The 144179-nt window shown below is 46.6% G+C and overlaps 2 protein-coding genes across 5 annotated transcripts; both read right to left on the bottom strand.

Annotated features, from left to right (window-relative positions):
* Positions 1–26849: 26849 nt before the first annotated feature.
* LOC140214254 (uncharacterized) lies at positions 26850–56629 on the bottom strand. Of its 2 annotated transcripts, none has more exons than XM_072285613.1 (3): positions 56438–56629; positions 50508–50651; positions 26850–27458 (listed from the first exon to the last, which is right to left on the bottom strand). In XM_072285613.1, the coding sequence occupies exons 1-3, from the start codon at positions 56539–56541 to the stop codon at positions 27140–27142; spliced, it is 567 nt and encodes a 188-aa protein (XP_072141714.1). In that variant the 5' UTR covers positions 56542–56629; the 3' UTR covers positions 26850–27139. The 2 variants fall into 2 exon arrangements, with proteins under 2 accessions (XP_072141714.1, XP_072141715.1); XM_072285614.1 differs by lacking the exon at positions 26850–27458 and adding an exon at positions 41296–41906.
* Positions 56630–65995: 9366 nt separating this feature from the next.
* Positions 65996–101468, bottom strand: LOC140212824 (uncharacterized). Of its 3 annotated transcripts, XM_072285320.1 has the most exons (10): positions 101221–101468; positions 98769–98839; positions 90698–90824; positions 87635–87711; positions 83379–83505; positions 80503–80576; positions 78771–78912; positions 77573–77646; positions 70253–70379; positions 65996–66632 (listed from the first exon to the last, which is right to left on the bottom strand). In XM_072285320.1, exons 1-10 carry the CDS (start codon positions 101340–101342, stop codon positions 66314–66316), a joined length of 1260 nt encoding a protein of 419 aa, XP_072141421.1. In that variant the 5' UTR covers positions 101343–101468; the 3' UTR covers positions 65996–66313. The 3 variants fall into 3 exon arrangements, with proteins under 3 accessions (XP_072141421.1, XP_072141422.1, XP_072141423.1); XM_072285322.1 differs by lacking the exon at positions 70253–70379 and having other exon boundaries at positions 66343–66632; XM_072285321.1 differs by lacking the exons at positions 87635–87711; positions 90698–90824.
* Between the last annotated feature and the right edge of the window lie 42711 nt (positions 101469–144179).

Consider the following 144179-nt stretch of genomic DNA (forward strand, 5'->3'; position numbering starts at 1 on the left):
TTGTTCCTAGGCCACGTCATTAGCAAATCAGGAGTACGCCCCGACCCACAGAAGACAGCTGCCATCGCAAAGTTCCCGCAGCCAACCGACAAGGCAGTGCGCAGATTCCTTGGCATGTGTGCCTACTATAGGCGCTTTGTCAAAGACTTTTCACGCATCGCGCAGCCGCTAACACATCTAACCAAATGTGATGTCGCGTTCAAGTGGGAAACACCGCGGGCCAAGGCATTTGAAGAACTCAAACGACGCATGCCGTCGCCGCCGGTACTTGTACACTTCGACGAGGACGCCGACACCGAAATCCACACTGACGCCAGTAGCCTAGGCCTCGGTGCCGTCTTAGTCCTAGTCCAGAGGAAAAACGGAGTCGAACAGGTGATAGCTTATGCTAGCCGGCCGCTGTCAAAAGCGGAAAGCAATTATTCTACGACTGAAAAGGAATGCCTCGCCATCATTTGGGCTACAACTAAATTCCGCCCTTACCTCTATGGCAGGCCATTCAAAGTCGTCAGCGACCACCACGCGTTGTGTTGGCTAGCTAACTTAAAGGACCCTTCCGGACGGCTGGCGCGGTGGAGCCTCAGACTACAAGAATATGACGTCACGTAGTATACAAGTCCGGAAGAAAACACTCCTTCGCCGACTGCTTATCACGCGCCCCAATCGATCCCCCGCCGCAAGACGACGAGGACAACGACGCCTTCCTTGGGATAATAAGCGCGGAAGACTTCACTAAACAGCAACGAGCAGACCCGGAGTTGAAAGGCCTCGTCGAATATTTGCAAGGGAACACCGACGTTGTCCCTAGGGCATTTAAGCGCGGGTTGTCTTCGTTCACACTACAAAACAACCTGCTCGTGAAGAAGAACTTCTCACCAGTCCGCGCCAGCTACCTTATTGTGCCATCAGCGCTGCGTCCAGAAATACTGCACGCCCTACACGACGATCCAACCGCTGGGCACCTCGGATTCTCCCGGACGCTATCGAGAATACAGGAAAGGTATTACTGCCCGCGTCTGACCGCCGACGTCGCCCGTTACGTCAAGACATGCCGAGACTGTCAACGACGCAAGACACCACCGACAAGGCCAGCAGGATTACTACAGCCGATCGAACCTCCTCGTCGACCATTCCAGCAGATTGGGATGGATTTGTTGGGGTCGTTTCCGATGTCAACATCCGGAAATAAGTGGATGCTCGTGGCGGCGGACTATCTCACCCGCTTTGCTGAAACCAAAGCTCTACCGAAAGGTAGCGCAGCCGAAGTGGCGAAATTTTTCGTCGAGAACATCCTGCTGCGACATGGTGCCCCAGACGTCCTCATCACTGACAGAAGAACGGCTTTTACAGCAGAGCTCACCCAAGCCATTCTGCAGTACAGCCAGACAAGCCACAGGAGGACAACTGCCTGCCATCCGCAGACGAATGGTCTCACGGAGCACCTGAACAAGACCCTCGCCGACATGCTAGCAATGTACAGTCGCGGTCAAAAATACGCGGCCCACGGCTCCAGTCGGCGGAGCGGCCGCGAGCCGCACCGCGGCGCTCGCGTCGGCGCTGCGAGAGTTTGCGCTCTGACGACAGGTATCTCCCTCGCTCTCGGGCGGATACGTAACGGACGATACGTAACGGGCGGATACGTAACGGATACGGACGATACGTAGGGAGATACCTGTCGTCAGAGCGCAAACTCTCGCAGCGCCGACGCGAGCGCCGCGGTGCGGCTCGCGGCCGCTCCGCCGACTGGAGCCGTGGGCCGCGTATTTTTGACCGCGACTGTACGTCGACGTCGAGCACAAGACGTGGGACGCGGTCCTGCCGTATGTAACCTTCGCTTACAACACGGCGGTGCAAGAAACAACACAGATCACGCCGTTTAAGCTGGTTTACGGCAGGAACCCGACGACGACGTGCTGCCGCACGTCACGGACGAAGAGAATCTTGACGTCGCGACCTTTCTCCACCGCGCCGAAGAAGCTCGACAACTCGCCCGCCTACGGATCAAGAACCAGTAGCGTCCCGACAGCCGACATTACAACCTCCGACGACGCTTCGTCGAGTACCAGCCCGGTGACCGTGTTTGGGTTTGGACCCCTATACGCCGACGAGGACTGAGCGAGAAGCTTTTGCATCGCTATTTCGGACCGTACAAGATCGTCCGACGTGTTGGGGCACTGGACTATGGGGTCGTGCCAGACGGCATTTCGCTATCACAGCGGCGCCGCTCACGACCTGAAATAGTCCACGTTGTGCGACTCAAGCCGTACTACCAGCGATAATGAACTTTGGGACTTCGCGTAACTGACCTTCGGACTTACTTTCGTTTCGTTGTTTTGTTACTTATGTTTAATAAGTGTCCTTTTGTGTTTTGCTCTCTTATATTTGTAGCATCGGGACGATGCTTTTTAAGAGGGGGGTATTGACACGTGTACTTATCTTTATCGGGCGACCACGTTTCGCCGCCTAACAAATGTAATCGCACAGCGCTGGAGGCGCCTGCATGTATCCGAATTTTCTGGAAAGTTATCGATGCTTCCATCCGGCTGTCTGTTGTCGCCGAACCTTGTGTTATCTGATTTCATCGCGTGATGCGAATGGTGTAGAACTTTGTGGAAGGTACGCGGGTCCGAAGGATTAGTGTGGAACATTCGACGACTGCTGTATAAAAGCCGACGCGCTTGACCCGCTGATCAGATTTCCGATGATCGCCGACCTTGTTCGCCGCTATCGTTGCGCTATAAGTGTAGCCTGTTCTTGTGGGCACAGGTTCGCCAAATAAAAGTTAGTTTTTGCCTTCCAAAGTATCGCTGCTGTGTTCTTAACGCCACCACCCCGTGACAATATTTAACCTCCGATTTAGCCTCTAGATCGGCAGAAATTGAGCAATGGTGGTTTTGGTCGTCTATGGCGTTAAACTCGAAAACACAAACTGGTCGGTGGAGTGGCATGTAATGCAGAAGTTTATTTATTTATTTATTACATCTTGTGTAGCCTAAATGTAACCGGTGCAGGCGAGTAGGGCTATCTGAAAACGGTGGTTAGTTATTAAACATACATGTTCTAAAGGTGAAGGAATACTCGTGCATTTCCGTCACGCTAACGAAGAGTGTTCAGGCAAGGGTCCAGAATTGTGCGCTTGGTAGCGGGACATTTGGTATTAAAGCAGGCTGTATTGCCCGAGCTAAAAGAAGTCTGCGTTTTATATCGCTCCTTGTACAACAGGAAGCGTAATATATTTTAAATGCTTCAAAGGCGCACTATACTATTCACGTTATCTCTGACAAATACAGCCGGACGGAGCCCTCGTCAGACATCGCATGGAATAACTCAATTCCTACATACAGAATAATATGAGATATTTCAGAGTTTTCATTCACAATAGTTAAAATGTTCTGCCGAGAAAGTTCCGTTTAAAATCCTATTGTAGAAATATAGTGCAACGCTCATTGCAATGATCAACAATGTAACACAAACAGCCGTATTTCTCTTTCATTTGATTCCTTGGCCATGAGATTTCTTGCGTTATGTGATGAACTTTACATGCGTGGAGTCTACGTACGGTTCAGTTATCGTGTTTACCACACGGCGGGGCTAAAACTGCCTAATATCTTTATGTCAACACTAGCATGGAGTAGGCATACCGATTCTTGATCGAGCCACACTCGCAAAGTCTTCGAACCATAGTATGAATATTGCACATATAATACCTCTGGTCATCTCTGGATGTGTATGATAAGCAACTTCCATGACTGTACCTCACAGCACTGCATGTGCGCGCTTTGAAACGCGGCACTTATGTTCGCGATCATGTATCAACGCTGAAAAAACCACGGGACTTTAGACAAGCAGCGGCAAGGTGCTTGAGATCGCGGAATTGGACCCGTGTAAATCTAATGAGAAGTTAGTGCTTCGGCATTCTTCCAGCAGCATGTTCCCAGTGACACTTTAGCGCATTTTTTCTCCCGTCATTGCAAAGTGCAGCTACATGAAAAAAAAAAAAAAAAACATACGTACCAGCTAAGATTTCCAGCGCGCGAGAAGCTGCACACATCGCTCTCGCGGTTGGCACACTCAATATCGTCGTTGACTCTGTTGCCGCCATCGTTTTCCGTATCGGCTGTGGGTTCAAACATGTACGGGGACAATACAAGCTGTCGGGGACAGCGAGAACGTTCCATCTTGCAACTCAGCTATGAAGCCAGAACAGCAGAACCGCGTGCTACCAGAGAGAAAGGAATGGTGCTACGCCATAGAATAAAGAACAACTTTGCTACGCTCTGAAACGGAGACATGCGGCGGCGCCGACCGGCGACTACCGCCAACGACGTCACAGCGGCCCCGACCAATCACGGGCAACAGCGGCGCTCACGCGATGCCCTGAGGCGCTGGTGCGCGTTTTCTTGGAAAAACAGCCGCTTGCGTTTGTTTCCGCCCTTTTTGAACCAGATATTCGTGTTCAGGGGACTCAAAACTGTAGAATGCCGCAGAGAACTCATTTTTTTCGAAAAGTGTTTCAGCTTCCCTTTAAGGTGCCATTATTCTTCATAAATGAACTTATTTGTTTTCCGACAACTAACCTACTTTCCAGCAGCTAGCCTTCTCGCACCGTTCTTCACGCGGAACCAACTTTAGTGGCGGCTTCACCTTGAAGCCATCCCGAGAATTGTTTACGGTGAAAAGGCGATGAAGTTCACTTACAACTTCGTCGGAGGTTTTCTACTCCTTGGTGTGACCGGAAACCACCATATTGATATTCTTTCTTCCTTGGCACGACTGCATAATTCGGACCAACTCGGGCATCGGCTTCTTCCATGCGCTTGCACAACACCACTGCGTCACGCGCCTATCGCTGAACTTGTCCGGCGCCGCTACTCTCGTTCCCAGTTTAGATGTTCGCGTATGTAAGGAAGCGACGCGGAAACCAGCCGCCTTGTTGGGCATGACACAGCATCCCGACAGCGTCATGTTTCTTTTTCCTTTTGGATGCGCCGTGTCTCAGGCGGAGCTTTGATGATGATCATGTGTGGAGTTTCATGGCGCAAGGGCCAGGTTGGGCCAAAGAGCGCCAAGCCCATGGAAATTATATTAAAGTCAAGTAATATATTACGAGTAATGAATGTTATGGGGCTGTAAAGGGGCCTAAACGATGGCCACTGTAAAGTGTGTAAAAGCTACATGTAATAAAACTGTGACAATTACTATGAAGTGTGCCAAGGACGCGAAAGGTGCATAGTAAAAGAGTTACGATGTACGATTGGTCATTTGGATAAAAATTCGAAAAGCACTACTGCCCCAACAGATTGCTTGAAGCGCAAGGACCTGAAGGCATGTGCTGTACAAAGACAAATGCCACAGCACCATCCTCTATGTAGAGAGGATGTGCTACGAAACATTTGGAATGTTAACATGTAAGACCACATCTTTCAAGAAATCCAGGACAGCTTTGGTAGTAAAAAGGGGTTTTTGCCTGTAAACATAGCAGGATGGAAAAGGAGACAATAACGGTATGCTAGAGGAAAATGTTTCCTTCTTTCTCTTTCGGCTTCCCGACACTCCACGAGGACGTGGAGGACGGTGAGCCTTTCACCACATCTACCACAGGTAGGAGGGTCGTTGCCAGTAAGCAGAAAATTGTGAGTACCATATGTGTGTCCTATTCTGAGTCTACAGAATAGAACATCAGTCCGTCTTGTTTTTTTAACGGGGGGCCAGAAACCTATCCTTGGCATAATCAAATGGAGCTTATTATTTGTTTCGTTGTCCCACAAGCGTTGCCAGTGGCTTCGCCGATTCTTCCGTAAGAGAGGCTTCAGATCTATGACAAGGACAGTAGCCGTAGGAATAATAGCTTGCGAGGTGATTGATGTAGCCATTTCGTCAGCTAGTACATTCCCCTCGATGCCTCTATGGCCAGGTACCCAGCATATAATGACATGCTGGTCAGATATACGCTCTACAGAGAATAGAATAGAGCTCAGTATGCACCGCGATTCTGTGTTTACAGAGTGACTTCAAGGCTTTTACGATGCTTAAGGAGTCTGTAAATATAATTGTTTTTTGAAGATTTGATTTTCTGATATGTTTCACAGGCGACAATAGTGCATGGGCCTCAGCCGCAAATATACTCGTTTCAGTACACCGGATTCCGAGAAGGATGGACCAATGACCCCGGCATGCGACTTAGAAGCGTCTGTGTAAAACTCTGTGCACGAGTACATGCATTGGAGCTCCAAGAAATGCATTTTGATATGTGTCTCTGGCGCATGTTTAGTAACCTCTACAAAGGATGTGTCACACTCTATCAGCTGCCGCTGCCATGGCACCAACAGTTTCGCTGGAGCCATAAGACGATGTTCAAGTAGCGGAACACCCATTTCCTCACTGAGTTTCCTTGCACGCAAAGAGAACGGTCTTCTCGCTGCAGGTCGGTTATTGAAGAGTATGGCATCGGTCATATCGTTTATGCATGAATAAGAGGGGTGTTCGCGGTTAAAATTTACTTTTAGGAAATATGCAAAACTGCTAAATGATTTCTGAAAATGGAGTGACCACACATTTGCTTTGGCATACAGGCTTTGTACGGGGCTTGTCCTGAAAGCTTCGGTCGCGAGGCGGATTCCTAAATGATGGATAGGATCCAACATCTTTAGAGCACTTGGTGTAGCGGACTGATATACTATAGCGCCATAGTCAAGACGTGAGCCGACAAGACACCTATACAAGTTCAAAATACATTTCCTGTCACTGCCCCATGTTGTACTTGATAGAAGTTTCAATAAGTTCATTGTTTTGAGGCACTTGGCCTTCAAGTATTTAATATGCGGGATGAATACCAGTTTAGAATCCAGTATGATGCCAAGTTGTGTTCGGCGCTTACAGGTAATCTGCTACCAGAGAGCTCAATAGCAGGACGTGATACTATTCCTCTCTTATTCGTGAAAAGAATGCAGGTACTTTTCTGTGGCCTCAACCTGAAACGATTTTCGTCAGCCCATTTCGCCACTTTATTTGAGGCATGCTGGACATGGCGTTCGCAGATAGCTAAGTTGCATGATTTAAAACCAAGCTGCACATCATCTACATATACAGAGTATGACATCCTTCGTGAGATAGCCATGCCCAACGAATTCATTTTCACAATAAAGAATGTGCAGCTTAGCACAACACCTTGTGGAACACCAGTTTCCTGGGTGAAAGACGTCGACAAGGCATGGCCCACCCTTACGCGAAATGTGCGGTTAGAAAGGTAACTTTCGATGATACTCAGCATACTGCCGCGGATACCCATAGTGGAAAGGTCTCGGATAATACCAAAGCGCCATGTGGTGTCATATGCTTTCTCCAAATCAAGAAATACGGAGAGGAAACACTGTTTGTGTATGAAGGCATCCCTTATATTTGCCCGTATTATGTAGCTGCGGTTTCACAGTTTACAGCATTTTTTGCACGATTTCACCAATTACAACGTTACCACATTTCCACAACTATTCATGAGCGTCATGCTGAAGAGCCCGGCTGAAGTTCAATGAGAACACCGTGATCTCCAGGCCAGAAATCAACCGTTAATTCAGCCGCGTCGACCCGCACATGTCAGAGATGAGAGCGTTTTTCCTCATGTGTGGTTTTGAAGCAAGTAGTTTACGCCATATTGATACGTTAACCGGCCAAGAACATTACGAAATTCCTAACGGAAGCAACGGGCATCGAAAAAGACGTTGGTAAAGCGCACGCGCTACATTGTCGCCTAGCGGAGACCCCGACCGCTTTCTTAATCGCTGTCGCCAAGGCAGTGCCGCTCAGTTCGGCGCCGATGGTACACTGGGGCAATACGTGGCCGATATGTGAGTCCGTATACGGCAAACTAAAGGCTGCAACCTACGGATGTACGGTTTGTGTTTATTGAAAAGCCGAAGGTCCTCCGCCGCTAACAGAAAAGTGGTCCCCACGACGAAGAGACGACGCGCTGCAATTTCGACGAAGTTTCAGAGAAAAAAAACACGCCTCCTAAAGGATACCTGATGGCGCCACGAAACAGTGCACATAGGACAGTACCATGGAGCCATGATGAGACACCTCGAAATAACTAAGGTAAGACTATGAACCACCATTATCGACGCTATCGCTGCGCAGTGACCGCGTTAGTGGTCACAGGACCCGACTACACCGTCACGAATGAATCCTTAAGCGCACAGTCGATGACAGTCATGACTTCGCGGCAAGAACCCCAAATCCGAGCAGCTGGAGGCCACCTGAGAAGGGCGACTGCAATGAGCACGTACGTCGAACACAAGAGGTGCTAGACACCCTTGCATCGCAGAATCACCCTTGTGTCGCAGGAGCACAACTCGCCCGTCTACGCATCAAGCACCAGCTAAGGACGGTCAAACAACGCTACAATCTTTCACGACGCTTCGTCGCATACCAGGGCGGCGACCATGATTGGGTTTGCACCCTTATAAGCCGACGTGGACTGAGTGAAAAGCTAGGTTATTTCGGACTCGACACAAAACTACAGGGAATGTGCGCACGGCCCGTAAGCCCATAACATGCCTGTAAGCACTCCAACTTATGTGTCAGTAAGTGGTTTTACCGTAGCTAACCAACCATGATTTCATTTTTCTAATTGCTTTTACTATGTGGTATTTTGGTCTTTGCTCTCGTTTGGTGCTCGTACCTCTGAAGCGATACTTTTTCAGGTGGGTGCATTGACACCGTGTACTTTTTATCTTTTTCCGGTGAACGCGTTTCACCGCCTAAAGTTTTAAGTTATCGATCCGCACATGACGCGCTTGCATGTATCAGAACCTTCTGGGTTATCCTCCCCGATTTTGTCTGCTGTCTATGTTGCAATGGAAGCTTGTGTAATCAGACGGCATACATGACGAGTATAGTGTTCCATATACAGTCAGGCACTTGGGCCCATCCGATAAGACTGCAATTTTTGACTAAACATCGATAGATGACCGACTGGCTTGAGCTGCAGGTGACTTTTCCGACGGTTTAGGCAGTGCTCGCTGCTATCATTCAGCCCGAGTGCAACTTGTTTTGTAGGTATTGTTTTGCTCAGTAAAGAGTTGTCTTCCTGACTCGCGGTTCTTGGTACTATTTTTCACCGTTACTGCCACGTGAAAATGTCGAAGAATAAGCCGCCTCTTAGTGAAACTTTCGTCGACAGTAAAAGAAAATTGTGCGCGGCTCTGCTATGAGCAAACATCCCAGACCAGCGAAGCTGTGGGAAGTAAAGGCTACAGAAAAATTCATGCCCTCTTCCTCTGTGGGAGGTATTGTTTGGGACGGCCCGCCAGTTAAGGTGCCCGCCGCAATAGAAGCGATTTGTAGAGACGGCATATGGTGCGCGTCGTCTTCCAGACGCTGCACCACCGCCCCTTAGCTCTGATGCATGCTAGCTCCGACGCCATGTACTTCGTAGCTTTTAGAAATCTGCCAAAGCGCTGATAATAGTGATCTAAAGAAAGAAAAGACGCTTCATTCTGCAACCCGTGAGGGACCACGACGAAGCGTCGCACCAAACGAAGGCTTTGTCTTTTTTTTCCTTTCTTTATATCTGAGACCCATGACGTCTTGCCACCTCTGTCCCCGATCACGCTGCTCCTTCTCCCTCGCTAGGCTCCACGCACCCTCTCCACATCGCTTTGCTGTGCGAAGATAATTTTTATACTCTGCATTCACTCTCTCGCAGCAATTTCTTCCCCAGCTCGGCGAAGCTCCGAACCTCAAGAGAAAACCAGCCGCCTCGGTAACAGCTTCATTCTAAAAACCTTTTATCCACGTGGACTGTATCTGTGTTGACGGGCATTACTTTACTTGCCGATGTACTATCTGTATCAAACTAAACACGATCAGCAGATCCGTGACCGAAGTATAACTGAAGATAATGTGGGTGCCGTTGGACATTTATCACCATTGCCAGGCTCGCGAATCCGGCTTTACTGGACTATGCGACGGTGATCGCCCTATACGGCGATATTTTGGCATCTGTTTTCTTTGATTTTTTTTCTCTCTTTGAAATAAAAGAGGAACAAAACAGAAGAGAAAATAGCACAATATAAGGCGAGCATCATCGCCACGTGAGGTCAAACCAGATGTATCCGTCAATGCTGAAGACTGGCAGTTTATGCACACTAAACTTCGAATTACGCTTCGGAAATGCACTCCGCTGTTCATGTCTCATTTGGCACCGATAGCAGAATACTTTAGCGCGTTGAGAGAAGAGACAATATGAGGGGAGGGGGAGATAAGAACAAAAAAGGAGGCGGTTACGTAGGTAGGCTTTGTACAGTTTTCTGCACTACACACGGAGATGTGGCAAGTGTGTTCAATCTTGCAATAACGCACGAAACGTGGTTTTGCTTGGGTATGTGAATCGCAACGTTGCTATTTAGAGGCGTTGATATCCAGAACAATTTTTTTACAACCAACGCATTAAGAAAGAAAGCAAAATGACCATTGCTTGTCAACTGGTCCTTAGTGGATAGTAGCCGTTCCCAGACATATGCATCCCAGTTGTGCGATATAAGACAAAGGGGCGAGTAGCAAACCGTCACTTCACAAAAACTAAAACAACGGCAATTGCGCATGTTCAAGAGATACATATAAGTGCAAAAAGAACAGCCTGAAAATATGCATGTTCGTTCGTCGGCGAATCACGCAAAGCAACCGCGAGGTGCAGCATTGCCTGAGATCTTGGAAAGCTGGAATTATGAATAGTGAAAGGTCACGCAGTCTTCGTACCCGGATAGTATTCAAGAACTAGAAAAAGAATTTTATTCCATTATATTTCAATCTCCATTCCGCTGTGTTTACACCACGCAGCAGTTTTCATGCAGTTGAGCGTCGCAGATGGGGGTCGGATCCTTCGTTCCCTCATCATGGGTGGCGTAGCCGTGTCCGAAGGAAAGATGATTAGGACAGTTCGGACGTTTAGGGCAGTGTCAGGGCCTTTTAAGGTTCTTCGGAGTACGCCCTGCACGTTAGTGCGTTGGATTCTCTGTACACCCCGATTTATCCAACCGAGAAAATTTGGCATTCGCATTTTCCTCTCCCCTTCTTCGTTTGCGTTCTTTTTTTTGTGTTTTCTTCTTTTTACTCATAACAACTCCTACTTTTCCATTTGTTTGTACGGCTCAAGTATGCATTCTTATATGTTAAGTCCTGCTCCGTCTTATAGTCTTTGCAATCTAAACAATATACATGGCTATGAGAACCACATCTTCTCCACTATCGTAACAATCCAAATAACTTGACGCACCCATGGGGGCTTACCAACTCTCTCACCCGACCGAAAGACTTTCCGCCGTTTCTATGCAGCAAACTGCGATAAAATTAAAAACCAAGCTAGAATACTTTCTCCTTTTGTTGCAGGCAATTCTTTGACTTACACCCTAAGCTGCGACAATAAGCTGCTAAAAATGGTCACTGGAGATCTCCTGCTGTTGTTTCGTGACAAATAAGAGTACGAGATGCTAACCATTCTTGTGAAACTTGGAGGTATCCCGATCACCAGCATACCACACTGATGCATAAAAAGCGCGCGGGGATAAATATTGCTGCAGTGGACAGCTCACCTGAGCAAAACGTGGTGTCCAAAGCCACCCCTCGGACCAGTGTGCTGACACACTTATTGCAAGAACTGATCAGCGATGGTGACCACGCGGCATAACCGGGATCACGTGCGAAATGAAAATGAAGGAAAAAGGTCGTCACCCTCAATGTCAAAGAGAATACCCCACTTGAGTAAGCCCATGAAAGGTGCTCAATTTTTTCACTACACAGTCTTTGCTGATACGAATCGTAAGCAGAGGGGGGCGGGGGGGGGGGAGTGAGGCTTAGGTCAACTTCACCTGCCTGGCCTCTGCGCGGCTAGCCATCTGTGGTAGAGCTTGGCGATTGCGCGGCCGTCGGGCTACATCGCCTCCCATCACCAGGCGACCCCAGAGACACGCACGAACAGCCTGCAAGCGCGGGCACTCAGCGCCTCCCAGAAGACAAGGGAAACAACTTTCGAGCCATTGGCGCAGAATAACCTGCACAGTTCACTTGATTGTCCAAAAATAAAAACAAAAAATTATCGGTCATGACAATATGTAGGGAACACAAACTTGAATTTTTCACTGGCACGTAGAAGACTTTCTTTTTATTAGTACTATTAGGGCATTGCGGATAATGTTTTGCAATGCGAGAGCGCTAATTAAAACTTTGACGACCTTACTAAACTATTACTCGAACATAATCCTAAGGTATTTTTGAGTCGAGAGAGGCATTTAAACTCTCTGAACAATCAAACTTCCGCTGATCAGCCAGCTGATCTGCGATGAAGGCATTGCCTCATTTGCAGGTAAATGCAATAGCTGTGCGGACGAGATTGTCACTTATAATCCACAACTTAAAACTCCCCTCGAGTCGGTGCCTGTACAAGTCATTCTAACGTATACATCGTTACAATTCATTCTCTTCACCTGCAATCTAATGGCGTATTAATAAAAATGAGATTTTATGGCTGGTGAGTCAATGCTGATGGTGAATCCTCAACAACTTTTAGCGAGACTCTCGCTTCGATGCCAAAGTTAAGCCCAAGGAACAAGTTCAGCTAACCTCCGGGGTGTGGTTAACAAAGGGGAGGCCACCTAGTGTAATGTATCACATCATTAATAGTGTTCTGTTGATTCAGCGCTTGGCCCGTCTGGTTATCTTGCGTACTTGGAAAGGAACGTAACACAATTTTTTTAGACAAGGACTACTCCATAGTAGCGTCTACTTTCATGCAGCAACACGCCTGTCTTAGGCATATTCCTATGTTGAAGCTATGTTTGGCCAAATGGTCGTATTTAAAAAAATGTATATGTCTAATTCGTTATTAGATATGCAAACTTAGCATAGACGACGCAATAACATACTTTATCACTTTTATTACTGACGCCATAGAATACATGCAAGACTAACGAAATGAGGACTGAGAAGAGACACGAGAAAAGCAAATTAAAGCATGTGGACACTATGTCTATACCAAAACACGTAAAATTTTATCGGATTGAGGAAGGTAAATCAAACGGTAGGCCGACGCGAGTGCAAAGTGGAGAACAAACTGGGGCAGTTTCTCTCTTGAATAAGGTCCTGCACACAAGAGATGCAAGTCTTGCATGGGCTAACAAGCTCACAAGGGCAGTAAACTCATTCGTAGACCCTGGTGAATGACTGAGGTAGGAGCCTAGAAGATCACGCATATACTCTTGGTGAACTCTTCGAGCATGTGTGTACCTCTCTGCCGAAAATTCAACCATCTAACTTCTCCTTAAGAGCTATTGCTGCTTCTCGAATCATCGAAGACCACTTTTGTTGCCTACGGCACGTTCATTTGGCCGCGTTTTCAGCTGGCTTACTTGTGCATTATTCAACCTTTAAGCTTGTAATCAATCGTTCGTGCGCCCTGCAACTAACTCACGGTGATAGAGAGAGATAACGCGTTGTTTAAAGTCTTGGCTTAAGTCAAGGGAGACGGGTGGCTGGGATGATAGCCCGACCGGAGCCTCCCTGCCTCAGCTGGCGGCCGCACCTTGAGTCTTGGCAGCATATTTGCCCAGCCGAACTAGCCAAATTTGATCCTTCGGGCATTCGCCGAACAGCATGTCAGAGCTTGTTTACGTATTTCATTATTTTATGTATAAGCTCACTTCCCTGGTGCTGAGTGTGAGACATCATTTACGACTATGGCGTCATCACTCGCAAGGATAGCAACCTGGCTTCAGTGTCCACGGCTTGGCACGAGCTCTTCATTCGTAGCATAGGACATGGATAAACATAGAAACATGACAAACGCGTCTCACGTTTCCAGAAGTCGTACAACACCAAGCACAGGCCAAGTAGGCATTCACGAAGCCTAAACCACATCGAAAGACAGTTCAGGATGAGCCAATGCAATTTAGGTGGTTTTGTTTTTAAACTGAAGCATTTTCGGCGAACCATCCCGGACTTTGTTGTTGATTGTGGCTGCTACTGTGTTACAGAACAGGTGCGTGCATCACGTCGCTTCGCGCGCATGCGCTGGGCTGTTTCCATTACGCCACAAGCACAAGGATGAACCGAGAAAAAAGAAGTCAGCCTAACACCAGTCGTTGGTGTCTGATACTTCACCCTCTGCACACCTGTCCGTACACAATGCGAACATCCAACATGTGTATTGAACGGACATACTTTTGTTTTCCTTTAGTTATCTTCAACCACGAGTAGGCACAACATTGTAGACTGCTTTGGATTGTCAGATTCGTCGGACGGTCCTACCGCTGTCGACCAGATGTAGGAGTCGTCGGACTACCTCGCCGCTACCACCATTTGAAGGAGATGAAGGTCGTAGACAGGAACTCGGTGAACAAGATTTATTTACATATTAACAGTTTAAGCAGGATACATTGGCAGACTAGCGCGACTCCCATAAGGAGCCCGCAAAACTAACATACAGCAAACAGTTTACGAGCACACAGCTCACTAGTTCATTTCTAGCATGACAGAGCACTCAGCTCCCGACAATGACCACGACACGAGCACTCCCTAGCAGCCGGCAAACGCTGCTTATAAGCTCTCCGCTTGACGTCATAGTTCGACGTCATCGTTCGGCGGGGACGGAGCAGGAATGGTCGGGAAGGTTCGTCCAAGCATTGTAAACTTACCGCCGCCCCGCACTATCGTTTACGCCCAAACACACGCAAACACACAGGTGCGAACCCATACACACAAAGGCTCCGGAGTCGACGACCGAGCGCTTCGTAGAACTGTGCTCCATCTCGGGTGGTGCGGCCAAGTACCACATTCCTGAGCTGACCGCGCGCCACGTGGCTGCCGGTCATCCGCAGTTCTCGGTACCGCCCAGCTTTCAGTGCCGACGTCAGAGGGCTTCGTAGAACTGCTTTGTCCCGGGTGGCTCGGCCAAATACCAATTTCCGGAGTTGATCGCGCGCCACGTGGCTGCCGGCCGTCCGCAGTTCTCGGAAGGCGCCCCGACTGGTGGGCTTGGAACACGTGCAGCGGGCTGAAAGCTGGCACGTTGCCACCCCGTACGGCCATTCTTAACAGCTCCTCCATGGCCCGGAAAATCTCGCCTGGCCAGTGCTGGCAACCGCTGGGCAGGAAGAGAATGGCTGGCGAGCAAGATGACGGCTTTGCTCTCTGCAACCCCTGCGTACTCGGAATGCCTTCAACCATCTTACAACAACTGGCACAGAAGAGTCGACCCGGCAACACAATACCGCTCAGCGTTCAAACGCCCGGAATTAGCTGCTAACCCACCAGGCTTCCTATCATAATTTCCATGCAACTCACTCAACTGGGAATCCCAAATTTTGTCCCAAAATTTCGTGCCGCCAAAGCGAGCGTTCATGTTCCTCCTGAGTTCGACCAAACCCGACCATCGCGCTGCACAAGAGTAAAGGTTTACGCAGAATTAAACCGAAGCCTTTCAAACACCAATACTCAATCATAACTTCAGCAGCATAACTTCGCGAACCTCCTGTTCCTATCCTATCACAGTGGCGTACTTATCTCATGTACTGCTGCCACTGAACCGTCTGGCCAACTCCACAGGTACGTCATCACAAACGCGCTAAGTTTGGGGTCCCTATTCCGAACACGTGCTTGCATCATACAAAGTTTTCATCACGCTGACTCACATTTGTTCCTTTAGTCCACACAGGACACGTTCCTTAAATAAACAACCAAATTTGCGTAACTTACGCAACACAGAGGAACCTTCGAACAAATGTGTCTTCTACTAACTAGCTCTTCGCACGCGTACTAGAGAAGTCAGAATACGGCTGCCTTCGACACACCCGAGCAACCCAGTCATAAATGTTCTGCTTCCTTCCGTCCACACAGGACACGCGCTAATGGACCTAAGAGCTCTTCTCAGTGCAAATCACGCACTTACTGAAAATCTACGCGCTTAACCTTAGAAAATTCAAAAACACTTAAAAAGAAAGAAGGTTAAATAACACACACGCGCGTTACGATAGGCCTCTCAACGATAACCTTGACCTTCAGGTTACTCACGCATAGACAAAAAGAAAGCCTATATACTTACTAATGAACACCTCGCGAGACTCCAGGTTTACTTAAAACGCGTCTTTCAAATCTCGAGCTTCTCAAACAAATCATAAACAGAGCTCATACCTTACATATTGAAAGAAATCCTAGTCTCAAATCGCGAAAATCTGCAAATGTTCAAAAATAAAACAAAACAACACTACTACGGAAGCTCTCTTGGCCTCCCGTTCCCGGTTGCTTACGACTGACTCATACTTTCAGCCGCACCCAAGGTGGTCGCGGTTTAAAAGCTACTCTGGCTACGGAGGAACAACAAAAGGGCTGACTCCCTGTCAGCTCCCCCAAGACGTTATGGTCTCCTGCCAATTTACGTCCTCGCGCCCCGCTTTGAGCATGACCTCGACTGACCGCGTCGCTACTCCCCACCTGGTCTCGTCTTGCCACCTTGCGCTTCTTTGTACTGCACGCTGAGCTTCGAAGAGAACGACGGAACGACGAGGAATTTGCATGCCCCGTGCCCTTTGTCCGCGTCCGTGCAGAACAAGCTTCTCGGTCCCGCTTTGACCGGTGGCTCGAACGTGTTTGATGCGTCAACATCGTCCCTGACGACCGCACCTGTCTTTTCTCCGCGCCCTGCCCTTCTGGGTCTCTCGCCGTCTTTGGCGGCGCTACACTAGTCACCGCATTCTGATCCTTCCGGCGCTTCTTTCTGCGGCGCTTTCTCCTCGAACTCTCTTTCATGGCGTCATCTCGCGCCTCGTGCTGGCCGTTACACATTTCGTCGGCCCGGATCGGTCTCTTACCCGCACAGTCTGAGTGATTTACATTAAAATCTACTCTCACTTTGCCTCGACTGGCGGACAGCCCAACCGACTCTGGAACAATGCAGCAGGCTTTACTCGAGTTAGACAACTCGTACTCTTGCGAACTGCCCTCTACTACATTGCCCAGCTCACGCTGTGCATCTGCACACAGCCCGTCGGTATCGATCGCTGTCTCACGCGCACAGTCCGAATGATTAACAACTGAATCATCCCTATCTAGGCTATCTAGACTGGCGGAGAGCCGCACCGATCCCTGAACAATGCAGTTGTTCTCTCGTGAGCTACGGAGCTCGCCACCCCGAGAATTACTCTCAACTGCATCGTCCAGCTGGCACATTACTTCTGCACGCAGATCTGACTCGACATGGGTGCCCGCGTCTGTAAAGTCCGTAGTATTCTGTACCTCGCTAACAACCTCGCTACCATGAGATGCGACGCGCACGCGCGGTAACTGTGTCAATTTGTTCGCAGCTGGCCTAGCTGTCTCTACAGTCCTCTGTTGGCACAGCACCTCGTCGCTCTCACTCTGGCCTTTAACGGCCTCTGTTGCCACTAAGGCTTCGTTAGCTGCTAGCACTTCGAGTTCACCTATGAACGTGCTGCTACTCTCACAGGTACTACTACCTTTCTCGGCTTTCGACGAAAATCTGCAATCTACTTCTTCACACTTTTGCTGCGTCCAGCCTACAGATTTCTCAAGCCGCTGGTGTCTCTGTGCCAATAACTGATCACAATACTGTATCTCTTTGATCAGTGCTGCCTTCTCTCTCTCATACTTTTGCTCACGCTCACGCTTACGTTCCTGATACTCACGTTCGCGTTCATTCTCACGTTCGTGACGCTCACACTTAAGAGTAAGTTCTTGAAGCTCACGCTTCCGTTCATTCTCGCGTTCTTCACGCTTACGCTCACTCCTACGTTCACAACGCTCACGCACCATTGGTTCCTGTCTTTTACTTAGAATTCGTTTGCCCATTTGTTCTATGAATTTCAAATCATTGTTACTTTCTAGAATGGTTTTACGAATCTCTGATTCCTTCAAGCCCTCATCTACGTTTACCTCGATCTCCTCACACAACCACAACAGGTCAGCTCTCGTCAAACACATTAGGACCATGGTCGCTACTTTAAGCTTTGGCTCTGCTGTCACACAATACTTGTTGCGACACCCACGCAAATCAAAATACAAGTAAAAGATCCCAGTGAATCAAATCCAACAACACAGTGAAATTGAAGCCTGGTAAATCTTACAGCCGAAACCAAACGCTTACCCACTGAAGCAGCACCATATCACCAGTCCTTCCCCGCCGTATCCAGTCAGTTGCAAGAGGTGGTCAATCTCAAGTCGCCTCCAACTTGATCAGGATGCCAGTCGGTCACCATGTGCCAACGTCCGTCAGCTGCCGTTGCTGTCTCCCGAGTCGTAGGCCGATCTAGGAGCCGTAGTCGGATCCCTCCGCTGCCATTCAGTTGTAAGATTGGAGCGGTCGTAGCCGTAGAGATGAACTTGGGACGACAGGACTAGGCGAGCAGGATTTAATGGCAGTAATTTACATTTAAAAACGGGACATACATTGGCTGACTGGCGCGACTCCCATATGGAGCTCGCAAAACTAACATACAGCAAACAGCTTACGAGCACACAGCTCACTAGTACATTTCTAGTATGACAGAGCACTCAGCTCCCGACAACGAGCACCACATGAGCACACCCTAGCAGCCGGCAAACGCTGCTTATAAGCTCTCCGCTTGACGTCATAGTTCGACGTCATCGTTCGGCGGGGACGGAGCAGGAATGGTCGGGAAGGTTCGTCCAAGCATTGTAAACTTGCCGCCGCCCCGCACTATCGTTTACGCCCAAACACACGCAAACACACAGGTGCGAACCCATACACACAAAGGCTCCGGAGTCGACGACCGAGGGCTTCGTAGAACTGTGCTCCGTCTCGGGTGGTACGGCCAAGTACCACATTCCTGAGCTGACCGCGCGCCACGTGGCTGCCAGTCATCCGCAGTTCTCGGTACCGCCCAGCTTTCAGTGCCGACGTCAGAGGGCTTCGTAGAACTGCTTTGTCCCGGGTGGCTCGGCCAAGTACCAATTTCCGGAGTTGATCGCGCGCCACGTGGCTGCCGGCCGTCCGCAGTTCTCGGAAGGCGCCCCGACTGGTGGGCTTGGAACACGTGCAGCGGGCTGAAAGCTGGCACGTTGCCACCCCGTACGGCCATTCTTAACAGGATCAAGATTTGCTACCACCCAAAAAACAAATCTTTAGCGAAGATAACTTTCGTAGGCATCGCCGCGTACGCGCGGGTGCGGCGCCAAATACTTTCAACTATTAAGTTACAGCTGTGCGGAACGATTAGGCATAAATTTTCGATATAGTAAAGTTAGTGGCAGAACATGAATCTAAACAAAGGCCCCTATTTGAGGCGCAAAAAAATGAAAGAAAAAGGAAAACTTGACCTGCGCTTAAATACTTCAGGGAATGCATGCTTTCTCTGAAAGGACAGCCCTGCCTGGGTAGGCCCATCATTTGACACAGTGTTGAAAGGCGTTATTGAGCCAGTAACAACGCAGTTTAGTGGAAGGACAACGTTTACTAGAGGTGTATATTGTGCTCGTGCTCTGGGCGAACTCCGAAAGCTGGCTCACCAAAGAGGGCATTCACTGAGGCAATCGTATTGTTCTTACCGCAAAACGGCTTCATTGAACAATGCTCCCTAAATGTAACTGTAGATTCACTTCCTGAGGCTGACTTACAGAATTCCCCGCGTGTAGTCAAATTCGACGCTCTATCAGCTCTAGTTGCTGCAATAAATTCGTTATCTTGTCCGCGATAGGCATGCACGTATTTTCATATTTTCGTTCCTACGGCAGCTGAGTTTGTCAAGCAATAAACTTGTAGCGCAAGATACTGTTGAGAAATGTGGTCCTGTCTGCACGGTTCAGACATGAAGATTTTGCCATTCCGTTCAGGATTGTCCCTTTGATCGTATGGAGAGATTATGATTGTCTAGTAGAATAATGTGGCAACGCAAACACATGGGAAACGACTATTGCTTGCGTAGGAGTTTTGCAATTCAGGCAGCAATGCCTCGGGGATGACGATGCAAACTGACGGCAGGGTCTGCCATACTAGAAGAACAAAATTCTGGCAGCCACAGCCCATATTACTTTCTGGAGCGACAACGGTGACCACTCTAACGTGGTGGCATCTGGTTACATGCGCAGCTGGCAACACATGGTTGTTGTTGTAGGTGAAACACCTCAGTTTAGCGAAGTAACATCTCTTGCTTGTTCAGGCCACCTATCGTTTACACTCGGTAATTAATTTTCATTCCATGGCGGCAAGATGGGTCTGATGTGTTTGAGCCGCATGATGACTGCAAGCGGTTTGGAATGCTTACGCTTATGTTCTTTGAACTCGGTTGGGTGGAAAAGATTTTTGGCGTAAGGCATTTTGCCAAAAAACAGCACTGTAGCATTACGTTGAGGTTTTATGCACAACTAAAAACGCACGGAAGCGAGCAGGAGCGAGCATGTTCTGATGGAGAGAGCTGACGTTACTGAAACGTGCCTTGGATGTCTAACGTCTATCGTTGCTTGGATAGCTACACACCCAGGCCTAACGCCATTGTACAGCATCTGCCCATGTGAAAGACAACGTTCAGTTGAGAGCGGATGTGTAGAGGGTATATTTCAAGCGTTAAGTGATTCCGCGATGTTTCACAAGCACCTTGCTCACTATCTGGGCGTTTGTCGAAAACGGTCCTGCAACTGACAGGAAAACCGTGCTACACTGAAGAAGAGAAATGGCACAGAAAGAAACATTGGCTAGCTTTACCTGTTTATTTTCTCAACCCTGTTGCTGCTTTATACCGCACTTACATAAGCGTAATGGAGCACAAAAACGCGCAGTGCATTAAAACCAGGAGGAAGCCACCAAGCTATGACACTTGGGCAACTCGGGCAACGAAAACGAGTTTCTCGCGTCGCCTTTACTGTCTCCCACGCTCCTGCCATTGAAATGCACGCTCTCAACCACCTCCCGGCACAGCGTGCAAAACAGCGACATTAGCACAGTGAAAAAGTCTAAGAAAAAAACGAAATTCACTTTGAAATCTAAAATCACGCATCACGGATGTCCTAATTGCGCAATAGCTGCGCCAATAGCTGCGCCAACGTCAACTAACTTGTTCAAGAATAACTTTTACCTTTACAAAATGTAATCCGTCGTGGGGCAAGAGGCGCCTAGAAAGCACACCCATGGATTTCTATAAAGCTCCACTTCCAGACGCAGACATGCAATTAGCCCAGAATCAGGGCAGGGGACATCTTTACCCGTTAGAAAAATCGGCTGGTTTCCGGCCGTATCGGCATTCCAACCCCCTAACTCTCACAAACGAGTTGGATGCAGTACGCCCCAATTATTTGGTGTAGCTAAAGAGCTGTACAGCAGAGAAATTAACAGCCCTCTCCTTTGTGATTGCCTTCTACCACACTGAACTCACACCACCACCTCACATTTCTCAAAGCGAGACACCTACCCACATATCAGCGCTGTATTTCCCTGTGAATTTCGATGGACGTTCACCCTTTCCTCCATAAAAAACGAATCACACTTTGTTTGTCGTACTACGTGGACGTGAGAAGCATATCCATCTATCTTCACCAACCGACAGCAGCGCCGTGCCCCGGAGCTACCGGAAGATAAGTCCGGGCCGGTACAAAAAAGGTCCGCCGCTGGGAATGGACATGTTGACTTCGCATTTACAGGCGTAATTCGGCCTAAATATATACGGGAAAAGACTTTCTGATTCACCCTCGTATAAACGTTGGGTCGCCTTTTGTTCATTCTGTGTATTCACTAAATGCGTCACGACTGCCAATAGCTCCCGAGTAGCCTGAGTACTACTCCTGAAAGAAAAAACAAACAATAATAAACACATGTTCGTGTCTACGGCTTTTGGCTGGGCGAGGACTTTACTTAAATTTTTCTTTGACGATTTGGTATCAAGTTCATCACGGATCACTGCGGCGCCTCTTCTGTGTTCGAATATTAGCACTTTAGCGTCAACATAGTGGCGCCCTCTATCGTCTTTTTGCCAGATGGGTTTTGCGCCTTCATTCGAGTTGCCCAAATGCCCGATCTTTTCTTGCTTCTATTTCATGCTTAGTACAAACTGCGCATGCGAGATCATTCAGCAACGCTCTGTCTCAGAAAAACGCGAGTACTCCAGAGCGTGAACATCAGGCATGACTGAACACAGGAGCGGTGGACACACGCCTTCCGCATTAACCTTCATCGACGAAGCAACCCCGGGTACAAGCCGTGAATACGGTGAGGGTGCCTTAGGAACTTTCGACGATTACCTTACGTGAGTATTCCCGTTCGTGAAATTCTTGTTGCATATTGTCAGCCGCAGAAACAACCTGGAATACAGACTTTAACAGCTATACTTTTGTTTCCACATTGGAGTTGGCGTTTTCGAGGACAACTTGCAGGCAGCGTGGCTTCAACCAGAAACCCAGGTGGTGACGATTAATACCGCGATCCCTCCCAGAGGCCATCATCGCGAGGTCGACATTTTGATACGTGAAACACAAGGACATAAATAAGTAGAACAATACGTCGCACTTCCTTTGGCGGTCGAGTTAGCATAGTGCAGGAGCCTCACCAAATATCGCACAAGTAGTACAATTTGCTCAAAACGCAAGATATGTGACCAAGTGGGCTCACTTCTTGTGAAATTTTTTGCTGTTACTTGTTTTTCACGAAATACAAAAGGTACGCTTGAAGAGAAACGCCCTTTTTTCTTTGAAGTTAAGACTGTATTCATTTATACGGCATGTTCGGGTAAATAGGAAAGTACAACCGGGACGCCGCGACGGCCGCGTCAGTTTGGCGCAACTGCGAATGGCCGCGTTGGCAGAGCGTGCGAACGTAATCGTTAAATGGCGAAGAGAGTTACCGCCCACCAATCTTAAGATGCATAGTCGCAGTCTAGCAGAGCTATTCCGGACGTGGCTGGGCGACCGATTCGGCCGACTGGCAACGCCCCTGTACGAGAGCTACTATAACGTAGCCAAACCTAACATACCGTTGCGTTACTTAAAGCACAATTTTAAGCTCTCGCGCGCTGTGAACGCACGTCGCTCATGGCGCAGCCGTTGTGTCGCAATATGTTGTCTAGCATGACGTCGTAGAGCCATACGCGCGTAGTCTAAAATGAACACCTCGGAGGGATCGCAGTACGTAATAATCTCGGAATCTTGTAGCTTACAACCTTCTTAACTTGGTTCTAGCATCATCCGTTGCTTTCTTATATTTCATGGTTAATGTCAAGATTTAAAAAAATTCCGTAATTTAAGATCATGCCGTTCGCCCTGGGCCGATCAGAAAGTGATCATCTTGACAAAATTATACATCACGGGTACAACCTTCATTAAAGAAGCAGGAGTTCCCTTGTTCCAAATTCTGTTTACCGAAAACATTCTTCGGATATATTCTGCCGTAATTTGACCTAAGTCAAAAGCCAATATGTGTGTCTCATTCCAGGTATATTGACGAGTACATCAATGACGAGTTAAAGGCGTCGAACCGCTATATCGGAAAAGGACAAAGGGAAGCAGGGAGAGGTAGGAGAGAGTGAAAGGGTGATTGTCGCCGGCGACTCAAACCTGGCTGGGCGCTCAAAACCAATTGTGGAGAGGGTGAAAGGCGAGAAAAGAGTGGCGGTAGGGACATTTCCAGGGCATATGCTGGGTTCTGTCATGGAACAAGCGAATGAAAAGCTCGCGGGATATCGCCACGTGCGCAACCTTGTCATAGCAGCGGGTGGGCTAAATGACGTCCTAAACAGGAAAGGGCCAGTACTAGCCCAGCGCATGGCAAAGGGGGTGAACGATTTGCGCCAGCTATCCCCTCAGGAGCAGATCGTGGTGTGCAGGGTGCCGGAGGTGCCTGTACGTCACAGTCACGTACAAAGAGCTGTGGTGACTGCCAATGAGGTAATATGAAAAATGAGCCGCGAGATAGGCTTCGAGGTTGTCGAAGTAAACAGAGAAGTGAGAAGTTGTGGTGGTTTTAAAAGGGACGGGATCCACTTCAATTAAAGGCTGGCACGAGAAGTGGGCTGGCGACTTGGTAGTCGCGCTGTTGCTTTTCTAGGGGGCCCGCGGGCGTTCAGGAGGTCAGAGTAGATAGTAATGAAGAAGGTCCCCTAGGGGAACATCAGAAGAGCATCGCCGTCGATAACAGAAAAAGGAGGAAAGCAAGAAAAAGAGCTCGCCATGCAATAGGCTACATAAACATGCAGGGCGGCAGAAGAAAGGAAAAGTGGGCAGAGATTGAGGAGCAGTTACATAGAGAACAAACAGGGGTGTATGCGGTTACAGAAACGCACCTTAGAGACTCAGAAGGGCCGCCAGTATTGAGAATTATGTTTGGGAAGGGTGCAACAGAACTAAGTCGGAAAGAAATAGAGGGGGACTCGGAATGCTCATCCATCAGGGAGCCAAATGGAAAAGAGTAAATTCACAATTTCAAGAGCACCTTTGGTTATCAGGTACAATGAGTGGGAAAGAAACTTGGCTGGGCGTTACGTATTTGTGGACCGGAAAAAATTGCACAGAGAAGAATAAAGAGTTAGTGGAATGCATAAGCGCTGATATTAAGGGTTTCGGGAGTGGTGCTGAAATTGTCCTATTAGGTGACATGAATGCCCACATACAGGATTTAGATGGCTATACCGACAATAACTGGAAGTCAATCCTAGACCTTTGTGAGCAACATAACCTCGTTGTCGTGAATACAGGGCCTAAGTGTGAAGGAGAGATCACGTGGGAAGTGGGAAACCGGCAATCGACCATTGATTACTGTCTGATGACAGAAGGAATTCATGATAAGTTGAGAGAAATGGTCATCGATGAGGAAGGGTTTACCTGCATAGGGAGTGACCATAAACGCATCATTTTGAAAATGAAATATGTAGTTGGGAAAGAGCAAGGAGAGCAAAATGGCCAGTCCTAATTGGAACGCCGAACAAATAGCAAATATAGTCACCAGAGTTGAGGAAGAACTTGGCAAATAGCCAAGTAAAGGGTGGTAATATGGTGAGATTCTAAGTGTAATAACGACAGAAATACGGAAAGAGAAACAATATGTTCGTTGGAAAGGAAAAGAGAAACCGAAAAGCTGGTGGAACAAGGAGATACGAGAAGCGATCGCCGAACGAAGAAAATCATCTCAAGAGCACAGACAGGCAAAGAAGGCGCAGTTGCTGCAGGCTGAAGTAAGCAGTAAATGGGAAATATACCGGGAGTAAAAGTCTATGGTTCGAATACTGGTGCAAGCAAAATTAAAAAGGGAAAGTGAACGTTGGTTATCAGAAATACGTGACAAAAAGAAGGCCGCACCTAGAATATTTTGGAGCCACATAAAATTATTAGGCAGGAAGTCAACAGCAATACAACATCATATTCTAGACGAAGTTGAAAACAGACTGGAAGGGGAAGCGGCAATAAATTACATCCAAAAAGTAACAGCCGAACCTTTTCGAGGCAATGACGAGGTTGTATTTGAAGACAAAATGAGCATGAAAGAGACCCAAGTGGAAAAGGAGCTGCTGCTGACAAATTTAAACTGGAAGAACGCGGAAGAGAAAATTCCTAAGCGCACAGCCACAGGGCTAGACGAGGTTCCCGTTATGCTGAATAATGAACTAGGCCAAAAAGTAAGGAAGCTCTGGTGAAAGCAGTGGAAAAAACTTTAAAAGATAGACGAATACCAGACAGTTGGCGACAAAGTAGAATGAATTTAATTTGTAAAGGTAAGGGGGAGAAGGACAGAATTCGCTCGTATAGACCGTTGACCATTACATCGGTAATATGTAGGCTAGCAATGCAGGCAATCAAATTAAAGCTTCAAGCATGGACAGAGAATAATGGCATTTTGGGAGAGCTTCAGAATGGCTTCAGAATAGGTAGGCGTTTGGATGATAACTTGTTTGTTCATACTCAGTGTATTGAAATATCAAAAGCAGAAAGCAGACTGTTGTATGTGGCCTTTTTAGACATTACAGGAGCCTACGACAACGTAGACCGCAACATTTTGTGGGATATTCCTGAAGGGGAAGGCTTAGGTAACGATTGTATACAGCTTTTGAGAGAGGTTTACCTAGAAAATACCGTTTGCGTTGAATGGGAAGGGATGAGGAGCGAGGAGAAAGTTCATATCAACAAGGGACTGAGGCAGGGGTGCCCTTTATCCCCGCTGCTGTTTGTGATCCTGATAACCAAGAGACGTTAAGAGTATTGGTGTAAGCAGGAAAGAAATTGATACGACCTGATTCAATGCATGTCAACGTGGCGATACAAGGCAGATGGAGATGCTTTGAAAAAAAAATGATTATCGAGGTTTACGCAAAAACACCTGAATGAAAGCACGTACAGTACACCTGATCAAATCAAGCACGCTTGGTGACTGTCTCCACGCCGTTATGAAGGGATGCGAGTAAAGCATCATCATTAATGTCCATTCATTACCCACTGCAATGTTTTATTTGATCAATAGTTACATGCACGAGCTAAGCCAACTAGAGTAGCGGTTCTTCCGCTTTGAGCATCACGTTTTTCCAGGCAGAGTCTGGAGCTTCCACCATCGAACAAATGCGTACCATTTTTAGCAGTTTTGTTTGTACAATGCAGGGTGCTAAAAGTATTAATAACGCTACCAGCAAAGCTCGAGAATATTAGGGCGGCACGTATCACTCAACTTCACTATTAAGAACTCCGCTGTAAGTATCCTGACTACAATTTCTTCCAAGAAACATATCTCACTATTTTGTTCAATCCAGGAGGCATGCAAATTTATTTTTACTATGGCTAAAGGATGGCGAAGAACGGGTGCGCTCTTCTGAGAAAACCTGAGCGCTGGCGCACAGTATTCCTAGAGATAACCACTGTAACAACTTTATTGGCAGGCATTTGTCAGCCGTAGTCAGAATGAATAAGGTTAGCCCAGTTTTGTTTGTCAAAAAGTTAGCTCACAGCTGGAACAGTTGAGGCCCAGACCGCAAATTCTTCTGCGAAAGCACACGACGGATCTTGGCGTCAGGGTGACATCCAGAGAAGTCACTCCTCCAGGGTGAATATCCTGCTGTAGCGATGCCGATGCCACCGTCACGGGCGATGGTGCATCCCGGCGTGCTCGACCAATTTCGTGGCGCGTGCTGCCGTGCTAAGGAGACCCTTCGACGGCTTCTCAGTCCTGCGAACCGATGTGCCATACAAGCATGTGGTTCTTGAGGACATCTTTTCTATAAAATGTTTTTTTGCACAAGCCGCACTCAAAAGATGTTTCGCCATGCAAAAGTAAATGCCTCCTGAGGGTCTCTGTGCTCACAAACAATTTACCACACTCGGAGCAGTTGTGGTTTTTTCCGAGCGAGTGGTCAGCGGTGTGCTTTTGAGAGGCCTCCGTGTCGGTGAAGCCAAACCGACACACGTGGCACTCTTGGTTTCTGTTGGCAGCCTGGTTGTCAGGCTGTTGCCGCGCTGCTTCCCTGGTTTCTCCGCGAACTCTGCGAGAGAAGAGATTGGGAGAGCACTTCATTAGTTAAACTTTTCTGTAATGAGCCCTAATTTTGGATGGTGGAGTTGGTTGCAGAAAAAACCTACTCCTCTCGAGTGCTACCACCTTTGCAAAGGACATTTTCATGTTACAACGCCGACGCTTTCCGATGACGGGTTTAGCGCCTAGGAACAATCGCTTTGTTCACCGAAATTTAATAGAGAAAGTTTCAAAAGCGCGTTCTCGCTTGGAGCCATGGAGCGGTTTGACGATGCTAAGAAGCAACGAGGCGAAAGAAAGCCAGAGGTGTGTGCTGCACGACAACAGAAATTGCAAAGCCCCGTAATTTACCTTATCGTTGTTTTGCCTTGACGGTGATGAAAGAGACCCGAGCGCACATCGACCAGCCGCAAAACAGTCTTTATGATGTGAACCTGTGCCCACAATTATGGGTTAGGGACGTGAACACGCATGGATCGTCGAAGTCTGGTGTCGTGTTCAAGCGTGTCGGCTATTTATGCATGTGCATGAGTCACGCAAGGGTCCACCGAAATCGTTGGTGCTCGCGTGCCTTCCAGAGTTCGTATCACGCATGAAATTAGAATACACACACACGCACACGCACACCTACCCCCCCAACCACAGAAACCTTACACTACAGACAGAGTCAACGATAATATTCGAGAAGGTCCCCATGCATGCAGGCGCGCTTTGCGTTGAGCGATACCCTTTAGTTGTTAGCGGGGCGGAAAACGTCACCCGAAAAAGGCATAAAGTAGCATAAAAGAGGGTGTGTTTCTCAACACAGTGCTTTCCCATGTTTCTGTACCTGCGAAGGGGGAGTACAGCCAAAGCCAGTTCTACAACTTTCCTTTTCCCGCAATATGTCAGCATTGTGCTCTCCCGGCAAAACGGGAGCCACTAAACTCAACACGAAAAAATACGTACACGGTGTTCTTTGGAAGCCTGGCAAAAATTTCTGGAAATATGGCGTGCTCAAGATCAGTGCGATTTTCAATAAAGAGATGTAGCGGCAACGGTAGACTTCGGGAAGCAGGTAATGTGTTTCTTTTTGCTTCGCTAATTCGGTAAAACAATTATTAATCGGTTGAATCAAAGCAGTTACGCTGCTACTGACAATGACATTTCTTGCCGCTTGCTCCCCGATCTCCTCTCCGCTGAAGATAGCAAGAAAAATCCATGCACTGCATCAAGCCGGAAGAGATGGTTTCTAGTTTTTTGCTAGGAAACTGATACTTGGCTTTTGATGACCAAGAAAGCACGCGCGTAAGAAACGCCAGCTGTTTCATTCCTCTCGCGTCTGCGTTTATTAAAACACTGAGGGGTTTACGAGCCAAAACGACGACGTGATTATGGGTCACGCCGTAGTGGGGGCTTCGGATTAATTTTGACAACCTGGAGGTCTTGAACGTGTGCTCATTGCAGGAGCGTTTTTCCATTGAGCATCCGTCGAAAAGTTGTCAACGCTGAAGGTATGCGATCCCTCGTCCTCGAGCTTAGTGACCGTAGTAACCGTAGTAAACATCTGTGCTTCCGGTATTTTTAGTTCCCTGTATATATAAGGTTGAAAAAAGATCGTTTTGAAGCAAAGCGTCTAAAACAAGCGCCTACACATTTATACCTCTAACGGGGTACTGACAAGATCTTTTAGACGATTCATCTTTTTTTTTCTTGCTTTTGAGGTCCTAGAGATTGAAACGTTCAAAAACATTCTAGAAAATCTTAAAGAACAGGCTTGTAATAATTTTTATTAGGATTTAGAGGAACATCAATTTGATTTAGCGCAAGAAATAACCACTCAAAAATGTCATGCCAGTACTACTTTCAAGCAAGTATCATCGATGGGCGTCATACATTCGTCATCAAATCATACCTTTAGCCTTTGTTTCACGAGTGTAGCTGAACCATAAACATCACGTGGCGTAGCAAATGTGCGGATACTGCACTTTTAAGCAAACTTTAACAATCGAACAAGCCACAGCCTATAAACTTTTCCTTCGGTGCCCAAGAAAACTGCACAGGCATTCTTCTTGCAAAGCAAAAAGAGCTAGAATTGATTTGTGCTTATACAGAAGAGGAAATCTTTCGCCCGCTGCGTAGTCGTAGACGGACCAACCTATGCTAGACATTAACGGGAACACGTTTGCCGCAAGCTCAGAGGAAGACTGGTAAAAAGGGGAATGATCACGAACTGCGCCTCTTAAGACTGCTAAGCCCCCCATTTACCTGACTGAGTTTTAAAACAATTACTTATGTCACATAGAATAGCTTTAGTCATTGATCTGATTTACTCCCAGACGCAAGCGTCAATTTCACGAGCCGACATCGAGAGCCGACGCAGCCAAAAAATGTTCCGCACATGCACGTGAATTAACATTAGCTCAATGCAATTCATTGGAATTCCCAAGGGCAGGCCTTCATAACCTGGACCCTAATTTTCAGCTCCGTATTCCGCCCGCCCTTCCACGACGTAACTGCACCCTTCGAATCCGTCTATGGCTTGGAGTAGCATTTTGAAAGGTGTACTCCTTTCTTTTGGCGATGGCCAACAGCCCACTCTGTGACTTCGGTGGGATCAATGGCACAACCACACACCTTTGGAACAGCCCCCGTTTCGACCCCCCAAGATCAGTCCCCTAAGCAACCCTACACCAACTGGACAAGCGCCCACTAATGGAAGACATACTTGGAAACTGGGCTAAATCAAGATCCTTGCGATCCGCCGTAAAGGTGCTGCTAAGTTGCTTAAAATACATGGGACTGCGACAAATTGTGACTGTACACTGTGTGACGTAAGATTGAACGGTGACACGGCGTAACATTAGGAACGCCTTCTCAAACTGCGTTACTGTGCCTAAAGGAACAATTCTGTGTCATATGTATGTGTGTGTGTTTTTTTTATTTTTCTCGCTCTCACTTATGGCATCAATATGCCGCTCCATCGACACAGGGTAGCCAGCCGAATATAATCTGATTAACCTTCCCGTCTTTCCTTGGCCTTTCTCTGTCTCTGCAGAAGCAATCAAAATTTATTTATGACTATTTAAAAAAGAGTTCTAATTATTATTAATTAATACTTGACGGCACATATTGCAATGCAAAAATTGCATCCGGTGCGTTATCAAGGCGTATCCACTTCGAACGAACTTTCATGATGTAACTAGATCCAATATATTGATCCGCGGGATTATCGATGAAATACATTTTCGTCCTAGTTATGTTTGTGCTTCATCGTCGAAGAATCTTCCTAAGAAAAGTAAATCTAACAGCAGTGCGTTTTTACCGCAAGTTTGACGCTGCATACCTCCAATGCAGTGCAATTTGATGTGTCATCACGACCATCTTGCCGCTTTTTGTAATCGAATAACCTCGAACTGAGGGCCATTTTTCCAATACGGATAAATTTTTATCTAACGTCGCACCCAGATCAGCGTAGGCAAATTGACGCTTATGGGCGCGAACATTTGTCGGCTCGCGTGGATGCGCATATATGAGGTGGAAAATAACGACTGGGCCATTTGTATTTAGGCAAATATGCATAGAGCATGAGCGACCTTCTTGAAGCCTGTATGAAGGTAAGCTTTCACGGCGGGGCTATAAGACATATTCTGCAAAGCTTGTAGCAGCGCAACAATTATGCACTTGCTCGACAAAATCAGAAAGACACGGAACCCCCAACCACACGACATGTAGATTACATTGTAACCGAGATTGGCCAAGTTCACTGCACGACTATTCCGCGTTCAGACAAAGTTAATATTGCTCGTCGTGGCGGCTTCGTGAATGTGCCACTGCGCTGCTAAGCCAAAGGTGGCGTGATCAAAAACCGGCTGCTGCGCCCGCATTTCGATTGGGGCCTGATAAAACCCGTGTTTCGTGGGGTTCATGTTAAGAACCCCTTGTTGTCGAAAGTGATCCCAAGCCGCCCGCTGCGACGAGCCTGATATCACATCGTGCTTTCGGCGCGTAAACCCCCAAATATTAACTGAAGTGTAGGTGATCCCAAGCCGCCCACTACAACGAGCCTGATAATCACATCGTGCTTTCGACGCGTAAACCCCCAAATATTAACTGAAGTGTAGGTTTAGTATTGGCGTAAGTGCAAGAGTGGCCAACCATACGTGTCAATAAATTAACCGGCTAAGCGCACGAAACCCTAAGGCATAGAAAGCTTCGTTTCTTCAAAAGAATAAGACAATCAAGAGCCTGCGCTTGATGCGTAGAGGATATTAGGTAGGGCGTGTTCATTGACTGAGTAATTTCTCAGGCGCTAGAGCCGGTATAACTGCCGATGTGCTCGGGCTACCTGCAAGCCAATTCGACATTGCAAATATCTCTTTTGTGAGCCGTGTTCATCAACACATCAGCAGCAGCCACGGTGAGTAAAACCCATGAGAGCTCGGCTACAAATGTTTACCGTAAAAGAAACTAAATGGTTGGCACTCTGCATGCAACAACTTCTTAGTTTTGACATTATTCGAAGTAAATGTTCAATGGAAGCTCACCTGCCATGGTTTAGATCAGTGGCTGCACTGCTTGTACCCTGGTCCACTTTGCAACTGCCACTCGACATCGTAAATTTGGGTTTCTTTCTGTTTTTTTCCCGGCCATGGTCGCCCGTCCCGTGCGGTCAATGCAACCGGTTATTTCCCAGGACAGGACAGCGCACGGGCGGTCATACTTCACGCAATCTACGAGGGCGTGCCATGACGCATTACTAAACCCTCTTCCGAAATCGGCACCTGGTGTCGAGACGTGGCACTGCGTGTGCGCCTCCATTCTAGCTTGCGTGCCTAACGCTACGTAGCTCTGGATTTATCAAAAGGTGTTAAAGCGCAGTTTGGCACGTGTTCGCATATCCCGGCAAATTTTCATCACGACCTTTATATCCATTTTTAACAATACTCGAGCGTAGCATGCAGTGGTCGATGATGAAAGGCTAAGATACCTCCTGTACAAGCTGTACCTTTTTTCGCATAATAAGTATGCAAATCTAACACACGTGATCGAATAAACGTGAAAGGAAGCATTTTGAAAGCGGCTAATAAATACTCTTTAACTAACCGTGATGCGTAAACTTTTGCTTTCCTTCGTCTTCTGCAACATGTTATTTATGCAGTATATATGCTTATCCGCCGCAGAGGTAACCGCATTATTCTCTAGAAATTTCTGTGTTTATGCACCGCACCGCTCCCAAGCTATGCCGAAATTCAAACTGCCAATAAGGCCTATGCCGAGAGCGAGACGTCGCACTGATGTCGCGATGACGAAGGTGATGTATAATGCATGTCGAGAGGAGAATGGTTATGACGTTTAAGTAATCTGCACCTCTTGTGTCCCGATTGCAGATAACCATTCTGGAGGATTCGCCATAAATAGGCATACGCCCAGTGGCTAAACCTATGAAAATAATGTATATCATGGCTTGTGGTCGCCCTAATCCACTTCTATATTAACACTTAACATTTGATGCACAGAGGCCAGTGCGTCAAGTCGACGTCTGGTACTTAAATTTGTACTGTTCAGTTGAACCACACGCAAGCTCATACACACAATGGTTAACGGTCAAAGAGAAGCTCGTGAAAGAGAAGTTTCCGGTTATGCTGTACAGGATTCCTTGCGCTGGTTGTGAACACGTCTACATAGGTGAAACGGGCCCTTTCAGATAAGATTAATAACAACACAACTATGATGTCAACATCAAGTACCTGGCAACGAACGCGTTAGTTGAAAACCCAGTGTCCACGCACCATGGCATCGACAGGGATGGCGGGAAAATAATTTTCAAAGAAAAGAACCAGACCGCAAGGCTGAATACCGTCATTTCTAGACGACGCCATAGACGCTCAATCGCCACTCAGGCAATCTGCCCCCGACACAGACCCGATGTTCACGTCACATAATGAAACCTATATAATTACACTTCATTTCTTTCCCTTCATTGTGATCGAGGCTCCCACAGTGGCGCCAAAACGTCTTTTATGCGATAGATGTCATACGAACACTCCAAACGCATTTCCGCCGTCGGTGTCGCCGGGAGGTTCCGTAGCAAGTCTAAGGGAGATGGCACCGTCACACCGTGCCCACCGCTGTATGTGCAAGTGAAAGTGTACGATACAAGCAGACGATCGCGGGTCAATCTCGCCCGCGAAAGAACAGACGAAAGCGGGCAGCAGCCGTCGCGCGTGGGGCATCCGATGTTGCGAGGCACTGGAGGAAGGGGAAGGAGAGGGAGGTGGGTGCAAATTGGGCGGCGTTCTACTCCGGCGGCAACTGCGCCTGTGGCGGCTTCACGCTGTCGCAGGCCGTATCTAGAGTTATATTTCCCTAGGAGGACACCACTCTAGGGGGCAAAGTCTAGGTGCCTCGGTGGCTCGCAGCTTTGTGGGTGCTGTGTGTTCTTGGAGCTCACTTTTCGTTGAAGCGATATACAGCACAAATGTCACTTCGCTCGCCGCGGCTGCCGCGTTTCCTGAAGCGAGCGTTTTAACAGCGGCTTTCCGCGATCATCGAGTGATGACCGCGGAAAGCCGCTGTCACGCATGGTCACGCGTGACACCATGTTTGGTATTTTAAATGGTGTGCCTATGTTTACAAATTTTTACGGCCGCTAAAGCCGAAATTCTCACTTCGTATAGCTGTTTAATAATTTACTATTGCAGTCGATGCTTGCCTTTCCGGTCAAAACGGTTCCTTTATTTCCTTTTGATTGCAACGATTTCTTTGCGTTAGATATTTCCAGCCATGAGTTTTCCCGAACAGACAGTTTTCGGTCGAAGCATGGATTTCATTCCTCTACTTTCCTGATAGCGCACCGGGGTTATATAAACCCGTTCATCACTGGTACTGTTATTCGGTGCACATACAAACATAACTTCCCATATATATATATATATATATATATATATATATATATATATATATATAGTGTGTGTGTGTGTGTGTGTGTACGTGTGCGTGTGCGTGTGTGTGTGTGTAATAATTTGCGCGTAATTAAAAGAGAACGCATATTTAATTGTGAATAAAGGTGTAGCTCGCACCCTTACACTCAGAAAAGGTGCGAGTTCAGCTAACTTGCACTTTTACTAAATTTTGAGGGTGTAATTTATTTTACGATAGATACGAAGCTGTGCTCTCGAGACACCTCAGGCCAGCGAAGCGGGATGGCTAATAGCTGCCAGGCTGGTGTTTACGCGGCTCAGCAGCATTTTCACTTGTCAAGAGGCTCCATAATGATGCCCCCGTATATTTATTGAATACTGTCTGAGGAGACGAAGACGAAATGTCTCTGAGCCAGGACGCTACTTTTCTAGCTCAGCAGTTTTCTCCTTATTTCTGCGTACATACTTGGAGAGCCGGCAGGTTTCGTGGCGCGGATGCAAGTGGACATGCCTGTGCCTCAGCCGGGAATGGCAACTTCAGCGGCGGCATCGTCTAGAAAGTGGACCGGCCTCCACAGCGAACCGACGGCGATGACGCCAGCTTCTACTCACTCAACAGTGAGGACTTCTCAGATGTCGCCTTCGAGGTTGTGTGGAGCCGCAAGGCGAAACGAAGGCACACCACCAGGGCATCGATGTCTTCGAGCACGCTAACAGTAGGACCAACTCAGAATACCACAGTCATTACGATTCTATTTGTACCAGAACTCGCTAACAACAAGCTGAGGCGTCTCAACAGACAATCTGCATCGGTGCAACTTGAAGCGGTCGCGCCAAATCAGGTAACAAATGTTACAGTCAACACACGAAAAAAAAATGTGCTGGCTTTCGGCGTCACACATGAGACTTCGCTGAGAAATTTGACTAAAGTTACAGAACTAGGTGGCGTTAAGCTCCGCTCGTACATCCCCCAGAACAGCGCTTCCACTACTGGTGTCATCTACGACGTGGACGTCTCCATCTCCAGCGCTGAATTGCTGATTCTAGTGAAGCCTGCAGTTGATGGCGTCGCTGTAATACATGTGTATCGCCTCGGCACATCCCGCTGCGTGAAAATTATTCTCAAGGGTTAAACTCTCTCTTCGCTTGTCAAGGTTGGCCATATTAGACACTTTATGCGACCATTCATCCCAAGGCCACTGCAATGCCGAAATTGTATGAGGCTGGGACACGTGAGCGCCGTGTGGGAGAACGCGAGAATTTGCTGACGCTGCAGCGAGCCACAATTCTCAAAAGCACCAATTGCACTGGGTCCCACGATGTTTCCTCGAAGCACTGCCCCAATATGAAGAAGAAAAAGGCGACCTTGAAGCAGATGGCGAGAGACCATTCGTCTCGTCGGGAAGCTGTTGCGGCCGGTAGAAAGCGACGCTCCCGAGGCCATCGGATTTCAAAGAACGCCGATGCCTCTGTCAAGGGTAGGACCCATCTGACAGCACCTCCTCCTCTGCCCCCTACCCCTGGCGCAATTTATTCTAAATACAATACAACTACAATTCATACAAATACAATACAATTCATTCTAAACAATACAACCTGGTCTGCACTACTAAAGCAGCGGCCAAAGCCAGAGCAACAGCGGAAGTCACAACTGAAGCCACAGCCGATGCCACAGCCGATGCCACAGCCGATGCCAGTTTGTAGCACAGCCGAGGCCGCAGCCGGAGGCGTTGCCACACCCGATGCCACAGCCGGAGCCGGAGCCACGTCAACTGATACAGCTGCGCACGGCTGTGTAGCGCACAGCGTGGGTTCCTGACAAATTGCCCGAAGAAGACCGGCAAGTGGTTATGGTGCTCCGATCTCCTGATGAATACTTTTGGAATGCTCTTAACTAACCTACACACTCCGTCAGCGCGAAGTGCAATGCATGTGCTTGGTGCTCTCAATTCAGTACTTGCAACTCTTGAGTAAGCATCATGGCTCGTCCGCATTATTCTATTCGCACTGAAGTCAGAACGGCTGAGGCTTAGCTTAACAATATACTGCCACGCACTGCAACCTTCTTCTCAGACCCACCTGCTCCTTTGTCTTCCCTGGCGGCTTCAACGTGGATCACCAGCTATGAAGCACCAAGATTAACTTCAGAGAGAAGAATGACGGCAACCTAACGTATCGGCGGAGCACTTGTTTGGACTTGACTGATTTCCAGGCGGTTTGCTGCGTTCACAGACAGTATTCCCTAAATCCCGCTTTCCTCTTTCCGTTCCCCCTTTCCCTTCCCCCAGTGTAGCGTAGCGATCCGGACGCTCGTCTGGTTGACCACCCTGCCTTTCCTCCCTTTGCTATCTCTATCTTCACTCTCTCTCTCTCTTTGTCTGAGGAGCTTCATGGTACCGCTAGAATCGTTCATACCATTTCTATGGTTCACCTTTCCGAACAAACTACAACAAAGTATTTGGTCAACTGTCTTGTCAAGCGCAGCTTTGGCTTAATGATTCTTGTAAAAAGCAATTTCCAATTGTCTCAAAATATAAGACTGAATTTTCTTTTAATGCGATGGAAAGATTTAAAAAATTAAATTGTGGGAATTTAAGTGTCAAAAGCACTTTCCGATTATGAGGCACGCCGTAGTGGAGGACTCCGGAAATTTCGACCACCTGGGGTTCTTTAACGTGCACCTAAGTCTAAGTACACGGGTGTTTTCGCATTTCGCCCCCATTGGAATGCGGCCGCCGTGGCCGGGATTCAATCCCGCGACCTCGTGAGGAATGGAAAGAATTTGTGTCTTGATTAAGCTTACCATCTGATGAGACAACTCTCCAATATAGAAAATTACTTGGATTGCGCATATCGTGCAAGCGCCGATTTGCTAGATAAAACAATGCTGGAAGCTGCGCACAAAGGTTGAGCATTGTGCTGCAACGTTCCTGGACGCGCGTTCCCAAAGTCTAAGGGTTTACATGCCAGAACCATGATTTCATTATCAGCCACGGCATACTTCCAGCCCAATTTCCACCATCAAAATGCTTTTTAGTGTGCAGTTCTGTCCACGCACTACACAAGCCTTTCATCCATTCCGCCTTCTTCTCGATGCGGTCGCCTTCGTCAAGATAGCACCCGCGTAATCGAGCTCCGCAACACCACTGTTGCTTAACTGCTGCCGTGCCTGAAGAAGGTGTGGTAATAACAGTTGGGTACGACGTAATGTAGTGACGCTGCGCGTGAGGCAACTGCTGCTGCACAACAGAACGAGTATGTTTACAGCGTTTTTCGCCGGGGCAGGGATACGATCCCGCGACCACATGCTTTGCAGCACTACGCCGTAGACATTAAGCAACCACGCCGGGACAATGTTTCTGCTGAGCTGCAGTGTGTATTGAGCCGGACTGAGCAGAACGGAGGGTAAGCCTCAAGCTGAAACATTTCAAACAAGAGAAACGTTCCCAGGAAGTTATACGCACGAGGCGATGTAATGTAGTCGATCAAGTAGTGTGGCTTCTGGAAAGCTTTCGGCAAGGAGATTTGATTTAGACCTGGCAGTAACTTACAAAGACAATCCTTCTTGTTGAAACGTTCGCTCAATTAGCATCCCTCGTTCGACTACTCGTCATTTGGACGTTTTATTATGCATTATTTACCATGAAGCTTACCAGATACCAACGTTTCACGTCGATCTCAACTCGTTCACCGTCAAGGTTATATCTGAAGACGGCAAAGGAAATTCGTTTAGTCTTTCCCACAAGGCACCCCTCCCCCCCCCCCCACACCCATTTCATCAGCGCCCGTCCAGACGTCGACGCAGCCTGGCACCAACCGTTAACAGGACAACAACGAAGCTCTCCACGAGGTGACAAAGACCCCTGGATTCTGTATACGAGTTAACAACCAGAAAAGGTAGTTGCAAGCTGATCGTCACTGAAAACCAACTAACTGAGGAAAGGGCCCAACGTCAGGGACTACCATGGGAGCTGCGTCGACTCCAGTTTCCCAGGTTATGACGCGGTTGCCTCCTATGTGGAGGCGATGGTGCAACACAGAAGGCGAGTTCTGCTGGAACGGTGAGACAACATGGCAGGCATATTGCGACCGATACGACGATTGTGATTGGCCGCCATAGAGTCTTCGGATTCCCTAGTACAGTCTCCTAAGGAAGACCACTGTTTTAATATGGGAGAAGTTTGGTGCAGTGGAATGGCCTGATGTGAGCTCAGACATTTATTGTGCTCCTACATGGAGTACGTTGGCTTCCACATCTGGAGCCAGTGTAAATAATCTAAAATAAACCTTTTCATTCGCTCCTACTCCATGATCTACTCATCCCTGTGGCTGAAGGATTCTTGGCCTAAACTCTGTCTCGAGCCGCAACAAGGTACAACGGCTGCTGCAACGCCGGACGAGACGGCAATTCCAGGAATCGCCGGACAATTATGCGCAGGCGCGTGTACAAGCGGGTGCGAGAGAGTTAGTGGGAGGCTTTTTGCTCCTTGGCTATCTGACTTCGCCTTGGAACTACGGAGGAGAGATTCCTTGATCCTTTTGTATGCGTTTGTCCTTAGACGTGCTGGCATTTCGGTGTGAGGCTTGTGTGTATGTGGGTGTCTGTGTGGGGCCCTGCGTCGTCGACACGTTTTACTTGTGCTCCTTGCATGTTGATGGTAAGTTTGTTGCGTTTTATTATCGCGAGTAGAAGATAGAAATCGCATGATAGCCGCGAGGGCATCTCTCAACCCGTGAGATTTACGACGAATCGGATCAATGAGTGAACAATTGATCAAATCAATGGACCCACTAAATAAAATTCACTATTTCATTATTAGGTCGATAAGCCGCCATTTCGTGTTCAGGTATTATGCAGGCATATATATATATATATAAAGCCATATATTATGTGACCGTGATCTCCCGGCATTGGCGACGCCAATGCCTACCATTCACAGTCACATTTTACAAGCCATCAGGACTGTTTTAGAATTTTTATTAACACAGCCTCAGATTCGAGACTGTGAAAGGGCCCTACGGACTCGAACTTGTAACCTCTCATAATCGCTCCTTACTTCACCTATTCTTAACATCATTACTTATACCCTTCTTTTTCTTTTCTCAGGTTCCCTCGCCTTTGAGCAGAGTAGAAGGCTAAATAATATTACCTTAGGTCGAGCTCTCTGTTCGTTGCAAAACTTCTCAACCCTCACCCGGTATTTCCTTCTTTCAGAAATACCCAGACATTCCTCTGCACGTTTAGTATGGTTGGATCGATGGATCGGTGCATGGATGCTACCAGCGTGGGCTTTCAAAGGAGGGCGGGGGTCGTAAATGGCGTCACCAACTTCCGTTTCTGATTTTTCCGTCTCACCAACTTTACTTTTTTTTTCATGCGAAGCTTTTTTTCTACGCCAGCCTTGCCAGCTTTCGTGACCGTGGTGGCTGAAGCATGGCTGTTCCCTTTCGCAATAGCCGGACCAATCACGACCCGTCGAAATTGTGCAAACCTCTGCACACCCGCCCTGTGCACTGCAAAATTATGCGCAACTATCTGTGCTCCAATATGCGTGGAGACAATAGAAAGAGGTTGAGAAAGTTGGCAACTAAGTAACGGGTAATCTAATGTCTAAATAGACAAGCGGTAGTCATGAGAAAGAAAGAGAGAAACATTTGAAAAAATAATGCAGTCTTACGTGCCATAACCACTAAATGATTACGAGGTATGCCGTAATGAGAAACTGAAAATTGACACCACCTGCGTTTCCTTAACGTGCACCTAAATCTAAATACATGGGTGTTGTCGCATTTCGCCTCCATCAAAATACAGCCGCCGTGGCCGAGATTCGATCCCGCGACCTGACGTCTAGCAGCTCAACACCGTAGCCACTCAAGAGAAAAAGAGACACCGAATTGGCTGTAAAGAATGAAAAAAAAAGACCAGGGACATTTACAGGAACGGGAAGAAATAAAGTTGGAAGAAAAACCTGTTGGATAGCACAAGTGGGAGTAGCTTGGGAGCTTGTTAGGAGTGGGAGTGGGAGGCTCGAGCAGGTTGCCTAGGAACAAAAACACACCGGAGCAAATGTTCGCAACAAGATGAGGCATGTGAATGCTGAAGCATAATTTCAGAGACCACTCGGCACCACCTAATGGCACGCGAAAGGATTTATTCGGCGAGACCCGGAGGTAACATAAACCTTCCAAAAGCGCTTCAATTTAACATGGCTGGAAGCATCAACCGCTCAGCAACCACGATAACCAAGATACGTTAAGAGTATAGGTGTAAGAAAAGCAGGAAAGAAATTAATACGACCTGATTCGTTGCAAGCCTACGTAGCGATACAAGGCAGATAGAGAAGCTTTGACAGAAAAAAAAGGATTATCGAGATTTATACAAAACCCTGCAATGAAAGCATGTACAGTACACCTGATCAAACCAAGCAGGCTAGGTGACCGTCTCCACACCGTTATGTAGGTCATGCCAGAATCACCATTTAAGTCTATTAATTAGCCGCAGCAATGTTTTATTTGATCATTAGTTACATGCACAAGCTAAGCCGACTAGAGTAGCAGTTCTTCCGCTATGAGAATCACGTTTTTCAGGGCACAGTCTTGAGCTTCTTCAAATGAACGAATGGGTGTCATATTTAACAGTTTTGTTTGTGCAATACAGGGCGCTAAAACTACTGATAACGTTACCAGCAAGGCTCAAGAATATGAGGGCTCAACTTCACTATTAAGTACTATACCTAGCAGCGCTCGTCCTATCCACTGCTTCATCACGTCCCGTCTGAAGTCGTGGTTCCTTTACTCTTTAAACCTCCACTATAAATCTCCTTACTACTATATCTCGCTATTTTGTTCAATCCGCGAGGCATAGAAATATATTTTAACCATGGCTGGTGGATTGCGTAAAATGGGTGCGTTCTTCGAAGAAAACCACAGAGCTGGGGCACAGTATTCCTCGAGATAACCAGTGTAAGAAATTTATTCGCAGGCATTTTTCAGCCGTAGTCAGAAGGGATAAGATTAGCCCACTTCAGTTTGTCAAGAAGTTAGCGCAGAGCTAGAACAGTTGAGGCTCAGGCCCACGACACACTTGGGTGTAGCGGTGATAACCAGACAAGTCAGTCCTCCCGGGAGAATATTCGGCTCCACCGAAACAGATGCAAGCGTCAAGTGCAACGGTGCTTCACGACGTGCTCGACCAATTTCGTGGTGTGGACTGCCGTCTTAAAGAGGCCCTTCGACGGCTTCTCAGTCCTCTACGCCTACGTGGCATGAAAGCATATGGTACTTGCGCGCATCTACGCTATAAAATTTTTGGCCGCACACGCTGCACTCAAAGGATGGTTCGCCGTGCGTACGTAAATGCCTCTTGACGTCGCAAGGCTTCATGAACAGTTTGCCGCACTCGTAGCAGTTGTTTTTCCCAAGCAAGTGGTGAGCGGCGTGCTGTTGGAAGGCTTTCGTGTCGGTGAAAACGAACCGGCAAACGCCGCACTGTTGGATTCTGCTGGCAGCCTGGTTGTCTCGCTGGTGAAACGCTGCTTGTCTGGTTCCTCCGGGAACTATGCGAGAGAAGAGATTGGGAGAGCACTTCGTTAGTTAAACTTTGCCGTAAAGAGCTCAAATTTGGGATCGTGCATTTGGTTGCAGAAAAAACTGCTGCTCTCGAGTGCTACCGCCTTTGCTACGCACACATTTATTTGAGTGCCCACTCCATCCGATGATGGATTCGGCGCCAAGGAGCAATCGCCTTGTTCACCGAAACTTGAGAATCGAGAAAGTTTGAAAACCGCGTTCTCGCTTGGAGCCATCGAGCCGTGTTGAACGATTCTAAAAAGCAACGATGGGAAAGAAAGCCAGTGGTGTGTGCTGCACGGCAACAGAAATTGCAAAGCCCCGTTATTTACCTTATCGTCATTTTGCCTTGACGGTCATGAAAGAGGCCCGTGCGCACATCGACCAGCCACAAATCTGACAGTTGACGACGTGACCCTCTGCCCACAATAATAAGTTTAGGTACGTGAACACACAGAGATCGTTGAAATCTGGTGACATGCTCAAGCGCCTCGGCTATTTAAGCAGGTGCATGACTCATGAAAGGCTCCACCGAAATCGTTGGTGCTCGCGTGCCTTCCAAAATTCGCGTCACGCATGCAAGCAGGAGACACACACACTAATATATATATATATATATATATATATATATATGGAGTATATGTTGAGCAAGTTCATCAACCTTCCTTTTAAATCAGTATTTCAGCATTGTACTCTCACCGAAAAGAGTGGCCACTAAAGCCAACAGGGAGAAAATGCAGACGCAGTGTTCTTTTGAAGCCTGGCGAAAATGGGCATATAGCGTGTTCAACATCATGCCATTTCTTTAGAAACAGATGAAGCAGCAATGCAGATGTCGGGAAACAGGTTATATGTTACTTTTGTTTCGCTAATTCCGTAAAAAAAAAATTAATTGGTTTAATCAGTGCAGATATGCTGCCACTGACAGTGGAATTTGTAGCTACGGGCGGCGTGGTCTCTTCTCGGCTTATAATCACAACAAAAATCCTTCTCCTAGATCATGCCGCACGAGATACTGCCAGGTTTCTGTTCGGAAACAAACTTTGCTCCTGATGATCAAGAAAGAAAATGAGCATGAAACGCCAGCTCTTTCCTTGTTCTCGCATGTGGGTGTAATAAATTCTGTGGTATTTACGTGCTGCGACGCGGATATGATTATAGGCCACGCAGTAGTGGGGTCTCCACATTAACTTTAACATGGCGTTCTTGACCATCTACACAGCGGACAAGCGTTTTTCCTTTACGGCTTCGGTTACATGTGGCCGCCGCCGCCGGTATTCGAACCCGAGTCCTCAGACTTAGCGCCGCTACGCTAGAGCCAACAATAGGAGACATCTGTGTTTCCGATATTTCTGCACCCCTATACATAGGAGGTTCAAGAAAAAGCTGTTTTGAAGCGAAGCGTCGAGAACACCAGCGCTCTATCGTTTATACCTTTAAGGAAGTAGTGACAAAATCTTTTCGTCAGTTCATTTTCTTGCTTTGAAGGTGCTAGAGCTTGAAACCTTGGAAAACAGTTTTGTGAGACCCCTAAAAAAAGCCTTGTCGCATTTTTATTAGGATTTAGAGGTGCAACATTTTCCTTCACCGCTACACATACACACTCAAAAATGTGCTGTCAGGACCCTTCTCAGGCAAATATCATCTACGGGCATCATACATTTGTGATGAAATCATAAATTTAGCCTTTGTTTCTTTCATGAATGTAGCCAAACCAAAAACGTCAGTAATGCAGCAGATGTGCGGATGCTGCCCTTATAAGCATTCTGCAGCAATCGAACAAGCCACCGCCTATAACTTTACCTTTGACTTTGATGCTCAATAAAACTTTACGGACATTCTGCTAGCGAAGCTTAAACAGACAAAACATGCTTTGTACAGATATGCAGGCGGAAATCTTTCGCCCGCAGCGTAGCCACTGACCAGGCCAAGCTATTCTAGAAATTATCCGGAACACTTTTGCCGCACGCTCAGAGGAAGACCGGCAAAAATTGTAACAATCAGAAACTGCTGTTCTAAAGATTTCTAAGTCTGTGATGTACTGCCTGTCTTTTTGTTTGTTTATTTCTTTATTGAGGAACCAGCGCTCAAGAGTGGTTTGTCTTGGTGCCAAGGCAAAAGGCGGCACTAAAATCAACCTAACTAGGCCTTTGACACCAGACAGCACGCGCAGTAGACAACAGCAGTTCAACATGCTCCATAACACATCGCAAAATATGAAACACACAGAAATTAAAATGCACGTACAGAGTATCAAATACGATAGGAACAAACACAAATAAGGAAGAATGACAGAATTAGTCGTAAACACATTCATCATCAACATGATAACTATTAACCTCAACGGACTACAATTGGACTGAAGAGAACTAAACAAATGTACATCAAAATTACAACTGTTGGAGGAAATACATTTTAGATAGTTTTCCGAAAACAAGCAAAGAGAGAACTCGCCATTGTACCTAAAAAACCATGATTAACAATTCATAATGCTCGGAATTGGCCATTTCAATAATTGCATACCATATCTAGTTCTGGCTTGGATTATCTAGTTTTGGGATTGCTGGCTTGGCATCTTTCTCCGGCTGACGCCGGAGAAAGATGCCGAGAGCGAGTGGCGTTATACTAATCCAGGTACAACCAAATTAGGAAGGCCCACTAAGCTTGAAAAAAGACACTTCCTCACCAGAACAGGAATAGGCCACCCTGGTGCAGTATTCGGCCACAACCTCCCTAATGATGTCCTCAATAAACCAATGGCTCTCAGTCCCCAGCGGCTGCGCAGCACCTGACCAAGGCGGTGGTCAGATTTGCAACGCAGCCGAGCGTGCTACAAATGCCTGTGTCCGGACAGGCTGCCAATGGAAACTGACCCTTGCAACGTTTACCACCCCAAGCCTCTCGGGTGAGGCTAGCTTAGCAGGACTCTTCGAAGCACTATTAGACATTGTTTGGGATATTATTGGCCTTAGTTAGATTAGAACTGGTGAGGCTTGCACATTGCTGAATAGTGGCCCTGTCCTCTGCTATAGAGGTCTCCCTGATAAGAAGCAGTATGGGGTATGATTCTAAATCCTTCAGGACATAGCGGGAAACATCCAGGAATTCTACAGCAATAACGGGAGGGTAGCAGTAGTCGTATTCACACTCAATGAGATGTATAGATTAAAGGTAGTACAAACTTAGGCTCCAACGTCCAGTCACGACGATGAGGCAGTAGACAAGTTTTATGAAGATGTTGAATTAGCGATGAGAAAAGTGCAAACGCAGTATACAGTAGTATTGGGGACTACAATCAAAAAGTGAGAAAGAAGCAGGCGCGTGGACAGGCAATTGGCAACTACGCTGTCGATTCTAGAAACACTAGAGGAGAGAGACTGGTAGAATTCGCAGAAAGGAATAAGCTGAAAATAACGAACACCTTTTTCAGGAAATGTAGCAACAGAAAATGCACCTGAAAAAGCCCTAATTGTGCAACAGGAAATGAAATTGATTTCATTACTTCTGCCGATCCAAGCATAGTGCAGGATGTAGAAGTAATAGATAGGGTAAAGTGCAATGTTCATAGGTTAGTGAAGGCCAGGATTCGCCTCAATTCGAACATAGAAAGAGTAAAATTGGTAAAAAAAACAGGTCAACTTAGAGGCAGTAAAGGTAAAAGCAGAGAAACTTAGGCTGGTACTTGCAAACAAATATGCAGCCTTAGAAGAGAGAGATGATGGTGATGACAAAGAGGTAATGAATGAAACCGGAACGAGGCTGGCTTCAGATACCGCAGTTGAAGTGGGAGGCAAGGCGCCAAGGCAGCCAGTAGGCAAGCTCTCCCAAGTAACAAAGGACTTAAAGAAACGAGACGGAATGAAAGTGTTCAACTCAAGAGATAAGATAGAATTCGCGGAACTGTCAAAACTGATCAACAAAACGAAAATAAGTGATATTAGAAATTATAACGTGAAAAAGACTGAAGAAGTCTTTAAAAATAGACACAGCCGGAAATCAGTGAGAAGGAAACTTGGCATAGGACAAACCAAGATGTATGCACTGTAATATAGGCAGGGTAATATCATCAGCAATCTCGAAGGTATACGAAAAACAGCGGAAGAATTCTACACTGACCTTTACAGTACCCAGATGATTCAGGAGTACTCTATTCGAAACAATAATGAACAGTATACAGCAACTCTTCCTATAATAGAGATGAGGTCAGAAAGGCCTTGCAAGTCATGAAACGGGGAAAAGCGGCAAGAGAGGATGGAATAACAGTCGATTTAATCAAAGGTGGAGGATACCTAATGCTAGGAAAACGGGCGGCTCTCTATACGAAGTGTCTATCGACTGCAAAGCGAGAAAACTGGAAGAATGCAAAGATTATATTAATCCACAAGAAGGGTGACGTTAAAGAACTAAAAAACTATAGGCCCATTAGCTTACTCCCAGTATTATATAAAATATTTGCCAAAATTATCTCCAATATAATAATGGCAACACTGGACCTTTGTCAACCATGGGAGCAGGCTAGCTGCAGGAAAGGTTACTCTTCAATGGATCACATCCATGTCATTAACCAGGTTATCGAGAAATCCACAGAGTACAAGCCCTTCTATATGGATTTCATAGATTACGAAAAAGCATTTGATTCACTAGAGATACTAGCAGTCATAGAGGAATTGCGCAATCAAGGAGTACAGACCACTTACGTAAATACCGTGGGAAATAGCTACAGAGAATACACAACCACCTGATTTCTCCACAAGTAGGAAGATACGTATAAAGTAAGGGGTCAGGTAAGGAGACAATCTCTCGAATGCTATTCACTGCGTACTTAGAAGTATTCAAGCTATTAAACTGGCAAGGCTTAGGAGTAAAGATCGACGGCGAATATCTCAACAAGCTTCGGTTTAGCGATGAAATTGTTCTATTCAGCAACAATGCCGACGAGTTACAACAAATGATAGAGGGCCTTAACAGAGAGAGTGTAAGAGTGGGGCAGATGATTAATATGCAGAAGACAAAATGATAAATAACCTGGCAAAGGAACACGAGTTCAAGATCGCAAGTCAGCCTCTAGAGTCTGTGGAGGGGTACGTTTACCTAGGTCAACTAATCACAGGGAGCCCTGACCATGAGAAGGAAATTCACAGAAGATTAAAAATGGGTTGGATCGTATACGGCAGACATCGTGAGCTCCTGACTGGGAGCTTATCGTTATCCCTAAAAGGGAAAGTATACAATCAGTGCATTTTTCCGGTGCTGATATACGGCGTAGAGGCTTGGAGGCTGACAAAGAAGCTTGAGAACAAGTTAACGACCGTGCAAGGAGCGATTGAACGAAGAATGCTAGGCATAACTGTAAGATACAGAAAGAAAGCAGTTTGGATCAGAAAGCAAACCAGTATAGACGATATTTTATTAGACATTAAGAAAAAGACATGGCGTTGGGCAGGACATGTAATGCGCAGATTACAGAACCGTTGGACCATTAAGGTGACAGAATGGGTACCAAGGGAAGGGTAGCGCAGTAGTTGACGGCAGAACACTAAGTAGTGCGACGAAATTAGCAAATTTGCGGGTGCTAGTTGGAATCGGTCGGGGCACGACAGGGGGAATTGCAGATCACGGAGAGGCCTTAGCCCCGCAGTGGACAAGAATATAATGATGATAATGATGATGATGATGATGGTGATGATCTTGTTTGATTCTTTACGACGTTTTTGTTTATGATTTATTATGGTGTCTCCGTATTTGTATACGTATGAAAGAACAGCTCAAGGTTTTATTTTATTTCGAGAAAAATCAATTCCAACAACCGCTGATTATACAACATTATTATATGAAGTATGCATATTATGGGGAGGTAGAATCACGACCAGATATATGTTGAATGAATCGTATACATTTCTTCTGCATTATGTATAGTCGTTACAAATTATACATTGATGTAACCCCCCAAACTATTCGACAATATTGTATACGGGAATTTAATCTAAAATAAAGCTGCCGTCTTAATCTTATTCGCAGCAACCTCTGAAATTTATTTAGCATTCCAGTTGATTTTGCAGTGATACCTTTTATAAAATTCACGTTACTTGTCCATCGAAGGTTTTCATGAAATTTTACCTCTAAAACTGGTATTCTGAACTCTGCTCTAATGGATATAATTTAAACGTTATAGAGCTATCAAGGTGAACTGCTTTATTAACGGATGAGAAGACAATGTATTTGGTTTTCCGAACGATCAATAAGTGTTTATTTTCATCTAACCAGCAAGGCACATTTTAAAGCCATAAATTAACAGCACGAGTGAGATGGGAAAGGTTATTAGATGTGAAAAACCATGTGTATCACCAGCGTAGAAAACAATGTCTGTGGTCAGGGGGAAGTTGAATAACGTTTACATACAGCAAGAATATTGTTTGTCCTAATACAGATGCTTGCGGAACTCCATTGTTTATGGATTCAGTACCTGACTGTACATTATTAACAACAACGAACTGAGTACGGTTAGTAACTTACGCGGAAGTCCTCTGATTCGATGACACGGTAACTTTGCAAACACTGTGATATTTTAATTGAATCAAAGGCCTTGTGAAAATCCAAGAAAATGCCTATTGTGTGCAGTTGATTTCAACATTTAGTTAGAATTCTTTCTGCGGTGTTTAATAATGCTGACTCCGTCGATTTGCCTAGCTGAAATCCGTGCTGATATTCGGATATTAGGTTGTGCTTACAGAAATGCTGAGAAATTCTAGAATTCATAACTTTCTCAGTTATTTGTGAAATAGTGGAAGCACAGATATTGTTCTGTAGTTAGAAATACAGTCAATAGGCCCACCTTTATGCAGAACCGTAGCAACTTTCATTTTATCCGAAAATATTCCTGTCAACAAAATAGAATTCCTTAAGTGGCAAACTACATCGCAGAGCAAATGTGAGACCGCTTTAATTGGTGCTGCGTTAATGCCATCGAAACCGCATGAAACTTTACTTTGAGGGCTGTTAATTATAACAGCAATTTCAACCTTGGTAACTGGTTAAAGAAATAATGTTTGTGGCGAATTGTGTTCTATATAAGAGTTTAAATCAAATATTTTTTAAAGATTACTGATGTCGCAGAGCACAGCTTTATTCATAAAACTCTGTTACTCCTAGAGGAAAACATCACTTCAACGAGAAATAAACATGTATATATGACTTATTAAAAGAAAGTTCTAAATAATATTTAATTATTACTTGACGGCACATATTGCAATGCACGAATTCTATCCTGTGAATGGTCAAGGCGTATACACTTCGAACGAACTATTACAATGTCACCAGATCCAAGATATTGATATGCGAAATGGGCAATCAAATACACTTTCTTCCCCGTTACGTTTGTGCTTCATTGATTAGCAACAATTTTCTTTGAAAAAGTAAACGGAAAAAGAGCGCTTTTACCGCAAGTTTGACGATGCATACCTCGAATGCAGTGCTAAGTGTGATGGGGGATCACATATTTTGAACAGCCATCGTGCCGCTTGATATAATCAAATGAGCTGGATCATACAGCCATTTTACGAATACAGATAAATTTCTATCTGACGTCTCACTCAGAAAAGCGTAAGCAAATTCACGCTTGTGAGCGCGAACATTTTGTCGGCCCGCGTGGACGCGCATGTATTAAGTGGACAAAAGGACTGGGCCTTTTTATATTTAAGGAAAAATGCATAGAGCACCAGCTAGCTTTCTCAAGCCTATATGCAAAGCCTATATGAAGGTAAGCTTTCACGGCGGGGCTATAGGACATCTTCTGCAAGATTTTAGCAGCACAACAATCATGCACCTTCTTGACAAAATCAGCAGGACACGGACATCCCAACTACACGACACATGAATTACATTGTAACCGAAACTAACCACCTTTAAAGCACGCATTTTCCACGATCCAAGAAAATTAATATTGCTCGCCATGGCGCCTTCGTAAATTTGGTGCTCCGCTGCCCAGCCAGAGGTAGCGTGATCAAATACCGGCAGCTGCGGCCGCATTTCCATGGGGGCCTGATAAACTTGTCTTCTATAGGGTGCACCTTAAGAACCCGTGTTGGTCAACAGGGATCTGGAGTCTCGCAGTATGAGGTGTCTTATAATCACTTCGTGGTTTTGGCACGTAAACCGCCAGAGTTTAACGTAAGTGTCGGTTTAGTATTGCCCTACCTGCAGGACTGGCCCACAATACTTTGCAATAAATTGATTCAGAAAGCGCATGAGGCTCGAAAGTGTAGAATGCTACGTTTTATAAAAGGATTAACACTGTAGAGCCTGCGTTTTATCCATAATAGGTAGGGCGTGCTGTTGACCGAGTACTTTCGTAGGCGTTAGAGGTGGTATATCGGCCCATGTGCTTTGTTTACGTGCAATTCAATTACCCATTGCAAATGTCTCGTGGGAGCCATATTCGCCAAGACAGCAGCGGCAGCCACGGTGAGCAAAACACATAGGAGCTCGCGCAGAATTGTTCACCGGAAAAGAGCCTGAATGTTTGATAATCTGCACTTAACGGCGTGCCTTGTTTTGACATTGTTCAAAGTAAATGTTAAATAGAAGCTAACCTGCATTCGTCCAGATCATAGGGTGCACTGCTTGTACCCTGGGCCAAGTTGTAGTGGCCGCTCGACATCGTAAAGTAGGGTCGAGCTGCTTCTTTCCGGGCCACAGTCGCCTCGTCCCGTACGGACCGTCGAGGTGGTGACTTCCTGCAGCAGGATAGTGCCAGGCGGGGCCAAATATCACGCAATCTAGGAGGGGGTGCCATGACGTATTCCTGCACCCTCTGCCCAAACTAGCTCCTAATATGGAGACATGGCAATGCGCATGCGCGTTATTTCTAGCTCGTCTGCCTAACAAAACAAGTCTCTTGCTTCACCAGAAGGCGATAAAACGCAGTTTGGCATGCGTTCGCAGATAACGCCAAATTCCCATCACGACCTGTATACCCATATTGCATAGTGCTCCAGCGTAGCATAGAGTGGAGGCTTGTCAGTTTCAAGAAAACCACAAACTACTGATGAAAGGCTAAAATGTCTCATGTGCAAGGTATACCTTTTATCACATAGCAAATATACAAACCCAACGCGCATGTTCAAATAAAGTGAAACGAAGCATTATGAAAGCGGTTAATAAATTATCTATAACTGACCGCGATGCGCACACTTTTGTTTCTTTCGTCCTCTGCAACATGTTATTTATGCAATATTTAAGCGTGTCCGCCGCAGACGTTACCGCATTTTTCTCTAGGAATTCCTCTGTGCACCGCACCGCTCACAAGCTATGCCGAAATACAAACTCCGAATCAGGCAGATGCCGAGTGCGAGGCGTCGCAGAGATGTCACGATGACGAAGGTAATGTGTAATACTTGTCGAGAGGAGAACGGTTATGACACGTGTATGCACCAAAGAGTACAACGCGTATCATTCAACGCTTAAGTCATCTGCACCTCTTGTGTCCCGTAGCAAATGGCCATACTGCAAGATTTGCCATGAACAGGCACACACCGAGTGGCTAAACCTACTACAATTATGCATATCATAGCATCTGTTCACTCTAATCCACTTCTACATTTACAGATTAGTGTGCTATATAGATGCTTGTGAGCCGAAATATACGCTAGTTTGAGTGGATATACACAGGGATGTGCGTTAAGTCGCACTACGTCTGCTACTTGCGTTTGCACTGTTCAGTTATACTACACGCAAGCTTGGAAAACAATGGGAAACCGGAAAACACAAGCTCGCGAAAGAGAATTTCCCGGGTGTATTGTACAGAATTCCTTGCGCTGGTTGTGAACACATGCACATAGGTGAAACGGGCAAATTTTGAAAACAAATAAAACAGCACAACTATGATGTCAGCATCAAGCATATGGCAATAAACACGTTACCTGTAACGCCGTGTCCAGGCGCCATGACATCGACTGTGATAGCGCGAAAATAATTTGAAAGGAAAGAACAAGACGACAAGGCTTTACCTGGAATCGCTTCATCACGAGGCGACTGCACAGACGCTAAATCGCAGATCAGGCAATCTGCCCCCGATATACACCGTGTACCTGCGTCACAATATGAGGTGTATATAACCGACCTTCAATTTCCTTCATTGGGAAAAGGGCTCCCAAAGTGAGGCCGAAACGTCTTTTATTGCGATAGCAATTAAATGGACAGTCCAGGCACACTTATGCTGTCGGCGTCGACGTCGCCGTGAGGTTCCGTATGAGTGAAAACGTGTGAAGCGGAGCCGGCAAACGCGGTTCCATCTCCCGTGCGCGAGCGAGGAAGGCAGCCCGGATGCGTGCCTTCTCCTCTGGCGCGTGAGGCGGGCGTTGAGGCGACGGAGGAGGGGCGTTCTTATCCGGCGGCTGCTACGGTGCCTCGATGTCCTCCCGCCGCTCCTTCTGAGTGGAGACAACCTCGGAGTCTACTACGGCGTTGACCATACGCATCGCGGACGCCGTAGTAGACGCCCTTGACGGACGCCGTAACGACGCGTTGCCTGCGCTCATGCGTCTTGAAAGCGGTCTGCTATGTGGCTGAAGTACGTGGCCGCGCGGGCCTCATTTTCAAAGCGATCTGCGAAGTTTGGAGGAAGCGGATTGTGTCGGTAGCTTCGTATGCGCTGTGCTTTCGACGTCTCATTCGCGCTGAAGCGAGACATGCATGAAAGTCAATTCGCTTGCGGCACCTGGGATTCCTCACTCCAGAATTTTCACAGCAAATTTCTGCGCTCATCGAGTGAGTTGTGTTCATTTATACCTGTGTGCGCGTGACACTGTGCTGGTTGATTTGGTTAAAATACATTGATGGGCTAGTTGGTTTGAATCCATGATGGAATGTGCAAGCGCGACTGAACACAGACGTACAAAGAAGCACACACACAAAGACAGCGCTGTCTCTGTGTGTGTTTCTACGTCCTCGTTGAGTCGCGCTTACATATTCTGTGATTGGTAATTTAGCTTGCAGGTCGACGTTTAAAAATTTATACGGCTGATAAAACTATCCTTACTTCGCACAGGTATCTTTCTTTCTTCTTCTTCTTTATTCAATACTGCAAACCTTGTACAGGTCCAAGCAGGGTGGGTCAAATGACAACAAAACAATAAACAATAATAACAAAGTTAAGAAAAAAAAAACATCAAAGTGTGGCGAAAGGCAATAAGGAATCATTCCAGTCGGTTATCGTGCGAGGGAAAAATGAAAACTTGAATAAATCTGTTCACGCAATATATGGTGTCAGGGAATTAGGATGATGGTGGCGTGTATGCCTTGACGTTGAAAGCGACAGGTATGGAGAAGGGCTAATAGCTAGATCTTGATTCCAAAGCAAGAAAATAAATTGCAAACGTAAATGTTTTCTTCGTTGTTCAAGACATTGTGTACCGTTAATGTGCATTAATTCAGAGGGTGAGTCATACGGGGAAAATTTAGAGTAAATAAACCTTACAGCTTTTCTCTGTACCTTTTCTAGGCGGGTGATATTGTGTTTATTAAATGGGTCCCAGACAACACATGCATATTCAAGTTTAGGTCTAATTAGTGAATTGTAAGCAAGTAATTTTTCGCTAGGGTGAGAACTTCTTAGCTTATGTCTTAAAAAGTACAGTTTACGGAATGCGGAAGAACAGATGTTATCTATATGTAAATTCCATGATAAAGTATTAGTTAGTGTGACACCCAAATACTTATATTTAGTCTCTTCCAGCAAAGGTGACGAACCAAGCCTGTAGTTAAAAGATAGCGGAGCTTTTTTGCGAGAGAAGCGAAGAAAGACGGTCTTATCTGTGTTAAGTTTCATGTCCCACGTTTCACACCATTCAAAAATCTTAGCAAGAGAGGAGTTAAGAAGGATTTGGTCGTTAATTGAAGTTATTTCTTGAAAAAGCACACAATCATCCGCAAACAACCTGATTTGGACATTCGGATCAAGTTCAGCAGCAATGTCATTATTATATTATAAGAACAATAATGGCCCCACCACACTTCCTTGGGGCACGCCAGAGCCGACCGGAAGGCAACCTGATTGCCGCTCATTAACTGTTACAAATTGGTAGCGATTGGTTAAATAGTTTGATATCCATATGATTAAAATTTCTGGGAGTCCAATGCGTCTGAGTTTTAAAATTAGTTTGTCATGGGGAACTCTATCGAAGGCTTTACTGAAGTCAAGAAATATTGCATCAATCTGCCCGTTCCTATTGAGACATGAAGCGAGTGAATATATTACTGTCACTAATTGTGTAATTGTTGAGTATCCTGTTCTAAACCCGTGCTGGAAATTAGAGAGGACTGCGTGTGCATGTAAAAATTCATTAATCTGGTTGGCAATAATATGTTCGATTAGTTTACAACATGATGATGTGAGTGATATTGGACGATAATTTTGTAATAATCTGCGGTCACCTTTCTTGTGTATTGGCACAACCCTGGCTATCTTCCAGTCGCTCGGTAAATTCCCATGAAGTAATGAAATACGAAATAAAATAACTAGAAACTTTGCAACAGATTCCGCATATCTCTTCAGAAACACGTTAGGAAGGTTGTCGGGACCACATGATGATTTAGTTTTTAAATTTAGGAACCTAGAAACTACGCCAGGGTATAAAATAAAATTTACATCACAGGGGTGAAACACTGCGTCATTGGATGGACAAGCACCGGATTTAGAAAACACACTGTGAAAGTAGTCATTGAATTGGTGAGCAATATCCCCGTGATCGGTAACCACAAAACCATCAACCAAAATTTGCGACACCGGTTTCTTTTTTTCACTTATATAATTCCAAAACTTTTTTGGTTCCTCTACAATGAAAGTTGGCACCACTGTATTAAAATAATGTTCTTTCGAAGAGTGTACTGCACGTGCAAGACCTTCTTTTAAATCCTTTAAATGACCTAAATGCTACTAATTTGCTATCGCAATCGCCTCTATGCCTTTCGGGAGGAACAGCGAATTTTTTTTAAATCGCATAACTTTTTAAAAAATCACATATGTCACATTGCATAGCTTTAGTAAATGAGCTGGGTTATCCCAGACGGAGACGTCACTTGCACGAGCAATAAAAAGTATATATGACCTATTAACAAAAAGTACAGAATATTTTTAAAAAATAAAACTTGACGGCACACATTGCAAGGCATGAATTGTGCCCAGTGGGTTATCAAGGCGTATCCTCTAAGAACGAATTTTCACGATGGCACCAGATCCGAGATATTGATTTGCGAAAATTTGCGATGAAATAAATTTTCGTCTTAGTGACGTTTGTGCTTCATTGACAAACTACAATCTTCCTTAGAAAGGTAAACGGAACAAGAGCGTGTTTATAGCGCAAGTTTGACGCTGCATACTTCGAATGCACTGCTATGTGTGATGTAGAATCATTTCATAAAGGCCATCTTGCTGCTTCATAATCAAATAATCTGGAACTGACAGCCATTTTGCCAATCCAGACAGTATTTTATCTAACGTAGCACCCGGAAGAGCATAAGCAAATGGATTTATGAACGCGAATGTTTTGTCGGCCACCGTGGGCGCGCATTCAATAAGCGGCAAATAACTAGTGCGGCTTTTTTCTAAATAAACAAAAATGCACACATCACCAGGGAGTTTTTTCAAGCACATATCAAGCTAAGCTTACACGACGCGGCAATAAAACTTCATCGTCAACAAAGCTTTTTGCAGCATAGCATTTGCGCACCCGCTTGACAAAATCAGCAACACACGGACTCCCCAACTACACGACACGAAGATTACTTCGTAACCGAGATTGCCAAATTTGCAGCACGCCTTTTCCGCTATCAGACAAAGTTAATATCGCTCGCTGTAGCCGCCTAGTGAATTTGGTGCTGCGCTGCAAAGCCAGAGTCCGTGTGATCAAATACCGGCTGCTGCTGCCGTATTTCAATGCAGAACTGACAAAACCCGTCTTCCGTGGAGCACACGTTAACAACTTCCTGGTGGTCGAAATCCAACTGGAGTCCCCCACTATACGACCTGTCTGATAATCGCATCGTGGTTTTGGCACTTGAACCCCCAGAATTTCACTTAGATTTAGTATTGCCGTACCTGCAGGACAGGGCCCCGATACCCCGCAATAAGTTGACCGGGTAAGCGCATGAAACCCAAAGGCGTAGAAAGCTTCGCTTCATTAAAGGGATAAGACACTAAAGAGCCTGCGTTTAAACCGCAGAGTATATTAGGTGGGGCGTGTTTGTTCACTGAATCATTTTGTAGGCGCTAGTGGCAGTATACCGGCGCATGTGCGGGGGCTACCTGCAAGCCAATTTAATATTGAAAATGCCTCGTGTGGGAGTCCTATTCACAAGGACAGCAGCAGCAGCCACGGTGAGCAAAGCCCTGCAGAGCTCGCGTAGACATGTGCATCGTAAAAGAGCCTAAATATTTGGAAGTCAGCATATGACGGGGGGGGGGGGGGGGGGGGGCACGTCTGCGTTTGACATTATTCAAAGTAAATGTTCAACGGAAGCTCACCTGCTGATGTCCAGATCAGAGGCTGCACTGCTTGTACCCTGGCCGACGTTGCAGTTGCCGCCCGACATCGTAAAGTAGGGTCGAGCTGTTTCTTTCCCGGCCATAGTCACCCTTCCCGTACGTACAGTACAGCCGGTTATTTCCCAGGGCTCGGAAGTGCAGCCGCGGTCAAATTTCACGCAATCTTGGAGGGAGTGCAGAGGCGAATTCCTGCACCTTGTGCCGGAACTAGCACCTTGTGTCGCATCATGGCACTGCGCATGCGCGTACTTTCTAGCTTGTACGCCTAACAATACAAGTCTCTTGCTTTATCAGAAGTAGATAAAGCGCGGTTTTGCACGTGATCGCAGATCCCGTCATATCTATGTCACGACCTGTACACCGAGATTTCATAGTGCTGGAGCGTAGCGTGCAGTGGAGGCTTGTCGCGTTTACCAAAACCTCATGCAACTGATGAAAGAATGAGAGTCCTCCGGGGCCGCTGTACTTTTTGTCGCACAGTAAGTCTACAAATTCAACGCACATGTTCGAATTGATGTGAAACGAAGCACTACGAATGCCGTTAATAAAGCTCAAACTAACCGCGATCCGTACATTTTTGCTTTCATTCGTCTTATGCAACGTGTCATTTATGAAATATATATATACTTTAATAAATATCGGGTATTACACGCTAGAACCGCGTTCTGATTAGGAGGCACGCTGTAGTGGACTCGGAAAATTTCGACCAACTGAGGTTGTTAAATATCCACCTAAATCTAACTACACGGGTGTTTTCGCACTTCGGCCCCAACAAACAGCTGCCGCCGTGGCCGGGATTCAATATCGCGACCTCGTGCTCAGTAGCCAAACACCACAGCCACTGGGAAACCACGGCAGGTAATATTTATGCTTGTCCGCCACAAATGTTACCGCATTATTCTCTAGCAATTTCTTTGTTTATGCACCACACCGCTCACAAGCTATGCCGAAATACAATATCCAAGTCAGGCCGATGCCCAGTGCGAGATCTCGCAGTGATGTCACAATGACCAAGGTGACTTAGACTACAGGTCGAGAGAATGGTGATGACACCTGTATGCACCTAAAAGTACGACGCGTACAATTTCACGTTAAAGTAAGTTATCTGCACCTCTTGTGTCCCGAAAGCAGATGGCCATTCTGGAGGATTTGCCATGAACAGGCACACACCGAGTGGCTAACACTACGAAAATAATGTATGTCATAGCATCTGCTCACTCTAATCAAATTCTACATTAACAGTTCGGCACCCTATGTAGATGCTTGTGAGCCGAAATATATAGTGCGTAGACGTAGTGCGTTAAGTCGCACTACGTCAGCTGCTCACATTTACCCTGTTCAGTTGTACTATGCGCAAGCTCCGACACGCAATTGTTAACGGTCAAAGACAAACTCGCGTAAGAGAAGTTCCCAGGTGCTTCGTAAAGGATTTCTTGCGATGGTTGTGAACGCTCGTACATAGGCGAAACGGGCAATTTAGAAAAAGAATGGGACAGCACAACTATGATGTCAGCATCAAGCATATGGCAACAAACGTGTTTGTTGAACATTCAGTGTCTACGCACCATGGCATCGACTAGGAGAGCGACAATAATTTCAAAAGAAAAGAACAAGACGGCAAGCCTTTACCTGGATCCATTCATATCCAGACTACGGCATAGACGCTCAGTCGCAACTCAGCCAATCTGCCCCCGATATGCACCCGATGCATACGTCAAAACATGAAGCGTACATAAAGAAGTTTCGCATCATTCCCTTCATTGTGAATGAGGCTCCCGTAGTGGGATTGAAATGCCTTTTATTGCGATAGCAATGATATGGACACTCCAAGCCCATTTCTGCCGTCGGTGTCGCTGTCACCGAGAGATCCCTGAGAAAGTCCAAGGGAGATAATAGGGTCTCCGCACCCCCTACGCTGTATGTGCGAGTGAACGCGTACGAGAGGAGCAGACAATCGTGGGTCAATTTCGCCCGCGAAAAAAGAGAATAAAGCGGGAAGCTGCCGTCGTGTCCGAAGCACCCAATGTTGCGAGGCACTGGTGGAAGGGGAGTGAGAGGGAGGTGGGCGCAACGTGGGCGCCCACCTGCCTCCTAGTTTCTTCTTCACTGTTTTTAGGCTTCCTTCGTTCCTGAGAGCATGTTCAATTCTATTCATGTTATACTTCCTTATGTCAGCTGACTTACGCTTGTTGATTAACTTGGAAAGTTCTGTCAAGCCTAATCTAGCTGTAGGATTAGAGGCTTTCATACATTGGCGTTCTTTGATCAGATCTTTCGTCTCCTGCTGTAGCTTACTGGCATCCTGTCTAATGGAGTTACCACTGACTAACTATTGCACACTCTTTTATGATGCCCATGAGATTGTCACTCATTGCTGCAACAATAAAGTCCTCCTCCTGAGTTAAAGCCGAAGACCTGCTCTGTAGCTTGATCCGTAATTCCTCTATTTTCCCTCTCACCGCTAACTCATTGATCGGCTTCTTACGTACCAGTTTCTTCCGTTTCCTCCTCAAGTCTAGGCTAATTCAAGTTCTTACCATCATATGGTCACGGCAGCGCACCTTGCCGAGCACGTCCCCATCGTATATGAAGCCAGGGTCAGCGCAGAGTATAAAGTCTATTTCATTTCTAGTCTCGCCATTTGGGCTCCTCAACGTCCACTTTCGGCTATCCCGCTTGCAGAAGATGGTATTCATTATCCGCATATTATTCTGCATACTCTACTAATAACTTTCCCCTGCTATTCCTAGAGCCTATGTCATATTCCCCCACCGACTTGTCTCCAGCCTGCTTCTTGCCTACCCTGGCATAGAAGTCGTCCATCAGTATAGTGTATTTTGTTTTGACTTTACCCATCGCCGATTCCACGTCTTCATAAAAGCTTTCGACTTCCTGGTCATAATGACTGGATGCAGGAGCGTAGACTTGTATGACCTTCAATTTGTACCTCTTAAGTTTCACAACAAGAGCTGCCACCCTCTCCTTAATGCTATAGAATTCCTGTATGTTGCCATCTATATCCTTATTAATCAGGAATCCGACTCCTAGTACTCGTCTCTCCGCTAAGCCCCGGTAGTACAGGGCGTGCTCGCATTGGAGCACTGTATACGCTTCTTTCGACCTCCTAACTTCAAGAAGCTTTATTATATCCCATTTACTGCCCTCTAATTCCTCCAATAGGACTGCTAGACTCGCCTCACTAGATGACGTTCTAGCGTTAAACGTTGCCAGGTTCAGATTCCAATGGCAGCCTGTCTAAAACCAGGGATTCTTAGCACCCTCTGCAGCGTCACAGGTCTGACCGCCGCCGTGGTCAATTGCTTCGCAGCTGCTGGGGACTGAGCGCCGGGGTTAAATTGTTGTATTCATATAGGAGGTTGTGGCCAAGTACTGCGCCAAGGTGGGCAATCCTGCTATGGTGAGGCAATGCGTTACCGGTTCTGGTCACCGGATTAGGCGGCAATCCAGGCCTGTTTATGCAATTTTATCGACACATGCATTTTTTAAATCCGGTGGAATCACGCGAGGCGGATGATATATGGGCAAATCGATATATCGCTATACTTAAGCGTCAGGCTAATGCTTAGCTTATGATGAGAATGGCCGCGAAAAGCAAAAATTCTTTACTTTGTGACCACTGGGTACCACATAAATTCTTCGAAAAACTCGAACTCTCTGAGTGCTGTACTATAGTTTAGCCTCATTTGAAATTAAAAGAAAATAACAATCAGCCAAAAAGTTTGTACGAGAGAAAAGAAGGGAACGAGCACACCGATATCACTAATATTTCTCAGAACGCAAAGAGGACGCGAGCAATGGCAGTAATAATGTTGAGGTCCTTAATATCCTCTCTGAAACAAGCTGGAGCGAAATTGTCACCTAGTCTGCTTTATTTATTCGGGTTTTTTTACATTCATCGGCATCTACAATTTCGAACATTTGATCTCCATCTTCCTTTCATATTTAAAACCTCTATCCCCATATTATACCCATATATCTGCGCTTCCGATGACTACGATCCTCTCATTTCCTTCCGTTCTTTTAGTTTCTGCAGTGCATATTTACTCAAAGACCAGCTATTAAACGGTGCCAAGGTAGACGCCAATGCCTGCCACCCGCGGTCACATTTAACGAGCCATCAAAGCTGTTTCAGAATTTTTTACTAACACAGCCTCTATTAGAGAATCTGAAAGGGCCATATGGGCACCAAGTCGTATACTGTCATAATAGAACCTACTGTACCTATTCTCATCATCGTTATTTATACCTTTTCTTTTCCTTTCCTCCAATTCCCTTGCCTTTGAACAGGGTAGAAGGCTAAAGGATGTCACCTTAGGTCGAGCTCTGTTTGTTGAAAAAATTCTGAACTCTCACCTGGTATTTGTTTCAGAAATACTCAGACGTGCCTCTGCAGGTATAGTGAGGTTGTATCGATGGATGGATGGATAGATGGATGGATGGATGGATGCTATGAGCGTGCGCTGTGAAACGCGGGCGGGGTTTAATTGCGACACCGAGTTCCTTGTCTGATTTTGCCGACTGTATTACCTACTTTACATTGTTTTTTTTTATGCGAAGCTGTTTTCTTTGCTAACCTCGCCCCGTATCGTGACCCAAAGCTGCAGCCTGGCTGCTCACTTTCCCAGTAGGCGGACCAGTCACAACACCTCGAGCTGGCGCTCACCTCAGCGCAACCGCAGAGTGCACTTCAAAAGTATGCACAACTATCTGTACTCAAAAGTCCATGGACACTGAATGGAGAAAGAGGTTCAGAAAGTTGGCAACCAAGTAACGGGTAATAAAAACTAAATAGACAAGCGTTAGTCATCGGAAAGGAAAGAAACCTAAAAAAGTAATGCAGTTTTACGTGCCGTAACCACTAAATGATTACGAGGCATGCCGTAATAAGGGATTCTGAAAATTGAGACCACCTGGGTTTCCTTAACGTGCACATAAATCTAAGAACACGGGTGTTGTCGCATTTCGCCTCCATCAAAATACGGCCGCCGTGGCCGGATTACGATCCCGCAACCTGACGCCTAGCAGCTCAACACCGTAGCCACTCAAGAGAGAAAGAGACACTGAATTGGCTGTAAAGAATGAAAAAAAAGACAAGGGACTTTTACAGGAACGGGAGGAATGAAATTTGGAAGCAAAAGCTGTTGGGTAACAACAAGGGTAGGGGCTTGCTATATTTGAGGCTCGAGCTGGTTGCCTAGGAACAAAAGCATTCCGGAATAAATATTCGCAACAAGATGAGACATGTGAATGCTGCAGCATAATTTCAGAGACCACTCGCCACCTCTTTATGGCATCTGAAAGGATTTATTCAATGAGGCCTAGGGGTAACGTAAACCTTCCAAAAGCTCTTCAATTTAATGTGGCTGGAAACATCAACCGCTCAGCAATCGCGATAAGCAAGAGAAATTAAGAGTATTTGTGTATGAAAAGCAGGGAAAAAAAACGTGATACGACCTGATTCATTGCATGTCTAGGTAGCGATACAAGGCAGACAGAGAATCTTTGATAAAAAAAGAAAGGATTATCGAGATTGATATAGAAACGCTGGAATTATAGCACGTACAGTACACCTGATCCGACCAAGCAGGCTAGGTGACTGCCTCGACGCCGTTTTATAGGGGATGCCAATACCACATCATCCTTAAAGTCCATTATAAGCCATCATTATTAACATGCCCCAGCCAAACCGACTGGTAAAGCTGGTGAGACTGCTAAAGCGAAGAACGGGTACATTCTTCAAAGAGAGAGAGATAACATAATGCAGCGAAAGGCAGGGAGGTTAACCAGAGGTAGTTCCGGTTGGCTACCCTTCACAGGGGGAAGGGTTAGGGGGATAAAAAAAGAAACCCAGTGGAATGGAGAGATAGAAGAAACCAACCACAGAGCTCAAAATAACCAGTGCAATAAATTTATTCGCAGGCATTCTTCAGGGAATGGGAGTAAAGCATCGTCATTAAAGTCCATTTATTAGCCTCAGCAATGTTATTAGCCTCAGCAGCCGAGGTGGCGCGCTTTTTCATTGAGCACGTTGTGCTGCGACACGACGCACCAACCGTCGTAATAACAGACCAAGTAACCGCATTCACGGCTGTACTATTAGATCACGTCTTGCTTCTAAGTGGAACGGCTCATAGGAAGTCAGCCGCCTACCATCAACAAACCAACCGATTACCAGAGTGCCTAACAAAACAATTGAAGGCAGGCTTTCAGTGTACTTGGATATTAAACATAAAAATTGGTACAACGACATCCTACCTGATGTCATCTCTACGCATAACACGGACAAACAAGGAACAAAAAGAAGAGACGACGCGCATGACTCCGTTCGCCCTTGTTCACGGACGGCATCTACGAACGATGTTGGCTGCGATGTTTCCACATGACTTTGATAACAGTGACACGAACGCTGATGTGGTTACGCAACGCGCAGAAGTGGCTCGGCACCTCGCACGCTTGATGATCTGCCAGCAGCAAGACTACTACGCAGGCCGCTATGATCTTCACCGTTGAATTGTCACCTACGAAGTCGGCGACAGGGTGTGCATTTGGACACCTGTACGGAAACGAGGCCTCTCCGAGAAACTGTTAAGACGATACTACGGACCATATCGAGTATTACGGCGACTCGGTGATGTCAAGCACGAGGTCGTTCCCAATGGTCCCAATGCGGCACCGCACGCACCATCCTGAACTCGCGCACGTTGTTCACATGAAGCTGAACGCGTTCAAACAAACTGTGCCAGGGATCCTTTGTTTCTCAGGTAAGATTTCTGGTCTCTTATCCGGGCGATGCTCTCTTAGAGAGGGACAAGTGACGCGTTTAGTCTACGCAGACGACAACGACGACGGGGGTATTAAAGGACTCAGTCTGTGGCGTCAGTGAGATTGGGCGAGGACGAACAAGACGTGTCTCTGTTCTGTTTGTTTATGAACAGGTTGTCCTCCTGTTCTTGAAGAACGTCTCCCTGTCGTCTGTGCGCGTTGTAGCACGACAATAAATTACAATAATTTTATATATATATATATATATATATATATATATATATATATATATATATATATATATATATATATATATATATACGCACTAAAGAGAATAGGTTATCGCCACTACTTTATCAATCAGGATAGAACGACTATATATGCCGCATCATTTATTTATTTATTTATTTATTTACTTATTTATTTATTTATTTATAGACAAGTATAGAACGAAACAGTGCGAGAGTCGACACTTGTTAAACAGTGGCCGCAAACTAAGCAATGTCTACCTTTCGTGGCCGTTTTAACCCTTGGCCGTTTTATTGGGCGCTCACATAACCTTCGTATATCTATTCACAAATATACTCGCCCACACAGTCGCCGACCGAGCAGACGACAGAGAAGCAACTAAGCCTAACCCGGGTGTGCACGCAAAGGAAGATTCACTTCAATGAAACACGCCAATGCGTTCCATTCACGGTCACATTTTATGAGCCATCAGGGCTGTTTTATAATTTTTTGTTAACACAGCCTACATTCAAAACTCTGAAAGTGCCCTATGGGCAAGAACTGGCATACTTCCATAATCGCACCTTCATCATCATCATCATCAGCCTGGTTACGCCCACTGCAGGGCAAAGGCCTCTTCCATACTTCTCCAACAACCCCGGTCGCACCTTACTGTACCTATTCTCTATATCATTACTTATACCCTTCTTGGTCTTTTCTCCGGTTCAGTCGCTTAGGAGCAGAGTAGAAGGCTAAAGAATATTACCTTAGGTCAAACTCTCCCTGCTTATTGAAAATATTTTCCACACTCGCCCGGTATTTCTTTCTTTCAGAAGTACTCGGACGTGCCTCTGCACGTTTAGTATGGTTGTATCGATGGATGGATGGATGGATGGATGCTATGAGCGTGCGTTTGAAACGGAGGGAGAGGGGGGGGGGTAAATTGCACCACCGAGTTCTTTTTCTTATTTCGCCGAGTCTATTACCTGCTTAAATTTTTATGCGAATTTTTTTTCTTTACCAACCTCACCCGGTTTCGTGACCGCGGCTGCAGAATGGGTGTTCCCTTTCCCAATAGGCGGACCAATCGCGACGCCTCGAAATGTCGCTCGCCTCAACGCCACCGCGGAGTGCACTGTAAAATAATGCTCAACTATCGGTACTTAAAAATGCGTGAAGACAAAATGGAGGAAGAGTTTGAGAAACTTCGCAACCAACTAACGTGTAACTTAAAGTGTAAATCGACAAGTGGGAGCCATGACAGAGAGCCAGAAATAGAGACACCATAAAAAAAATAATGTGGTTTTACGTGCCATAGCCACTATCTGATTATGAAGTAAGCCGTAATGAGGGACTATGGAATTTGAGACCACCTGGGTTTCCTCAACGTGTAAGTAAATCTAAGTACGCGGGTGGTTTCGCATTTCGCCTCCGTCAAAATACGGCCGCCGTAACCGGGATTCGATCCTGCGCCCTAACGCTTAGCAGCTGAACACCGCAGCCACTCAAGAGAGAAAGAGACACCAACTTGGCCGGAAAGAATGTAAATAAACATACCAATGACATTTAGAGGAACGGGCAGAAAGAAATTTGGAAGAAAACATGTTGGATAACACAAACGGGCTTGCAATTCTTGAGGCTCGAGCTCGTTGTCAAGGAACAAAAAACGTACGGAGCAAATATTTGCAACAAGACAAGACATGTGAATGCTGCAGCATATATTCGGAGCCCACTCGCCACCTCCTAATGGCATGCGAAAGGATTTATTCGGCGAGACCCGGAGGTAACACAAACCTTCCAAAAGCGCTTCAGTTTAATATGTCTGGAAGCACCAACCGCTCAGCAATCGCGATAACGAAAAGACGTTAAGAGTATTAGTGTAAGAAAAGCAGGAAAGAAATTGATACGACCTGATTCGTTGCAAGTCTACGTAGCGATAGAAGGCAGACAGAGAAGCGCTGAGAAAAAAAAGAGGATTGCAGAGATTTGTACAAGAACACTGTAATAAAAGGATGTACAGTACACCTGATCAATCAAGCAGGCTATAGCCTGCTTGACGAGATAGTTGGCTGTATCCACTCCGTTATAAAAGGGATGGCAGTAAAGCATCGTCATTAATGTCCAATAATTAGCCACTGCAATGATTTATTTGATAATTAGTTACATGCCTGAGCGAAGCCACCTATTGTAGCTGTTCTTCAGCTTTGACTATCCCCTTTCACCGGGCAGAGTCTTGAGCTTCCACCATTGAACAAATATGGACCATTTTTAACAGTTTTGTTTGTACAATGCAGGCCACTAAAACTATTCATAACGTTACCAGCAAGGCTCAAGAATATTAGGGCGGGACTTTACTCAGCTTCACTGTTAAGAACTCTACTATAAATATCCTTACTACCATGTTTTCCAAGAAAGATATCTCCCTATTTTGTTCAATCCAGGAGACAAATTTATTTTAACCATGGCTGGAGGAATGCGAAAAAAGGATGCATTCTTCGAAGGAAACCACAGAGCTGGCGGACAGTATTCCTCGAGATAACCACTGTAAGAACTTTATTCGCAGGCCTTCTTCAGCCCTAGTCAGAAGAAATAAGATTAGCCCAGTTTTGTTTGTCAGCAAGTTAGCTCACAGCTAGAACTGTTGAGGCCCAGACCGCAAGTTCTTCTCCGAAGGCACATGATGGATCTTGGTGCGAGGGTGACATCCAGAGAAGGCACTCCTCCCGGGTGAATATACGGCTGTAGCGATGCCGAATCCACCGTCAGGTGCGACGGTGCTTCCGGACCTGATCGACCAATTTCGTGGCGGGTGCTGCCCTGTTAAGGAGACCCGTCGACGGCTTCTCAGTCCTGTGCGCCAACGCGGCATGAAAGCATGTGCCTCGTGCGGCCACCTTTGGTGTAATATTTTTTGCCGCACACGCGGCACTCAAAGGACGGTTCGCCATGCGTACCTAAATGCCTCGTGAGATTCCAACGGCTCTTAAACAGTTTGCCACACTCGGGACAGTTGTGGTTTTTCCCAAGCGAGTGGTCAGCGGCGTGTTTTTGAAAGGCCTCCGCGTCGGTGAAACCGAACCGACACACGTGGCACTCTTGCATTCTGTTGGTAGCCTGGTTCTCTCGCTGTTGCCACGCTGCTTCTCTGGTTTCTTCAGGAACTCTGCGAGACAACAGATCGGGAGGGCACTTGATTAGTTAATCTTTTCTGTAAGGAGCCCAAATTTGGGATGATGGAGCTGGTTACAGGAAAAACCTACTCCTCTAGAGTGCTACCACCTTTGCAACCGACACTTTATTTTACAATGCCGACGCTTTCCGATGACGGATTTGGCGCCCGGAACAATCGCGGAAACTTAAATATCGAGAATGTTACGAAACCGCGTTCTTGCTTGGAGCCATCGAGCCGTGTTGAGCGATGCTAAAAATCAACGAGGTGAAAGAAACCCTCTAACCCTCTAAGACGACAGCAGAAATTGCAAAGCCCCCTAATTTACCTTATTGTCATCTGTTGCTTTGACGCTGACGAAAGACGCCCATGCGCACATCGGCCAGCCACAAAACTGACTCTTTATGATGACTAATTTTCTTGTATAATTAACTACTTAAGAAAAATACAAGAATAGGGTGGCACATACAAGAGTGAGCAACCTGCATTTGGTCGGATCGTCTTACGGTGCATCGGCATATTTTTAAACTCTGAGTAAAATTAGCTGAAACACGTGTATATACGTCTATGGTTCAACTAACGTGAAACAACACCCTGTATATATGCAATGGCGATCAAGTGATCAGTAAAGCAACATATATGTGCGAAAGACGCACACATACATATGTGCGTGTGTTTTTCACATGTACTTCGAAACTCAATATTGCTCGTGACTCAATGTTATTCAACAATAAGTCAAGAGAATTTAGTCAACGACTTTAATGTTGAAAACTACTCAACATTGGCTCAATAATACTCAATACTATTCAACAATATATCAACGCAATTTAGTCAACGACTTTATTGTTGGAAATTACTCAACAATGGCTCAATAATACTCAATACTATTCAACAATATATTAAGAGAATTTAGTCAACGACTTTATTGTTGAAAACTACTCAACAATGGCTCAATAATACTCAATACTATTCAACAGTATACCAACAGAATTGAGTGAACGACTTTTTTGTTGTGAACTGCCCAACAACCTTACTGTTGAATTATTGCTCTGTGGTTTCAATAATTGTTGAGGTATTGTTGAAAGGCTATTGAGTCAACAATTCGTCAACTATATGCCATCAACATTTCAACAGTCATTTTCATAAGCGCATCCACCGGGACTCCATACAGGTCCAAACACCCCGTATTGGCTATGCCTGAGGCTGTCCTTTTCCCTCGACCCGGTGAAGACGCGCATGGCTGATCGCGGCAGGTTCCGAACCACATGTGCTTAGTTTCGTGGTGTCGCTACACACCTAACGCATGCTGACGCATAACACGCTGCCCTGAGGGGCTGCCTGCTATGAGCAATAGCAGAGATATTGCACCTTTCAGGCATCAGCACTCCCCTCCTCAGAACAAGTTGGTGAGTGCAGTCATGATTGCACTATGGGCAGCATTTCGGGCTGTCCTTGGGCTGCTTTGTGTTGAAAGGAAGCTGAAGAGTCTGTCGAATTCAATAAGACGCTCATATACGGATGCGGGAACCTTATAAACCATGAAAGTAAAATTTTGGGGGGGATTTTTCACTTAGGAGTGACGCAATCGTTGGTTAAATTTGCGCTGTAGCTCCGCTCCCTGTCGAGCGCCGCGCACTGCTGCTGACGCTGACGATGCGAGCGGAGACCGGAAACCGCGGCTTAGTGACGTCAACACTGGTTTTCCGCTCTTTCGCAGTCTACGCCACCGTGCCTGACCGGGCTTATTTCTGCGTGCGTGCCGTCCTAATCTGCTTTGCTCGACCCTACATTCCTTTATTTGTGTGTGTGTAGGAGTGGTAGTTGACGTGCGCAGCATCAATTGAACATGAAGGCCGATCATGCCGGCGTTCTGTGCAGCCTACGCTTGCACGAACACCAGCGGCCGCGACGATGTTCCGATGTTTCATTAGTTCCTCCAAGACAAGAAGCTTTCAGCTAAGTGGGAGGCTGCTGTGAAGCGAAACAACTTCACGCGCTCAAGAACAGCAGTGTTGTGCTCTAACCACTTCCGTGACGATTACTTCCGGAGTTTACCAATAATGCGTGCTTTGGGTTCTCGTAAAAAATATAGTTAGCACGCTGAACGGAAGGCGTATGTTTATCGCCCACCCTTGACGCAGGTTTCATCGCCAAGGGCCGCGAATTTTCTATTCGCACGTGTGTTGTGAAACAGCCTGCATGCAGCTATCACAACGCAGTGCAAGCGTAAAGTTTGCATGTGTTGGAAAGCCTGCTCATGCCAAGACGCTGCGCCCCCCCCCCCCCCCCGCCGTCTCTCGCACACATAAGAAACCGTCCATCTCACGTAGCCGACCGAATTCGCCAGTTACGAGTAGCGTGCGGATGGCGCGCTGATGAAGGTGCTATGCTACACGTGCTACAACAGCCGGTAAGCTTTTCCCGCGTTTAAACCGTCTCTGTAGATTGCCGACAGCTTCGGGGCAGCGCACAAATGCTAAAGATCGCATCACCGCTTACGTTCTACGAGGAGGTATGCAGGAACGTAACACTACAGTTGTTTGCCCGGAAACGTACTCACTGGAACGCTGAATGTAGCTTAGCAAAAAACATACCCGCCAAAGAACATTTCCAACACAAGGAGATGCTAACACTTCGCCTTCGTTCGCGTGGAAAGCAGTGCTTGCACCAGCATTTTTTGCTTCTTGGAGAGGCTGGCTCTTGGCAATCGGCTCGTACATGTAGTATGTACAAGTATAAACCCCTTACAAATGACCTTGCACGCGACAGCGACAGCGCTACAAGCGAGGTGATGGCTGTCGCGTTCGCTCGTCGTCTGCAAGCCGAACTCCACGCGAGCGACGGCTTTGAGCGACGACTTCCCAGTATGGGGGCAGCAATATACGCGCCGAAACTATAGCGCGACGCATGCTTTATCAAATTAAGTTGATGTATTTTACTGAAGAAGGAGCACAAAATATTTCTGAAGGTCTTGCACTAGGTTCTTATTTTTGCACGTGTAAAATTCAATAGTTTGCTCGTTCCGTGCGACAAACAGTAGTATTTGAGTTAGGTACATCCAGTTTCGGCTTCGCACAATTGGCTAGTCGCTCATAGCATTCCCGGGCTACGAGCGACGAGTTCCAGATTGCTAGAAATGAGCGATCGAGCGACAACACCGACCGATTTGTTCAAGCGATGGCCCGTTTTGTCGCTCGAAGCCATCGCCCGTCACCGTCGCGCGCAAAATCACTCTCGTAGAGTTTGGACTTTACGCCGAATTTCTCAGAGAAGCGCAAGCTCTCGAAAAGTTCCATGACCGCCTCAGCAAAACATCACCAAACTACTTTGCACCGTGCTTCGTGCGTAGCGGCAGCAGTCGGTCCGGACGAACACCATTGTTCACGTCACGAGGCGCCCGACCAATCACAGGCGGAAACGAGGCGCGTGAGCTGGGCGTGTCTGCTGCGGCACTTTTCGTCAAAATAAAATATGTTTGCGCTTTCTTTCGCTCAATTTCGATGCGATATTCGAATTCAGAGGGTTGAAAACCACGGCGTACTGCTCTTCACTCATTTTTTCGGGAAAAGCTTTCAGCTTCCCTTTAAAATGAACATTTCCAAATGTGGGCTGACCTGTCGGTTTCTTCCGGGATAAACGATGCTTTCTCCAAGCCAGCATGGCTTGTAATAGGCGTGGCGGGATCGGCGCTGGTGCTGGACACCATGGGTGGGTGACTGATGCTTCCGCTGTCAGTGGCATCTGTGTGGCCCGGAAAAGCAGCAGAGATGTTTACTCACCGCTCTGGACAGGTCATTCGTAGAGTATGACAATTTCGTGCTGAGAAATGGTGGCATGCAAAACGTTTTAGTTGAAATTTCTTGGTAGGGAAACATGGCTGCAGTGTCGCTGTGTGTGGTGCTTATTTTCCGAAATTCTGCATTGAGTGCGAGCAAGAACTTCGTAGTAAATAAAGAGACAGTCACGATCAGATCCGTGGAATGGTGAATTTTTCTAAAGCTAAGTACGCTGTAAGTACAGGAGATTACAACACGACCGTGTTTTAAGCGAAAGACGACAGGTCGCAATTTCTTGGTGCGGTACAAGAGTCTTATTGGTGCTTTTAATTTCCTGTAAAAGGCGCATTCCATGCTTCACCATGGTGGCAATGGATGATGTGATCAATTCAATGAGCATGCTTTCGCAGACAGCCAACTTGTCTTAAACAAAAAAGGACGCGTTCTCGGTATTGTAAAGCCTCTGATGTAGTAGTGCGCTAAACGAACCTGCAGCACGCATGTTCCTGTCTAAATACGGGAAAAAATAGATGTCGTTTCTGTCGGTCATCCCTGCACCAAATTTGATGGCGCCTATTGAATGCGAAAGAAAATAATAAAATGTTATGACTGAATATTTTTGTTCAGGCTCTGAACGTCTTTATGAAAAATATTGGATGGGAACAGTTTTCTAAAGAAACAATATCAAGTTCACAGATCTTTATAGAGGAATAAAAACAATATTACAATTCTAGAAACCACATTTCGTGATACATTGCCAACCGCTCCTAAATATTTTTGTACTTTTCGCGTATTGTAAATTCTTAGGTCGAAATCGGCAGCTTTAGATATCCTAACGGAATCAGTTTACACAAATGCGATATTTGTTTCCGAAGCAGAGTTTCTAAATTCTGGGCATTCTGTTTCAACTCTTTTAGAAGACAACTCTTAAATCTAGAGCATGCGTGCACTTGCAGACTCGCGCAAGCTCGAGTCTACGCAACTCGCATCTGTCGCAGGTCGCGAAAAAGGTGGTTTGCCTCCACAAAGTACTGTTACACATTAAACATTTTTACACCCTTATGGGTGGTAAGAGAGGTGCTTTCTGTATTTACACCCATGTTCACACCTTTTTAGCACCCTTTTTTGTCAAAACACCCTATCACAAGGGTCTATACTACACATAAGGCGCGACTTTGCTAGAAGGGTGTGAAATCGACGACTAAAGGGTGTTGAACGCATTGATGCATAAATCTAAGCAACGTGTACACGTACACGCATTGAGCAATGAGTGTAGGTATTGCATTTTTAATGATAAAGCATTTTATGGCCTTTCAGGTAGGAAAGATGGCGTTCTCCGCAACAACAATCCATACGGGACCCTGCTCATGCCAATCTTGTCATTTGCCTTGAAACATTCAGAAAGCATTCAGAACCGCGCCGCCCTTTTATTCTCTCATATTATTCACGTCATTTTAGCGTCACGTCTACGAAAAGAAGACTAGGTCAACCTTACCTTTGGTTACGTCGTACGTACCTTCGTCTGTGTATTTTTCATAGAATATGGTACTTCAACCCTTCTCTTAAAGAAAGTATTTCACCGTACCAAGTTATATGTCGTCTCGCATCGACCATCAACATAAAATTGATGCGCTATTCTTCCATTTTGCCAAGAACAGCCACTGAATGGAACCGCCTTCCCGCATCCACAGTCTGTTTGTGACAGCACTAATTCAACATCTCTGTTCAAATTGTATTACAGGTAAATTTTCTATTCTTGCCCTGCACTGCAAATATTGTATACTTTCACCCCTTCTTTCTGTTGTGTCTACTAGGCCTTCAAAGTATGTATATTAAAGCAATAAAATGTGACGTCATCAGCGTCTTGTATGACGTCAGTAGTGATACAGAAGGTAGTAAATAGAACAACGCTAATTATGAGGAATTGTGGGTAAATTATGTGAATAGGGGTAGTTGGAGAAGTATGGGAGAGGCCTTTACCCTGCAGTGGGCATAACCAGGCTGATGATGAATGTGAATTAGGGTGGAATAAATTCGGTTAAAGTTCGTACAAACTGTAGCAAGGTGGATTACGGCAGATGAAGGTAGAATTGTGAAGGACACGTGACAATGTATGACGTATCACGGTCACGTGATAATCGCAAGTGTACATCCATGAAGTCATTGGGTTTTCGCATTCCTAAGTGACTTTCGATCTTTTTCTAGGATTCTGATGTTACTGGCATGACAGCCACTCCAAAATGTATCATCGAGAAAATGTACGCAGTTTCACTTACAATTTGATTATCACTATATTTTGTGCTCACAATTATATTATCATGCAATTAAACACTTCTAAGACAAACTGCAGTAGCAGAATGAAAACGTGCGAGCAACTTGCACAATTCTGCACGAATATTTCGTTGCCCTTAAAAGCCGAACAAAAAGTGGCGAAATTAAAGAAGCTGTCTGGATATATTGCTGAACAAACAGGGGCGTACTATTAGTCGAGCCTCTGCTGTACAATGGCATCAACGTACAATTTACTTGGTGAAGCCATAACGAAGACATTTAGAGCGGCGAGATCACGCTGGAAGTTCTCAAATCCGAATCTCCACGTACCTTGCCTAAGTTATTCAGAGTTTTACTAAGCTACTGGTCTGCCTTCTAAGCGCATCCTCGGACACAGTTTGTAAGGCTCAGCCTGTATATTAGGGGCTGGTGTCGTCAAAGCTGTAATTGCTTATCCACAGCATACGCTCTTACAAACGCTTCCAGGGAAAAATTGGTCCACGTTAAGCAATTCTGGAATATATCTATATATATATATGAAACAATTTCATTTCCAGAACTCTGTCTCGTAAAGCGGACGCAGCTTGTCCCCCGTCTGTGAAGGGGCGCTGCGGTCGAGGGTAGGGAGGTCGTGCTTTCTCGATGTTGGTGTTGACGAGCTCTTCCACCCTTCTTGCGTGGACAGCGGGCGTGTTTTTTTTTTGTCTGTTGATTCTGGAAACACGTGGTGACCATCGACTGCTTGAGTGCATTTTTTTTGTGGAAATATTGGAAGATGGTTCGCGCCCGGCTATAGCCGTGAAGCTTACGTGGCTTTCATCGGTGTTCTATCGCTTCTACTGGATGCCTGACACGTGGATGCACCGATTCTTGGTTCAGGCATGTCATGAGATGCGAATGGAGAACAGATGCCAGGTCCGGGACCCTGCGGCCCATTTGGAGTTCTTTCCAGGGGATGGCATCACTGTCGTAAACTTTTTTGACACTCGCTACATGGAACGGTGATCTTCTAAAAAAATGCCGTGCTGCCTGCATCGCGAGTCCGAAAAAATTCTGTTGCACGCACTATCATGAAATATGGAATTTAAAAAATGCTGCAGAAATTCTGACTATTGTTTCATAATGGCTAGCCGTTCTTTGGCTCTTCTGTTAGTTCGCTATTGTTTACTTGCTTATCGTACCTTGTGCATGTCTACCTTCCAACCGCTTTTCTGATGTCTAAAAATGCTTGCTCATTAGTAGACAATTCTCAGGGTTTCGGTAGCATGTTGTGTTCTTTATCATCCGTGTCCTGCATAGGCCGCATCATGCTACATAGTGAAACTCTCGGAGTGGAACTGGTTCAGCAAGCCACATTTCGGAAATAGCCAATACTTTGTTGGTTACTTGGATAGATACATGTCTGTAGAGTGAGCACTACGAAATTCAATGTTGGAGGAAACCAGCGACAACTAACCTTTTGCTTTGGCCGCCGCTATGCACTGGTTAGCCTCACGCTACATGGTCTGAAGTCTCAGAAACGAGAATTCCGTCAATGCGCTTATCTTTGTGGGATGAAATGTGAAGACATCCTTGGCATTTCTGAGATACAGTCCTTCCAAGCTGGTTATTCTTTAAGGCATGACGCAGACAAATTTCAGAGGAGGAAAATTTTTTAGGCTGCCAAAAATCATCTAAAATTACACTATTATCGCATTTCCCAAGCAGCCATTCTATGATTATTCATACTCCGCACACCAAAGCAGGCTTCTTTGCATGCGCAACTCTAATGCGCAAAAGTAAGCTTTCAAGGGGCCGACAATAACGGGTTTCCTCATTTTTTGTCGTATTCCATTGCTTCTTTATCTATTCTAAAGCGACCAATCATTTACATTTACCCAATTTTAACAGTAGCATGTGTTAACTTCACCAATTATGCATTTATTTTGCAGACAAAAGGTTTTTGGAGACAAAAGACTGTTCGTGTTAATTACCGATTTTGCAAGGGTACTCTACAGGGAATGCTTACGCATTAAAATTGAAGAGTGCGCTTAAGCGAATAAGGCAGTTTATTGCATCGTCTGTGCTGGTTATACACCAGACGTGTATGTTTATTAGGCCTTTTCTTTATCGGTTGAACTTAAAGAGTAGGATGGGTCACTGAAGCACGCTTTCAGCACTTTACGAAAGAAATATGCACGCACAACAAAAGTTCCTGCTACTGTGCACTTCAATGAATGGAGAGACCATTTGGAGGCGATTCGTCGCTTGTTTGAACCTTAAGTCGATTTCTTACAGGTGCCCGTAAATTTCGATTGCTTCAACAGCTACGCCGCTCCTACTATGAAGGGGCATTTTTTCTCCTTGTTAAGTCTTTCCCTTCCCCCTTTTTTCATTACACAGAGTGTAGTGTAGCAAACCGGAAGCTCGTCTGGTTGACCTGCGTGCCTTTGCTATCCTTGCTTTCTTTCTCTCTCTCTCTGTCTTTGTAAGAATTTAGGAGCCAGGACTCTTGTACCTTTTGCTTTGGGCCATGACTTCTCCCTCTTGAAAGACGGCAGCCCGACATTCTTGAGAGGGTCGTCGTACAGAAGCTGGCTGTATCTCACTTTGGTCCCGCGATGGCTTATTTCCAGCAGAACTTGTTGCTGGGCGAGTTGGTTGAGATCTAACGAATACATTGCTGCGCCAAAAGGAACATAAAGACTTTGGAGGGACAGTAAGAAACTACTCTCGACCGCTATCACTACTCTCAGCACTCGACTTGTCGCTTCTTACTCTCCCTCCTAAGTCTTTATTTTCCTTTTGGCGCAGCAATGTATTCGTTAGATCTCATTTCGAGCGTAGGTTTCGTGTAGTACGTCGACATGCAGAGAACAGACATAGACGCACCAAGTCGATGCTATACCCGAGGGAGGCCAGGCGGACGCAGAAGAAAATACATTGCCACATGGACCGAATATGCAACGAACAATGGAACTCATTCTGTAACTAGTTGGACCCCCGCAAAGTACTGTCTTGCGTAAGGCTTAATCTCCAGGACGTACGCGTTTCTGCTCGGCAACGCAACCACTTTAAGGCAGAGGCTCTCCACCAAGGCTGTCGAGAAGTCAATGTTGGAGAAGAATTTTGTGAGACAATTTCAGGTGACAGAGTGTTAGGAAAGGATCTTTAATTGTACGAAGTTCCCTTCACGCAAGCTTCGGCAACGGACGAACCTTTCTACATGGAAGAATTGGAGGCTGCTCTAGCCGTTTGCAGGCGTTCCTCTTCGCCCTTGACTAGATAATATAGTGCACGCTGCTGTACGCCTTGTTGAACATCAAGAGCGAGAGGTCCTGCTGGGTCATGCCAACGTTCCTTGGAGTGACGGAAAGAGGCCCCTTGAACTCAAATCATATCTGCCTCTTGCTCTCGGCAGCTTTGTTGGCAAGTTAACTGAGAGGATGGTCCCCACGCGCCTCGAGTTTTTTTTTTGAGCATTGCAATGTTTATGCAGACGCGATGACCCGCTTTTAACGTGGCCTTTCGTCGGTCGACAACGTCATTGATTTTGCGTATCCAACAACAGCCTACACCCAAATGCCTCTCCTTAGCGCTATCGTAAGACGTGACTGGCGCGTATGGCAACGTTTCACGTGAAGCCATCGTTCACGCGCTCGTGTCCGTTCAAATCGGAGGTCACGCTATTAGCTGAATTGGGAGCAACCTGACCCGAATGAGCATTTTTTTTTTGTATTCACCGAGGATGGTGAAATTACCGACCACTACACCACATATTGTTCGACATAGCTCTGATTTGGCTAGCGGAATCCCTGCCATACTCGGTCAGAATATCAATTTATGCAGACGACATTTGCATCTTGGCTTCAGAAATAGCTGCTCCGCAGGTTCACGCAAGATTACAAAAGGCTGCAACGCTGATGTATGCCTATGTTAAGAGGCAGCGCCTCGGCATCTTAACAGCAGAAAGCGCATTAGTCACCTTAATGCGAAAATGAATGGCCGGATACCCGGTGGCTACTAATGGCCAGCCTATCATGCACAAGAGAACCCATCAATGTTTGGAAATCATCGTTGACCGCGACCTCTTGTGGACACCACCATGAAACCTATGTCACCATTTAAAAGCAATGGATGGAAAACATGGAGACCGTCGATGTGTTCCGTGCTTCAACTGTACAAAGCGCTCTTCGTGGATTTCTAGCGTTGCAGCACTCCGCTGTTGTTAAGGACCCGGAAGACAAATTTCAGAGTGCTTGGGAACATGCAGGTTCGTTCATTCATTCATTTGTTCGAATAAAGTGACATAAAGCAAATGAAGGAACATAGGACGAGGAGGAAAGAAGATTGCCTCGGGCTCCTCCGCGTGCACTTTCGGTAATATATGAGACTATATTGTAGCACTGCTGGGAAGTCCTAGGTAAGGACAAGAAGCGCAGCACAGTTTAATTCATCATGCAGTTAAACAGTTCAATCAACAATAAGCCGCCCCTAGAAAAAAACGTTTCTTCTAATGGCAAAGCTGAAGGAGCCTTGCTGCTGTTTTTTGGTGACGTCGACAAGATAGCAAACTGGGAATCCCTGCTTACTCTTTTAATTACTGGCTTACTGGTACTGTCCTCAGCAGGAGTACAGTACCGTACACACGCGAGTAGTGTTATCGCCTCAGCAATTCACCCATCAGATCATCTCAACCGTGAGCCTAACATCACGCGGCAGGAGTTACATTTCTTGTACTAGAAACTATGCAGAATGTAGAGCACAGATTGACAGGTGCAGAATCGCGCACCCGTGAACCAGCGGCGATGTTCTAGAAATGTGTCGTATGCGACTGTAGATAGATTGCTGAGTCATGTGCAAGGTGAGGCGTTGAATACCAGCGGCTGAAAATCTTCCCACACCTACCGGAGACTGTAGTTGTGCCACAAGCCGCGTAGTACTGCATACTCCATGGCTCAGCGCCGGTGGCGTCAGGAATTCTAAAATGCAAGAAAGATACGCACATGAACAGTGCGGCCTGCGATGGTAAACAAAGGTAGCTGAAGATTTTAGCAGAAGTCAACATTTCGACAAGGGGGCGGAACTCATGAAGATAAGTGCCCTTTCAGAGGGAGACGTTTGCTTGCGTGTTGCAGGCGTGTTGCTCGGGAGCAGATTCATGCGCGCTTTGTGCACGTATGCTTTACTGTCTCTTGCTCTTTTGAAATATCTGCGCTAAGCTTTAGGTGAACATTGTTTGCTATTGTGTGGGTAATGGGCCATTTCTATACCTATATTTAAGGCTATTGTTCACATGGCTAATGGAATTTTATGGTGCTGCTCAACTCTTCTAGTTTAAATTGTAAATCATGCCAGCTTTGCCGGCCTCTAGACTGGCTTATGTCCTTATTAGGTTCGAGCTTCGTGGGCAAATGAATAATGAAAGCGCGTCAAGGCAAAGGAACAATGTTTTTTATTATCTTCGGTGTAAATTTCGTTGAAAGATGTTGCATTAAATAGACGCAGTTAAATTCCAAGAATTGCCTGAATAAAAATTTCTGTTTTGGTTTCCAACTTCAAAAAAATCTGAAATGACCAATCCTAACATAGACGCGTAAAATAGTTAGCATTTATGCGAGAATTTCCAAGATATCTACTCATAAAATAGTTTTTTAGTGCTGTGTAATACATCAATTTTAGGCACTTTAGATGTGATATTAGGGTGGTTTAAATCATCATTTCATTTTTTGAAGCTTAATTAAGTTGTAATTTCCATACTTGAGTTTCGATTTTCTTAACAAATCGAAAATAAAATTCCTTTATATTTCAATATTAGCATATTTTTTAAGACGGCACAAGGTTTACCAATGTTGTTGCGGTGGTTGCGGAGCAAGACTATTCACCCTCTCGCATTTACGCCCTAGGTAGCAGATCCCCAAATAAAGCTTCCGGTTAAAGCCAGCACCATATTGTGAAAAGAGCTGATACTCGGAGCTTCAGGCATGAGAACTTCAATCCATCGCACAAATTCGTCAATTCAAGCATAACTGTGCCATATACGGCGTTCCATGACGTCTAAATTAGTTGCTCTATTGAAAGGAATTCCTACAGAAGTTTGGCTCACCTAGCATCATTTCCCAGAATGCCCGATGCTTCCTCCGTGCCCGCGTGGCTTGTACTGACCACTGCGTATTTGCCACCGCCGCTGCTGCTGTAGACTGGAAGTGTGAAACTGGTGCTTACGGTTTCTCTGTTGTGTGTATACCCTGAAATCAGAGGTGTTGGATCCACACTGTGTCACATTCCCTGCTAGGAACGCGAGGGGACCAATAAGTTTTCGTAAGAGTCTTTATGCTTATAAATCTTAACAGCAGTGCTTCCGCCTGTAATGCATCTCTAAATGCAAGCAACAAAAGCTGGAAGGCCCAACGTTGCGCTACGAAAAAGACAAGTATGCGCATTGGGAGTTATTCATTGTTTTATTCCTTGGCCTTTGATGCCTAGACTAGAGCATGGTTGATCTTACAAAGCCTGACTTTGGTTTGCTAGCTTCTTGTGTTTGGATAATGCATTACCTCCGCTATAGGCTACGAGGCGTTAACCATCGCTTTGGCTTATCACACAATAAGATTGAACGTGCATGTATAGACCAATGGCTACAAACTAGTGTTCTACCGTTATTAAAAAATTTAACCACAAGAAAACCGCAGAGTTTTATAGTAATTTACTGCACTCGTATTGGCTGCTTATCTATAGTTTATCTCACTAAATGGGAAAGCTTTTTGTAAGATCAACGGCTTTGGCTTAGGCGAACCCGAACATAAGCTCTCCATCTTTTGCCTATGTGTTTATCTCGAAATGCAAGGAGGGGTTCATGAAAGAGAAAATTGTCATCCGCCAGGCCAAGAAAGAGTTGTCCTCATCAGACATGTTGGTAAAAAAGCAAATTTCTTTTGTAAACTGCAAAGCTTTCATACTCAGAAACCGGCATAGTTTTCCCGTGCATCTATGGTTTACGCGTGGGCACAACAATTCATTCCTTCAAGAAATTGAGCTTGGCTTCGGACACGTGGTCATGTCGAGGACGGATCCAGCGTAGCCTGAGGTTTTTAAAGCCTTTTTTTATCTGTAGAAGAAATTGTCGAAATTGTTATACAATAATGCACAGTTGTCTTCGTCGGCGTCTGGCATTTCTACATTCCATCCAATTGTTACGACTATTTCGTAGAATTTTTTTTTCGTCAAGTCTAAGGTAACAACTAGATGCGCAGCCGAGTTGAATTCATCATGCGATTATGCACTTTAATAGAGAGCTCCAAAAACAAGCATTGCTACTAATGCAAGGGTTGAGCAGCGTCACCACTGTATTCATTCGTCGTGACGTGGACATATGTTGAACAGCAAACCGGGACAACCTGTCTCGTAGTTGCGACAAACCTATCTCACATGGCCAGGTAGCGTCTTATAGCGCCTATTGTATTCCGCCTCGTTATTTGGGAACGCTAAACATTATAAATGCACATATAGCTACCGTAAGTCTAGTAAATGGGCATCAGAAATTGCTCAAGTATAATCTACAAACTATCCTAGAGATTAGAGCAGAATCGCACACGTGCGTGCAGTTTGATCAACGCAGCGAATAGTCTATTCAATCTTGTCACAGGGGAGCCTTATTTCATGGAACGACAGTTCAATTTAGAATATTCTGCTCAGATTTACATGCGCAGAACCGTGCATCTGAGAGCAAGCGGAAATGCTCTTTAAATGTATCGTGTGCGATACCAGACATCAGCTTCCTCAATCACCAGCAAGATGAGGCGTGGTAGACGAACGTCTAAAAACCTTCCCACGCGTACCCTGGATGCTGGATGTGCCTGCAGTCGGGTAGTACTGCGTGTTGCTTTGGTGAACCCGCGTGGTCTGAGGATTTCTAGAACAGAAAACAAACGAACAGTAAGGCCTGCGGTGATTAACAGTGGCGTAACAAAGGTTGTTTCCGAGGCCAACATTTCGGCAAGTTGATGCAACTCACGAGAACAAGTCCCCTTCTTGAAACGTTTGCGCCCTGCAACCATAACCTACACAGATACATTGATCTTATACAATATACTGCCAGCTACGAGATCAATTTGAACAAAAATGTTATTTGGCAAGACAAAGGGCCAAGCTACTACATCTATACCAAGGTATAAGATCAATAAACAAAGTCAGTATCATGGTATTGCAAACACTGTATATTTGAATAAAGACTTGCGAAGAAGGCTACAGGTGCTTGTCCCAAAGTGAACGTTCCTTGACGCCACTCCCTATTACAAGTGATTTCCGAAGCACTGATCAGGCCACCTACAACCATGCATGAGCGGGAAGCCGGTGTGTACCAAGGATTTCTCTGTTCGCCGCCTCTTGGTCGCCCTCCCAACTGCAGTTGTTCACGGGACTTCCAGTAGTCTGCCTGGGCTACACATGTGTCGTCATACTTAGGACATAAGGGTCTTCGTGATGATTACGAGCAGGCCTCGATAGTCCCTATCATAAATTTTCTCGCAATATTACCTAGAAGGACATCTGGCGACACTGTGTATGCGAGTTTTCTGTCGGACATCGTGATGCCTATGGAATGTCGGGATATTATAGAGGTCCACGGCGTTATCTAGAACGTTGCATAACCTGAAACATGTTTATGGCTGCCTTGATATAGATTTCTTCAAATGAAACATTCGTAAGATGTTTTTATTCACCGGCAGTATATCTTTCGATGAAGTTATCTCACCTACAGTACATAACATATGCTGGCAAACTGTTGCAATGCTTACGGAAATCTGTTCTCAAACTTGAGCGACCTGCAGACACTCTGTGGTTTCGCATATTTGGACATAAAAGCACATGTCCTCCTGATTGAGTAATATTTTTGCGTATGTAGCAATAAAGAAAAAGCAGCTCGTCACGTACTGATTTAGGAAAAGATTTTAACCGTCATTTTGCTTCGCTTGCCAGGCCGGCATTGAAACTGTCCTGGCTCTGCGAGAAAGATGCCGATCCAAAGTGACCCCATCGCGCATTACAATGCATTCAACAAAACAGTGCAGCGCCACTGTCTCTTCTAGGTAATATAGTCGGAACCTGCATAGCTTCAGTTTTGCAAGATCGCGCTCTTTCTTAAGCTCATACTGAGGTGTGTCTTCGGGTAAAAAAGTCAATATACAGAACTTATGGGTGTGCCAAGAGTCGCCTAAGCAGGCGCTCTTATGAATACACTGAATACACTTGGATGCGGGACCGAGGGTATAGACTGAGTTATGTACATCCGACAGTCGTGTTAATTCAGGTGCCTTTTCTGAGGGGTCACAACACACTTTGAATACGGTAAGAGAACTGACGCAATGTGCACACAATGACGTTAAAAAAAGGGAAGCCGGGTAATACTCCACGCAAGCAGCAAGTAGCCCAGAACCTAACAAACGATTTATTGGTCCCCTGAAACTGTCGAGACATTGGGGGATATGTTCGGCCTATGAACTCAAAGCTCGCCCAACGAAACAGTGACGCCTTTCATTTAGCGATTGTTCATGGTGGACACACGCACACAAATCAAACTATCAGGGAAACGAAGAAGAGCCATTTGTCAGGCGTTCCGGCCAACCTGCCACCGCCGGTTTTGTCGCTCTAGCGCAAGTTTCTTTTTTTGAGCACACGCTACATTCCCTCGGTAAACTTAGATACACTGTTTCATTTTATGAGCCTTCATTTAAATTAACATCTTGCTCCTCACTATCCATATGAATTCCGTAACTGGAGTTAGCAAACAGGCAACGAGCCTTCAACTGTGCCGCATATTGCAGCGTGTTAGCAGCATGGAACATCGGCCGAGTTTTTATGGCTTCATGATGGCGCCCTTTGCTGTTCCCCTGCTTTATGACAGTTTCATACAATAACCAGTAACCAATAACTCTGGTGCTATTTTCTACGGTAGCATGGGAATTATGGGATGTACATGGAATTTCCTTAACTTCCCCCTTCTGGCTTCGAACGGCATACTGACTTTGTAAACTGGTTTTTCAACATTGTCCTGCGTAATGAATAATTGAATAAATAATATTACAATTGTCTCTAAGGGCAGGATTGGAACACAGGACATCTAAGCACATGGGTGCAATATTGAAACTATTACGCCACGGACGCATGTTTCGACAAGCAATGTGAAACGCATTTATATAATTATTGCGGGCAAGCCAGTGCCTTGAGACGCTTGGCGCATTTCGATTTGGCCACCTGGACAAGCTCAGTGGCTTCCATTAGTACAGATTGTGCGTATTTGCACCGTATTCCTCACTTCGAAGTGCATAAATTGCTCTGAAATTTACGATAATGAAGGCAGACAAAGCTTAATAAACGGCTCCACAACAACATGTGAATAATCAGACAAATTTATGTACTTGCCATCATTCCGATGAGGGCTCAACGATTGATGTGTCCGAGTACTCTTAAGTATACTGTAGGAAACCCATTGCTTTGTGCTCTGTCCGTGTCGAGTCGTTCTCTCGCAACAAGGAAGTATGTTAACGCCAGCTCCGCCTGCCGAATGCTCAAAACTGCTGATGCAGTTCCTGTTTCAGACATCAGAGCTAGCGCTCCCTTTGAACATTTAGAGGGGACAGGCACAATTGAACTCCGGTAAGCATTCCCTGTAGTCTCCGAGTTTTTAGCAATGAAACTTTTCTTAATGTCGCCTTACCTAGCTCCGTATTGTAAACTTGCAGATGCCTCCACCATTCCAGCGCGGCTTGTGCTGGGCTTTTTGTGATCGATGCTGCTTGCGGGCCCCAGGTGCAGGTGACTAGGGCTACTGCTGGAATAGACACCTGTATGTTATCAAATAACATAAAAAGTGTGAATTCCCAGCTCTGCTAGGCCAAATCATAAGAAAGGACTTTTTTTTTATCGTCAAGCCAAAAGCATTTAGTGGTAGAAGAATCCTATTGCAGTGTTTGCATATGCGGTGTAATTTTCTTTATGAAACTCGGTATTGAATGCATGCAAGGCTTCGTGGGCATAAGGGAGCTGTCCACGCAAGATTCTGCAATGTTGGCCTCTTCGGAAGATTATTACGCTCCATTACATACCTCGGGCAGAACAAGATATTGTTCGGAGCTAAAATGAACATGTCCGTTCCTTCGCGCTAACCTTCACCCACTATATTTGCTGCATCATCAAACAATAGGCGCATCAGATGCTTCACAATGTTCTTGCTCTTGTTCATGTATTACGAGCAGCCGACATAGCCCGTTGTAGACGAAGGCAAAGAAAAAATGTGCCCTGTGCAACCTCTGCAGAATTTGTTGACCTGCTATGATTCATACATGCATTTGTCAACGACGTACTCGCATATCAGAAGGCGGTATCCGAATCGCATTTGAGGACTCCTCTAGATGAAGTTGTTAAGGAAATACAGGCTACAAGCGATGTATTTTTATGAGCTCATTACGAATGAAGATTGCCCGTGCTTCTGGAATCTCGATTACATGCAAGTATGAAATGGCTTACAGAAAGAAAGACTGGTTGAAGTAAGTACGACGTTTACTAAACCATTTTAACCCTCATAACCATGCGCGGCTCGCCCGATGCTGCCAGCCTGGCCACGCAGCGCCGCGCCATCTCTTGGAGGCGGCGCCAAATCCACGCCGCGTAACTCACGCGCCTCTGCCTTTGAAAACACTGGTAACCATATTTCAGCGCCAAAAAATGAGTTTATTGTATGGGGCGCTGTATTTGTGTTTTCAACGTCGCTATTCGAACTGGCCAAGTAAACTTCATCGCACAAGAAATTGCAGGTTGAGTGATGTTGTAAGCAGGCAAGAGTAAGAAATAGGAGTGAGTGATTGAAAACTCTATTCGAAACGTTTGACGAATTTTGCTGAGTGGAGCTACAACCACCCCAATTTAGGTGACGGCCCGAGGCGTTTGACACGGGTGGTATCCTCGGCGTGCCGGATACCCCAAAGTTGATAGGAGAGGTCGTGGCTGAGAAGGGCGACCTCCCATAGCACCCAGTGGTTCGAGACTAGCATGTATACCCCTTTCACCTGGGACTCCTTCTGCTCGCTAACATTGGAATCGGAAGAAATATATCTAACTTATTCGAGCAGTAACTAGCCTACGTATTGCGGGCCTGTACAGGGAGTTGAGGGCAAGAGACTGCATTTTCTTAATTTTGACTGGTTCCTCGGATGATCTCGTTTTGATCTCCCAACGATGCCCACTTGTTCTCGTTTTGTTCTCGCCCCAGTCACCTCCCATTCTCGTCTTGATTTCCTGGATTACGGCTCCCGAGTTTTGCTCAACGTCTCCTGAAGGTTGCCAAAAACGGGAGCTGCATGTATTGTGTGCGTGTGTGTGTGTGCGTGCGTGTGCGTAGAAAAAGATGAAGAGAGAGGAAAGGAGAAGGCGGGAGGGGCCAAGCCTCGTGCTCGGGTACGTGGTGCCGCAAAACACCAAACGCCTGCTGACGCGGACGCCCCTGCCGGGCTACGTGTATTTCATGCTTCAAGCGGCTGTCATTCCCAACATCCTTGTGTAGGCCATGGATAGACTATACGACAACATTAAAATCTGGCAGATCACACGCCCTGTGGGAGTCGATGTTATGCGAAGCCGTGTGCGCGTAGCCTACGAAGTTGATGAAACGACTGTGAGAGTACTAAGATGTAGGCGGATGTTTGATGACCTACATGACACGCATGTCATGAATTTCACTCTTGACATGACCAATCAATTACAGGAGTGCTGTTAAGCGCTAGTTCCCCCAGGATCGGGTCCACACGGAAACAAAAAATCCTGAAGACCCGCAGCGGAGGTTAAGCAGGCGTTAGGACTCTCCATACGTGGGACGATTCCGAAGATAATGCAATGCCGGGTCAACCCGCTGCAGCGTACAGTTCGCCATTAAGGGGCCCACATACACAGCCTCCTTGGTCATTCTTCACAGATTGGAAGGGCACCGAGTTTTTAGGTGCGTCATACACTCTTATACTATACCAATTTTGGTACATACCAAGACGTAGGTGGCTAATTCATGACGTACATGACACGAAAATCAGGAATTTCCTGTTATGACCTGTCATTTCTGTTCGTGATGCAGTCTTGACATACTATGCCAATTGTTGCAGATACCAAGTGAACGAAATGACCATGAGAGCACCAAGATGTAGGAGGCTGTTTCATGACCTACATGACATATCCAAATTATGCCCCATCATTGATCATTGCTGATGCGTTCTAGTCATATTATGCCATTTTTTGTGCCTACCAAGTTAACAAAACTACCGTGAGACATTCAAGGCGTTTGACAGAGACAGACAGACAGACAGACAGAGACAGACAGACAGACAGAGACAGACAGAGACAGACAGAGACAGACAGAGACAGACAGAGACAGACAGAGACAGACAGAGACAGACAGAGACAGACAGAGACAGACAGAGACAGACAGAGACAGACAGAGAATGACAGAGGCAGACAGACAGACACTGCCAGATTAGCAAAGTTTGACCAAAAATGCTTTGCATTTAAAAGATTAGTCAATCAGCATATGTAAGAGTCGTGTTGCAGTCCTCATATTAGCTTGGAAACCAATGAAGAAGCGATAATTTGCGAGGCAATGACACCAAACTGTGCAACAGAGAGCATAAATGTACGTTACAAGGGGGGACAGTATAGCTAGGTTTGCAAATGTTGTAGCTAGGGACACATCTTAACTTCCCAGTAATTGCGTGAAATTAAAAAAAAAGAAAAGTACGAGATTTAGCAATAATTACGGTGGAAGCTTCCTCATGACGACCAACGATGATAGGTCAGTTAGCATTAAGCCAATGTAGGGACAGACCGCAAAACTGAATACACGTCCATTTACAATGTGAAATGGAGGGGAGAGTCTAGTAGGAACGCTAATCGCGTCTTCACATGGCATAAAGAAAATTTAAATAAAATCCGCTTGCCAACCTTCTGTACTAAAGATTTCAGTTTAGCATCTCTGAATTTTAATGAACTATAGTATTGTTGCATACGGGAATATTTGGGGCAAATTCATTGTCGAACGTTTATACTTGTATGAGTAGCACCGCTAAAATCGCAACTAATATCACTTAGATCAGTGAAGGAGGTTGCACAGGTACTGGGAAAACTAAAAATGCTTCAAGTAAGCAAACAGTGCTAATCATCTTACAAAATAAAGGAACGTATTTAGTGTGGGAAGCAGTGGTGTCTTCATGTCGTGGAATTTCTTGATGCTGTCACGTGCTGGTGACGTTGAAGAATACAGTAGCAATACTGTGAAACACAAAACTAACTTTTATTGGGCGAATCTGTGCCCACAAAAACAGGCTACACTTATAGCACAACGATAGCGACGAACACGGTCGGCGATCGTCGAAAATCTGACCAGCGGGTCGAGCGCGTCGGCTTTTATACAGCAGTCAACGAATGTTCCAGACTAATCGTTGGGACCCGCATGCCTTCCACAAAGTCGCGCAATGGCAAAGTAACCAAAGCAACCACGGTTGGTATCTAAGCAATATCTTTGTCAACAAAGTTCAACGTGCTTAAGAGAAAAATTATGGTGCCAGCACGACGAACACACAGATTCTGCTTGATAAATAAAAATTGAGATCAATGGTGAAGCGCCGATTTTCATTGCTCCTGAATTGATGACTGCGTAAAATGTACAGCCTGGGCCTCTGCCTTCATCACCTGGGAGCGTGCCTTTGCACTTCACTGATCTGAGAATAAATGCATTCAAACATAGGTTGTGCATGAATTTGCACGCATCTGCACAAATTTCTTACTAAGGAGATTGGTAAGGCGCCTCCTGCGGAAACCGACTTGGCGGCTTTGATTAATCGCGTCTTCATGCGCAATAAATGCACCACTGCCACGGTGGACGTAGGGCATCTCTCCTATGTTTGTTGCAAAGGCGAATGACCATCGCCTACGTACCGTCGAGGTTGTACGTCTGGTCGGCTATCGACCTGAGCTGCGCGTTCCGCTGGCAACGCCAGGCGTCGTCAGAACAGCTGCAAATTAAAAAAAGTATTGGTATGAGATACTTACAGCGGTGACAAAAAGTTGAAAATATCCTTTATTATAAGCAAGTTCCGAGAAACCAAAGCTCTGTTTGGTAATCAAGATGGTTCCAATGTTTCGGTCTCACTCAGAGCCCTTACAACGGGTCAGCCTAGGTGATGGACAATCCGCATCATCGAGGCACTATAAGTAGCCAATTGATACTTTTGGCCCCGTAATCTAGGCGTGTTCCAATTAGGAATTTGTAAATGTTTGAGGAAGCTCTTGTCACTATACCCCACGTTGTTTGCGACAGAACTTTAAGAATGCACATTGTTTTTTGGGGCATTTCTTTTCAAAGTACTTAAGGACTGAGTGACAAACTGTGATATAGAGCAGAGAACTCTGGCTGCATCGGCAATATCCACAGTAGATTTCCTCTTCTGTTAATCTTGCCCCCCCCCCCTTTTCCCTTCCGCAAGTGCAGGGTAGCCAATCGGGCTCATTGTTGGGTAACCTCAATGCCTATCATTTACCCTATCTCTTTCTAAGGCGTAAAGGTTAACTTCGGCCTAAAATGCTGCCTTAAAATTGAGTGCTCTTTATTCACAGGTAAGTGTTGCTGATGCACCTCAATATGGGATACCGGAACGACGCCTCTATTTCTTGAAAAAAATAAAGGAGGGGCTTCTCAAGAAATGCGGCTTAAATCAATTCTGCGCTGGTGTTGACGCTTTGGTCAAGCCAATTTCAACTTGTCTTCTCAGCATGCAAGGTCACACGAGTTAAATAGAATCGGCAAGTCATCAACATCAATGGATTAAAGCATACGTTGCGCAATAAATGAACGTGCTAAATTCATTTTTCACAACAACAATGATACAAATAAGTCTCCCACACCCTGGTAACCCAGTATTCTCGATGAATGGCCTGGACGGAATGTTGCCAGCACTAATATGGTACGTTAGGTTCGATAAATAACTTTCTACTACATTAAGCATGTTGCCTCGAATGCCCATTTCCGAGAGCTGTCGCAAACTTCCGTAAGGCAAGGTGAGGCGTCAAGCGTTTTCGATATCAAGAAATAATGAGAGAAATAACTGTTTTTAAGCAAAAGCTATACGTATGTAAGATACAATCCGCACGAGGTGGTCAGTTGTGGATCGCCTGTTTTAAAGCATCGTTCATAAACGTCAAGTAGTTTGTCTCGTTCAAGAAAGTAATAGCCCACGAGTGATCATCTTTTGTAATAGATTAAACGAGCAGCTTCATGACGCCATTGGCCATAGAAGATGTATCCGAGCCCTGTTTCAAGATGGAGACATAAATAACCTCTTTCAGTGCTATGGAAATTTATATTGTTGCCCACATGGCGTTCAAAACTGGCGAGAGAAATATGCGTATCAGCGTGAATGTGTTTTATTATTGCGGACATAGTCTGATCAGTTGCCGGAGCAGAGTTCTCACGAGTTATTTAGGACGTTCCACTCGAGGTAGGGCATGAGTGTATATGATGCGGTGCTGCTGTCTTTCGAGGAGAATGCTTTATCTCAAGCTGAAGAATTTTGGCTCGTTATCAATAAAGAGGCATCCACAAAAGACAAACTTCCAGCGAGAATCTCCCCAATGGGGGCTACGTACATTTTCTTCTCGAAATACTCTGTGGGTTTCCGGAATTTCATCCGTAAGGCTCTGAAACTGTTTCGCGAATTTGGTGGTTGGGAGGTACGCAAACGGAAGTGATTTTTACCAGCCTGTCGAGCAGCAGTGTTGGGACAGCAACAGCTTCAAAGGTCGTTCTGAGTTGTATTTGATGGCAAGGAATTTCATTATTTACTATTATAGCCACACCAGCCGACGAGGTGAGACCATCGTCGCGGTCTCTCTTAAAAATGACATTCCCTAGGAATGTGTGTGTGTAGATATTACGTGTGTTTCCTCAACACCCAGAGCTTTTAAGAATTGATAAATTATGGGGTTTTACTTGCCAAAGCCACGATTTGATTATGAGGCACGCCGTAGTGGGGAACTCGGTAATAACTTGGTCTACCAGGGGCTCCTTAACGTGCGCCTAACTCTGAGCAAATGGGTGGTTTCTCATTTGGCGCCCATCAAAATGGAGCAGCCGTGGTCGGACTTTAATCCCGCGATCTCGTGCTTAGCAGCCGAACACCATAGCCACTACGCAACCACAGCGGTTCGCAGTACTTTTGCACTAAGTTTCTAAATTGGCTGTTTGACATCATATAAATTGTGTAAAAGTCTCCTTACGTTCTTCTGCAATATTAGTGGGTACATATTGGAGAATGCATTTGTGCTGCGTGTCTAATATAAGACAGCTAACTTAGCTTACAGAGTCCTTTTGGTTCTATATGACGCAGGGTTACTGTGGGTTATACGGCTCGAAGGGAAACGGTGGTGCCGTTCGTCTATTAATCGTGTTCAGCGCTATTCTTGGAAGTGGTAATTTGGCAACGCCTCGCCTTGAGTGACAGTATCTTTATATGCCACAAACATAGAAGTTGATGAGGTTTTCTTGGATGGCGGCGCAACGCTGGGCTGAACCCGCCGAAGAGGCTTGTTGCCCAACATTGGCCACATTCTTCGAGGGCAAGGTTGCTGCGGCACTGTCCTTTTATACACCGCATGAGCCTACCCTATTGTATAGAGAAATGAGACGAGTCTTCTTGCGTCCTTGAAGCGTATTCACGCGTCTTTGAAATGTCTTCACGCGTCTTTGAAACATCCTCACGCGTCTTTGAAACATCTTCACGCGTCTTTGAAACATCTTCACGCGTCTTTGAAACATCTTCACGCGTCTTTGAAACATCTTCACGCGTCTTTGAAGTAGACATTTACTCTTGCTTTTACAGTAATGATCTATTTTGCTATTTTCTATGTGGCATAAAATCGGGAGTCGGAGGCCCGGTCGCCGTTGCAGTTTGCCCAATGGCTTGGTTGTGTTATGTCAATAATTATTTCGATATGTTGGCTCACCTCGCGGTGTCTTTCGTAGGGGAGCATAGTTTCTCGATGTTAGCGTGGCCCGTTCTGGGCCAGGCGTGATCGGCAGTAGTGGTGGACACCACAGGTGCGTAGTTCGTGCTTCCGCTGTCAGTGTCATCTGCACCGCCCGAAAAAAGAGCAGAGGTGTTTACTCGTCGCTATGCAGAGGTTATTCAAAGCGCATGAAAAATGAATGGTGGCATGCGAAACATTTTAGTTGCGCTCCCGTACAGCTGCGTAACGTGGGTACCCAGAAACGAAGGACTAGAGGGGAACAAAGCGGCCCACGCCGCTGCCCGCGAGCACGTCAGCCGGGCTCCACTCTCCCCCCCCCCCCCCCCCCCGCGCTCTCGGACCCGTGATAGAAGAGGCGGAGGCCATACCCACCAACTATTCGGCCATATTGCAACATTACAGGCTCGATCGTCGAGTATACCCTCCACCGCACCCTAAACTCAACAGAGAAGAAGGCCTGATCCTCAGATGCCTGCAAAGTAATACGTACACGCACGGAACGATAATGCATCGCCTCTACTCGAAGCCCCACGGCTACCGCTGCCCACTTTGCAACGTACCCGACACTCTGGCACACTTGCTCCTGGAATGCCCGTGGCAGGAAGGCAGCGAAATGCAACCAGAAACGCACGCAAAACGAGCAATAGAAGCAAACGACCTATTCGAAACGTGGGAGGCCAAGCTAACCCTCGGGTACCTGGAAGACCGACGACAACTCGTCGCCAGGGCCAAGAGGGCAGTCGAAGCCAGAGGGTTCCTGGTCTAAGGAGCCTTTCCATCTTAGGGAGATACCCGGCCTCGCTCGGAACACTGTTTCGTTTAATAAACGTTTCTCTCTCTGTCTCTCTCTGGGCTTTAGGGATAGGGAAGGCTGGCTGCTGTGTTGGCGTGTGCAGTGCGCGTTTTCTTTCCGGAATTCTAGAATTCGAAGCTCAGTGCACGAAAAAGATTCACATTGACGTGAGAGACAATCACGTTGAAATTAGTGGAATGTAGATTTTTCTAAAAATAAATACGCAGCAAACAATACAGCAGATTAGAACACGCCCATTTGCTAAGCGAAACACTACAGGTTGTATTGTTTTAGTGCGCTACAAAGGTCAAACCTATGTTTCCAATTTCAAGCAAGGGGTGTGTTCCATGCTTCCTTAAGGTCGCAAAAAAAAACGTATGTTAAATTCAATAAGCACAATTTGGCTCACGCCATACTTGCTTTTACCAAGAAGGACGCGTTCTTGCTATTGCAAAGCTGCTTAGTTAGCAACGCGCAAAAGGAAACTGCATCTCGGAGGCTTGTCTAAGTACGTAGGAGCAAGGATATTTTTCTCGGTCACGCTTGCGCCAGATTTGATGCAGGCTATCGAATGTGGAAAAAAATGATGAAATCTTGTAACTGCCATAAACTAACCTATTGTTGAGATGGTGAGTGTCCTTAATAAAAATATTGAATGCGCCAAAATTTGTAATAAAGGAATATCAAGCTTGCAACTGTGTATTCGATCAATAAAAACGATATAATTCTGGAAAGTAATTGACTAATACCCGTAAATATGGAATAATGATACGCAGTGGTCCAAATTTTACCACAATGTTATAGCTAGGACTTTTAAAAATGCCCGGAAGCATTTATCATTTCTGTAAATTGTAGACTCATAAATCAAACTCGGCCTCTTTAGATATTCTGTATCTTGCGGTTCACAGGACTGCTATACTTGTTTGAGGATTAGAGTTACTAAATTGCATAGGTTGTCAAATTTCGGAAAAATTGCCAATTTTCGGGAATTTCGGCATACCATCCAGGCCCTACGTGTGTAATTCCCTGACTGCAGTCACTAGAACATTCTCAAATGCAACGAACATCGTTCATGTCAGTCTAAGAGCTGTTACTCAAAGCATTTTGGCATTCTGCATGTTGACCATGAAAATGGTCAACATGCCGAAGCTTTCTATTGGCTTTTAATAGGAAGCTTCCAGCCGAAGCTTCCTATTAAAAAGAAAGTTGTTTCGAACGCTTGGGTGGTGCAACGAAAGGATGACTGCCGAATGATGTCACCAACCCGAATGTTGACACTTTCATTACTATTGCACCCCGATATCGACTAACTTGTATATGTCAACGGGTTGTGTGCAAAAGTGCACCTACAGGTTCTGCATACCACCTATTGATTGTTGGCAGTAGGCAGCCTGATCGAGTCGTGGGCGAAGGAAAAGGTGACAGAACAAGTGTGAAAATTTCATTCAAGCTTTTATAGCAAGGAAAATCATGTCATGATGAGATAAATACAAGCTTCAACTGATAGTGAACTGTTCTTCAAGAGCCCAGCTATGCGATGCATATATTTACCTACGTCTGTAGCTGAACTTCCTAAGAATGTATTTACAGTTAGCCATGCATGTTAGCCGTTGGACAAAGTAACAGCATGTTACGTTTCGCCTACGACGCGCGGTATAGCCGGCGCGGATGCAACGGACGCCGGGGCTTCGTTCAAAGCGGCGGACATTTTGGCCCGTTCAGCACTGCCGCAACGCCTCCCGCCAAGCGCGTCCAGGCATATTTCAATGCCACGTGTCTTCGTGTGTGCGTGTGTGTGTGTGCATGTTGGTGCCCACGCTTGTCAAAGCGCGGTAGCCGGGGAGAGGAGCTCCCCAACTGTGAAGCGAGGAGATCTGACCGGCGCCGGCCCGGCGGATGCGTCACTTCTCGTCTCAACGTGTCCGTGCGCCGCCGTCGCGTGCGCCTCAAACCGAGCCGTTCCTTCTTGCCCTCGCCGAGAGTATAAAATCAGCTGCCCCCGGACGCCAGTAAAGAGGCTCCGATTTCTTCCGTCGAGTAACGTGCTTTCCCCTCTCTCCCCTTCGGTCGACCTGACCGGCCGCTCTTTTGCGATGCTATAATAAACAAGTTGTTCTGTTAGCAGTCGACTCATCCTTTGCTAGGACCTTCGGATGCTTCCAGCTGTGCCCCAGGCCGCCAGGCCAACGCTACCCTTGGGGTTTGCGACCCGGATGCAACAACTGGCTGCCAGCGGTGAGATCACGACAACGGAGGCCAGCAGCGAAGATATGCGGTCGACTGTATGCTGGGGCAGCACAACGACCATCCGGGAGCCGTGCAACGAGCCCTGTGTGATGACTGGTTGCCTGCAGCGGAACGACGGCGCTGAATTCTTGGCTGCGAGGTTTGGTGAGTGCGGGACTTTCTTCTTCTGAGTTTTGCCAGGCTTTTGTTAGTGTCAGAAACAGAGCTGGTAATTGTGGTTGTCGTTGCTCCCGGGTTAGTTTGCGGCAAGACAATAATAGGCAGTAGAGAAAGCAGCATTGAGAGCAGCCATGGATTGGAAGTCCTTGCGCAAACCGAAATTGCTGGAGCTTGCAAGAGAGTTGGGTCTGGATGTCTCAAACAAACTCAGAAAACCAGAACTGCTAAGGGCTATTCTTGAGTTAGAAGCTGAGGATGTGCAGGAGAGCGCGTATCGTTCAAAATGACTGACCTGATGCGGCCGTTTAAGCTCGCAGAGGACATTGGTTTGTTCCTGGTTAACTTTGAGCGAACGTGCGAGAAGCAGGGGTTCTCTCGGGAAACGTGGCCACAGCGCTTGCTCACTTTGTTACCCGGCGAGGCGGCCGACCTAGTCGCTCGCTTGAAGAGAGAGGAGGCAGAGGATTTCGACCAAGTGAAATCAAGTCTGCTAAAAAAGTACAGGCTGTCAGTGGAGGCTTTCCGTCGGAAGTTTCGGTTATATGAGAAAGGCAGAAGTGAGTCATATACAGAGTTTGCCTACAGGCTTATGTCAAACATGCAGGAGTGGCTCAAAGAAGAGAAAGCGTTTGGTGACCACGAGAAAGTTCTGCAGTGTTTCGGGCTGGAACAGTTTTATAGTCGGTTACCTGAGAACGTGCTGTAGTGGGTCTTGGACAGGCCAGACGTTAGTACGGTGGCTAAAGCCGCTGAGCTAGCCGAGGAGCTTGTGAATTTGGCTCCAAGTTTGAGAGGGCGAAGTTCACGCCCATGGGAGCAAGGGGGACACACGTAATGCGGATGCGAGTGAAAGCAGTCCGACCGAACGTAAGGAGATGGCGGCAGCCGAAGCCGAACGCAGAAAGCGGTTCGAGATGAGGCAAGCGCGCGTGTGTTATACGTGCCAGAAGCCGGGTCACTTTTCAGCGCAGTGTCCAGAAACAAAAACAAAAGTCATGTTTTTGTCATTATGCAGCACTGACGAGAACATGAAGCTTCTCGAGCCTTACATGCGAGACCTCCTCGTGAACGGGAAAGAGTGCCGAGTGCTTCGTGATTCCGCAGCTACAATGGATGTAGTTCACCCCTCTTACGTAGAACCCGATATGTTCACGGGCGAGTGCGCATGAATCAAGCAAGCCGTGAAAGCTCATAGCGTGTGTCTGCCCGTAGCAAAATGCTTATTGAAGGACCTTTCGGAGCACTTGAGAAGGAGGCCGCAGGGTCATCTATGCTGCCCCCCCCCATTACCCGTACCTATTTTCGAACAGGTCCGATCACCTCCTGCGCGAGAAGGGGCTTTTTTTTGGTGAGGCTAGCATTCAGGCCTTAACTAGATCGAGAGTTCGGGAGCTCGCTGCAAAGGCGGTATTTGCGGGGCCGACGTTGTCGAACAATAAGAAAGGGTCGGAGGAGCAGCAAGCTAATATTCAGAGCACGTCCGAACTGAATAAAACTGAGCCTGTAGCGTTGAAGGCACCAGATATTGGAGAGGAAATGCCCGACACGGGAAAGTTAACAGAGCTACCTGCAGATTTGCTCATCGCGCCTACATCAGATAGACTTAATAGGTTGCTAAAAGTCAGCCGGTCGGCTTTGATAGCCGAGCAAAAGAAGGATGGCAGCCTAGAAAACATGCGCTGCAATGTCAAGGAAGGTATCGCCAAGAAAAATGCTCGTTTTGTGGAAAGAAGTGGGGTCCTGTACCGGAAGTATCTAGACCGCAGGGGAGTGGAGTTCGATCAGCTGATCGTGCCTCAGTGCTACCGTCAGGATCTGTTGCGCTTGTCGCATGGGGGTTCGTGGTCCGGACACCTAGAAGTTAAGAAGACTGAGAACCATCTCTTGCAAGAGTACAATTGGCAGGATGTTTTCGTGACGCAGAGCAGTTTGTGAGGACATGTGACACCTGTCAGCGGGTGGGCAAACCAGGGGACAAATCGAGGGCGCCGTTGAAGTTGGTACCTATCATTGCGGAGCCTTTTAGACGGCTCCTTATTGATACAGTGGGACCTCTGCCGGTAACACCCACGGGGTACAGACACATTTTGACTGTGATCTGGCCAGCGACAAATTTCCCTGAAGCAGTGCCTCTTAAAGAACTCAGCTCAGTTGAGATAGTCAATGCACTACTGTCCATATTGCGCGAGTTGGTTTTCCTGCGGAAATCCAGTCACATCAGGGGACCGTGTTTACTAGCGCTTTGACGACAGCCTTCCTCGAAAGGAGCGGGGTAAAGCTGTTACACAGCTCAGTGTACCACCCACAGTCGAATTCCATTGAGAAGCTCCACTCCGTCATGAAGCGCGTGTTGAGAGCATTGTGGTTTGAACAACAAACTGACTGGGAGCTCTGTCTGCCTGGGGTGATGTTTGCATTAAGGACCGCGCCGCATGCGGCTACGGGGTTTTCGCCAGCTGAGCTAGTGTACGGTCGCTCGCTGCGGTCTCCGCTTCGCATGCTTCGAGACGGATCACTGCCCTCTCCAATGGCTGCAGACCATCTCTTCCGAAAATGGCCGCCTCCTGCGCTGGAGCCTCGCTTTATAACAATATTCCTTTGAGGTGCGTTACAAAAAGGGGAGTCTCAACGGTAACGCCGATGCCTTAAGTCGAGGCCCCTAACGTAGGAATCAGCCTCAAAGTTGTTTGTTACTGATGTTTTCTTCCTGAGGCAGGATTTTAACATATTGCTTTTGTTTAGTGTTTCAAAGTCATGGCGGGCTTTCTAGTCAAATTTTCCGATTTGTGGACGCGTTCTGAGTGCTGCTAGACTACTGTAGGGAACTAGGCAGTAGTACAAAAGGGCAAAGAGCCTCGCATGGCTTAGTGAGGGTTGTGTTGTGCTTGCTGACTGAGCGGCTGAGTTTCCGCGTAGTTCTAACGCTTGCTGGGAACGAGAACAAAAATGGCAACTCTCCCGAAGTCACTTTGCAGTGTCCTGTGTGAACCTGAACGTGAGAACGAGGCCTTCTCTGTGCGCTGCGCTCAAGAAACAAATTGAGGGACGACCGACTTCGGTTATGAGCATCATCGAGCGACATCCCTCCGGACAGCGGATGCAGTCCCCTGACCATCGCGATCTCCTTCTCCCGGCGGGGCGGTCTGATACGTTTCACCTACGACGCGCGGTATAGCCGGCGCGGATGCAACGGACGCCGGGGGTTCGTTCAAAGCGGCGGACATTTTGGCCCGTTCAGCGCTGCCGCAACGCCTCCCGACAAGCGCGTCCAGGCATGTTTCAATGCCACGTGTCTTAGTGTGTGCGTGTGTCTGTGTGTGTGCATGTGCGTGCCCACGCTTGTCAAAGCGCGGCAGCCGGGGAGAGGAGCTCCCCAACTGTGAAGCGAGGAGGTCTGACCGGCGCCGGCCCGGTGGATGCGTCACTTCTCGTCTCAACCTGTCCGTGCGCCGCCGTTACGAGCGCCTCATCCCGAGCTGTTCCTTCTTGCCCTCGACTCCGAGGGTATAAAAGCAGCTGCCTCCGGACGCCAGCAAAGAGGCTCTGATTTCTTCCGTCGAGTAACGTGCTCTCCCGTCTCTCCACTTCGGTCGACCTGACCGGCCGCTCATTTGCGATGCTATAATATACAAGTTGTTCTGTTAGCAGTCGACTCATCCTTTGCCAGGAACTTCGGATGCTTCCAGCTGTGCCCCAGGCCAACTCTAGCCTAGGGGCTTGCGACCCAGATGCAACAAGCAGCAATTTCACCCCGCTCCGGTAAACATAACGACCGCATGTTTTCCAGAATACCAGTAAGGTGTGGCTTGTTTTCCGCATGGTAGACAGAGAGCTGTCTCAAAGGTCCTCTCACGAGGTTTCGCTCTTGTAAATACACAAGCATGGCTGGTAAATTAAGGGGTGGCTACCGCGTGTGAAACGTATAAGCGGCTGCGTGGCAGGAAACAGTTGCAAGTTTCAACAGTAGGCCACGTGCCCTTCATCTGGAAGGTGCCGCGCTTCGAGAAAGCCGGTGAGGGTCCCGCTAACAAATGTATCTGTGCAATGTGAACTGCTTGCACCGACCACTGCACCGGAATTTGGTTGATCATCTAGTGACGGAATGCCTACAAACAGATGTGTCGTACGACAAAAACGTGTCGAAATAAATAATAGAGAAGGGGCTCGTCACGTTAACATGACGTAGGCCCTTTGCTCCTGTATGGGAGAAGGCAACGAAGGAACGACGCTTGAGGACGCCATACGAGGCAGAGGGGAAGACTGTCTGGAAGCAGTAACATTAGCCTGCCGACGGCACAGTAACACGACAGCTCGATGTCATCTGTCATCTTCCATAACGAATGTACTTGAAAAATTGTATTACCGAAACCCTCCCTTGACGGCGCATTGGCGATTTCCCGCGTATAATTTAAATTTGCAATGGCACCCGGTAAGAGGCCCTTCAACGACAGGATCCTCAAGCAAGCATTTAACGTGAGGAATAAAACATGCGGTTGGTTTGCTACGCATTGTTAAGCTCGTTACTCTGACCCCATTCCAACACGACATCCAGGACATATCGAGAAGCGTCGATTGCCTTTACGAATGAATTCATCGCGTTGAAAATGAATTCATTCGAAACTTGAGGCACGTAGAATAGGCGTAGTGTTGACTCTGTTAGCACTCAATTCATCTGCATGAATTTCACACTACGACTGCACATCACCAACTGACTTGGTGAAGCTAGTAAGGCGTCCGTATGACCAATAAATGCACCGCCGTCATGATGGATTGAAACGATGCCTCCTCTGTTAGTTGTTAAGCATCTTCGCGAGTGGTATGGATGGTTAAAGGCTATGCTGTACATACCATTGACGTCAGTAGCATCGGTCTGGCGGTTCAACGCCTTCAACGCGTCATTGATGTACTCGTCAATATACCTGGAATGAGACATACATATTGGCTTTGGCTCGGTGCTCCTAGTTACGGCAGAATATACCTGAAGAGTGTTTTTGGCAAACAGAATTTGGAACAAGGGAAGTGATTCTTTGTTAATTAAGGTAAAACCTGTAATGTATCATTTTATCAAAAGTATAACTTGCTGGCTGGCATAGGTGAACGGCGCACTCTTAAATTGCGTAATTTCTTAAATTATGACATGATGCATGAAATATAAGAAAACAACGAATGATGCTAGAACCAAGTTAGGAAGATGCTAAGTTGGAAGATTACGATATAATTATGTAGTGCCATTCCCTCCAAGCCGCCCATTTTAGACTACGTGCGTATAGCTCTACGATGTCATGCAACTCAACTGGAAAGCGCTAGTCATACACATTGTGACTGGATGGCCGCACCATGAGTGGCATGCGGAAACGGTGGACGAGAGCTTCAAACTATGCTTTAGGTAACGCAAGGTTATGTTAGGTTTGGCTGCATTATATTAGATCTCGTACAAGGGCCGTGCCTGTCAGTCGAATCAGTCACCCTGCCACGTTCGCAACAGTTGTGCCAGCGTGCGACCGCGCAGCTTGAGATTTGCAGTCGGCAACTGTTCTCGCCATTTCAGGATTACCTTCGCACGCTCTGCCAACGTGGCCGTTCGCAGTCGCGCCAAAATGACGTGCCCGCCGCGGCGTCCCGGTAGTGCTTTCAGATTCGCCCGAACATGCCGCGAAAATGAGCACGGCGTTCACTTCAAAGACATATGGGGTGCGATCTTGTACGCGTTCCAAAATAGAACGGAGCCGGTTCGTTCTTTACGTCACAAAATAGGCGGTATGTTCCGTTCGTCCGATAGCAGACGATTCGGAATGATTGACAGCAGATATCACGTCACAATTGACGTCATGGCGTTCGGCATGGTTAAAATTGACGAATCGTATTTGGCTCGGTGGAACAAACCACCTCCGTTCTATTTTGGAACGCTTACAAGATCGCACCTATGGTGTTTCAAAGCCCAAAGCTTCACTACGCTAGTCAAGAGCGCGCTTAGAGCGAGCCGGCGTATGTCGGAATTGGCACCCTAAGCGTGTTCGGAGTCGGCGCCGGCTCCGTCGCCTGACCTTTTGCTGCTGCCGCGCGTGACGTCACGCGCGGTGCAGGTGGCCACTGCCGCGCGCTGTGCGTCATCGTTTGAAGTTCGCCGCAAGCGCGTGTTCATCGCGGAGGCCGACTATATAACCGCTTGCCAGTGAATAGGGGTGAGCATTCAACATGGAAGGAGAAGACAGTGATACTACCGATACAGAGAGCTGTGTTTATGGCTGTACAGAAATCTCAAGACAATGTGCCCAACAATGATGAATAAAAAAGTTATTAACCCTGTATAACTTATGGTATATGTCGTTGATAAGCAATTTGCATAACTACACAAGGCACACGTATAGCATAACCAGAAGCTAACCAAAGCATATCAATAAATTAACCCGTAAGCGTAACCATAGGCTAAATCATAAAGCATAACCATAAGCTAAAGCGTAAGCATATCCATAACTTAAACCATAAGCATATCCATAAGGCAAACCGTAAGCATATACATAAGGTAAACCGTAAGCATATCCATAGGCTAAATCAAAGTATAACGATAAGCTAAACCATAATCATGACCACGGGCTAAATCATGAAGCATAACCATAACATAAACCATAAGCATCACCGAACATTTTCGCTTCGAGATATCCAGGCTTAACCTTAGCTAAGCTCCAGCTAATTCTTTTCTTCAAGCGCACCTTTTATATTTCCTGAAAAACAAGTAACAACAAAAAGTTCAGTAGTGTTGTTCTTTGGTCACACATCTCTTGGGTTTTTACCAAATGGTACTATTTGTGCGATATTTCGTGAAGCTCCTGGAGTGTGCTCACTCGACCGCCAATGGAAGTGTGACACTGTTTTATTTATTTATATCCTTGTATTTCACGTTTCAAAACCATGATCTCGCTATGACAAACTCTTGGACGGATGACGGAATTAAATTTCACCACCTGGGTTTCGGTAATGCGCACGTAAATCCAAGTTCTTGCGTTTCACAATCACTGATAAAATGTCACTGCGCCTGGAATATTACTCGTGATGTCGAGCTAAGCAGCGCAACATCCCAGCCAATGTGCTACTGCTACAAGTGTGCGAAGCCGTCATCAAACGGAAGCAGGCACTTCTCTTTATCATGGTCATAAACTGCCGCAGCCACGCTGAATCTAAGTCGTCCTCGAAAACGCCCACTTCGATGTGGAAACAAATGTATAACTGTTACAGTCTGTATTCCAGGTTGTTTCTACAGCTGACAATATCCAACGAAACTTTCACAAGTGGGAATACTCACGCAGGGTAATCGTCCGAAGTGCCTGAGGCATCCTCGCCGCCTTCACGGCTTGCACCCGGGGTTGCTTCTCTGATGAAAGCAAACGCGGGAGGCGTTTGTTCACCGTTTCGTTGTTCAGTCATGGCTGGTGACGACGCTCCGGAGCACTAGCTTCTTTCTGAGACAGAACGTTGTTGAATTATCACGCATGCGCAGTCTGTGCCAAGGATGATAGAACCAGTAAAACGTCGGGCATTTGGGCAACTCGAATGAAATCGTAAAACACATCTGGAAAAAAGAGACGATAGAGTGCGCCACTATGTCGACGCTAAAGTGCTAATATTCGAACACTAAAAGAGGCGCCCCAGTGACCGTTGCTGAATTGACACCGAATCATCAAAGCAAATTTCAGTAAGGCACAAACATGTGTTTATTACTGTTTCTTTCTTTCAGGAGAACTGCTAAGGCTTCCCCGGGAGATATTGGCAGTCGTGGCGCAAGTAATTGATACATAGAATGAGCCAAAGCCAACACGACGTTTTCAGGAGGGTGAATCCGAAAGTTTTTCCCCTATATTTTAGGCCAAATTATGCCGATAAATGTGATACGTGAAGTCAACATTGGCTTTATCCCTGGGCGTGTAGGTGTTCGAGCGACGATTGACTTTAGACATCTAAGGCACGTATAAGTGACGTCAGTGCTCTCCGTTAGCACAGTATCGCTCCTGCTCGTTTCAGTGTGTTTTGGGTTGTACATAGAGCCTTCACGTAATGCTACAGGAAGGTTTCTCGCGAAAATGCCTCATCCCAAAAGTCTTTTCCACTCAACCATGTTCGAGGAACTTAAGCGTAAGCGCCCCGAGGCCACTTGCAGTCATGCGGCTCAGACACCACAGACCCTTCTTGCCGCCCTGGAGTAAAAATTATTTACCGAACGTCAACGATAGGTGCTCCGAGCCGACAAGCGACGTTACTCGAATATAATAAAATATTTCATCTACAACAACCACCACGTAATGCCTTCCGCACATGTGACCAGCTGGCACCACGTTACAGCGGTCACCGTTTTCACTTCAGAATGTAATATGGGTTGTGGCTGCCAGAATTTCCTCCTTCTAGTATGACAGGCCCTACCATCAATTTGCATCGTCATGCACGAGGCACTGCTGCGTGAATTGCAAAAGTCCTGCGCAAGGAATGAACGTTTCTCGGGTGTTTGCGCCACCACATTATTCTACTAGACAATCATATTCCTCTCCATATGGTCAGAGGAACAATCCTGATTGCAAAATCTTGATGTCCGAACCATGCAGATAGCACCACATTTCTCAACGGTATCTTGCGATACAAGTTTAATGCTTGTCATACTCAGCTGCCGTATGAAAGAAACTTTCAAAATACGTGCATGCCAATCGCGGACAAGAGAAGGAATTTATTGTGGCAACCAGAGCAGATAGAGCGTCGAAGTTGACTACACGCGGGAATTCTGTACGCCAGCCTCAAGAAGTAAATCTACAGGTACATTTAGCGAGCGTTGTTCAATGAGGCCGTTTTGCGGTAAGACCAAACGGTTGCCTCAGTAAATGCCTTTGATGAGACAGCTTTCGGAGTTCGCCCAGAGGACGAGCTTGCTCGAATATACAAGGTGCTCTACAAGGTACAAGGTGCTCTAAATTAACGTTGATTCATCGTAAGAAAGCTAAAACAACGATATACACCGGTAGTCAACATTGTCCTTCCAGTAAACTTCGTTGCTGCTTGCTCAATGCCATCTTTCTCCGCCTTGTCAAATGATGGACCTTTCCAGGAAGAGCTTACCGTTTTGACAAAGCATGCGATCTCTGAAGTACATAAACGCAAATTAAGTTTTCCCTTTTCTTCTACTTTGTGTGCCTCATATAGGGGCGATTTATTTAGATTCATGTTTTGCCGCGAAATTTATTATATTGAAAATTTAAGCCTTTAATGCTCTTTTATTCAAAGATGTAAGTATTTGGCGCCACCCACGCGCGTACGCGGCGATGCCCATAGAAGTTATCTTCGCTAAAGATTTGTTTTTTCGGTGTAAGCAAATCTTGATCAGAAGCAGTCTACAATGCTGTGCCTGCTTACGGTTAAAGATAAGTAAAGCAAAAGGAAATTACGCCCATCCATTAAGCATGTTGGCATTGTGTAAGGACAGGTGTGTGCAGGATGAACTATAAGACTCCAATGACAGGTGTAAGGTAGCCTTCTTTTTTTCTCGGTTCATCCTTGTGCTTGTTGTGTAATGGCAAATGCACAGCGCATGCGTGCGAGGCGACGTGAAGCCCGCACATTTTCGGTAACACAGCAGCAGCCACAATCAACAACCAATTCCGGGATGGTTCGCATAAAAAGCTTCAGTTTAAAAACAAAAGGACCACAATTGCATGGGCTCACCCTGAACTGTCTTTTGATTTAGTTTAGGCTTCATGAATGCCTACTTGGCCTGTGCTTAAAGTTTTACTACGGCTCCTGGACATGCGAGACGCGCTTGTCATGTTTCTGTGTTTATCCGTGTCTTACGCTACGAATCAACAACACGTGCCAAGCCGTGGCCACTGAAGCCTGGTTGCTATCCTTGGGAGTGATGACGCCACAGTGGTTATTACGTTTCACACTCAGCCCCAGTGAAGTGAGCTGATACCTAAAATAATAAATAAGTAAACAAGCTCTGACATGCTGCTCGGCGAATGCCCGAAGGATCACATCTGGCTAGCTCGGCTGGACGACGACGCCGCCAAGACTCAAGGTGCGGCCACCAGCTGAGGAAGGGAGGCTCCGGTCGGGCTATAGCATCACGGCCGCCCGTCTCCCTTGACTCAAACCAGGACTTTATTCTAAGTTTTCCCTCTCTTTATCACCATGATTGAATTGCAGGGTGCACGGACGATTGCTTAATATCCTTAGTTGATTAATGCACAAGTAAGCCAGTTGAAAACGCTGCAAAATGAGTGTGCCGGAGCAAGAGAATTGTTCTTCGAAGATTAGAGAAGCTGTAATAGATCTTAAGGAAAAGTTAAATGCGGTTGAATTTTCGGCATAGAGCTACACTCATGCTCGAAGTGTCTACCAATAGTATATGCGTGATCTTCTAAGCTCCTGCCTCAGTCATTCATCAGGGCCTACGGATGAGTTTCCTGCCATTGTAAACTTGTTATCCCATACCAGACTTGTATTTATTCTATGCAGGACCTTATGCTAGAGAGAAACTGCCACAGCTTGCTCTCTAGCTTGTCCTTGCGTCGGTCTTACCGTCGGTCTTACCTTCTTCAATGCGATATAAGTTTACGTGTTTGGGTATCAACGAAGTGTGCCCCATTCTTTCATTTGATTTTCTCGCGTCCTCATTTCCTCACTCTTGCACGTATCCTATGGCATTAGTAATAAAAGTGATAAAGTGTGTTATTGCGTCGTCTATGATAAGTTGGCTTAACTAATAACGAATTAGACATGTTGATTTTTTTTAAATACGACCAATTTGCCGAAGCTAGCTTCAACATAGGAATATGCCGAGGATAGGCTTGTTGCTGCATTAAAGTAGACGCTAGTGTGAAGTGGTCATTGCCTAAAAAGTTTTAAAAAAAATTCCTTTCCAAGTAGGGAAGAAGCCCAGATGGGCCATGCGCCTAATAAACAGAACAATATTAATTATGTGGTACATTACATGGCCTCCTCTTTATTAACCACTCACCTTAGGTTACAAGAACTTGTTGCATGTGCTTACCTTTGGCATCGCACCAAGAGTCTCGCTACAAATTGTTGAGCATTCACCTCCAGCATTCACTCATCAGCCACAAAAACGTATTTTTTATAATACGCATATATATATTGAAGGTAAACAGAAGGAATTGTGACTAATCTATCATTTAGAATTACTTGTACTGACACTGATTCGAGTGGCTTTAAGTTGTGTATTATAAGTGACAGACTTGTCTTCAAAATTATTGCCATACAACCCAATGAGACAATGACGTCGTCACGGTATCTTCAGATGGCCGATCACCGGAAGTTTGAATTGTCAGAGTTTAAATGCCCCACTTGGTCTCAAAAACACCCCCCCTCCCCCTTACGCATCCCATCAGCCAAGGCTGTGAGTAAACAATTTTGCGCCTTTTATGGGATTTCTCAAGCGACATATTCTCTTTGACAATTAGGGTGATGACCTTTTTCCGTCTTTTTTATTTCGCACGTGATCCTGGTAATGCTGCGTGGTCACCATCGCAGATGACTTCTTGCTATGGGTTGTGTCAGCACACTGGTCCGAGCGTTGGCTTTGGACACCACCTTTTGCTCAGGTGGGCAGGCCACTGCAGCAATATTTATCCGCGCGCGCTTTTTATGCATCAGTGTGGTATGCTGGTGATCAGAATTCCTCCAACTTTCACAAGACTGCTTAGCATCTCGTACTCTTGTTTGTCACGAAAGAAGAGAAGGTCTCCGCTGACCATTTTTAACACATTATAGCCCGTGCCTGGGGTTTAAGTCAAAGAATTGCCCGTAACAAAAAGAGAAAGTATCCTAGCTTGGTTTTCAGTTTTCTCGCGGTTTGCTACATAAAAACGGCGGAAAGTCTTTCGGACGAGTTAACGACTTCGTAAGCCTCCATCAGTGCGTCAAGTTATTTGGAGAGTTACGGTAGTGAAGGAGAAGATCGGGTTCTCATAGCCTTGCATAGTGTTTAGATTGGAATGACCATGAGACGTTGCAAGACTTAACATGTAAGAACGCATACGTGAGCCCTACAAACAAATAGGAAGGTTGGAGTTGTTACGAGTAAAAGGAAGCACGTCAGAAAAAAAAAACTCAATCCAAGAAGGGGAGACGGAAATGGGAAGGCCGGACACCGGAGGGTCTTTCCTAAGTGTAACTGCAAGTTTAGTGTGCAAAACTGCCAGTCACCAGCATTGACAGATACATCTGGTTTGACCTCACCAGGCGACGATGCTCGCCTTATATTGCGAAATTTCTCTTCTCCTTTGTTCCTCTTTAATTCCAAACAGAGAAACCATAAATCAAAAAGAAAAGATGCGAAAATATCGCGGTATAGGGCAAGCACCGTCGCATAGTCCAGTAAAACCGGAAGCGCGAGCCTGTCAATGGTGATAACTATTCGACGGCGCCTTCAGTTAGGCTTCGGTCACGGGATCCGCTGCTCGTGTTTGGTTTGATGCAGATGGTACATCGGTAAGCAAAGTAATGCGAGTCAACACAGATAGAGTCAACCTGGATAAGTCGTTTTTGCAGTGCAGCTGTTACAACTTCGCTGGTTTTCTCTTGACGTTCGCGGCTTCGCCGTGCTGGGACAGCGATTGCTGAGAGATAGCGAAAGCAGAGTATAAAAAACAGCTTCGCGCAGCATAGTGACGCGGCTAGGGTGGGTGGAGTCTAGCGAGGGAGAAGGAGCTGCGCTGCGGGGACACAGGTGGCGTGACGTCATTGCTCTCAGATTTAAAGAAAACAAAAAACAGAAACCACGGGCTTGTTTGGTTCGACGCTTCACTCACGGGTTGCAGAATCAAGCGTCTTAGATTACTAAGACGCTTGGTTACCTTTCTTTAGATTACTAAACAGCTACCTGGTACACGGCGTCGGAGCTAGTATGCATCAGAGCTAAGGGGCGGTGGTGCTGCTTCTGGTATACGACACCCACGCACATGGTGTCTCAACAAATCGATTCTTTTGGGGCAGACGCCTTAAATGGCGCGCCGTCCGAAGCGAAACCTCCCACTTAGGAAGACGGCATCAATTTTTCTGTAGCCTTAATTCTCCTCAGCTTCGCTGGTCTGCGATGTTTGCGATAGCAGAGCCACGCAAAATTTTCTGTTACTGTCGACGAAGGTTTCACTGAGACACGGTTTAATCTTCCATATTTTTACGTTGCAGTGACCTTCAGTGAAAAACACAGTAGCAAGAACCGCGAGTCACAAAAGTAACTCTTTATTGAGCGAAGCTATGCCCACAAAAAGAGTTACACTCAGGCTGAATGAAAGCAGCGAGCACATGCGTCAACCTACGAAAAACTCATCTGTGGCTCAAGCGAGTCGGTTATTTAAAAATGTTTAGTCGAAGATTCCAGACTAGCCGCATGGGTTTAAGCTCCTTACAGTATGCGGAACACTATTCTCGTCACGCAAGCAATCTCATTAAACAAGGTTCCACTATAACATAGACAGCCGGCAAAATCAGGGAGGATGACCCAGAAGGTTCTGATGCATTCAAGCGCGTCATGTGCGGAGAGAGATCTTTAGGCGGTGAAACACTTTACGCGGTAAAACCGGTTCACCGGAAAAAGACAAAAAGTACACGTGTAAATGCGCCCACCTTAAAAAGTATCGTGTCATGGCTACGAGCACCAAACAAGAGCGAAGACCAAAAGAGCACGCAGTAAAGAAAAATAAAGCAACGAAATCATAGTTGGTTAGCTACGGTAAAACCGCTTACTGGTGCACAAGTTGCCTTGCTTACAAGCATGTTACTTGCTTACGGGACGTGCACACATCCGCTGACTTTTCATGTAGGCGGGCGAGTTGTCGTGATCCTCAGACACAAGGGTGATTCTTGGGGCGCAAGGGTGTCTAGCACCTCTTGTGTTCGACGTACGTGCTTATTCCAGTCATCCTTGTGAGATAAGTCCAGCTGCTCGGTTTAGGGGTCCTTTCCATGCAGTCATAAATGTCATCGACTGTGTAGTTAAGGATTCATTCATGACGGAGTAGTCGGGTTCTGTCCACGAAAGCGGCCACAGTGCGGTGACAGCGTCGATGTTGGTGGTTCCTAATCGTACCTTAGGTTTTGCGAGGTGTCTGATCATGGGACAATGGCACTGTCCCACTGTTTTGTGTCGTCGTCCAATATCCTTTGGGCACCGTAGTTTTTCTTCAGAGCTTCGTCGAAATTGCAGCGCGTCGTTTCTCCTTGGTGGGGACTGATTTCGCGTTGGCGGTGGAGGCCCTTCGGCACTTCGGCTACGGGGTTTTCGCCAGCTGAGCTAGTGTACGGTCGCTCGCTGCGATCTCCGCTTCGCATGCTTCGAGACGAATCACTGCCCTCTCCAATGGCTGCAGACCATCTCTTCCACAAATGGCCGCCTCCTGCGCTGGAGCCTCGCTTCGCAGCAATACTCCTTTGAGGTGCGTTACAAAAAGGGGAGTCTCACCGGTAACGCCGATGGCTTAAGTCGAAGCCCCTAACGTAAGAATCAGCCTCAAAGTTATTTGTTACTGATGTTTTCTTCCTGAGGCAGGATTTTTAACATATTGCTTTTGTGTAGTGTTTCAAAGTGATGACGTGCTTTCTAGTGCAATTTTCCAATTTGTGGACGCGTTCTGAGTGCTGCTAGACTACTGTAAGGAACTAGGCAGTGGTATAAAAGGGGAAAGAGCCTGGCAGGACTTGGTGAGGGTTGTTTCGTGCTTGCTGACTGAGCGGTTGAGTTTCGGTGTAGTTCTAACGCTTGCCGGGAACGAGAACAAAAATGTCAACTCTCCCGAAGTCACTTTGCAGTGTCCTGTGTGAACCTGAACGAGAGAACGAGGCCTTCTCTGTGCGCTGCGCTCAAGAAACGCCGAAGGACGCCCGACTTCGGTTATGAGCATCATCGAGCGACATCCCTCCGGACAGCGGATGCAGTCCCCTGACCATCGGGATCTCCTTCCCCCGGCGGGGCGGTCTGTTACGTTTCGCCTACGACGCGCGGTATAGCCGGCGCGTATGCAACGGACGCCGGGGCTTCGTTCGAAGCGGCGGACATTTTGGCCCGTTCAGCGCCGCCGATACGCCTCCCCGCCAAGCGCGTCCAGGCATGTTTCAATGCCACGTGTCTTCAAGTGTGCGTGTGTGTGTGTGTGCATGTTGGTTCCCACGCTTGTCAAAGCGCGGCAGCCGGGGAGAGGAGCTCCCCAAGTGTGAAGCGAGGAGGTCTGACCGGCGCCGGCCCGGCGGATGCGTCACTACACTCGTCTCAACGTGTCTCTCAGCCTGTCCGTGCCCCGCGTCACGTGCGCCTCTATCGAGGCGTTCCCTCTTGCCCTCAACTCCGAGAGTATAAAAGCAGCTGCCCCCGGACGCCGAGAGGCTCCGATTTCTTCCGTTGAGTTAAGTGCTCTCCCGTCTCTCCACTTCGGCCGACCTTACCGCCCGCTCTTTTGCGATGCTAGAATAAACAAGTTGTTCTGTTACCAGTCGACTCATGCTTTGCCGGGACCTGCGGATGCTTCCAGTTGTGCCCCAGGCCGCTAGGCCAACGCTACCCTTGGGGCTTGCGACCCATTTGCAACAACGGGTGTCAGCGCTGAGATTCCAACAGTCCCCAGACTATACGATTATGTGCTTCAGTGTGCGGTGATCACTGATTTCTGATTAATTTTATTTATCGCCAGGCCCTTCAGTAATTCAACTTGTGGCTAAACCTATGCTCTGATATGATCACTATAACCAAACGCGTATATTTTACCGCAGTGTCTTCTGTGTTTTTGTGTCTGATTTATTTTTAATTTTCTCCCGTGCCCTCTCCGCAGGTGAGCTAGAAGCGCTTGGCAAGAAACAAGAGGGTCAATCGTTGCTTGTGCCACTAAAAAATTATTTTCATATAGTTCAGCTTTCGCCGTAGAGATTTGAAATCAACCACTCTTTATTTTGTAGCGCTCATAGCCAAAAAGGTAGAAGTAGTGGCACGGCAGACATTAAGCCTCCGTACATTGCTGTTCTCGAAGGCTGCAACACGTGTTCCCTCCCAGTGCTTGCTTTAGTAAATGTGGCTGCGCCAATAAGTGAAAGTGCAGGTATTAAGGTTACTCATTAATTAACTTCCTAGATGCAATGTTTGCCTCTAATTCCGCATGAGCAACAAGTGGGGCCCTTCTATAACAGCAGCGTTCAACAACTGCGTCGTTCAGCTACGAACGGCTTCAGTATTGACACCGACGCGTGTTCATGTGTGGAAGCTATGCATTCCCGAAATGAATGGTGATATGCTAAGACTACTTATCTATGTGTAGTCTAAAAAAGTAGTGATATTTCTGCATTAAAAGTGCACGAAGTATGATACATATGCATTAGTATGTATGATCTCCTGCTCACTGTTTTCGAAGGTGTCCGGTAGCCAGACTTGTACACGTGACCTGAGTAATGTAACCGATCACGCTGACTTGTATAGCAATTCGTTATTGATTACGTTTACCAAAAAGTAGTCGAACAATGCTTGAGTAATAGCTGAAAGGTACTGGATTACTTTAAGGCTACATTCTACAATTTTTTCTCCCCCCTCATTGCAGAAATCGAGTAAATAAGAGTTCACCTGCGGGGGGGGGGGGGGCGTTTTTATTGCGGCCTATGCAACCATTTACATGTTGTTTGCCTTAACTAAGAATCGGTTTCTATTATTCGCACATAATTTTCCCTCGCTTTTGTTTTCCAGGAGAACGTCTGCAGCGACACTGTCATTTGCCATTGCCGAGGCGTAGTTGGAACGTAGGCTAGACCTTTCTGCGACCAGGAACGCGCGAAAAAAAGACAGCATTTCACCAAAGTGACTTATGTTCTGCGTTCGCACACGTAAAATTTTTAAGTGTCTCCGCCGTATTTTTCATCGAGAAAGTGCAGATGCCCCGTCTGTCAAAACGACAAAATTACGTTTGCCACCGCGAGAGAAGCGAGCACCGGAGGAGGAAAGCGCTTGAAAGCGGAGAAGGGATTCGCCGCGTTCGCGCACTTCCCGTTTCTGCACCGACGCCGTGGAGTTCGCTGCACGTGTTCGCTGCGTCCATTCGCTTGCGCGTAATGCGCGTTCAGGCAGTGAAAAGTCACTAAGTTTATTGCTTCATTCGCCTTTCACCTGATACCTTTCACTCTAGAGTCCTTATACATTACCTATAGGCCCTGAAACACAATTCCCAGTATTTATGCCTTATTTACTGGCGCAACTTGCAGTGACTGGCGCTACTGTGCTTGACCTGCACTCTGTGCGTTCTGCGTATCTCTGAATTTGATCATATTCCTGCTTATTTTCTCTTCCCTCCTTTCCTTCTTCTCTGCCATTTCCACGTTTTTGTTTTTGTCTCTTCCTTCTAAGAGTAGGCAGCTGGTGTGTCCCTTTCGGTGGCAGTATCTAGCCCGCCCCTCGCTCTGCCTTTTTTTCTAGCATCTTTATATTTTCAGAACAAAGACTTACAATAATAATAATAATAATAATAATAACAATAATAATAATAATAATAATGTAGAAGGCTAAGGAAATATTTCCACATTCTTCCTTCTTGACAGCTGGAGGTATGAGATGCGGTCGATGAGACGCTCTGCCTCAGGTCGAAGACGCGGAAGCTGTCGTTTGGGATGATTGTGTCTCCAGAGATCTATCACCTTCGTTTATCGATGCACCAACGTACTTGTATTTCCTTGCCCGACGTATTTCCCGGCAGAGTGTTAACACTGTCCGTTGACTGTTTTCATTTAATACCATAGAACCTGATTTTTGGACGCAAGATTTTAATCCTAAATTCTCACGTTCTCGCCGACAGGTATCAGCCCGACGTTGCATATCATATTGCATGTTAGAAAGCAACACATTGTCGTCCGCATAGAATAAATCTGGAACCTGCTTCTCCACTATGGTTCCTTCTTGGTTGCATCAGTGGCTAATACCATTAGTCATTCCTTCTAGCGTCCTTTGCATCCTTACCACATACACCATGAACAGCAGCGCTGATGGAGGGCGCCCCTGTCTATGTCCCTTGGTGGTATCAGCTTCCTGTTTGCTGCTCATCTCTTATAATTCAGAGCAAATGGCATTTTCTCGCTAAATCCCCCTCAAAAGCTCTATACAGTCGTGGCCTACACCTACTCCTTCCAGAATATAACACCCGGTAATGTAGATACCCTCCGGTAATTGTGATACCGTAGAATTGTGATACCCTCCGGTAATGTAGAAAAAAAAAAGCCACATGTAATGGTCTTCTTTGTACTCTCGATATTCCAATACACCGAGAAGGAGAACAAACAAGTTATCATGCCGACGCCAACAGATTTTCAAGCCATCGTGTAGTTCTCCCAATACGTCATTTTGTTTTGCCCATGTTTGCGGTTTTTATTTACTCGCCTGCATTGCCAACCTGTACACTACCGATGTAGTGGTCAACGGTATACATGAGTGATTTTTGTTTCGACCTTACCTCTATAGATTAACTTCATTCTCCTCTATCGCAAACAGTCAGGCATTCGCCTACAATATAAGCTTGATTTTCTATCGCTTTCAACAGAGCTTCCTTACTTTTTTTGTACCAGCTTATTAATTAGCCTAAAGGGGAAGCTCGTCTAAACCTGTGACTGTGCGTTTAGGAATTTTCTTTCAGCTATCTTCCAGTTTAAATTTCTCAGCAACGGTTGCTTTACCATCTGGTTCTGGCTCATTATCTTGCTTACCTCACAAGCCACCTCGCAATGGCCTTGAAATGATTCGGCTGTTCTTTTTTAAATTAAATTAACTCGGCATCCCCTTCCAGTTTGTTGCCGTGCGCATCTAGATAATGTACTGCACCCATCTCTCTCACTAGTAAGTTAATGCGATTCCAAAATATGCAAGGTGCGGCATTCTATTTCTAACGTATTTCTCACAACCCACTTCCACTTTCATTCTTATGTTTGATGGAAAGAGTGTTCAAATCATAGCTTTTTTCTCTCAGTAGATTTCTCACTTACTGTCGGTGCATCCTGTAGCAACTGTGCGTTTTTTGCCTCCCTATGCTCTCGTGATCCTATCTGCCGTTGGTCAATCGCTTCCCGTACCTCCCTGGTCCACTAACTTTCCGCTTTCCTTTTTCCTTTCCAACAAGCATGTGGCGTCCCTGTCATCATTTCTGTCGTCATTAGACTTCAAAGCTAACTGTATTCCTACACATTGCTTGACCATGTGGGAAGTTTTCCTCGACTATTGCATTTACATTTCTTAGTTCAGCGTTCCCACTTGGACAGGAAATTCTTCGTTCTTTGCTCTCTTTCCCAACAACGATACAATTTTCAAAATTATGCGTTTTTGTCCATACCCTATGCTGCTACATCCTTCTTCCTCAATAATCATTTCTCCCAACGGATCAGAAACACTATCATTGGAGAATAATCGATATCGAATTGCCTAAATCCACCTTCCCGCGTGATCTCGCCATAACACTTTGGCCACGTATCCATCACAACGATGTTATGTTATTCACATAAACCTAGCATAACATTCACGTTGTTGTCGGTATGCCGTCTAGATCCTCTATGTGAGCATTAATGTCAACCAACAGGATAACTCCGCTCTCATTCACGAAACACTTAAAATGACCGCTTAGGCATTGCACTAACTACTGATTCTATTTATGGCAATTTTTACGCGTCCATAAATACGTCACGGCTAGACAAATCTTTTCGGCTGATTGCGCCTGATAACCAAAAATGATCTTGATACTTTGAATTTAGTCTTTCCCATTTGGCTCCAGCATGTATGAACATTCGGACTCTCCATCCCTTTCTTTCCCAAGTTGTTCCCTCCCTTTCTTTCCCAATTTGTTCTTTTACAATGTGCCCAAACACGATTATCAATCATTGGTTACTCTTGCATGTCTCTAACGTGCGCTTCTGTAATCACATACACACCTATTCAGTCTCTAACTGCTTCTCAATCACTAACTATTTTTAACGCGATAGCGCTAAGGATTTCGTGTCGCAGAAAAGTCGGTCCGTGAGTGATAAATCCCGGAAGGCACTTCATAAATAAAGAAACAACTTGCAAGATGGCCTGGGTGGGAATCGAACCAGGGTCTCCGGAGTGTGAGACGGAGACGCAACCACTGAGCCACTAGATCGATTATTCAAAGCGGGATAAAAGCGCCTCTAGTGAATGCCGTGTTCCCTTAGAAACGTGCCGTAGAAACTTATTCTATGCATTCCACGCACTTTGTCGGTACATCCGGTGTACCACCATCACTTCCATTTTCGTTCGTGATGACGGCCCTCTTCATTTTTTCGTCGGCTGCTTGGAGTCTTTCTTCTACCGTCTTCCGTGCATCACACCACATATTGAGCTCATTTTTCCGCTCTTCGATCCGCTTCACAAGCCTATCCTGGACACCCTCCCTTTTTTAACCTAGCATGGAAACCACAGTGTCTGCCTATTGACTCAATTTTCTCACCAATCTCATCGTTCCCTTAGTCTACCTTGAGGGACTCCCCGCAATCTTGACGCATGACCGTCATGCTTGCCATATATTGAATTTGGCTTTTTCTGGTGCAAACACCAATAGTTTCAAACCACCTACTTACAAGCGAAGCCCGATGATTTTCTAGAACGTTTTTTTGAAATGGAACGCGTGTTACTAATGTACTGTCAAGGCTTCAAACGCTTCTTCAAATTCCGCACTCGCTAGAGGAACCTGAGGATACCCACCATATTCGAAGCAATCCAGACATCATTTTTCCGGCTGATAAAGGAAGCGCAACTGTTTTGCTTGATTACGGCAGCTGGATGAAGACGACGCTGAAACTGGTAAGTGACCCCACAACCTATACTGGCCTGACGCTTGATACCACAGGAAAACTGCAACTTTGAGCTGACGCCATCCGTTAGATCCCGCCTCAGCCCAAACACTTTATTACTGACGGCTGTGCCACAACGAATCATCTACTGCACTTTATGGCCTACCAAACATACACAAGACAGGTGTTACTATGCGACAAATTGTCGACTCCGCTCGCTCACTTCTGCAAAATATTTCCGGTTTCATACACCAAAATATTTCAGCGGCCAGAAAAAGCGGCGTCTGCGCGCGCAACTCTGGCGACATATTGAAAATGCACGACGCGTTATTCCTATTCATGATGACGTCATGGTCTGATTTGATGTTTTATTATTTTATTTATTTTTATTTTATTTACACATACTGCAGCCCCTCCTGGGGCTATGCAGGAGTGGATAATACAATACAAGAAAGAAATACAATAGGCAACAAAGAAAGTTGAGCTGCAGTGTTGTGGGAGTACAGACAAGAATTCATTTAATGGGAGAGAACGGTTGGTTCCTGGTAGCGAATTCCATGCTTCAATTGTTTTAGGGAAAAAGCTATACTTTAAAGTATTAGCGCATGCAAAAAATGGTGTAATGTTAAGCGCGTGATGTGTCCTACTAGACGAGATTTTTGCAAAGATGATATATTCATTACTGGAGAGGCGAAAAGATGAGTGAATAATGCCATGAAGAAATTTTAAAGAGTTACGTGTCGCTGTTCGGCGAGAGATGTCAGGTTGAGGGAAGACATGACTGACGATGGTGAGAACTGGTGGTCATAACGTCGGTAGACAAATCTAATGGCTCTCCTTTGTATGGCCTCAACTCTGTCTATTTCGTACTGCTTGTAGGGATTCCAAACGATACTACCATACTCAAGTATAGGGCGAACAATAGTTTTATATAACAGTAATTTAGTGTCGCGTGGAGAATTAGACAGAGTACAACGTAAATAACCGAGTTTTTGTAGAGCTTTAGTCGTAATGGAATCAATGTGCTTTGGCCAGGACAAGTTAGTGGTGAACGTGAGACCAAGATATTTATATTCAGAAACGCGTTGAATTAAATTATCATTAAATCCATAGCTGAAAAGGAACGGGTTAGCTTTATTAGAGAAGGACATAACGACAGTCTTACGGAAGTTAATATTCATTTGCCATGTTTTACACCATTTAGAAAATCTGACGAATGATTCACTAAGGCGAACATGCTGAGAGGGCGATGAAATGATGTCATACAATACGCAGTCATCTGCATACATTCGAATTTCAGATGATATCTCGTGTGGCAAATCATTAATATATAGTAAGAAAAGTAGAGGTCCGAGGACCGAGCCTTGAGGGACGCCTGATGGCATATCCACCACCGAAGAATTGATGGAGTTAAAGCTTACGAATTGAGTGCGGTGAGACAAAAAACTTTCTATCCAGTTCACTAATTGAGGGTTGTTAAGAATGGCATTTAGTTTGGACAGTAGTTTCGAGTGAAGTACGGTATCGAAAGCTTTGGAAAAATCTATGAATATAGCATCAATCTGAAATACCTTATCCAGGTTAGAAGCTATGTCATGCGTGAACTCGAGAGGTTGTGTTATGGTGCTAAAACCGCGTCTGAATCCCTGTTGTACATTAGAGAGAATGTTATTTGATTCAAGAAATTCCACAATGTGTTTGTATGTTATATGCTCTAGTATTTTGCATGAATATGGTGTTAAAGATATTGGCCGGTAGTTAGAAAGATGCTGCTTACTACCTGACTTATGTAACGGAAGCACCTTAGCCATCTTCCATGATGAAGGTACTATGCCGGAAGTTAGTGATTTATTGAAGATAAGAGTAAGGTATCGGGAAGTCCATAAGGCATACCGAACAAGAAACAAATTCGGAATTCCATCAGGCCCTTCACTTTTCTTTGTATTAAGATTTAGTATGAGGTTCAAGAGACCTTCTGCGCTAACTAAGACATCATTATTGAGGCAAGTCGGATGAATGTTTGGAAAAGGAGGAACAATATGATTATCGCAAGTAAAAACGAACCTAAAGTATGCGTTTAAGGCGTTGGAGATTAACAGTGAATCACTAGTCATTTCGTTCTTCAGGCATAAGGATGTACAAGAGTTGTCACGAGGAAAAATGGATCCCCAGAATTTACGCGGGTTACTTTTCGACAAAAGTGGTAGCTGCACGCTATAAAAAATGTTAATTCGCTATTCACAATTTTTCCGGTAGAACAGGCTGGACAGGTTTACACCACTGAAACCGAATCTGACGGTTCCCTGCCCGACAGGTCACTGTCGCGCTTCTTCGAGAAAAGGGTGACTTTAGGCTTCGTTAGGGAACCCCACGCGTCGCGCACGGGTACTAAATCCGGCTGAGATGTTCAACGCAACCAATGCCATCCCTGGCATGTTTCTTTTCACCAATGCCGGCGGCTGGTTCAGGTTTTCTGCAAGTCTTGTAAGCGTGAGCAAGGTTTAGTCGTTTTTACGGGCACCTATATGTACAGCCCTCAGGAGTACCACGATTTCGACTTTGGTAGTTATCACAGAAAGGGAACTTATTAAACATATTTGAATTTTCGAATGGTTGTCTCGCTCTGCTGCTAGATGCGCTTTGGTGTGATATGCAGCGTTGTGAAAATCGAGGAAGTATGTTTAAATGAAGTGTCAATAATGAAAAGTAGTTATTGTTAGACACGGAATTACGGCGCAGCTGCCGCCGCCTAGTAGGCACATCGCCCCTATCTGATTATACTGAAACTTCATTGCTTACAGCGTATCGTAATCCTATAAATCATGGTACGCAAGCTTTCTGGTATTTGGAAACTCCATGTGCCTTTTCAATGTGTCGCGGATTCCTCCCCTTGGGTTTGGTATAGGCACCTTGTCCAGTCGTACTTGCTCGTGAAAATGCTAGCTCTCGCATATGATCTTTCGCAAAATTTGGGCATCACAAATATTGTAGGTAGCAACTTCGCGGTCCCTTTGCAGTTGACGGTTTTTATTCGCCCAGGTTTTTAATAATAGTTTAGCGATAAGATCATGAACGTGTCCCACCTTGCGCGATCAAGCTACTTAGTGGATAGCAAAGAATACTTTCCAAATAAAAAGAGAGGACACTAGCATTGTTCAATTGCAAAAAGAAACTGTTCATATAAAGATGTACGCTGCGGATATTTTGCATCATACTATTTGATGAGCGTTTGCACATGTACAACACTTCCTGAGATATAAAGATAAACATATGAAAAGACCCCAGGCCACGAAAGGAGTTTGTGTAACGTAGCATGAGTGCGAATATGACAAATGCTGGCTCCATGGACATTCATACCCCACTTTCTCATTCGTCATCGGCATTGCAGAGTATCTGTATTGCACTTGGTTGTAAAACAAGGTTTGTCTCATGTGACAGCATGTATTAAAGCTAAACGAATAGGAAATGTACTCTCGGATGTGTCGATCCACCCGTGTTCATGAACAAGAGAGGGCTCCAGGCACCTTCCGGTACACGGAAGCTCCGCAGCGTGGTGGTGCTGAACGATGACTGACCACCGAGCAGCCGTGCTCGTCGATGTTTATTGGGGTGCGGTGACCAATGTTGCCTTCTAAGCTTGGCGGGTGACCGAGCCTGGCGGCGAACGAACATTATGCCTGAGGGGGTGCCATATACTTGGTACGCCCCCTTACCCACAGTTCGTTTGTTAAATAAAAGAAACAAACGTCCATGTTCAGAGCAGAAGGCTCTGCCACCGTCCCAGCCAAATCGACGGTACCTGCTAGCCAGGCGAGTAATGGTCCGGTGGCCTCCGTCGTTGAGTATTCCACCTGGGCACCGGTGTTGATGGGTTGGGTGTGGCAACGCCGGGTGCTGCCTGAGCTAGCCTCGCTCCAACCAGAAGGTTCGTAGTGATCGGCCTTGTGAGTGGTGCCGGGCTCGACACCGGTCCAACGGGCGCCGAACCACTGGCAACGGTTGCTGCCTCCGGGGTGTGTGGTGTGCTCTGGAAGCGACTCGTGCTGTCGCTAGTCCTCGTGAGGGCTGGAACTTAGAAATGGCAGTCGAGGGTGCTGGCCAGGTCCCCAGGCGAGGCCTGACATGGTCGGCGTGTCTGCGCCACATGGCCCCGTCTGGCATGCGGACGAGCGGCCATGAAGCGCTGGCAGGAGACACCACCTGTCCGGCAGACCAGGGTGGGCCTGGACGGAAGTTCCTGGCGAAAACTGGAGCTCCCGACTCTGGCAAAGGCCCGGGACGTCCTTGGTCAGCAGCCAGCTTCTGCTTCAGCTGCTTCAAGAGCACTGTGGATCGGAGGTCCGGATGCAAGACGTCCAAGGGTGTCTTGACCATACGACCCAGCAGGAGCTCACAGGGGGCACCACCAGTGACATCGTGGGTCGTGGTCTGGTACTTAAACAGTATCCGGGCAATCGGCGTCCGGAAATCCCCAGTCTGGCTCTTCTTCTGCTTGTCTTTGATGGTTTGCACCACCCGCTCGGCTGCACCATTGGAAGCAGGGTGGTAGGGCGGAACTATCATCCGGCGGATTCTGTTCTTCGTTAGCCAGGCCAGGTACTCTGCGCTGGTGAAAGCTGGATCATTGTCAGACATGATGACATCCGGAAACCCCTGGCGGCGAAGACCTGTCGTAGCGCTGCAATGGTCGTGCCTGCTGATTGAGTGGTGGCAGGTAGAACCTCCACCCACTTCGAAAAGGCGTCCACAACCACCAGGAAGTAATGGCCCTTGAAGGGTCCTCCGAAATCCACATGTATGCGGGACCAGCGTCTCGGTGGGAACGGCCAGAGGGTGATTCCCACATGACGTGAGGCCCGCTGATGCTCCTGGCAGATTTGGCAGCTCTGCACCATGTGAGCAATGTCCTGGTACTGGCCGGGCCACCAAATGTGGGACCGGGCCACCATCTTGGTCTTTTCTACGCCAGGATGACCCGCGTACAGGAACTGCAGGCGGTGCCGTGCTGGGATGAATTATAGCTAATTGTGACATAAGGAAGGGTAATATCCCAGTCGTGGTGGTCCTTCGAAACGTACTTGGACAGCATATCGGTAAGATTACGGTTTAACCGCTTTGTCAGGGCATTAGTTTGAGGATGCTATGAGGTAGTCAGCTTGTGTTGAGTGGAGCAGTAACGCAGAATGTCGGCGATAACTCTCGAGAGGAAGTTACGACAACGGTCAGTAAGCAGTTTTCGCGAGTTGAAGTAAGATAATGTCACACAAGAGAAAGTCAGCGACGTCAGTGGCGCAACTGGTACGGAGAGCGCGCGTGATAGCGTATCGGGTGGCGTAATCAGGTGCTACCGCTACCCATTTGTTCCCAGTGGATGACGTGGGAAAGGGACCGAGGATGTCTAATCCAACACAAAAGAACGGTTCCACAGGGACGGTGATTGGCTGGAGATGACCGGCAGGTAGCACTTAAGGTGTTTCCCGACGCTGGCAGGGATCACAGCGAGGAACATAGCGTCGGACGGAGCGAGCGAGACCAGGCCAATTGAAGCGGCGGCGGACGCGGTCGTACGTGCGGGTTACCCGAAGATGTCCTGCAGTGGGTGCATCATGCATCTCAAAGAGCACAGTCTGTCGTAGATGTTTTGGCACGACAAGAAGATCAGATGCGTCAGGGAGGAAGTTCCTTCCGTACAGAGTGCCGCCCTGGAGGACATATCGGCGAACGGGTGCATCGGTAGGTGTACAGCGCAGACGCTCGATGAGTGCTCGCAGCGATAGGTCTCGGTACTTCTCATCAGCGACGTTAGCGAAGGCAGACACAGAGAAAATGCCGTTGGTGGTAGTACTGTCGGCGTCGTCAGGCTCGTCTGCGGGGTAGCGAGACAGGCAATCAGCGTCCTTGTGTAGTCTGCCAGATTTGTAGGTGACAGTATACGAATATTCCTGGAGGCGTAAGGACCAGCGACCAAGTATTCCTGTAGGATCGTTCAGTGAGCATAACCAACAAAGCGCGTGATGGTCTGTGACAACGGAAAAGGGTCGGCCATATAAGTATGAGCGGGACTGCGCAACCGCCCAAACTATGGCCAGACACTCACGCTCAGTGATGGAATAGTTGCGCTCCGAGGGTGAGAGGAGCCTGCTGGCGTAAGCGATAACACGGTCGTTGCCGAGCTGGCGTTGTGCCAGTACTGCGCCAATTCCGGGACCGCTGGCATCAGTACGGACTTCGGTAGGCGCAGAAGGATCGAAATGGGCCAGAACGGGAGGCGTTGTGAGAAGCCCCATTAGACGCGAGATTGCAGAGGCCTCTTTATCGCCCCACCGGAAAGGGGCGTCTTCCTTCAAAAGCGCGCTTAGTGGTCGTGCTATGGCAGCGGAATTTTTCACGGAACGGCGGAAGTACGAACAAATGCCGAGAAAGCTACGCACATCCTTGACCCTCTTCGTAACAAGGTAGTGCGTAACGGGATTGCTCTTGCCTGGGTCCGGTCGCACTCCGTTCGCGTCAACGAGATGCCCAAGGACAGTAATCTGGCGACCGCCGAATCGGCACTTCGACGCATTCAGTTGCAGACCGGCTCGACGAAAAACGTTCAGGACTCCTGAGAGGCGCTCGAGGTGCGTAGCGAACGTTGAGGAGAAGGCTATACCGTCGTCCAACTCGCACACGCACGTGGACCATTCGAAATCATGAAGAACGGAGTACATCAGGCGTTCAAAAGTGGCAAGAGCGTTACATAGACGGAACGGCATCATTTTGAATTGATAAAGACCGTCGGGTGTTATAAAAGCAGTCTTCTCGCGGTCGAGATCGTCCACGGCAATATGCCAGTAGCCGAAGCAAAGGTCAATAGAGGAGAAGTAGCGAGCACCGTGGAAGCAGTCAAGGGCGTCATCAATGCGAGGTAGGGGATACACGTCCTTTTTCATAACTCTGTTAAGGTGCCAATTAACTACGCAAAAGCACCATGAGCCATCCTTCATTTTTACCAGTACAACAGGTGACGCCCATGAACTACATCATGGTTCAATGATGTTCTTGGCAGGCATTTTGCGAACTTCTGCGTGAATAACTTGACGCTCAGCCGGTGACACTCGATACGGGCGGCGATGAATAGGAGGGGCATCGCCCATATTAATGCGATGTTTAACAGCTGTAGTTTGAGCCAAAGGACGATCGTTCAAGGGAAAAGTATCGTGGTTGGAAAACAGAACGCGGTAGAGCTCACGAACGTGCTCGGACGGCATGTCGGGTGCAATCATTTTCTGTAAGTCTACCATGGTACAAGTTGGCGACTGCGATGGTAGAAGAGGACGGGCTGAATTGTCGTCTACTGCAATAGATGCTACTGAGTGATCCTCGAATGAGCAAAACTGGGCCAGAGACATCCCGCGTGGCAACACTTGTGTCGGCAATCCAAAATTGACCACTGGCAGGCAGACGCAATTCTCCGTAGTAGATAAAACTCTATGAGGTACTGTGATCCCGTGTGTAAGCAGTACGTCTTGCATAGGAGCCGCGATGTAGTGACCGTCGGGCACTGGTGGGGATGGCACTAAGTCAACGTGGTCAGCGCCGAAGGTGGCAAGCAAACGAAGTCGACGGAACTGAGGCGACTGGGGCGTGGTTCAGCGGGATCCAAAACAGGCATGTCAAGGTGGAGAGTACTGGAGGAACAATCGAGAGCAGAATGTGCGGAGAGGAAGTATAAGCCGAGGATGATGTCGTGGGGATAGTGGGTGACGACTGTGAATAGCACCATAGTGCAGCGATCCGCGAAGGAGTCGCGGGCTGCACACATACCAATTATGGGGGATGTTCCGCCATCGGTGACACGGAGAACAGGCGTCGTGGCGGGCGTGATTATTTTCTTCAGGCGGTTACGAAGGTCAGCGCTCATTACCGACAAATGCGCCCCAGTGTCTATAAGAGCAGATACAGAAAGACCGTCGACTTGCACGTCAAGAAGGTTCAGATGAGTGGGCAACGTCAGTAGAGGATTTGGTGGCGTAGGGAGCAATGCAGCATCACCTCGAGGCGCGGCATCGTCTAGTTTTCCGGCTTGGGGCGGCGTCCGGAGGGAGTCGGCGAAGAGAAGCGACGGGGCTGGGGAGAGCCAGATTGTCGTCTTTGGGGCGAAGGCGAACGAGAATAGGGGCGGTTCGGCGCAGGAGAATGAGTGGCGACATTCTCGGAGCGTGCGGCATAGGGAGGAGATGGGCCACTTGAGGGGCGAGAGTAGGCAGTATAAGTGGATCGGGTCGACGAACTCCAGCGACTGCGACAGTGCCGAGAAATGTGCCCGATTCGACGGCAGTGAAAACAAATGTACTTGTCGTCAACAGTGCGCCATTCAGATGGGTAGCGGAAACGTGGTGGGTAATAAGATGTGGGACGGGGCGGAGTAGAAGAAGCCGGATGGGTATCATGGCGAAGGACCGAGCAATTGGTGTGAAGACCCATGTTTTCGAACTCCTGGCGGACAGCTGCCTGGATCAGGGAAACCGTGGCAGCAGGTTCGTGGGAGGAGCTGGAGTCGAAGTCAGCCGGATAGGCGTCCTCAATCTCACGCCGGACGATCTTCGTAACATCGCCAGTGTTGGTGGGATGAGGAGCGTCGGCACAAGAAAATATCGCTGGGGTTTTGGGCAGACTGCTGGTCGATACGTCGGCTTTTAGCGAGATCCAGGCAGCGGCACTCTTCTACAACTGCATTAACCGTCGCCACGTTGTTGAAAACGAGCAAGTTGAACGCGTCATCGGCAATGCCTTTGAGGATGTGGAAAACCTTGTCGCACTCAGTTATGTGTGCGTCAACTTTGGGGCACAGAGCCAAGACGTCCTGAATGTACGTGACGTAGGGATCCGTTGATGTTTGCACACGGCTGGATAACGCCTTCTAAGCGGCAAGTGGGTGACCGTAGGGGTTGCCGAAGAAGTCTCGGAGCTTTTGCTTAAGCGAATCCCAACTGGTGAGCTCACCTTCGTGCGTCCAAAATCAAACAAGGTGTGCCACCGAGGTAAAAGACTACGTTGGCGAGCATGATAGTAGGGTCCCACCGGTTATTGTGGCTGACGCGTTCGTACAGGCTGATCCAGTCCCCGAGAATACGCCAGGATCACGGGGAGCGGGGTGAGTGATGGAGGTCGTCGAAGTGGCAGCAGGCGTCGGAGGCGGCTGAGTTGAGTTGTCATCGCCGGGAGCCAATAAGGTACACTCGTCGTACCGTCCACTGCGAAGCTCCGTGACGAGTTACAGGGAACATCCACCTCCACCGGATATGTTACGTAGGAAGATGCAGACGAAAAGCTATATACAAGTATATTGCCGCGACACCATCTGTGCCCAACCACGTTGACGATAACGACGACGACCTCGCTGTGCAAGCGAGGCGCTAGAGAAGAAGAAGTCTGGACTGAGCGCTTGCCCGAGCTCTCTCGAATAAATACCGCTCTCCGCTCTTGTCTCCAGTGAGCCGTGACAATATTTACAAGGGAATACGCCGCACTTGGCCCGTACGATCGTTAAAAATACTGCAGTGCAGTTTCCACCTACCTCTGGTCAGCTGCTTAGCGTTACGGCATGCTTGTGCATTGCGATGCTGTACGGTTATGAAGTTATCACGTCGTCGTCCACTGGTAGGGCAGTATGCCAGCTCCGTTTTGCGACGATCCCACCACAGCGGTAATACTGGTAGGTGCGGAGCCGACCGGTCTGCTGCCGCTTCCGTTTCTAATGTCGCCAATTTGTTAGCTTGGGTGATTGGCTGGGTGACAAGCGTTCCTGCCGTTGATCAGCGCGCAATCGTCATCGCCTCTCGATACTCGGTACTCGACACCACAACCGTAAGTTTAGGAGCAGCCTCAGAGTTTTACACGTCAGTGCCAAAATTAAAAGTAGTAGTCTCAACTCTAATATTCTAAATCAAGTTTAAACTACGTCTCATGGTTACGTTCAGAGACGGAAAGTTGTGGGTAGCACCCAGCTCTTCTGTAGCCTTGTAAGGCATTAAAGAAGGGGCGGGAGCACTGCGCAGGGAATCAGAATTATCTATGATTGCCAATAGTCGTCTTTTTTTTTAATCAATTGCAGTGCTTCCTGCTCCTGAGTGTTTGTGAAATATTATATTCTAACGTCAAATGAATTTCCCGGCATCGATAAAACCCCTTGGAGGGCACCCTTACATGCCTTCGGAAGCAGCAAGTCCTCGCAGAACGCTCTACTTTTTTGGCACAATAGTAACGGTAATTTGACTGTGCACACATAAAAGAAACAAAGATATGGATACTATGCTTCGTTTTAAGTAGAAGCAGCTGTGCCTACGGGCCAGGGTTATTCTCTTTGACGGACAAACTAAAAAATAAAGAATGTCTGTCGCTGTGGATGAACTTACTGTTCGCTTCTTTTATCGATTTTTTATTTTTAAGTTCTAGGTGGCATGCGGGTACAAAACGAGCCACTATTACGTCAAACAACGTGTATTTTGTTAAAAAGAAAAAAATTCTAGTTGCAGCATCTTCATCTGGGGGAGTAGGTTCAACTTGAAGCTCACAGCCTGAGTCTTTCTTTAGCAAACTTTAAATGGCTGGTGGTTTGCTCAAACAAGTTTCCGATTGCAGTCAGTGCTAATTCCGTTGTGTGGGCGTTTTTTAACCTCGTCACGTCACGCTGCTCAACTGTACCTTCTAGTTTTAGTTCTTGTTTCCAATTCAAATAGCGCAACAAATGCTAGGGATCAGCTGTGGATCGTGTGGTGAGAATATTGTTAATACGATATTTTTTTGCCTAGCAGCCATCGTCATCTTCCTCAGCCGCCTTTCACATATGGCGCGTTCGGGCGCGTATATCTCGTGCATGGCAGTGCTAGATTAGAAGAAGATGTTAGAAGGATGAAGAAGCGGTTCTTCAACATACGCCGTCGGCCCGAATAGGTCTGACGTCTTTAGCACTCTGACTCGCACGTTGTTGTAGTGTAACTGTTGTAGTGTAAGTCTGTCGTTACGTGATTCTCGTGCTCATGGAAATACGTTAAGGCGTGTGGCTCACCGCCTGACCACTGTTCCTCGTCTGCTCATTTTCCGACGCGGGACCCACATGCAATGCATCCTGGACCGGCCACACAGAACGCCCTTCGCACCTGCATGCGCTGCCCACGTGAGCGGCTTCCCAACGCCGCCATTTCACACACGCCCTGCCGTGGTCACCCAGTCTCTGTTCATATCGGTGTGGCTACGCCGAGGCACACCTGCTTACATTGCGAGCCCATGGTTTCTACAATTTATGTCGGTCTTAAAGCTGCTAGCCTTACTTCGTAGAAGATTACGATGTGTTGCTATCACATTCAGTGAATCTCCCTTGCGGCGACACTGTGACTTTTTCCTTCAAGAGCAATGCTACTGCTAATTATTGACCATAGTTTAAGCAAAGAAAAGGTTCTTCAAATCCGTGGTGTTGCTGGCAATTGTTTTAGTTTGTCTGAACATTTTTATTTAGCAGCCGTCACCTGTAAATATATGTTGGCTATGCGCTGTACAAGACAGTAGCAACGGCACCGTAATTATAGGCAAGGTAATCGAACAGGCTTTTCAGAAACTTTGTATTGATGACAAGTGCGTCGCAGGACCTTTGTAATTTTCCACGAGTTTACAAACGCCGAACTTAAAACTTTTCTCGGAGAAAATCATCGACGTATAATCGATAAAATCTATACAGAATAACTAGCCCTTCCCCGCTATTCGAAATTCGAATACCCCCATTTTTTGTCAGCGCATTCAACTGACCATCTGAATAAGCCAGGCAGAAGCTTGGTGTTGTTGGCAGCTGCGCTCCCTTAATGCTAAAGATTTGAGACCGATTCAGAATTCAGAAAGCTTTTTCTTCGTAAGTGCTGCTTTTCATATGGCTGATCGATAATATACGTCGTACATGACTACTGGCTGGCATGAACACTTTTAGCGTAAGAACGTTTTGTGAATATGGGCCTTGGTTCCCGCCCCGAAAAGCAGTGTCTCCATCCTCTGCGCGCAACCCTTAAATTCAGAGGCCCCGGCATGGAGGCTGATGTATTCCGAATGCATCGCTATCGATTACCAGAATGCCAGAATGCTCTCATGAGCGTAGGAAACCTCCTGTCACAACCTGCTCTCGTGTGAAAGTCTCTAGCTGGGATACTTAGGACTGCTGCATTTGACAAGATGTACTTTCTCAAGTTAACTTCTTCCTGTGAACATTATTAAAGACAGGTGCTTAGTTAGATCACGTAAAGCACCTACCAAACACAAGTATGGAGTTCCGACACAAAGACAAACCTTGATGAAACGTTTTAGCGGCTCTATGCATCTTTTGCGTACGCTGTCTCGGACGAAACAAGAAAGCCTCTCTGGAGAACTGTCCAGTAATAGATTGCCCACGAGAGGGTGAGGGATAAGCAACGTCCACACGGTCAACAAGCTCCTCACTACAGGCACATAAGCACATTATGCACTTCGACGGAAGCGCTTCAAACGCATCCGTCACCTCTTTTAGCACATGCACCAAAGCGACCTGTCGGTACCTCTTGAAGAAGCATTAGCGAGTGACTGAAAGCATGTATGAGCAGCCATACTGGTTTTCTGACCCGCGCACGTGAAGTAGAAAGGATGCTTTGAGCTCTGGTTGTGTTCCGACTGATCACACCAAAATCAATGCATTCCTTCTTCTCCCGCTGCAGTCTGCTTCGATCTTCCACTCACGGAGGGACTCAGGCTGTCTTTCTCGGGCTCTCCTGAAAGACAGCACACAGAAAACCAAACATCTCAGCTGCGGCGGCACAAAAGCTTGATGCATCTCGGATAACCTACACACACAGAGATGGAACGGAGCGCCCGTACACAAACGTGAACACAGAAGCCACCAGGTTTCTGCTCGTGGTTCGCTTTTGCATTCTGAAGACGTCTGTGCAAAAGGACCCGCTCGATAAACAACTGTTGTGAGTAACGTGTAATACATTGTAAATATTACTGGCAACCTCTTTTTGCGGTGGTATGATGATATGGAATAATCCGGGGCTGTCACCGATCTCATCGGCGTTTGCGCAAGCAGAGCAATCAGATGCAAAAGCGGAATACTTAAAGAAGTCGCAGTTTCGCCCGAAAGGCGAAGCATCGATTACGACAGCAACTTAGTAGACAGCTATACGAAGTAAGAATAGTAGTTTTGTGGGCCGTAAGAAACTTGCATACATTCACTTACTAACTGAATTAACAAGCTTGGCGTCAGCGCGCACAAGCAAATATGAACACATCACACGCAATAGACGCGGACACTCGGTGTCAAAACGCTGGTGTGAACAAGCGCGGCGGCAGCAAAAAGCGAAATGACCTTCGTACTGTACATCGCTTCAACGCAAGAACGGCGAGCACACAGCGCCTACAAAAGCGTGAGCCGTCTGCAGATCCTTTTCCAGATGCGGCACGCGCGACCGCGCGCCGACGTGCAAGGGCGCACATGTTGGAGGAGTCAAAGCCACCCTCCCGCGCTGCCTCACCGCTTTTGGGTCGCGAAATGCGCTATTGCTCTCTCCCCACGGCCTTTAGCCGCATTCATGCTTCGCGCTCGCCAGATCGAGCCGCGAGCGTCAACATCCCTCGCATACAGCTCACAGGTGTATTCGAGGGAAGTGTCGCATGCATACAGCATACGACGCGCGGCGACAGGTATTATCGTCCTTGAACTTTATACGGAACATCACGACGACGGCAACATCAAAATGCGCCTGCGGTTTCTACATAATTGCTATGGTAATAAAAAAAGCCCATCTCAAACGAACGGATGGTGAACATTTCTCGCCGAGAATTTTCAGCTTCAGCGCCTGATTCAGAAACACTTTAAATACTTGAATTTCAATGAATCGCACATTTGCGGATCGAGTTAGCTCCTTCTCGTTACCTTCAGAATACATTGTTTGAAATACACACAGAGCTGCTTATTATACGTGCATATGTTCTATTCAAACGAAAGAGGCGTTTAGAAGCGGCTTTAAGCATTCGGGAAGAATGTACTTAAAGCGAATATAGTGGTTGTCGGACACTTTTTCCTCAGGTGAATTTCTTTTTCTTTTTACCCTCAATCTTCTTTTCAGCAGTCTCTTACACGTGGTGAAAATATTCTCGCCATTTAGATCTGATAATGGCAAACGACAGCAGGTCACACGCGACATCGTGTTCGCTCGACAGCAAACATCAACTGAGCGTTCGAGCTATTAGAAATTTTGATCCTGGTGTTTTGCGTGTCCAAACCACTCTCTGATTATGAGGCACACCGTAGCGGGGAACTCCGGATTAATTTTGGTCACAGGATTTCTTTGCACCTAATGCACGGCACACGTGCATAATTGCATTTAACTCTTACCGGTCCGGCCGCGAACCAAATACATCAAGTCCACTCAGACTGTCTGATTACGAATCATTCGTCTCGTCCACACGCGGTGCGCTCCAAAGTAATCCTCTGCATCCGCACGAACCTTAAATATGTCGCTGTTGTGGTAGAGCCTCATGACGACAACCAATGGAATTTTAAGTCACCGGCTTGCTTGTCCTTATCGATGAAGGGTATGATCTGAGAACGGCCAAAAACTAAATGACGGTAGAGTGCCTTTCGGTAATTGGTTCATATCGTGTTGTGTTTCGTAAGATCTACTTACGGCCGTACACTCAAGTTTTCTTTTTCTTGACTCGATCGTATAATCTAGGGCAATGAATGATCCATATCAACGTTACTAGATGCGATCAGTTGACTCGCTCAGAGAGATGGGTACAACCGGTCGCTCATCCGAGGGTGTCGCTGCCATCGACAGGCGACCAGGTCACGTGGCGTCATCCGTGCAGCAGACGACGAAGCGTGGTTACCGTGCGCCTTCAGACAAGCTCTTTCGGGGGCAAATAAAGGCCTCTGCTTTTTGTAAGTGAACAATTCTGCATTGAAGAAGAATTTGAAGAAAAGCCGTGGTGCGATCCTACCAAACGCGCTCAACCCTTTCACACCCGACAGAGGTTGAGAAGATGACTTCTTGGTGCGGTTTTGCTCTTTTGATCAGACGCAGACGATGAGCAAATGCGAGTGGATATGGCTGCTCGTGGCTCACTTTGAGCGAAAAGCTGTAGTGGTGAGGTGCACCGGGCCTGGTGGGCGGCAGCGTCATAAAAAAAAAAAAAGCTTTTGTGAGAAGGCGAATACATTCCCGTTTCATTGGAACACAATCTTGCGTACCTTCCATATTTTTCTTCCTTAGTATGGCTCACTCATGCTATATTTCTCAAGGTTCCTTAAGGCTTGTTTTCGCAAACAGAATGTTTACAGTTAATTAATACACAACGAAAATACGATACCGTGCGGGACCGGGCGTTTCAAAACAACAGATGGCGAAACTTTTATGATGGTGCTGTTATGTCGGCACTAAACTGGTTGCGGCACTTGTAATGCTCTTACATTTACAAATTGGGTTCGTGTTAGACGCACAATTTATTTAGTGTTTAATCGCAAAAGTGAAGCATGCGACCAAGCAATTTTAATAGTAACATAAGAAATTCAATAGAAAATTTATAAATTTGTGCGTTCACAAGGACTTATTCAATATAAACACCGTACCTAAGCAGCACTGGAATCGCGCAAAACTTTGTAATAGCCACAGTCCGCAAGTCGAGAGCTCCTCCTGCCCTAGATCAGCTCAGACGTTAATACTTGAGTTAGAAAGTTACTGTGCGCGTGACAAGGTGACACATTCCTCTTACAATAAGGCCCGCTAGTCAAATTCGGAGAGCTGGTGGAGTTCTGAAGAGGCTGTGGCGGTTAACGCGAGTTGAATGCTGGCAACTGCAGGCAAGCAGACGACACGTTTATTGCCAGTCATGTCAACAGGGCACATCTCGATCACAGCGCCGCCACTATTTGTGAGAGAGCCGACCTTATCAAGTAACGTTAAACCATATTGAGAGGTTGGAGGAAAATACTGTGATCAAAAATCAATAACAATATGCGCTACTTTTATTACAACAGTAGAGGGACCCCCCCCCCCCCCATCCGGAAATACTTCTTTGAGTACGCCGATTCATCTTTTTTTATTATTTGATAACGTGTTGTCTCCTTCTTCGCGAATATTCTCGAGGCAATGTAGTGGGTGCACCTCAAGCAGGAGGCGCCATACTCCAGACGACACGAGCATTAGTGACGATGAAGAAGTAAGTGTTATGGCAACCGTAGCAAAAATGTCGGTCTCTGCTCCCTAAACTTGCGGAGTGAAGCACCATCACTGCTTCCCGCTGTTTGTGGCGGAATCAATCTGCGCGCTGTTCGTCGTTGCAGGAATTGGTGCATGATTACTTGCTACAGAGCTGCGTCGAAAGAGCAGCCGACACCTGGGCCAGCGCAGAAGTCCATGAATTGCGTCACGGGCGCCTTGAGGGAGCTGGCCAACTACATCGACACCGACAGCAACCCGTGCACCGACATCCACGAGTGTGTCTGCAACAAGAGCGGCTACCCCGACGCCCGCAGTGCCGTCCGCCAGAAGTTCTCAAAGGACGTCATCAGTCCTATCTTGCAGGTACTCTCGAAGGACGTTAGCCTGGGTTAAGATTAGATAGCTTTAGCTAAGCTTAGAGAGTTAGATGGAATTAGGGACATCCAGTTTTACATGCACGCGTTCTAGCGTCATTTATTTGTAAGGATATTCATTCTGCCACATACAATACATTGTTGAAATAGGATAGACAATGAAAGTTAGATTTCGCGTACCTAGAATCGACACGTCTGATAAACTCCCAAAAGCAATCGCATGGCATTTTAACTTGGCAGGTCACAATTTCGATGAACTTCCTACCTACAGTCACACTTTCGTTCGCCCAGGGAACACAAAATACAGAAAATCATAGCTTGTTCAGAAGTTCAATACACTGCCCTCAACTGGCTAAAATGTCTGAAAATGAGCTCTAGAATCTATTTGTTGCACTAACGGCATGCATATAACTAGGACCTCCTAATTATTTACGTTCTTACGCTTTATCAGACCACAGCTGGCGAATTCCCATTCCCAATTTATTACGTAAGTTGATTATTTTCGTACAACTTATCTTCTGGAAGCCGGGTCTTGGAAATCTATTATGTAACCCCGTTTCAGTTTATATTTTCATTTATGGAATATTGCCGTACTATAACAATTAGGCCCTCCCTCTTTCCCCTTGTTTTTCTTTTCTCCTCTCTGGCCTTTTTTTGAAGAAATTGACATACGCTTACGAGGCGCACCGGCCTATTATCTTCCTTTTTTCTCATTAAGGGTGGGGGAGAGACAGCTACACGTACCCAAAAACCCTACTAAGTAAATGCGTGTTGACCAAGACAACTCCTCTTGTTGAAACGTTTGCTTCAGAGACATTCCTGAACGAATGCCTGTCCAATCGTAATATTGACAAAAGAAAAAAACAAAGTCCTCTATTGATTAATAAGCTACTTGCATCATTTAAGTTCACAATTACAAAACTTACGTCTAATAATTGCCAAGTCGAATAGTTGCTTAAGAAGAAAGGATGGAGCGTGAGACTAATTGCGCGGCATGGCGCAGCTTCACACATCGCACCGCTCTTCATCACACAGGTGTTAAAGCACGCGTTACGGTTCGCGTTTCTACGGCCGTATTCATACTAATGTACAAATAATTTGGAAGTAGTATGAGAACTCCAGGTTAACTTGTTTATAGCCGTCGGCGTCAGCGTCGCCGTGAGGTTTCGTTTGTAGTGCAAGGGTACCAAGATCCGAATGCACCCCACGCGTCGTATTCTACGGGTGTGAGAGAGAGCTAGCGAGAGTGTGCTGAGAAGCACGGTGGCTTGATGCCAGCCCAGCGTTGTAGATCGCGTGACAAAGCACGGGCCAAGCGACGGGAGGGTGTGGAGGTGATTGTGCAGTACTATGAGCAAGCAAGTGCCACGGGCTGCAGAAGAGCGCTCGTCAGTTCCGCTGCTTCAGCCGGTACTGCACATGTCTGCCCGTTCCCTATCTTGAATGTCATCTGGGGACGCTGCAAAGTTTGGGCGAGCTGGGATGGCAGCTGGCGCGAGTGCTTATTTGTCGCGTTTGCCCGACTCTTGCGCGCTGCATGAGTCTGTAAGAGTTGCGAGAGAGAAATGTAGGAACATTTGCTTCTTAAAATCTGCCCTGACCTAGGTACAGCGGAGGAGCACGCGCTTTTATCCATCTGTTTTTCTAAATGGCGAAGCAGCAGATATTTGTCGTAACGGCGCCAATCATACTGGAGCTGACACAATATAAGATTTGGCTCTTCGGGGTGCATCTCAGTTTCTTTACTATGTAGACAGAGCCCCATGGACTGCCAATGTCAGGGTGGTCGTCACCTACAGTTTTGAAAATGTAATTACGCCGCCATCGACCTAAAAGATGCAAACAAAGGCAAAATTAGAATGTTGTATTATGTATAAGAACAAAATTCAGTGACAATTACCGCATTCCCTAATGCGAAATTTGAGCGCAGTTCTATATGTGTTTTCATTTAGCCATATATCGGCTGGCCCGGACAGCCTGTCGCGTGCGGCACGGTGCAAGCGGAGCGAATCATTGCGAAACAACTAAAAATCAAGCACAATGATAGCGACGATAAGAGTCAGCGATCATAGAAAATCTGATCTGTAGGTCAAATGTGTCGGCTTTTAGACATGGTTCGTTTAAATTTTCAGTGTAATCGCTGGTGCGTGCGTGGCGTCCAGAAAGTTCTACGCAACTCGCGTCGCACATACAATCAGATTACAACTACTATGGCGCCATCTTTTAGTCTCGTGCGGTACTCTGCATTCCTTCTCACTCTTTCGGCGTACTTTCGTGCTGCGCTTTCCCTCTTATGCCTTCACTGTAGACTCCTCCTCCACTTTCATCCTCGCTCCATGTTCTTTCATCTCCCACTGCGCTCCACATTCGCTTTCATCGTTCATTTTACTCGTTCACTTGGTTATGGGGGACAACGCCAACTGTCGGCGCAGCAACGAGCGCGGAATAGCTGCGCTATAAAAAAGAAAGCCTGTTCAACACGTTAGCTTAACCGAGGGCAATACTATTGCAATGCGGCACGAGACTCGTGCGGAGAATTTCACTATCCCATGTCGCCTAGTGCGCAGAACCACTTTCCATTGCAGCGCTCCGCGCATTGCAATCGTCGACATCTGAAGATGCTTTCTATGATGCTATGATTATCACTATTCTATTGCCGCGCATGCTGTGCTCGGCACCATTTCAAACATAGGGACAAACGGGACAAAGCGTATCCTACTGCGTATGATACCTAGGCTAAAGTTCATTTGGAGAAGCAAGAGTCCGCACATTTCTCTCTCACACTTCACGCATGGGCACAAGAATCACGTAACTGCGGGATACGGGTTCTCGTGCTGGTGACTGCACGTGTTCTATCTTCCAGCGCACCTCCTGCTGAATGTCACGTTGTTTGATGTTTTGGAGATGTCCTCAAGCAGCAGGCAGCAGCAGCGTTCGCTCCCCTTAATTTGCGCTCTTCCTCGCGCCAGCGTCGTGGCAGCTATGGTTACGCTCATCGAGCGAGGTTTCTATTTGTGCGCGCGTAACACCACGCGTGTTTGATGAATAACTAAGCAAGTACTTACTGCGATATATGCAGCCGATAAAACCCGCCGACCTTATTTCGCATAGCTGTTGAATACTTTCCTATCGCTATCAATGATTCGCGTTTCGGTTGAAATTGCGCCCTTTCTTGCTTTGTCTGGCCGTGTTCAAATGAAGCAACACAGCACTTAGATTTCATGACGATTTCTTTGAACTTTGCAGCATAAACATGTGCCGTAAATATCGCAACCACGGTAGACTCGATGTATACAATTAGTTTCTTACTAATGAATCACCACTGCCAAATGATGCTCGCATGCGCAGCTTATTCGTCTACGGTGGTGCAACTCGAGCATATTTTGTAGGCTGAGAAAAATATTTGTGTTTTGTGTATATGTATATGTTTTTGTGTATATGTATATGTTTTGTGTATATGTATATATGTTGTTTACGTATGTGTATATGTTTATTCATTTTTCTTGTAGGATGCACACCAGAGGCAGAAGTGACCATCTACGCTTCGTGATCTTTTTATCTTCGAGCAAGTGTAGGCTCTAACGCTACGTGTTTTCACAGCTGCGCAGTAATGACACGACTCGGTTGATTCCGGAGAAAGATAGGAAACAAAATACAAAATATTCCAAAACATTCTTGTAACTCCATTTTACTTAATATATATTCGCAGCTTCAACTCATACATATATACATAATTTACACATCCACTGCAGTGCCAAATTGACCTCCATGCCTAATCTAAACCCCTCACAGAATTATGCTCATGCATTAGTTGAGATCCTTGTTCTACTGAACACTAAGTGCAACTTAAAAATTACCGCCAACGCTTTATTTTCAGGGTCACCTTAAGGATGAAAGGAGTCAGCTTCTCAGTGCGTACTACTCGAGTTGCATAGATAAAGCTGCTGCTGGCAAACTGAACTTCGAGGAAGTCACTCAGAATATGTTTAAAGTGTTTCACTCAGAATACAAACTAAATACTGAGAGTGACGTCATAAGGCTGATCGGTATGCTTTGTATTCAGCTCCGACTCAACATGCCTCTTTACGTGTTTGCCGGAGTGGATGAAAAAGGTGGTTATGCACATGTGGGCCTCACGCCTGCCAAACCACTGTCAACAACTGAGTTCTTATTCGCAAGACGTTTTAGACCAATTGTACAACGCTTCGTCAGGGTTGTGCAGACAAAAATAGAAGCGAACTTCACTGCCGAAAGCTTGCGTAAGTTTGACTACCTCGCGAGGAACGTGGTAAATGGCGACAGCGAGGGCTCCCTGAAGGGAAACTTGTCAGTTTTGGATGCACTCAGCCCCAATGTAAGTTTTGACCAATGGAACGCCTTCCTGCTCGAAATTTTCGTTTCATGGGCTGGAAAAATCTAGGGTGCTAGTGAGGACCTACGCGTCATTATAAAGCACCCAGCGAAGATAGACGAGCTCCTCCAGCTCTACGCACTCCCGCAACAACGCTTCGCAGCATTGTCCGACCGGGCGCTTTTGAGCGTCTATAGGTTCTTTAACGAGGAGATTAACATGGAGGCGAAGAAGAGTGCAGCAGAGTACGCTCCCATGTGCCAGAGGAACATTCTCCACTACCGATTCCTGTGGGCCAGTGTTGCAATGGACAAGCTTCGACAGCCGCAGCACGACGCCCTCATAGCGGGCCTCTACAAGATCGTCATCGGTGCCGGGTCCACAGAGATGGAGGATATCTTCGTGAAAGTATATTCACGAAACCTGAGTACACTCGACTTCAAGGGCATCATCTCCAGCTTCCAGCTTGTGTTGCCGGCTGACTTGACACGCGCGTATCCAGAGAAGCAGCCCCGTCTCACGAGGGACTACTGGAGCAATGCGTTCCTGATGAGGCGACTGCAGTGGAAGGCCCAACTAGTGGACAACGTACGCGGGTTCTCCGGACTCAGTGCCATCCGCCGGGACGCTTACACGGACCCAGTTATATTCTACGGAAGCAACGTCGTGTTTCTGCCCACTTTCTACTCGTTGCTCAACAGCCAGTGCCAGGACGAGAAGGAGCGGAGGCTACTTGACGCGTTGACCATGGGCGTGGCCATAGCCAACCAATTGTTCGAGTGGCTGTACTACTTCTTCTGGAGCGAAAATGACCGAGGTAACCTACTGGTAAAGAACTGGTTGCAGCACCATCGTCAATCCCGCCAGTCAGTGCATTCACAAGGTCGGATGATCCGTTACCCGTGGCTTTCTTTGCGCGTTGTGCAGCGGGTGGCCGAACTCGATTGGTGGGACGGCGTCGTCATGCACTGGAGTACGTGGACAGTGCGGCCCGCGCAGATATTCTACGCCCTCTTTTACTCGAGCTACATGTGCGGCCGCGTGGCTTCCACCGATGTGTTGAACACGACCTCCATGATGTTGCACGCCCTTCCCGGCTTCAGCGCCGCATTTCAGTGTCCGGGGTTGCCCACACTGCCACTTGATTTATGTCTCGTAACCGCCACTGTGACTAGCAACTAGAGGCAATTTGTACGCAGAAATTTCTGAAGTCAATCATTGGCCCGCCAGGTATACTGGCCACCTTGCCGGTGCTCATCTATTTGTTCAATGTTTCCGGCCACGAAATAGCAGAAAATGGTTCCATATTAGAGAATAATTCCAGCGCGGTTACTAATATAATCAATTTTCTAGCTTATCTTTCATTGTGCTGGTAAAGCCATTCATTAACTATGCGACCCTGCGTAGTATTGTCTATTCATCCATTTGTCATTCTCATTTCGAAGAGTCAGCTATACAAAGTTACAAAAACTACAGTTTAAGATATATATCCTTGAGATAATATATTTTATTGTACTATCTATGACTGCTCAACGTTAAAATAGTCATATATAGCGTGATGAATATCATCGACATCACACCGCAAGATGACAGGGATTGTGACGGAACACTCGCAATTCCAACGTATCCATCCTGCTTAACTTCGAATCCAAACACCATGGTGGATATGGGAGCTATAGGGAGGCAAGAGCTTGATATGCAAGTATCCTTGCAGTATAATGCTTATTTCTAAAAATAAGGCTCCTGGTTTCATCACTTTCGGCGCCTCAGAAAAATAATAAAGGCGCAGGAATATAATTGTTTTCAAAAGGAGAGTACCACGGCTTTGAAGCGGGTGCTGTACCGTTACATCAGAATGACATTTCTTTAACGACGAAGTCTTTCTCAACGAATTACCACTACTTTTCTGTACAATGTATGTTTTTTGCCTCTTGGTATTATGCTGGAGAGTGTACCGCCTAAACATCGGAACTCATATGTGCTACTGGGACCACTATAGCCACCGTGATGTTCTTAATATACAGCGTGTCCCAATCATCATGCACCAAGATTTAAAGATACGCAAATGCGGCATGGCTGATCAAAATCAAGGTAGTATTTTTTACCGTCGCTAGGAGATGCTCGGATTATGTTTTGCATTCCGCCTAATCACATTATAATCTTACTTAATCAATTTCTCTTTTCTATAATTTGATGAAAAGTGTGAATGAGAAAAGTGTAAAGCTACACGAAACACTTGCTATGCAGCTTTGTGTTGCTCATCAGGCGCTACACATAAGTCTTCTTGCGCGCATGAGAGGAGCCCGCGGATGCACACACAGATCCTCGAGGGGCGAGTCGCGCGGCAAATTTTGCGTGTTCGCAGGCTACTATTGTACTAAGTATTGAGCAACACAATACTTTATCCTGGAGTGTTTCATGTTGCTCTACAATTTTCTCATTGACTCCTTTCATCTGGTTAAAATATTTGAAAGGTTGATTAATGAATTGGGAATATTTATATAGTTAGGCGGAATGCAAAAAATAGTCTGAGTATCTCCAAGCAGCGGCGAAAAAACATTGCCGCATGCTCTCCTTCTGCGGGGCATTTGCATATCTTCAAGTGTTTGTGCATGTTAGTCGCGAAACCCTGTATATATATATATATATATATATATATATATATATATATATGTACATATGGAGAGCTATGTAATAAGCAATGGACACTGTCCGATCGCTGTTGTATTCCAACAGAGGACCCCTAGGCACACACGTTCTAGCTATTACACGACGGGCGCATGCCGCAATGGGTGTAATAGAATATCGGTAAGTGTTTCGCACGTGTAAGACAGCGCGTTGAGGTGCTAGGCGCATTTTACTGCAATATCAATTTTATGAACACTGCATGCTATCTTTCGCCATCATCGATGAGTACACATAAATTACAGATTTTTTTGCGTTAGAAAGGTCGTGTTCGAATAGGGCATTCCATTAATACTCTGCCGCGAAACGTGCTTCAATGCGTTCAGCATAACGGGAGTTATTAGCTATCAAACATCCCTGCACGGCGCTTCCGCTCACTCGACGACGCATTGCGAAGGCTACGACGTATCGGGGCCTGCCCACAGCGCTCCGCACACTGAACGCCACCGTGGCGCACAGTTCAATTTGATTTTGGATGTCCGCGTTGACACCACTACTCGTTTTGGCGCGTACCGTCTGCGAGACGCAGTTCTCCTCAGCGAGCCTCAGTGCGCTTAGCCGGCGGACCCGTCGCGGCAGTCGCGGTATCTCCTCTACGCAGGAGACAATAGCTACATGCAATTCTATTGCGTAAGCGCAGCATTTGCTTTGCGCACGACAAGGCCTGAGTGTGCAGGCCATGGTAGGTAGGGCGGACTGGCTTTATCCTGCACCAGCTTGACCCGCGGTTAGTAGTCACATTTAAGAGAGGCCAAGAGCGAGCGCGCGCTGGCAAGCGTGCGCGTGGTCGGGTCGCACCTTAAGTTTCGCGTAGTTCGAGGCTAGTGGTGTGTTCAAAACTAATCAAAATTAGCACGATCCGATGGCTACGACTCAGGTAAGCGGGTAGCCAACGTTTAATTCCTACGGGAGCGGCCACGGCCGTGCGTGAGCAGACGATAGTCGGCTCCTTCGTAAGTGCGTAACATAAACTGCGTCAATAAATATGCAGTCTAACAGCAGGAAGAAGCGCACTGATCCAAACGCCCTTCGTGACTGAGGTCAGCTATTGGCCAATAGCAACCGAGTATGAGAATCTTCTATGTCAAGAAATAAAGCGTACGAAAATCAATAAGGAGCAGGCTTCTGTTGAAAAGAGAGCGTTTGAGAAATATGTAACTTCGCACTTCACTTCCGAGCTCCACGCCTCTAGCGCGACCGCAACATTTGGCCCAAATATGCACAGCGGTGCATCATATCCGCGGACTGTGCTTTTTCGCCAAGTTTGAGGTGTGGTTTAGCACTACCCTTGAGAAGCTGAATTTCCTAAGACCATTACTCACATTAGGTGTACGCTTTCCTTTTGAGTCCGAGTTTTAACGCCAAGTGGTACACGATCCAATCGCATAGACTGGTAAACAGAAGTAGCTGTGCTCCACGACCTCAGGCAGGACGGCGCTGCTTGCTGGAGCGAAGTGCAGCACAGCCGTGGAGACGCCCAGAGCTTGTGCCATCGTTTTCCTATACGTACACTGTAAAAAAACGTTTACACCCTTTGGGGTGTATATCTCTCACACAACCATCATCGTCATCTCCCTTGCTTGCGTTTCCTTTCTTGAAAACGCCACGCCAGCTACTTTCCTGGCAGCAATGCTATGTCATGCTCAAAACGCTCATGCCGTTCGCCACTGGAAAGTACAGAGCTCGCAGAGTTGAAGAATGGAAATGCGGACAAGACAGATGATATTTATTGTTGTCTGGCAAGATACGACTCAAAGGGTGTAAACGTTTGTTAGAGTGCAGTAACAATACACTCTAAAAGCAGTTGCAGTCTGGGGGTGTATTTTTGGCACACAACAATAATCGTCGTCTGCATTGCCAGCATTTCTTTGTTTAACGCTTCGAGCCCGGTACTTCCGAGTCACGAACGGCATGCGCGTTATCAGCGTGACAGAGCATTCTCGACAGGAAAGTAACTAGCGGAGCGTTTTCGAGAAAGGAAATGCGGGCAAGACAGATGACGATTGTGATTGTGTGGCAAATATACACCACAAAGGGTGTAAAGTTTTCTTAGGGTGTAGCAGCACCAGTCAGCGAGATGTTTCTGCAAGGAACCACCGTGTTTCTCACATCGCGCAAACATACCCCGACGTGTTAATAGTCCAAACGCCAGCCGAGAAGCTCCTGTGAAACGCTGGTCGGTCTGTAGCACGGAGTGCCCGCATATGTGCCAACAACTCCCTGCATGTCGTTCTCACGCAGGAACGACATGCTGCTGCATGTACGATGCTTGGTGGAGCTCAACTCCGGAAGACCCACGACGTGATGCTGCGGAAACATGAGGACAAGGCTGCAGAAAAAACATTGTCTTTCAAGAGCGCAAAAAGGACTTCATGCCTGCCGTGAGCATGCCGCTGTACAGGAACACGAGGCTGACGAAAGGCTTAAACGGCGACAAGACCCTCTACTTCTAGCCGATGTGGCTCGCGTTTATCGAGTTGTTTCTGTTCATGTGCGTCTGCGCACTTCGCGTCATACGCGTGTACTTTCCGAGCATATGTTTACTGCAACACATAGTGCAATTAAAGTTGCAAACCTTGCTTCGTGTAATATCCTAACATGTTGCTATCGCTTTTTTACGGCTTTTTTTACGCAGTCGATATAAGTATCGAAACGGCTGAGCTCGGCCACGCATGACTGAACAAATCGCTTTCGTTTCTCACGGCTTTTGAACCAATCAGTAGTTAATGTTGGCTTTCAATTAGATCAAAGGCGAAAATGTAGTATTTATACCTGTACAATGTTCTGGCAATTGTAATCGCCGTCTTAACAGCATGCGGCCAAGCGCATTACACTGAATCTAAGGGTTAATAGTAGACTAAGGACATTCTAATGCTAGGAAAGGTACGTCAATTGTGTCCTTTGGAATCGTGCTGTAGTTGTAAATTTCGAATCTGACGGTAACAAAAAATTCACGCTGTCATATTATGCTATCTAAATATTAGAAGTACGCTATCGAATATGGATTTCTTCTTACACGAAACGTAATTATAGAATATGGAACCGAAGAGATAAACGCAGACTTATATATCTACAGTAGCAATATTTATTCGCTATAATTAGAAAGACGCTTGCACTTATTACCGAGATAACTGTCACGGACAACTGGGATCGTTTTAAATGCCACATCACTACAACCGTCATGAAAAGAACGCGAATATCGCCGCTTCCCACCCTCTGAGCCTGAGGTGAGGAAGCTTTCCAAGAACGGCAGGATGTTGTATTACCAACCTTCTCAAAACGCAAAATAATATTCGTTTGCATATTTGCATTTACAAGGAGGTTCTCGAATCTTATCGATAGTTCTAGCTGCTGGCTGTTGTCAGACGGGGTACCAGCTATTACTCTAGAACATTCGACGAGTCGTGTAGAAATGCCCAAGCACTTCACCCGCATATCGTATTTTCGATGATCGCGGACTCGGCTCGCCGCTTTCCTTTTCCTTGAGTGTTACTTGTTTTGCAACGATTCCTTCCGTTTGTAAGGCGCCGCGCGAGACATATTGTCCGCGCCAGCCAATAAATCGTGAAAACACATAAAGAGCTGAACTCAGGAATCGCCACACACTATAGTCACGCTCGCGTTGGCTTAACAATGTATAATCGGCCGAACACATTTGCCCGTCAAGGAAAATTATAACAACTTGTTCACCTTCAGTTGCGGTCGTACAGAGTACATTTGTACTTAAAAACCTAATGAAATGGTATTTCAATTCAGGTTCATTAGCATATTTGTCATTTCGTAATTGGCTTGCTCCAGTGTCTCTCAATGAAAACACGCTGAAGGTTATGAAAAGCACTACTGTAGGGCACGCGGTAAATTTCCCGCTTTCAAATTATAAGGTTCCATTATAGACTACACGTATCTTGCTTTTATAAAATGCCAGTGAATGTAACGAACATGGCCTTTTTGCAAAGGAGTTTCGCAATTTAAAAAGTTGGTATTTGGTTTTTTTATTAGAATCGTAGTTACTTAGGGACTATGGCTCTAGGCTGTGAGCACGAGGTCGAGGGATTGAATTCCGATCACGGCGGCTGTTTCGATGAGTCGAATTGCGAAAACACCGGTGTACTTAGGCTTAGGTGGATGTTAAGGAACCCCATCTGGTCCAAATTTCCGGAATCCCTTTCTGCGGTATGTCTCATAATCAGATGGTAGTTCAGGCACCTAAAACCCCGTAATTTATTGCGGAGTCAAATACGTTTTGGTGTACCCTCATATTATATTTAATATTTCACAAAAAATTGGCTACAACTTGGGCAATATCGAAACAGAACGCTCCCCTCTGCTACGCCACACGGATACTGCTCGTGACGAGGTGTGTCACGAAGTTGAAGGAGAGCGTGTTGACGTCAGATGCTTGCTAGAGAAAACTCGCCTTGTCGCCGTGTCAAATTTCCGTAGTCCCCCACTGCGGCATGCCTCATAATTAGATCTCGGTTCTGACACGTGAAACCCCATAATTTTATATTTAATCAATCACGTTTTACTGCACCCTCATTTTTTTTTATAAAATCCTGGGGAACTCTCGCCAAATTGGGTATTATTGAAACAGACCGCTCTCCTCCGTTACGCCACACGGGAGCACCTCGTGACGAGTAGTGTGACGAACTTTCAATGATAGCGTGTCGCGTTTTCTAGAGAAAACTTGCCGTATCAGTATCTGTCACGACGCGCCACGACGTTCAGTTTCAAAATTCGTCCCACGTTTCGTAATCTCGTGACTTGGGGTTTCCGTCTGGTGTGATGCTTAGAGGGCCTTTGATGCTAAGAGGGCCTTTCGATGACTCAGAGCTGCAATTCTATGATAGATATATCGAAAGAGGTCCGATTTTCAAGTTTTAAAAAAATGTGTTTGCATTTAACTGTTATTCCCTCTTAAATTTGTCACAGAAACAACTGGTCCCAGACCCGCCGCGGTTGCTCAGTGGCTATGGTGTTAGGCTGCTGAGCACAAGGTCGCCACGGCGGCCACGTTTAGATGGGGACGAAATGCGAAAACACCCGTGTACTTCGATTTAGGTGCACGTTAAAGAACCCCAGGTGGTCGAAATTTCCGGAGTCCTCCACTACGGCGAGCCTCATAATCAGAAAGTGGTTTTGGCACGTAAAACCCCATAATTAAATTAACTGGTCCCAAACCTCTAATGACGACTTCGAGAATTTTCGTTAATTAGCCTTCGGTCACATTATTAGTGGCAAGTATGTCCGCCTCACCTAGGAAATGTGATGAAAGAAACGCAGAGTGCGCTGCATTGATATTGAGAAAAAATCAGCGTAGCTTAAAAAAAGGAGAGGGAAGACTCTGTATCCGCACCTAAGGTAGGTGTTCGCGTTGGCGCCGAGCTCAGAGCGGCGCTCTTTTGAGGCCCTACTTCAGGCGGTTTAGGATGATGTGCACCGTGGACTCGCGCAGCTGCAAGTTGCCGAACAGCGGCGGCGACTTCTCGGACGTCCCGAGCGCCGAGTCGGTGAAGTGACACTTTAGCTTCTGCTCGTTGTCGGGAAATAAATTTCTCCTATTAAATTGAGAATGGCGTGATATAAGTGTTATCACTAGCCTGACACTCTGCAGAGATGGAAACGTGGCGGTAGGGGTGTATGAGGTGTACTTCGAAGTGAAGTCTACGATTCAGTACACCGAGTGTATCGTATGACCACCGCGTCACCCGCCACGGTGACCCTTGGTCAGAGCCTTGTCGCAGATCTCAAGGTCGTGGTTCAGATTAGCCGCTGCGGTGGGCATCTTTGGAAGGGAAATAGAGAAATGTGCTCGTGCACT

Source organism: Dermacentor andersoni, chromosome 11 (genome assembly GCF_023375885.2).
Source record: "Dermacentor andersoni chromosome 11, qqDerAnde1_hic_scaffold, whole genome shotgun sequence".
In the NCBI taxonomy this organism is placed as follows: domain Eukaryota; kingdom Metazoa; phylum Arthropoda; class Arachnida; order Ixodida; family Ixodidae; genus Dermacentor; species Dermacentor andersoni.

Bases quoted from the DNA above. Each gene is read 5' to 3' on its own strand.
- LOC140214254 (XM_072285613.1), bottom strand. From the start codon at position 56,541: ATGGCCGGGAAAGAAACAGCTCGACCCTACTTTACGATGTCGGGCGGC. The intron at 50,652-56,437 runs GTGAGCTTCCGT...ATCCTGCTGCAG, and splicing joins TCTGATCTGGACATCAGCAG to GAAGTCACCACCTCGACGGT. The intron at 27,459-50,507 runs GTTAGCTTCTAT...CTTCTCTCGCAG, and splicing joins TATGATCTGGACGAATGCAG to AGTTCGCGGAGAAACCAGGG.
- LOC140212824 (XM_072285320.1), bottom strand. From the start codon at position 101,342: ATGACTGAACAACGAAACGGTGAACAAACGCCTCCCGCGTTTGCTTTC. The intron at 87,712-90,697 runs GTGAGCCAACAT...TTTAATTTGCAG, and splicing joins CCTACGAAAGACACCGCGAG to CTGTTCTGACGACGCCTGGC. The intron at 83,506-87,634 runs GTACGTAGGCGA...GATAACATACAG, and splicing joins CCAGACGTACAACCTCGACG to GTGTCTATTCCAGCAGTAGC.